Source organism: Mixophyes fleayi, chromosome 2, assembly GCF_038048845.1.
Source record: "Mixophyes fleayi isolate aMixFle1 chromosome 2, aMixFle1.hap1, whole genome shotgun sequence".
Taxonomy (NCBI): Eukaryota; Metazoa; Chordata; class Amphibia; order Anura; family Limnodynastidae; genus Mixophyes; species Mixophyes fleayi.
Window position 1 is genome coordinate 347,109,343 of NC_134403.1, and position 144,179 is coordinate 347,253,521.

Here is a 144,179-nt window from a genome sequence, read left to right on the forward strand (position 1 = left end):
AGACATGATGTGGCTGGAGGTGACGTGATGTATCTGGGGGTGGCCATGATGTGACTGGAGGTGACATGATGTATCTGGGGGTGGCCATGATGTGATTGGGGAAGACATGATGTGGCTGGGGAAATCATGATGTATCTGGGGAAGACACGATGTGACTGGAGGGGACATGATGTATCTGGGGGTGGCCATGATGTGATTGGGGAAGACATGATGTGGCTGGGGAAGTCATGATGTATCTGGGGGTGGCCATGATGTGACTGGAGGGGACATGATGTATCTGGGGGTGGCCATGATGTGATTGGGGAAGACATGATGTGATTGGGGAAGTCATGATGTATCTGGGGAAGACATGATGTATCTGGGGAAGTCATGATGTATCTGGAGAAGACATGATGTGACTGGAGGGGACATGATGTATCTGGGGGTGGCCATCATGTGATTGGAGAAGACATGATGTGGCTGGAGGTGACATGATGTATCTGGGGAAGACATGATGTGGCTGGAGGTGACATGATGTATCTGGGGAAGACATGATGTGACTGGAGGGGACATGATGTGGCTGGGGAAGTCATGATGTATCTGGGGAAGACATGATGTGACTGGAGGTGACATGATGTATCTGGGGGTGGCCATGATGTGATTGGGGAAGACATGATGTGGCTGGAGGTGACATGATGTGACTGGAGGTGACATGATGTGACTGGAGGGGACATGATGTATCTGGGGGTGGCCATGATGTGATTGAGGAAGACATGATGTGGCTGGAGGTGACATGATGTGACTGGAGGTGACATGATGTATCTGGGGGTGGCCATAATGTGACTGGAGGTGACATGATGTATCTGGGGGTGGCCATGATGTGATTGGGGAAGACATGATGTGACTGGAGGGAACATGATGTATCTGGGGGTGGCCATGATGTGACTGGAGGTGACATGATGTATCTGGGGGTGGCCATGATGTGATTGGGGAAGACATGATGTGATTGGGGAAGACATGATGTGATTGGGGAAGACATGATGTGATTGGGGAAGACATGATGTATCTGGGGGTGGCCATGATGTGATTGAGAAAGGTATGATGTGGCTGGGGGCACATAAATTCTGTCCTAATCATCTATGGAGGGGGCCAAAGTTGTTTTTGTTGCATTGGGGTCACAAATTCCTCTTGGCGGCCCTGTGGGTTGCTATGCTGTCTGGAGAAATGACCATTAAGGAGTAAGGAAGTGGGGTGTATATCAGGAACTACAGGGTTCTGGGCACAGTAACTCTGTGGTTATGCTAATAGGGTTCCACTGAGTCACCGTCCCTCAATTCCTTCTTGCCTGTAGTTTGGCTCCGCATATGAAGGCAGTCTGGGCTGAACTTGTGGGCCCCATCTACTTCCATTATAAGTGGCAAGGGAAGACTTGATGTGACTGGGGACAGCCACTGGCAGACCTTCCAAGGCAGCCAAGGTAATTTATACCCCGCTCCCCTATGCCCCTGCCTAACGAACATCCTGATACACTCATTGTCCAGCTATAATACATGTGTCCTTTATTTTCCTCATTCAATTTTTAATCTTGGTTACTCTTAGGGCTCATTCACACCTATGATCTGAAGTTCACTGTGCATGTGGTATGGTGTTATTATGGTCACATGTATAATTCACTGAAAATAGAGTAGGCATCAAGATCACTGATCCCATTGCCAGCACACCTCTTCCAATTATATAGTAGCTCACAGTAATTTACACGTTGCCAGGAATCCTGCATCATTGATCCTAAAGCCTGCTCTATTTTCAGTGAGCTGTGCATGGAAAGGGCTCCTACAAGTCTTTAACTCGCATTGCTTATTATCCAAGAAGTCAGACGCACGGTGCATCCAAATTATCTGAATAAGTGGGAATAGGTTCTTGTGGCTACTTTACCTTATTTGAGACATAAAATTAAGTATTGGGTGGATTTTATAGCCTGAACAAACTTAACTTATAATCAAAATAAAACAAATACAGTGTGCTCAAACACAATTCTGTTACAAAAACCAACAGGGTATAAAGTATGTAGATATTTTAGCAATGTCCGTGTCAGATAGTCTTTCATAAGCAATACTCCCACGGACAGTGTCAGCACTAGCAGTCACTGGTCTGCGCGTCTTCCCCTTCGCTAACCCGATCTCCACGGGTCAATCAATTCCTAGGATATCAAACAGATGGGGGCGCTTCCATAGTGCATTATCCAAATAAAAGGTTTTTATTAAAAACAGAATGTACACGTACCAGATATACAGTATAATCAAGCATTGAACCAGCAATCAAGTGACTCCTGCATCAGCGGACATCATAAAATAGAACCTGGATCCACAGCCACCTTAACGCGTTTCATCTAAACAGACTTCATCAGGAAGGGGTGGATCCTCACCCAAGTAAAACATCCTTTATAGGAGTATACACAATCAATCACAGCTGGATCTCCTCAGCCGCTATAAAGATCGCGAATATATAATACAAATATTAAAAGGATGAACAGCAGTGCACAAATATAAATACAGCATATATAAAATATGTTAACATCATAGTAAATTTACAATTGTGTTACGAAGCACATACAAAGATCCTAAAACTTATCTTATAGCCTGAACAAACTCTACAAATGACACTTTGCTTCTGTAAAAGTGCAATCATACTGTTATAGAAATACTCAGGATGAACACTTTGGCTCTAAACATATTTGCTTGCAATTTAAGGTATAGATGATCCCTATTTCCAGTTCTGTTACAGATTCATCCACCATGCAGACGGTGGAATCCAGCTCAGAAATAAGCAATAGTGAGCCAATATGGAAATATTTAGATATAATATTACTTTGCAATAAAAGTGGAACAACAGCAGACTTTCTTTTGTCTAATCAACAACTAAAAGTTTAATGGTAAAACAATACCTTAGTAACCTTGCCTTAATTTGTTCCTTGGGGTGACTTTAGTGAGATATCCTTTATATATCATTAACAGTATGCAATACTCATCAATGATCCAACATGTTCCAGACCAGTGAAGCAAAAGTCATTTTGACTTTTACTTTTCACTTCCCAATCTCCCAAGGAGTGACCTTCACTGCATTAAATTCTGAGAAAGTTTGAGAGCCTATACTATCAGCCCTAACATTCCACACTCCTTCCCTTAATTACAACAAGGGGGGGGGTGCATCTGTGAAGGCCAAATACCACACTTCTGTCATCTTATCAATGTTCATAACATTTAAAGTATCACTTCATACAATATTCTCTTTCATTGACCTGGCCTCTGAAAGAAATCTTTCCATTGGCCTCTAAATATTTCATATTTAAGAAACAAAAACTGGTACCAACATGTGGTAACAATGTAAACAAATGCAGCAAGGCAATGTTACACTTGAAATGCAAGTTGATCTAACATGAGAAGAATTCTTATTCATATACACAGGTCCTAAATCACATTTTAACAGAACTTGGGGGCCATTTTATCAATGGGTGAAGCGACTTATTGGCGACGAAAACAAGTGTATTCATCAGTGATAGCACTTTTTTCATTTTGTTCTATGTATTAAGTGGGTTTCAGACACAGCAAACCCCATTATCACTAAGTATCAATAAGGGGCTATTTATGAACCTCTGAAGACGTTTAAATCCCCCGAAAATTGCAGTGTTCAGGGGATTCCCGCAGTAAATAGGTTATTTATTATTAGAGGATCTCTGATATCTGCTGCTGTCCCAGCCTCTTTGATGGCAAATGCAGTCCTCATAGGTGTCTATGGGGACTGCTAAAATGCCCAAATTACCAAGCTCTGAAATCCCCCCGACAACTAACGACAGTATCGCAGGAGAAGGATCTTCGGATTATTCCATGGCAGACTTTGTGCTCATCCCCATCACAAATTGTACAAAGTTATAAGAACTTGTACTATAGATTATTCTCCAGACAAGTTCCAATCGGAGCCGTTGTCCCAACTAATCAACTTCAATAAATTGTCAGGTTAATTCATTTCTTATCATTGCAATAAGAAATGATAATTAACATGCGCAATATGTGATGGGCCATTAATAGACCCCTAAGTGTCTTAAGTATGTTTTTCCATGGGGAAGTCTATTTAGCAATTAATATCAATACTTATAATGATCTGATACCTGCTCTCTCAGGATGTTGGTAACAGAAGAAACCACTAAAAACAATACCATAATGATTAAATCAATATATTTTTCAGTCCGAATGTTTTGAATGGATATTAGAGATGGTCACTGACCCCTGTGTTTTGGTTTTGGATTCGGTTTTGGATCTGGATTACCATCGTGTTTTGGTTTTGGTTTTGGTTTTGTTTGGTTTTGTTTTGCTATTTTGTTGGAAAATCAATGTTTTTGGGCCTAAAATAACCCAATTTAGTGCTCCAACTGTTTCATAGATAAGTAATCTAATTGTAGAGGTAATAAATCATCCAAAAAACAGTTTAATTCCTGGTAGGTAGGCCGTCATTTATTCTACACACAAAACAGATTGTCTTCCTCTCCATCTATGCATATTGGCAATGCAGCCATCGTCTTTGGATGTATATTACACCCTACACTTATAGTTAAATATGTAAAGAAATGGAAAAAGGCAGTTTGGTTTCTGTCTCTCTAGGCCCCCCGCCACTTGTATAAAACACCAAAAAATTCAGCCGTTATAGACTGTACAATATTAAGAGAAATGGACAAAGCCAGTTTGGGGTCGCTCTGTCTATGACACCCTACCCTTAAGGAGAAATTGCCCAAACAGCAGCCTTTCAAGACGGTACGTGATATGGAAATGCCACAAGTCCCCTTTGGGGGTAGATTGCACCCTACACTTACATAGAAAGTTTTAAAACGATGTTATCGTCCTCATCTTCAGCTTCATCCTCACCCTCATCAGTGTGTACGTCATCATCACAGACTATCAATTCATCGCTGCTTGAATCCGCCATTAGAGAACAGTCAGTGCTTGGATGTCTTGGATGGTGAAGGCCTTCCTCGTGGAAGATGTAGTTCATTTTTATAAACATCATTTTCTCCACATTTTTGGGAAGTAACCTTCTACGGCGATCACTGACTAAGTTCTCCGCTGTACTGAATACTCGTTCAGACTGGAGGGTGGGCAGCTTAAGTATTGCAAAGCAAGTTTGTACATGGGTTTCCAAATGGCCTGCTTTTCTTCCCAGTAAGGAAAGGGACTGTCTGACATTTCCATATATACTACCTCTTGAAAGTAATCCTCCACCATCCTTTGCATGTTTATATTCGTATTGGATGGAGTTATGGCCAAAGTGACAAATTTTTTGGAAAAATCCTTCAAACCAGCCCAGATGTTAAATTGTTCTGGTCTGCCCCCTGCGTCTTCCCTGCTTCTTTTTGGGAAATTAAATTTTTTACGAGCAGCAGCAGCTTGAGAAAGTGAAGGAGGACACGTCGTCAAGCCGAGGCCCAGTTCAGCGGCCAACATGCTGAGCAATAGCTCCTTGCAAAAGTTCACATCTCGCTCATTTACAAGTAAAGACTCAATGTAGGTTTTAAACCTTGGATCAAGCACAGTGGCCAAAACGTACTGATCGGAGTTCAAGATCTTAATAACTCGAGGATCATTGTGAAGCGAATTAAGTACTTGATCGACAAGGCCAATATACTTTGCTGAATTGCTTGCTTTCAGCTCCTCCTTCATTTTCTCAAGCTGCTTTTCCAATAGTCTAATTAAAGGAATGACTTGGCTCAAACTAGCAGAGTCTGCACTCACCTCACACGTCACAACTTCAAATGGTTTCAGCACCTTGCACAGCACTGAAAGGATTGGCCACTGTGCAAGAATGAAATACATCCCCCCTCCTTTCCCAATGTCATGGCTTGTGCAATATGCTTGGATGACTTTGCGCTGTTCCTCCATCCTCTGAAGCATGTACAGGGTGGAATTCCACCTAGTTACCACCTCTTGCTCAGTTGGTGGCAGGGCAAGTTAAACTGCTCTTGGAGCTGCTGTAATCTCCTACATGCTGTGGCTGAATGCCTGAAATGGCCTGAAATTTTACGGGTCACCGAAAGCATCTCCTGCACCTCACGGTTATTTCGTAGGAAGCTCTGCACCACCAATTGATGGTGTGAGCAAAACAGGGAATGTGTTGGAAATCACCCAGCTGTAATGCTCGCACTATATTGTTGGCGTTATCAGAAATGACATACCCTGGGGAGAGTCCAAGTGGTATAAGCCATGCATCAATCACATCTCTCAGTTTGCGTAACAAATTGTCAGCTGTATGCCTGTTAGTGAAGCCGGTGATACAAAGAGTGGCCTGCCTGTGACAAATGTTACGTAGTGGTGTACATGCTGCTGCTGTTCCTGCTGGTGAAGGTGAATGACCAACCCAGTGGGCTGTCACAGTCATATAGTCTTTGGTTTGGCCACTTCCACTTGTCCACATATCTGTGGTTAAGTGGACAGTGGGCAGAATGGCATTTTTTTTCAGCGCAACCTCTACATTTTTACACACTTTTTGGTATAGTTGTGGAATTGCTTTACGGGAGAAATGGTGTCGCAATGGAATTCTGTAACGCGGACACAAAACCTCAATTAACTGTGAAAAACCAGCTGTGTTTATTGTGGAGATTGGACGCAGATCTAACACTAACATTGCAGCCATGGCGTCTGTGATTCGCTTGGCGACTGGGTGACTGCTGTCATATTTGCTTCCCCTAGCAAAAGATTGTTTCACAGTTAATTGCTGAAATGTAGGTCTGCTCATTTTCTTGACCTGCCTCTGGGATGACGATTCACCCCCAGTAGCAGCAACAGCAGCAGCAGTGGGACTAACGCTTTCTTCAGAGGAATCAATAATAGTGCCGGAGTCATCCAGCCTTAAGTGGAATGCCGGGCTAACTCCGAGCGCTACTGAGGATATTGATGAGGATGGTGTGGTGGGTGTATTTTGTAGCCGTCGGGATGTCGGTGAGCGGAGTGTCTTAGCTGATGATGGAGTGCTTGTAACTTTTTGGGAAGAACTTTCAGCTTTTCCCAACACTTTGCCATGAACTCTCGTTAAATGGCGTAACATAGACGGGGTTTCAAGATGGTTAAGGTCCCTCCCTCGACTGACTGTGGCTTGACATACACTACAAATGGCTGTACAATTGTTGTCTGGATTTGGGTAGAAATAATTCCACACATAAGAAGTGTTTTTTTTTGTTTTATGCCCAGGCATGACAATGGCCTTTCTCTTGTCACGTGCCAGAACTGCTGCCACTGGTGCAGGACTTACACAAACAACCTCATCAACATCCTCATTAGCGCCCTCGTCGCCTACACAAATCTCCCCCTCATCCTCTTCTAATTCCAAAGTGACATCCTCAATTTGTGTATCACCGGCTACACTCGGGCTATTAAGGCACACATCAGCAGAATGCTCACGATTAGACATCCCACTGTTGGATGGAATCTCCACAAGAATTGGTGTCATTTGTGAATCAGAGCAAACATTATCCTCTAATGCCTTACTGTTATCTTGCAGCTCGGCTTTGACGCGTAACAGTAGTTGTGCACCAATTGTAGGCTCGGTAACTTTTTGGGATCTGCCACTAATAGCAAAAGGTGAAGGCCTCATTCTCTCTTTGCCACTGCGTGTGTAGAATGGCATGTTGGCAATTTTTTTTTTATCGTCACTTAACTTTTGCTCGGTAACACTTCTTTTTTGCTTCAACACAGTAATTATTATTATTTTTTTTGTTTTTTGGACTGATTTTGAAACACTCTGTAGTTTGACATCGCCTTGCCCAGATGACGTACTGGAAACACTAACATGAGGACTGGTCAGGGCCGCCGAGAGGAAGGGGAAGCGGGTACATTTTACCTGGGCCCGGCCATGCCAGGGGGCCCGGGCCAGGCCCTCACTGTTAATTAAAAAAAATATTTTTTTTTCATTCCCTGCAGATTTTTTTTTTCTTTTTCCCTCCGCCAGGGAGGGGGTGATGGGGTATTGGTCCGCCTCGATGGTTGGTGGGGGGAGCTCACGTGACAGCTGCGCTCCTCCTCTCTGCTTCATTCACACTGACTGCCGGGCGTGACGTCATCAAGTCACACCCATCAGTCAGTGAGGAGCGCTGCAGCCAGGAGGACCAAGCATGAAGAAAGAAGAGAGAAGAGAAGAGAAAAGAAAAGAAAGAAGCTGACATAAGGTGAGCAAAGAAATGGAGAGGCACAGAGGAAAGATAATGGGGGAGAGAGGCACAGAGGAAAGATAATGGGGGAGAGAGTCACAGAGGAAAGATAATGGGGGAGAGAGGCACAGAGGAAAGATAATGGGGGAGAGAGGCACAGAGGAAAGATAATGGGGGAGAGAGGCACAGAGAAAAGATAATGGGGGAGAGAGGCACAGAGGAAAGATAATGGAGGAGAGAGGCACAGAGGAAAGATAATGGGGAAAGAGGCACAGAGGAAAGATAATGGGGGAGAGAGTCACAGAGGAAAGATAATGGGGAAAGAGGCACAGAGGAAAGATAATGGGGGAGAGAGGCACAGAGGAAAGATAATGGGGGAGAGAGGCACAGAGAAAAGATAATGGGGGAGAGAGGCACAGAGGAAAGATAATGGAGGAGAGAGGCACAGAGGAAAGATAATGGGGAAAGAGGCACAGAGGAAAGATAATGGGGGAGAGAGGCACAGAGGAAAGATAATGGGGAAAGAGGCACAGAGGAAAGATAATGGGGGAGAGAGTCACAGAGGAAAGATAATGGGGAAAGAGGCACAGAGGAAAGATAATGGAGGAGAGAGGCACAGAGGAAAGATAATGGGGGGAAAGAGGCACAGAGGAAAGATAATGGGGGAGAGAGGCACAGAGGAAAGATAATGGGGGAGAGAGTCACAGAGGAAAGATAATGGGGAAAGAGGCACAGAGGAAAGATAATGGAGGAGAGAGGCACAGAGGAAAGATAATGGGGAAAGAGGCACAGAGGAAAGATAATGGGGGAGAGAGGCACAGAGGAAAGATAATGGGGGAAAGAGGCACAGAGGAAAGATAATGGGGGAGAGAGGCACAGAGGAAAAAAAAGGGGAGAGATGCACAAAGTAAAAAAGAAGGGGGAAAAGCAGCATGGAGGGCGCAGTGTGAGCATAAGGGGGCACAGTGTAGTTGTGATGAAGGGGCACAGTATTGTGTGTGTGATGGCACAGGAGGCTTGTTGCAATGTAGTGTGTGTGAGGTAGGTGGCGGCTAATTAATGGGCGCTATTTTGTTTGTAGGGTGATGGTGAGGCAATTTAATAGTGGGGACTATTAATTTAAGATGGGGTGGTTTGGGGGCTATTGAATATGGGGGTGAGTTTGGGGAGAATGAGGTCCATTTATTAAATGTGACTATGAATTATATAATGGCAGTGATGGTTGCGGGAAATAGGTATTGCTGTTTGCAGGAAGGGAATAGGTTTATTTATTAAATGTGAATACTATTATTTTAATGTTGGGGCTGGAGGAAGGCCTAATTATTAATCATGGGTGTTATTGATTTAACGCCGGGGCTGGCTGTAATTTTCTAAATGTAGCCATTTTTTTTTCCAAATAGGCCCTTCAACATTCCAGGATCCAGACAAGCCGCAACTAAAGAAACCAGCAGCCACAGGTGGAGAAAGTGAGAAGAACAGGTAGGAGAGAGCAGCAGAGTGTGTGAAATGTTATCATTCTAGTAGGGACAATGGCAATTTTTGGTGAGTGTTGTGCCCAATGTAAGGTGCAGGCCAAGACTGAACTCTTTGTGTACACACTGCATTCTTTGTATACTACACTGTAGTGCTAGATGTCTTAAAAGTCAGGAGTGCTGGGACATATGTGACGCTCTGGTGAATTCAGGACCTAGTGATTTTGATGTGCTAGCCAAGCCCCAACAGCGCATTGCCACGCCCCCAATGTATGACCACACCCCCGTAAATTTTTGCACCGCCCTTAGGCTAGCCACGCCCCAACGGCGCATTGACACGCCCCTGAATGTATGACCACACCTCCGAAATTTTTTGCGCCGCCTAAGGTCGGCGCAAATTTTTTTTTTAGGGCTTACTCGACTTTGAGGGGGGGCCCCATGAATTTGTTGTACCCGGGCCCTGAATTCCTCTTGGCAGCCCTGGGACTGGTGACAGAACCTGGTTGCTCATTCTGCTCATATATGGACTGCTTTGAATCCATTCTCAGCCCAAAGCACTTGTAGTGCTAAAAATTAGTTGGTAGATACTGCTGACAGATAGTAATTTTGACAGCCAGAAATATTTATGCACAAAGAGGGGGGACACCCCAAAAGCACTGGGGAGTGCTAAAAATTAGTTGGTAGATACTGCTGACAGATAGTAATTTTGACAGCCAGAAATACTTATGCACAATTATGGGGGACACCCCAAGAGCACTGGGGAGTGCTAAAAATTAGTTGGTAGATACTGCTGACAGATAGTAATTTTGACAGCCAGAAATATTTATGCACAATTAGGGAGGACACCCCAAAAGCACCGGGGAGTGCTAAAAATTAGTTGGTAGATACTGCTGACAGATATGACTTTTGACAGCCAGAAATATTAATGCACAATTATGGGGGACACCCCAAAAGCACTGAGGAGTGCTAAAAATTATTTGGTAGATACTGCTGACAGATACGACTTTTGACAGCCAGAAATATTTATGCACAATTATGGGGGACACCCCAAAAGCACTGGGGAGTGCCAAATATTAAAAAAAAAATAATAAACCTCTATCCTCCTCTCTTCTCTAGCGATTTTTGTTAGAGCAATTGCAAGAAGAATATTGGATTCTCTGTCCCTGCTCTAATCAGCCTGTGACTACACCCTGCTCTCTCCCTCTGTCAAATGGCGATGGATTGCTGTGGAGGCATGTATTTATATTCTTGAAGTATCGCGAGAACCGAGCCCCGAGATCCGACGACGTCACAATGACGTTCGGCCTCGATTTGGATTCGGAGCGGGCGGGAGAATACTGAGCTACTTAGCTCGGTACTCGGATAGGCAAAGTTTGGGTGGGTTCGGTTCTCGGGGAACCGGACCCGCCCATCTCTAAAGGATATGGCTATTGTTTTTTGCTCAGAAAATAAATAGATATTACATATTATATCTACCACCATGTTTAATCTTTTTTTGCTATGGTAGTGGAACTCAAAGCTGAAACCAGGATTCCAGGCCCAAGCATGAGCTAGGCCCTCACACACGTTCGGTTGAGTAGAACTGGGCCTCCACAATGAGAAGTAACTGTTCTCGCACTGGTTAGTTATCACCAAGGCAACTAAATATCACCCAAATTCCATGGCAATAAAAATGAATAAATCCTAGCGAAACAGTAATTCTTATATGATAAGTGTAAATAAAAAATTACACTTAAGGCTAGATTTACTAAGCTGCGGCTTTGAAAAAGTGGGGATGTTGCCTATAGCAACCAATCAGATTCTAGCTTTCATTTATTTAGTACCTTCTACAAAATGATAGCTAGAATCTGATTGGTTGCTATAGGCAACATCCCAGCTTTTTCAAACCTGCAGCTTAGTAAATCTAGCCCTTAGTGTGCTGATAAATGTAATTTTAATAAATAGGCCCCTTAAGATCTTTTTTAGGGGCTAAATGTGAGGGCTAGACAGAAAACCATATACCCCTGGCACTTCTGAGATAAAGCCTCTGTAGTAGAGGTAAGTAGTAGGTATACTCCAATAGAGAGTATCTAACTGATCATACTTAGAAGAGAGGTTATATTTGCAAAACCATTTTTGCATCAGACACTTCATTATGTGTCTGAGGAAGTGGTGCGAGGAGGAGGAGGAAGTACTGAGTGAGGAAATAGGAGGAAGTAACAGTTTATGTGAATAAACAGAAATGCTACATTACTATAAAGTATTGGAGAAATAAATTAAACATTTTGGGTAATCCTAAAAACTGACACCACTCCATTAGTATAGGTAATAATCATGGGAGACTTTAATTGACTTTATGTGGACTAGAGTGTGTCTTCTGCAAGTTCCACCATTAGTAGCGACATCCTAACTACCTTAGAGTCAGCTTCTTGCAAGCAATTGGTGAGTTACCCCGCCCTCAAAGAAGCAATTTTAGAATTTATACTTACAGATGTTGACAGAGTATCGTATGTAAGTGTGGGTAAGAACATCGGATCCAGTGGTCATCAAGAAGTTTGGTTTAATATCAGGCGTTAGATTTTAGGAGGGCTGACTTTGGAGAGATGGGAGTAATTTATTTGGCAGGGTGAAGGCACATGAAGGAGTGCAGCTGGAAAATAATAAAAAATAAAATACAAACAACAGAGCGGAATTAGTGGCGCTATTTAAATAAATAGATGATGATGATGATGATGATCAAACAGGTCAGGAAAGGCACTAGGCAAAAGAAGACGATTTGCTTCTCAAAAAAGGTAGCATAAATTGTAAAAGCAAAAAAAAGATGAATAAAAACTGCTCATACCTATTGGAAGGAAAATGGAAGGGACCATAGCTACATAGAAAGAACATTATAAGGAGGTAGAGATAAGTTCACCTATAGACGAGAATATCCTAACAGAACTCAAAAAGTGGACAATTCAATGAGGTCATATGAGAATTAAATATTAAAGAAGGTGTGCTGCCATGGCAGCCGTGAGAATAAGACCCACCTTCTAGTATTGGCGAAGCTAGTCTACTAGGTGCAGTGTCTAACGTGCCCCTGGTCTTCGCCAGGAACCCCGGCAAGGAGGTTTGGGCTTCACGGCAGAGACACGCAGGTCGCGGCCCTCCCAGGTAGCCACCAGAGAGGTAGAGAGATAGAGAGGTCGAGCAATCTGGGTCAAAACCGTGCAGGAGATAGGTACTGAAGGAGCAGGCGAAGGCAGAGTCAGGAGTACAGGGGCCAAACCAGAAGATCCAAAACAAGCCAAAAGGAGTTTCCAGGAGCAGAGTCAGACAAGCCAGGTAAAAGGCCAAAAAAAGAATCAGGATACAGAATACTGTCAAAAGTGCTGGATGCGCCAGAGCCTCCCTTAAATAGACAGTGAATCTCCCTCATCGGTGGCAGTGAGATCGGCGGTCAGTATCAGCTGACCGCCGTCAGAAAGCCGAGAAGAGCATTCCATTGCCTAGCAACGAAGGCGTGAGGGCTGCGCATGCGCTGGGGCCTGCAGGGCAGTAATATAGATATGTACCTTTGCTAGGCAACGGGACGCGATTGTTCAGAGCAGGAAGGCGCCTGTCCCCAGCACTTCATGAATGCGCAGGGACGGCGCCTGACAGTATCCCTTCCTTGGAAGGAAATTTCTTTAGGAAGGCAGACAAAAGACGGGGACCATGAAGATCCTCTTCATTTACCCAGGCCCTTTCTTCGGGTCCAAACCCTTTCCAGTGGACCAGATACTGGGAGTGCCCGCGAAGGCGATGAACGTCCATGATGTGGCTGATCTCATATTCATCACCGTCCGTGGATGGAATGGGGGACGGTTGGGAGGGAATGCTGGTAAATTAGAGGAGTACTAGAGATTTCAACAGAGAAATGTGGAAGGTGTTGCGAACCTTAAGAGAGAAGGGGAGAAGAAGTCTCTAAGTAACCAGATTGATGACTTGGGTTACAGGAAAGGGACCAATGAATCGCGGAGCCAGCTTCATGGATGGTACCCGTAGTCTGAGGTTCCGGGTAGAGAGCCATTCTTTGTCACCAGGACGGAGCACAAGAACCAACTTTTGATGAGGATCTGCAGAACATTTATATTGCTGAGATGACTTCAACAAATTTTCCCTGGCAGAAGACTAAATATGAGCAAGGTCTCGAACAAAGGAGCGAGCAGCAGGAACTGTGGGAGCCTGAGAGGAGGAAAAATCTGGTAATATGGGATGAGAAGGAAGAGGAAAGGACAGAAGTTTCTTTATTTAGGTGCACAGAATCCTCTATAATTAGTTATTCTACTACATACATTTAATTCATACTTATGTTAAAATATAACCTTTATTGAAGTTAATTTAAAAAGCGAAAATGTGGATTAAAAAGTATACTTATAAAAAGTGATCTTAATAATAAAAGCTGGAATCACTACCATCCTGTACCTATATAATCCTGCTTCATGGATTATATGGTATGAAGATGTTAATAGATTTAACCTGCAGTGCTATGAAGAGGTCAATTAAATATATGACCTGCAGTAGCAAAATATATATATAATGTGTAGATAGTATATGCCAGTCTACTTAATAATAGCTCTGGATATCTAATTGCAAAGAATTGAATAGTGTTAGCCGTCCTATTCTCTTGGTATCAGCACCCCAGCTAAATTGATATATATGATATATAACTAAATAGTATACACTACTCAAGAATATTTTCCTACTAGACTGGTCAAGAATCCTACAGTTGATGCGGTAGAATAACCCCCTGTTACACGAATATGGGATGAGAACCAGAAACTATGTAAAAAGGAGAATAACCAGAGGAACTATGAACATAATAATTATGGGCAAATTCAGCCCATGGAAAAACAACGGAGGAATACCTCAAGGTCCTGATTAACACGTTCGTTGGTCTGAGGATGATAGCCTGAGGAAAACTTCAAAACTTCATATCGACTCCCAAATTTTTACAGAAAGCTCTACGGAAGCGGGATAAAAATTGAACTCCTCGGTCAGATATTATCTCTTGCGGGCAGATTTCTTTGATAAACACTTGTGCCAACTTGGAAGCGGAGGGAAGACCATTTAATGGGACGAAGTGGGCCATTTTAGAGAACCTATCCACAACCACCCAAATAGTATTGAAACCATTGCTGAGGGTAAGGTCGGAGTTGAAATCCATGGAGAGGCTAACCCACGGTCGCTCAAGAACAGGTAGAGGAGAAAGCAAACCAGCATGAACATGTCTGAAAGATTTACTTTGGGCACAAACTACACAGGCAGCGACAACTTCATGGGTGTCGGACACCAATAACAATGGAATAATAAGGCAAAAGTCTTCTTAAAACTGGCATGACCTGTGAATTAAGAGGAGTGAGCACAGGGAAGAGCCTTTAGACGAAGATGTGGGTCGAGGTAAGAACAACCAACCGGAGGAGTCCTAGAAGACGATCTATTGATGGCAATAATGCTGGAAAATTCAAGTATTCATCGAGGTTTGGAGACAGGAAGCAAATCAGATTCATCAAAGGACCGAGACAAGGCGTCCGCTCGACAATTCTGGGCACCAGAGCGATATGTAAGTCTCAGATTAAAGCGGCTAAAGAAAGAAAACCAACGGGCTTGACAAGGATTCAAGCAGTGGGCATCTTGCCGGTAAATAAGGTTTTTGTGGTCGGTAAATACAGTGACCGGGATGATGGCTCCATCCAGGAGATGGCGCCACTCTTCTAACACGCATTTGATAGCGAGTAATTCCTTATCCCTAATACCATAATTATGTTCAGACGGGGAAAACTTCCTGGAAAAGAATCAACAGGGGTTAAAGGTACCAGCTGAGGATTCTTGTGAAAGCACTGCTCCCACGCCAATAGATGAGGCGTCCACTTTGAGGAAAAAAGGCATCTCTTGGTTGGGCTGAACAAGGACAGGAGCCACAGAAAATGCCCAAATGCAGAAATAGCCCCAGGGGACCAATTCCTGGGATTAGCCAATTTTCGGGTGAGGGCAACAGGACGCAATTGTTCAGAGCAGGAAGGCGCCCTTCCCCGGCACTTCCTAAATGTACGGGAATGGCGCCAGACAGATGCCAGTAAAACCATTAACAGAATTATTCCACTAGTCATCATTACCAGGAATAGTTACACAGGACTGGGATGAGTGAATGTAGTTTCATTGCTTAAAACTGTTAAATGAAAGTAATGTAAAAGTAAAGAAAAGGCTGGCAACTACAAACCAGTGAGTCTGCAGCAGGGAACTAATGATAACACTGCTCAACAAAATGTAACTTTATTTCTGCTGCCCAGGAACTTTAAATAGATTTGGGGTATATCAGTGGTGCTGATTTCAGAAATGTAATCAGTTTTTCGCAATTCACTACGGTTCTCGAGATATGTGAGCTACTATTCTAGCAGCTAAGTGCGTTGCGTTGCTGCTGATATCCATAGGTGGATCATTTTTGGGTTGTCTTTTTAAATTAATGTTTCCTTTAACATAACATGTTGTGCAGCTTATTACACTTTGGTCAAACATATAAATAATGTCAATATAACTTTGTTTTTTTTTCTGAAAAAATTAATTCCTCCTGTAGAAGCTGCTTGAATGACCCAGACGAATTCTGCTACATATGTGGTAGCTATACTCTTGTGAAACAAAGAAAACCCATCACCAACTTTGTGAAACAAGTTTATTTGGCATATTTTGGGATCAAATTAGTAGATCAGGACAAGTCATGGGCACCACATAAGGTTTGCAAACCATGTGTAGAGGACCTACGACACTGGATAAATGGTAAACGAAAAAGCTTAAGCTTTGGTGTGCCCATGGTTTAATATGAGCATAAAGGTGCACTTTCTGCATAGCCACCTAGACAAATTCCGACACAACCTTGGTGATTTTAGTGAAGAACAAGGGGAGCGGTTTCACCAGGATATGAAAGTGATGGAGGAGAGATACCAAGGTAGTTGGGACATACATATCATCATCATCACCATTTATTTATATAGCGCCACTGATTCCGCAGTGCTGTACAAAGAATTCATTTACATCAGTCCCTGTCCCATTGGAGCTTACAGTCTAAATTCCCTAACATACACACACAGACTGAGAGATAAAAACTAGGGTCAATTTTGATAGCAGCCAATTAACCTACTAGTATGGGGTTTTTTTGAAGTGTGGGAAGAAACTGGAGCACCCGAAGGAAACCCACGCAAACACGGGGAGAACATACAAACTCCACACAGATAAGGCCATGGTCGGGAATTGAACTCATGATACATATAATGGCGGACTACTGTTGGAACCTCCAGCGTGACTGTTCTAAGTTACAGTACAAAAGAAAATCCTACAGGCAGTATGATTGAAAGGTATAAGAAAATTGACGATTGAATATTTGCGTTATAAATGATTCTTACAGGATTTTCTAACTTATTAGTTGTAAATATTTGTAAAGAATTTTGCGTGTGCCTCAGAAAAAATAAAATGTGCTCATTTTGTGCAATCACCTATTGTGGCAATTAGGACACTTTGCCACCGTCTAATAGAGGAAAGAGAGATGGTTTCCCTGGGAAACCAAAGCCTAAAGGTGCAGAGAGGGTTAAATCTGCGCGCGCGCGCACACACACACAGCAGGTAGACCAGGTAGAGCACTTTGTCTAATCAATTAAGGAGTCAGCCAGAGCAAGGCCTAACAGGAAGCTTAAAAAGCTGGGTTTGATCTATGTGTGGGAGACTGGTGCCAACAAGTGGACAGTGACCAGTTAGGGACCTAACTGTGATAGCTAGAGTTGAGGGCTATTGGATTATATTTATTGCTGTGAAAGTTTAGTTTTGCTTGCTGAAGACACTGCCAAGACTGTTTATCCATCTTGACAAGTAAAATAAACGTCAAAGTACTTCAGAAAACCTGTGTGAGGAGCCATCTGTTTGCACACTTTTCACACTATGTATTATTTACGATAATACCCATGTGATCACGCTAAATTGTAGGTTTTCAACGAATTTGCATGACCCCTCTGTCCTGAACGCCCAGCCTGTCCCAGATACAGCAATTTGAACAGCTGGCTGTGACTGGTGTTACCTTAGTCACTTAGCAATGAATACACCTTTTCTGCGACCACGAAGGATTTATTATGGTGTCCTTATGTTCACCAGAACCACTTATTAATGTTTCACACTTAATCAGATACACATGTAGCATGAGCCTCCCTGGGCGTCGTAAGTTCACAAAGAATCACAGAGAAATACGGTAGATTAAATATGTTAATTCTGAAAAATATTTCCAAGGCTTATTTACAATAAGGTAATAAACAGACATACAATGGGTTGCACATACGTTTCAGAAAATAAAATAGGAAATAAAACCAGAATCCCTACTTGCAAGTTCAGGAATTGGCGTGAGAGGAATACACATTGAGAAGGATGACACATTTCAGTCTTGACAGACTCCCTCAAAGAAATGAATGGTTTGATGTCTAAAAGCAGAAGACTTTAAACCTTTTTTTTTCCACATAACCCTCACCCCCCACTTTTGGAGTTTAGCTGTCAATAAAGACAGATTGATCTCCCAAATGTCAGAGGGCTTCAAGGTGAGCTAAGGATGTCTGGAGATTGGAACGTTCACAAGACCTTGAGTTCTCACCTATGCTTCTTCTTGCTGGGCTAGATAGTTTACAACTTTGGGTTCAAACTCCCCCAAGACCCATATCTATCCTGGGCCTGGCTAGTATCAAAAGATTAATGGTACTTGCATAAGTTCAAACACATGTCATCTAGCAAACCACACATTGAGATTACATTACAAGGTTACATACAATATACATTGTCATAAATGAATTCAACAGGAAATAGCAATCAGTCATTAGAAATACTACATAGTCGCCACACCCTCATATCTCAAAAACTGTAACCAATCTGGGAAATCTAAATACATATTTGAAATCAGCACCAAAAACTGGTCCTAAAACAACTTTAACATTTTGGGCAGCAAAAATGCTGTTGACCAGTGTAATTAAAACTGTGGATAGAAAGAATTGTAGAATATCTCAAAATCAGCAACTTACAAGATCCCAAGCAATATGAATTTACCGGAGGAAGATCAAACAAATCTGATTGACTAAAATAAGACCTCAAAATGTAGCCGTAGATGATGCATATCTAGATTTTAGTAAGGCTTTTGGCACTCACACTAAAATCTGCCAAATATATTAGAAAGTTTGGAATTGAATTCAAAAGTGGTTGAATGGATCAGATGGCACCAAGATATGCAACAGGCTAGATACACCGGGGATGGATTAGAATCTTTCAAATGTTTTAAGACTGTCAAATAGTGTCCCAACAGGACAAATCTACAGAGCAAATGCCATTTTTATGTAACCCCCCCCCCCCCCCCCCGTGTGAGGTCTAGGGGTGTATAGATGGGTAATATATTTCCTAACTTGCACATTTCTCTGCCCTGGCTAGCTGTAGGCATGGGTATAAGTGATCAGAGAGTCCCCACACATGCAGATATTACTTGAATGCTAACGGGTGCAGTAATTATTTATGATGGGACAATACTCATTATATGGCACTACAAGACCCAGCATGCACTTGTGCACATATAATGCTGGTAGTTGTAGTGCCACATGTGTGCAAAATAAATGGTGCACTCATAATGAAATACTAAGTGCTGCCCCATGATCAATAATTACTGCGCCCGTTAACAATCAAATATTATTTACTGCACGAGATCCCTCTCCAGTCTCCAGTGGCTCTTTGTATAGGAAAGCCTGTTAAACGTCCCCATTTCACCGTCCCCATTGTGATTGAAACTTACTGAAGCCAAAGAAATCTGTGATATCTCCATGTTATACTGTAAATAACTAGCCACAAAACTTAAATTTTGCCACAATCCTGCGAAAAATGGTAGTAGAGACCCTTAGTCTGAAATTGCCAAGCAGCAGAGCACTGTTTTACACTATACCCCCCAAAAAAAATATTTTAGAATATTACTGTTTTTAAACATTGTTACATTGAGTTATGTCAGCAGATGTGACCCCTGCAACTCACAGCAATACAGCGAAATAGAGTTCACTGCCCTGGAGCATTAATGGGTTAATCTGAAGGCACATAAATGCTTAGCAGAACCAAAGCTTAATCAGCATTTTCAAGCTTTTTAACCCAGAAATATTGATTTATTTTTTTTATAATACTGTATGGTACTTTTCAGCGATTTATAACACTTACATTAAGGAATAGATGGACTGGGAGGATAGCCAAAATAAGTATGATAAAAGATGAAGAGCTGTCAGGAAGAGCAGCTTTCATGGATCAGGTACAGCCTTCGTTTTAAACAAATGTAATAAAAATTAAGGAGGCGAGCCAAGATGCCTTCTGCCCTAAAGGTTTGAGCTACAGCTAGTGTCTGCAACCAGCTTACCATTCCTCTGATTTTTATAATGTCTTTAAAGTAAAAAAAAAATATATAAGAAGTTTCGTTAGCTAGAGAATATAAAAATATTTTTAAAGCATACAGGTAAAATGTGACCATTGCTCCTGCTTTGGAAGTGAGGGAGTTAACTAGTCACTATTGGGATTTTAAGGTTGCATTCTAATCTTGCTTTATTGTAGCTTAGATTGCCCTTAGACTTGTCCTTGGCATTTTATTACGCTGAGCCAAAGTTATTATCTCCTTCATTGAAATTTTAAACAGTTCATGTATAGACACAAGTCTTGATCTGGGAAAGCAATCACCTCCTACTCAACCTGCAATGCATGTTTTTTTTATATTTTGCTATCAAAGTCTGAACTGTATTCAACCTTTTACAAAATAGCTCTTTAAAGGATATCGCCACCAAAACGTAAAAATTCAGTTTTGGATGAAGTTCAGTAAGTCATAGTTACCTATACTCCTGGAATGCGGTAGATGCCTGAATATCGGTGAGTTCTACCAGACTCCCGGGAGAGTAGGTCACCCTTCCAGATTCTGCATTCTATGCAAAATACATCACCATGGCAACGACCCACGCTATATAATGCCGTGAACTGAGTCTTTGGGAAGCAGGGGCAGGGCAGAAATTATGCAAATTGGGTTGTAACCCCCCTCGCACTTGTCCCTCGGACCTCCCTCCAGGATCTCCCGAAGGTGATGTCCAAAAAATAGGCAAGTATGGCGCAAATTATACTACAATACTGACTGCTACTTATCCGTGGCCTGGTGTTCCCATCCTAATTTGGCTGTTCCTGTAATGAATGTAATAGACTCTCTCTTCTAGTGATGAAAGCATTTTTTAGACAAGAGTGCTGCCAGTTTGAATCAGGCAAGCAGTAGTAAGACTGAGAAGTGCTTTACTGGACAGGTACAGACATCAGTGGCATATCTGCCTGTCCTTGTAAGGGTTTATAGTTCTTGTATTAAATGTGCTTGCGGTTCTTTGGGGGACGTGTGGGTATCTAAAGCCCTTCCTAGTGAAAACTACTTAAAGAATTATAGTGTATATATATATATATATATACACGCCTTCGTGTTTTGATTTTGCTACTGGTTTTAGTTTTGGATCTGAATTTAATTAAACATTTTTTAAAAATATGTAAAGTGATGTGATTTTGAGCTGTTTTTGCTCCTATATATTTAAAGCATTAACATTCATTTCCAGTGATTTACAGTCTATTTTCTAATGATTTCTTCACAACCGTCCAAATTTTCCCTAATTTTTGATCAAAGACTGCAGGGAGCTGGCTGGGTAAAATTAGTGACAGAGCAGCAGCAAAAATACATAGCAGTTCAATAATTATTTCTCAAAAAACAAATGTAATATTTTTTGGGCGGTAGTACTGCTCAGACTCAAGCACAGCACCCTGTGTTTTGTGCCCGCTTAATAAAGATGTCACTAACTGCCCCTTTCAAAATTTGCTTTGAGTACAAAAGAGAAAAAACTTTCGGTTTTAGAAGAAAGAGATGTATTGGTTTTTGGGGGGTCCCTGCTACACTGCTGCTCATACTCAAACACAACACCACTTTTTTGTGCACAATTAATAAATAGGTCACCAAAACTGTCCCTCACCAAATTTAAAATTACTTTGATTAGTAAAGAGAAAAGATTTTAGAAGAAATAATTGTTTTTTTGGTGGATCCTGCTCACAGTCGAACTTTTTTTTGCCTGCTTTATAAAGATGTCACTAAAACTGACCCTCACAAGATTGCTTCTTTTACTAAAAAAAACTTTGGATTTTAAATGTAATCATCATCAGCTATTTATATAGCGCTACTAATTCTGCAGCGCTGTACAGAAGAACTCACATCAGTCCCTGGCCCAATAGAGCTTACAGTGTAAATTCCCTAACATACACAAAAACTAGGGTCAATTTGACAGCAGCCAGTTAACTTACTAGTATGTTTTTGGAGTGTAGGAGGAAACCAGAGCACCCAGAGGAAACCCACACAGAACATACAAACTCCACACAGATAAGGCCATGGTTGGGAATTGAACTCATGACCCCAGTGCTGTGAGGCAGAAGTGCTAACTCTACTAAGCCACATGATGCCCAGAAATAAATCTAATTGTTTTGGGGTGTGCTGCTCAGAGCACATACAGCAACAGCGCCCTGTTTCTCTCTCTCTCTCTCTCTCTCTCTCTCTCTCTCTATATATATATATATATATATATATACCGTATATACTCGAGTATAATAGTATATAAGCCGAGGACCACAGAAAACTGGGAAAACTTATTGACTCGAGTATAAGCTGAGGGGGGCTTTTTCAGCATAAAAAATGTGCTGAAAAACTCGGCTTATACACGAGTATATACGGTATATATATATATATATATATATATATATATATATCTCTATCAAATGTCCTATAATCCAAACTCACGAATAAATAAATAAATCAACATAGTGTAATACATCACTTGATTCAATAATTAGAACAAAGAGCACCACCAATTCAAACTAAGGTCCTTATATCTTCATCGGGAAGAAAATGTATCCCACCTTTCCACAGTGCTTCTTATGCATTCCAACCCCCTAAGGGTATATGATTACAAATATAAGAAATTATAATGGCGTTCTCAATGGCAACTTCTGTTGTATTTTTTTTCACATCCGCGTCCCCCAACTCGCCGACCAAGCAATAGACCATGGGAAATGCAAAAAAAACCACACAAGAGGAAAATCTTTCTGCATTGAATTTTAATGGAATAGTAAAAAACTTAAAAACACTCATTAAAATAAACACATGGTTGGACTCGCACCCAGAGTATGTACAATGTACAGCATATAAGAGACAAAAGGACAGATCTCACAGTCTGCAGCTCCAATCTCCCATTGCCGCACAACGTTCCAAAACAGCTGGGAACCAGTGATGAGAGCCAACGCGTTTCGACTTGATCCGAAGTCTTTCTCAAGGTTTTTTATATGTGCACTAAAATAAACTGCAATTAAAAATAAACACAGATATTGTTTTCTATGTAAAATTCCCTAATCACGCTCTAGTCACTCTCTACACGCTATTTTAGGAGGACAGCCTGCAAACCACCTTCCTCCCTACACGCTGTCTGTTCTAAAATGGCAGAAAAAGGGGGAGCTCTATATATATATATATATATATATATATATATATATATATATATATATATACAGAGAGAGAGAGAGAGACGATATTTTGAAATTTTATGATTTTAGATTACATAGGAAATAAATAATAAAAAAATATAGAAGAGAGGTTTCCCAAAAAATCTATATATTCAATAGTGGAGAACAATAAGGAAGGTCAGGGGAAAAAAGCTCAGCTGTTCTATCATCATTAGAACTGTTCCTAATAAGTAGGATCCCCATGGTATCTCTCAATGAATGCTAACACTGAAAGGACCACCAAACCACAAAACTGACATTTTCAGATATGAACCATTCAGGCCAAATACATTGTTCAGTGTTATCCTGACATTCCCCTGCAGCTACAGTATGTGAATTTATTTATTTCAACATCTTTGGGAATGTGGCCTAATGGGATCTCATGCAGGTTAAAAAGTTGAGTCTCAAGACATTTCCCTGAAATCATGAATCCACCAATCAATACAGTGCACTTCTACAGAGAAGGTCTGCAAAGCTGCCAGTCACAATCTGCCTGATTAGTTAGAGAAGCACCTCCCTCCTAACATGGCAACCTGCTGCACAGGTGTGAAAGAGGGCATGCTGGATACATTGGGCCTGAGTCATTAAGGAAAGGAAAGCAAAAAAAAAAAACAAGAGTAACTTTGCACCTTGGTAAAACCATGTTGCATTGGAGGGGGATGAACATTTAAAATGTGGGGACAAGTTTATAGTTGGCGTAGGGCATGTCCTAGGTCAACTTTAAAATTCAGTCTACAAATAAAGCTATCAAGTATTTGTGTACTACATGACAAAACAGCCAGTATGTAACTTATGTGCAAAGTAATAAACTAATTTGCACCCCTTGCATTGTAACATGGTTTGTCCAGGATCAAATTTACTCCTTTTTTTGCTTTGCTCTCTTTAATGAATCAGGCCCATTAAGTATAAATCTTTCGTTTTTTCATGTATATAATTTAGCTCAACATCTGATATATATGAATCAAATATTGTGGAGTTACTTGCTCTTACAGTTAAAGAAATAGCTCACATTCGGTGGTAATGGAGTTATCGGGGCTGTAAACACCAACACTGTTTACTCCTACATAATTATTACAATAGTGAATAGAGCGACATGAAAAAAAAAAATAATTACCAGTAAAGAGACAGAGAAAATCCGATGAGAGGACATCGCAACACTTCCAAATGACGTCAGTTGCGTGTGCGACTTGGAAATATCGGCTTTTAATGCGGCAATGCACGGACCCAGGTAAGTATTAGCTTTACATTAGGGGTTAGGGTTAGGAATAAAATTAATATTACCATAGTCCGTGCGTTCCGCTTAAAAAAAAAGAAACAAAGTCGCACACGCAACTCACGTCATTTGGAAGTGTCGCGATGTTCTCTCATCGGATTTACTCGGTGTCTTTTTACTGGTAAGTGTCACGAGCCACGGCGGTGTACTCACCCGCCACAACTCTCTCTTCCAAAGGCGTCCCGGCCGTCACCATGATGACCGGGAAGTTATTCCCTCTCCTGGCCCGGCCATTGCCTGGTTCCGGGCCAGCCATGACTTACAGCCTATAATTTAAATTAGCTGGCTCCTGGGGCTGATTGCCAGTCTTGGGTGTGTTCCTACCTGATTGGTCCATCTGAGTATTTAATGCAGGGAGGGCTTAGCCTCCCTGCCGGTTAGAACGTCTCTGTTCCTGATTAGCTCACCTGCTCCTGTCTGTTTCTCTGATTTCTGGATTGATTACCGTGTATGACCCTTTGGCTTGTTTTCCTGGATTTGATTGTTTGCTTGTGGCCCTGACCTAGCCTGTGACCCGGATTCCCCTGTTTGCTGCCGGCCCAGATCTGTGCCTTTACCTCACTATGCCTGTCTGCTCCAGTCCGTGGACCCCGGCTTATTCCTGGCCACCCGTACCTCCTGTCATCACCTCTCACGCGGTACTGTGGAGTTACTTATAAACTTACACTACATTGTGTTTAAGACCTGGGGGCATCTGAGTACCCGTGAGCATAACCAGTCTCTACAGGAAAGGCAGCTGCTAAAGGTGAAGACCTCTACTCCTACAGTTCTGCAAGTTTATGATGTCTGCCGCTAGCCGTAACAGTAAGTGGTTATTTTTTCTATGTCGCTCTGTTCATTATCGGAACAATTTCGTAGGAGAAACAGCACAGATAACTCCTACTACACCCCTCACATTTGTGGACACTTTTCATTAGAATGTAATATAATAAATCCATAGGGTCTATTTTGCAAGTATATGTCTATATTTAACTTGCATTATTAGTTAGATATACTTTCGTATAGGTATCTAACATTTTCAGTACGACCAATTATTACAAAGTCTCCTCTCTTATAGGGATGGCATTGTATGCAGGCATGTATATCCCACCACTGAATTGTGACCTATAGTGGTCTTGAAACTCCAAGCTTGAATTGCTTTTTGCCCTAAAAAAAGGAAATTGCTGTCATGGACAGATGACACAGCGGTGGAAACAAGCATGCATTCCTCTCCATACAATGTCATCCCGTAGAGAAGAAAAGCTTCTGCAATTTTATGTAGTTTATTATTTGGGTGTCAACAAAGGTGGACTTTGTCTTAACTTTTTGTGTGAGTAAAGGTCAAGAAGAAATTGAAATCTCCTGCTTAAGGGACTATATGCAAATAAGCCTCACCCTTGTCAGAATAACATCTCCCCACAAGGGAGGTGATGACTAAAATGAAAAATGATGTGATGTGAATCGTTTTTAATCATTTGTATTTACTGCAGATGCTGTCACTGATGTCTGCTCATCACTGTAGGTTGTAGGATGTCTGGAGTTAGTGGTTTGACTTAGCCCGAAGCTAAAACAATATCCAGCTAGCTTAGTAATTATTAGTTGTCAGGTTCAGAAAAAAAAGTGCTTAATGTAGTAAAGGGTCACCAAGGATCATAAGTCATCAGAGTTCACAGTGACCTACAAGGTCAGCCTAAATCTACAAAAAGTCAACTAGGTGAAAATATATATTTAAAAAAAAAATATATATATATATATATATATAATTTCTAAATAATTATATTGTGGCCATATCTATATAAGTAAAGTATATTGTTTTAGTTTCAGGCAATATCAACTGTTGGCAAAGAAAATCTAGCAACAAGCAAGCAAAACTCTGTTTCCACATGGGTGCTAAGCAAACACTAGAAATGGTCAATGATGTGCTGCCTAAGGAGGGGCCGATTGGTTTGGCGAGGTTTCTTATGTTTATGAAATATGATGCGTACGCAACAGCGTACTGTGACAAATGGGTCAAGATGACCAAGGATTGTGTATCAGTCAGCTCAAACCAGACTGACTCCGGGAGTCTCCCAGAATGTCCAGGAGACTCCCGAATTCCGGGTAGGATTCCTGGACCCTCGGTAGAGCAGACAATTGTCCCGCTTCCTAGTGATGTGGGCAGGATGGGTGCCTCAACGATACGATTCACGGTGAATTGTATCATTTTGGCCCCGCCCCAGCAACAAAATGTCTATTTCATCACAGAGACAGGGTCAAAATGAGGCAATTGACCGCCCACCACGTCCCCTATCTGGCAGGTCCACATGTAGACCTCAGGCCCTTCACCTACGGGCCCCAGGTCCTTCCTGCTTTGATGTCATCTTTCTTTGCAATAGCTTGCAACAATATTAAAAAAGCCTGCTGATGTGTTATTACAGCTAGATGAATTTTTCTTTGATTCAATTTATTGTTTTAACTTATCACTGAGATTAAGGGTGAATAGTGACCCTTTTGAAGGTTAGGGGGTTGTCCCATGTGCCCTGTAAGTGGATCAGATTGACGTAGACTGCAGTAAGACTCTATAGGTGTTTGAGCCGTGAATAAAGCACTCTTACTTTTCAATACATGGGGCAAAAGAAATAGGAATGCCATGAGGGAACTACGCACACTTCTAGGAGCTCTCACAAATTATTCTTTTGACCATGTAAGAACCAGCTTCACAACCCGATCCCCAACCTCCCCCCCTGTACCTCACATCTCCTTAAAACCTCCCAGGTTTTGTAGACTTTACCCAGCCTTTATTATACATGGTTTTACAGGAGGATGGGTAGCAATATATACTTCTATAGCTGTCTAACATACGTGAATATCGTTGCTGTTTGAAAATGAATCATATTATGTTTACTGATGAGTGTAATGCAAAATGATGAATGTTAAAATGTAGTATATGTATGATTTAGCATGGACACTCTGCATTTTTTCCACTTGATGTACTGTTTTCTCCCTAAATGCAATTAAAACAGATTGAATTAAAAATGACACAGCACAGTTCTGCTCTGTTCATTGGATATAATTGAATACACAGCAGTTTTGTGTTGCATCCAAAGGCAATAAAAAGGAATAAAGCAAGAGAGATAAAACATTTAGTACAGGTTGTAGAAGGTCATGTAAAAAAAAAGATACTTTAACCCCTTCAGTGCTAAGGACCAGTGGGATTCGTCCTGCACATATACTTCAAAAGTGCTTAGGATGAGTCCCACTCATCCTTAGCAGTGAAGAACTTAATAATAGCTAGACGTCAAGCAATTACCTGTGGGGGCTGGGAGAGGAGGCGGCAGAATGATGACATCATTGCGACGGAGATTAGTCCCCTGCACTACAGAAGAAAGTGGAGACTTAGGGGGTGGGACACTACATGTGTCCAATCTCCCCTATACTTGTACCTACAATCTCAGGGGCACTCTTGTGAAAACGGTAGTACTGCACAGACAAGAGTGGTGAGCCTTGTGTGCAGAATGAGAACACCAGAGGAGACGGCACCAAACCATTTGGTGAGTGACATATACCAGAGACTGTGAGATCAATAGATAAGGAAGAGACTGTACATTAATTCCCTGAATGTGGGAAGGGTTTAACAGCAACTTAATGAGAGATAGAGAGACCCTATTGCTCAGACTGTGGGGAGTGTTTTAACTTCAGCTGGTCTGCATTGAGCACCTTGTAAGTGTGTGCCATTAAGGGTAAAACAAGTCCAAGGTCAGAGAGGGAGACTCCTGACCTGGGTGAATGACATGTGATCTGGGAGGACTGCAATTAAGTCAGCTCCAGAGATCTGTTATTCTTTTGCATTCTTGTTGAAACACCACTGACAGATAATTTGATGCTTTGTTTAAAACAGTGTCAGTGTTAAATTTGCAGTGCGAATGTGGCTGAGCTATACAAACACCTGTACATGTACCTGAGGTTTATCATTCTTGAGAGACATTATAGTTTCACACCTGTGGAGGAGATGCTAGAGACAACACATATATTGTAGTCAGGGCTGCCAAGAGGAATTCAGGGCCCCGGTACAACAGCTTCATGGAGACCCAATTATAGCTAAGCATTGAAAAAGAATTATGGTAGTGGGTATGTTCATACAATTGTGGACATAGCTATGCATCATTGGGGCATGGCTAGCAGGTGAAAAGCGCTAGGCCACCTTCCTACAGAACAAAAACCTGCATTGTTGTGTACACCTTTGGCACAAGGGTGCAGTGCCCGCTCCCTGGAGCGTGACATATGTCCCAGCACTCTACCACCATAGTGCAATATATAAAGAATGCAGTGCGTACATAAACAGTTCACAGTCTTGGCCTGCCCCTTACATTGTGCAGAACACTCACCAAAAATTGGGATTGTCGCATTAAAATCACAACATTTCACAGACTGCTCTCTCCTACCTGTTCTTGTCACTTTCACCACCTATGGCTGCAGGTTTATTTAGTTGCAGCTTGTCTGGAACCTGAAATGTTGGTGGCCCTATTTGGAAAAAAAATGGGTACATTTAGAAAATTCCAACCAGCCCCGGTGTTAACTCAATAGCACCCACGATTAATAATTAGTCTTCCTCCAGCTCCATCATTAAAATAATAGTATTCCCATTTAATAAATAAACCTATTTCCCTCCCTCCAAACAGCCCCAGCAATAAATTAATAGTATTTACATTTCATAAATATACCTATTTCCCACAACAATCACTACCATTAAATAATTCATAGTCACATTTAACAAAGAGACCTCATTCTCCCCAAACTCACCCCCACATTCAATAGCCCCCAAACCACCTCATCATAAATTAATGGTCCCCACTATTAAATTTCCCCACCATCATCACACAAACAAAAAAGCACCCATTAAGCACCCACCATCTACCTCACACTACATTGCCACAAGCCCCCTGTGCCATCACACACACATTACCACAAGCCCCCTGTGCAATCACACACATATTACCAGAAGCCCCATGTGCCATCACACACACACGTTACTGTGCCTCTTCATCATCACCACGCTGTGCCCCCTTATGATCACACTGCACACTACATGCTGCTTTTTCCCCTTCACCTGGCCCCCCTTCATCACACTGTGCTATGCTGCTCACCCCCTTCATCACACTGTGCCATCCTGCCCCCCCTATCCATCACTGTGCCCGCATCCCCCCCTTCAACACACTGTGCCATCCTGCCAACCCGCTCCTTCATTACTGTACCACGCTGCTCCCCCCTCTCCTTTATCAATGTGTCATCCAGCCCCCACTCTCCTTCATCACTGTGCCATTCTGCCCCCCCTCTCCTTCATCACTGTGCCATCCTGCCTCCCCCTCTCCTTCATCACTGTGCCAAGCTGCCCACCTCCTCCCTCTCCTTTATCACTGTGCCAAACTGCCCACCTCCTCCCTCTCCTTCATCACTCGGTACCTTTGTTTTTCTCCCCTTACCTCTGTTCCTTTACTTAACTTTGTATTGGCTTCTTTCCTCTCTTCTCTTCTCGTCTCTGTCTTCTCTCTTCTGCTGTCTTCTTGCTTGCTCCTCTCTGCTTGCTCCTCACTGAATGTCGGGCATGGCATGATGACGTCAGGCCTGACATTCAGTGCAAACGGAGCAGAGAGGAGGGAAGAAGGACGCCGGAGCCTCGATCACGTGAGTTTTTTAAATTTTTTTATTGTTTTTCAGTACCCTGCTCTCCCACTAACGAAGGGGGGGAGCCACCACTCCCTAAACCCCCACCCCCCCCCCCCCCTTCCCCGGTCCCGCAGGGGGAAAAACAACAAAAGAAAAAAAATGGTTTTCAAAAAATTAATAAATAAAATAATAAAACAATAGTGAGCAGTGAGGGCCCAGACCGGACCCCCTGGCATACCCGGGCTTGGGTAATTAGTACCCTTCTCTGTGACCCTGATTGTAGTGTGGCACCCACTATAAGGGGCCTTATAAGCATGCTGTCATGGTATCAAACTTGATTACCTGAGTCTCTAATGGTTGGATCCTTGCGGCTGGAAACTGAGTGGAGCTGGAGCAGGCAATCGGAAGGTCTCTTCATGGTGCAGCACTGAATTGGATGTAGATCTTGAGGATATCCACAGGTGTTGTCCTTAATCAAGTCAAGTCATTACCAGGGAAACAAGGCAATAAGTTCCAGAGGTTAAAAAGTCACTTAGTCCAAAGGGTCCAACTGAGTCAATTTACACAAACAGTTTTGAAAGTAATGTTCCAAAAACGGTTAATCAGAAGCAGAATCCAAACATCAATCCAGGTCAGTACACGGTTAAGGAAAGACACATGTAGGATACCAAGGAAGAAGAGTGGTCACGAACTTCAGAAGTCAAGCCGGGTCAATGCACAAAGGCCAGGCAATGATCAGTAGTACTTGAAGGAATACAATTACCTGGCAATCTTCATAATGAGGAGGGGCCCCTTTTTTGTCTTAGGCAGGTGCAGCTTGATGACATAATTAGAATCAATTAAAGATAGTCCAGACATTCTGGGAATGCTCAGAACCAGTTGCTAAGCAACAAAGAAGTGACGTCTCCGTCGGAGACAGCGGGACAGGAGGAAGAAGCTACGGGACTCCATACAAGGGTGAAGCCGTGAGGCTACTTATTGCGGCATGTCCAGGGTGAGAAAGGACATGCACAATAGGTAGCCTCACGGGCCACGACATGCCAGTAGAGGTTAGCCTACATATCTTCAGTTAATTAGTGAGTTGCTTTGAAAGACTGCGTAAGATTATAACAGCTATTATACAACTGCCAAGTTTACCAATGTTAAATGCACAAACAGTACCCAGCATTGACAGTACCGTTTTAATGTTCATATATTGCCTAGTTAGCCATAGCAATGCGATGTGTGTTTGGGGGCATATGTCAGTGTAAATGGGTGTGTATGCGAGTGAACCCACACTGTTGATTTGCCATTGTGTTAGCAGATTCTAACTTTCACATTAGCTTACATTGTAAGTCTATAGTGTGCTAGTGATTTACATTGAGAGCACTTATCTTGTATTGTATTTTCAGTGCTTTCATTCATAATGTTTACTTGCTTGTGGCTGCCGCCAACCTCTTATCCTGTTCTACGCCCACTACCTTCCCTACTACCTAATAATTGTGCTGAGTTGGCTTTTACAGAATCTACGAGTTTATGTGTATGTGCTCCTCTCCAGACCAGAATGAGGGGGTGTTACATAAATCATTTATATATATCTGCAGTACTGATTCCTCTCAGGCCTCCTTATGGTTGTCAGCAATGTCAAAATTTATATTTTTCTGCAACACTGATTCTTCCCAGACAACCTTGTGGTTATCAGCCATGTCAGTATATATACAAACCCTCCTACCTGCTGTCAGACCACATCTGCCACACTCCCCATCCCTGCTGCCATACACCCCATCTACCAAACTCCCCTTCCCTGCTACCAGACACCCCATCTACTAAACTTCCTTTCCCTGCTTCCAGACACCCCATCTACCAAACTCCCCTTCACTGCTACCAGACACCCCATCTACCACACCCCCCCTCCCTGCTACCAGACACCCCATCTACCACACTCCCCCTTCCTGTTGCCAGATACCCCATCTACTAAACTTCCTTTCCCTGCTTCCAGACACCCCATCTACCACACACACCCCTTGCTGCTGCCAGGCAGCCCATCTACTAAACTCCCTTTCTCTTCTGTCAGACACCTCATCTACAGTACTCCCCTTCCCTGCTTCTAGTGCCCCATCTAACACACTCCCCCTCCCTGCTGCCAGGCACCCTATCTACTAAACTCTCCATTCCTGCTGCCAGCCACCCCATCTACCAAACCTCCCTTCCCTGCTTCCTCTGACCATCTACCACACTCCCCCTCACTGCAGCAAGACACCCCATCTACCACACTCCCCACCCCCCCTGCTGCCAGACACCCCATCTACCACACTCCCCCTCACTGCAGCAAGACACCCCATCTACCACACTCCCCCTTCCTGTTGCCAGATACCCCATCTACTAAACTTCCTTTCCCTGCTTCCAGACACCCCATCTACCACACACACCCCTTGCTGCTGCCAGGCAGCCCATCTACTAAACTCCCTTTCTCTTCTGTCAGACACCTCATCTACAGTACTCCTCTTCCCTGCTTCTAGTGCCCCATCTAACACACTCCCCCTCCCTGCTGCCAGGCACCCTATCTACTAAACTCTCCTTCCCTGCTACCAGATACCCAATCTACCAAACTCCTCCTTCCTGCTGCCAGCCACACCATCTACCAAACCTCCCTTCCCTGCTTCCTCTGACCATCTACCACACTCCCCCTCACTGCAGCAAGACACCCCATCTACCACACTCCCCACCCCCCCTGCTGCCAGACACCCCATCTACCACACTCCCCCTCACTGCAGCAAGACACCCCATCTACCACACTCCCCCCTCCCTGCTGCCAGACACCCCATCTACCACACTCCCCCTCACTGCAGCAAGACACCCCATCTACCAAACCTCCCTTCCCTGCTTCCAGTGCCCCATCTACCACACTCCTCCTCCCTGCTGCAAGATACCCCATCTATCACACTCCCCCTCACAGCAGCAAGACACCCCATCTACCGCACTTGTTCTCCCTGCTGCCAAACACCCCATCTACCACACTCCCCCTCACTGCTGCAAGACACCCCATCTACCGCACTCGTTCTCCCTGCTGCCAAACACCCCATCTACCACACTCCCCCCCCCTGCTGCAAGACACCCCATCTACCACACTCCCCCCTCCCTGCTGCCAGACACCCCATCTACCACACTCCCCCCTCCCTGCTGCCAGACACCCCATCTACCACACTCCCCCCTCCCTGCTGCCAGACACCCCATCTACCACACTCCCCCCTCCCTGCTGCCAGACACCACATCTACCACACTCCCCCTCACTGCAGCAAGACACCCCATCTACCACACTCCCCCTCACTGCAGCAAGACACCCCATCTACCACACTCCCCCTTCCTGTTGCCAGATACCCCATCTACTAAACTTCCTTTCCCTGCTGCCAGACACACCATCTACCACACTCCCCCTCACTGCAGCAAGACACCCCATCTACCACACTCCCCCTCACTGCTGCAAGACACCCCATCTACCGCACTCGTTCTCCCTGCTGCCAGATACCCCATCTACCACACTCCCCTCACTGCTGCAAGACACCCCATCTACCGCACTCCCCCTCACTGCAGCAAGACACCCCATCTACCGCACTCGTTCTCCCTGCTGCCAGACACCCCATCTACCACACTCCCCCTCACTGCAGCAAGACACCCCATCTACCGCACTCCCCCTCACTGCAGCAAGACACCCCATCTACCGCACTCGTTCTCCCTGCTGCCAGACACCCCATCTACCACACTCCCCCTCACTGCAGCAAGACACCCCATCTACCACACTCCCCCTCACTGCTGCAAGACACCCCATCTACCGCACTCGTTCTCCCTGCTGCAAGATACCCCATCTATCACACTCCCCCTCACAGCAGCAAGACACCCCATCTACCACACTCCCCCTCACTGCAGCAAGACACCCCATCTACCAAACCTCCCTTCCCTGCTTCCAGTGCCCCATCTACCACACTCCTCCTCCCTGCTGCCAGACACCCCATCTACCACACTCCCCTCACTGCAGCAAGACACCCCATCTACCGCACTCCCCTCACTGCAGCAAGATACCCCATCTACCACACTCCCCTCACTGCAGCAAGATACCCCATCTACCACACTCCCCCTCACTGCAGCAAGACACCCCATCTACCACACTCCCCCCTCCCTGCTGCAAGACACCCCATCTACCACACTCCCCCTCACAGCAGCAAGACACCCCATCTACCGCACTCGTTCTCCCTGCTGCCAAACACCCCATCTACCACACTCCCCCTCCCTGCAGCAAGACACCCCATCTACCACACTCCCCCTCCCTGCAACAAGACACCCCATCTATCACACTCCCCCTCCCTGCTGCAAGACACCCCATCTACCACACTTCCCCCTCCCTGCTGCTAGACACCCCATCTACCACACTCCCCCCTCCCTGCTGCCAGACACCCCATCTATCACACTCGTTCTCCCTACTGCCAGACATCCCATCAACCAAACTCCCTTTCTCTGCTTCCAGTGCACCACCTACCCCCCTGCTGCAAGACATCCCATCTTCTAAAATCTTCCCTGCTTCCATTACCCCATCTGCCACACTCCCCCTTCCTGATGCCAGACCCCTATCAACCAAACTCCCTTTCCCTGCTGCCAGACACCCCATCTACCACAACCCTCCTCCCTGCTGCCAGACACCCCATCTATCACACTCCGACCTCTCTGCTTCCAGTGCCCCATCTACCACATCCCTGGTCCTGCTGTCAGTCACCATATGTTGCCACTGGCCCCGCCAACACAATTACTTCCCTTATGCCATCTCCTGCTTACACCTCACCTGCCACCATTCTCCAGATTGTTCTTACTGCACTGCCTTCATAGCTTCACGGCTGACCATCAAGGTTGCCAACTCTGAAATGAAAAACAAGCAACCGCTAAGTGAAAAACAAGCCCAAACAATCCTAAAAAGAGCCCCAAAAAGCAAAAAATGTATTATTTTTTTATTTATGATACAAATATCAAGATAATATTAATAGCAATGGGATCTGCAGCAGATTCTGCAGTTAAAGTAACTAAAGATGAAGATTCAGGAGATATAGCTGCACTTTAGGGGTTTGTTTTCTCTGTACACTATAATATATCCCCAGCTTTACACTATAATTACACATATCATGCTCTGTCTGGTCACATATATACTCTCCATATCTACTGTATACAACACAGACAGGCTCCCCCAAGAGGAGCCAACGCTGAAGTTTACCTACCAACACCTGAGGTCACGCCCACGTAAGAGACCAGCAGCGTCCTTACACTGACTAAAGCGTTATTATACACAAGGCAATAAAGTTTTTTGAAAAAAATAAAATAAAATGTTGTGAAGCCCAAAAACCCGCAACCTGCGACCACCAGAAAAACCCCGTAACTCTGGAAAAAAACAAGTCCAATTCCGCTTGTCATAAGCGGAATTGGCAACTATGCTGACTATACTCCCTCTAGTGTCTGGCCTCACCTCTCTGGTGGCTGGTCACACCCCCTCTGCTGACTGACCACTCCCCTTCAACAACTGTACGCTCATATTTTTCATGAGCCCCTACTATTGCATTCCCCTGGTGGGCCCTTCATGTCCCTGTCTGACATTGTGTGGGGTCATTTTGGGATGAGTGATTTGGGCATGCTGACATCATTCTCATTCTTTTTTTTTATTCTTGAAATTAGGAGTAGTTTGCGTCATTTGAAGAATATACGTTGCCCATCACTGCTTTTAAGTAATCTGGTGAACAACTTCTTTAAATAGTATTAAACAAAAAACAAGAAATCCTGCATAGTAAATTTTCCCCCTGTATAGGACATTTATGTGTCAGGAATTTTCACAAGTGTAAAACACATAGCGGTATATTTACTAAACTGTGGGTTTGAAAAAGTGGAGATGTTGCCGATAGCAGCCAATCAGATTCAAGCTGTCATTTTGTAGAATACGCTAAATAAATGAAAACTAGAATCTGATTGGTTGCTATAGGCAACATCTCCACTTTTCCAAACCCGCAGTTTAGTAAATCTAGCCCATAGTTTCTTTTTAATTCCATCCTGTTTTACTTTCACTAATTAATGTAAGCTGATAAAAACTAAACGACAGGTTGACTCTGCCCTTGCAAATGCGTAATCATAGCCCCAGCTTCATAGTGTTTGACTTATAATTATCACCCCCTTTATCTGGGTGAGCAGAGCTGAATGCCTTTATCATATTCCTCTGTCACACGCCCACAGACTTTATTTTATTCTGCTCCCTCATTTCTTATTCAGCTTTCAAGTTCTGCCATTGTAGCAATTATGAACATATTCCCTACTGATCTTTTAATCTTTTGTTCCTCACTCAAAAAAGTGAATGCCCTTAAGGAAAAGTTTCCTCCCCTTCAGTGTCTGGCTTTTATTTTTTTTGTTTTCAAAAGCTTACCGTATAAATTAGCAAATTAAGTAATTTACCAATTAAAGGAAACGGTTCTCTGTTTTTAATTTTAATCTGCTTTCTCTTTTTTGTTTCCATAAATAAAAAAATAAAAAATAAGAACAAAGTTATTGATTTCTGCATTTGTTTCAATGTAAATGGAAGCTGCTTTACGTTTACATACAATGATGTGCTGTATCTATGGTTTTCACTTGGCTAGTATTTTACCAGCCTGGTAAGTGAAAATATGACTTACTTATAAGGCAGACAAACTAAGAGGCAGATTTATCAAAATTTGGCATTAAAGCAGATTTTTTTTTCATCACTTAATGCGCTACTTAAAAAAAAAAACACTTATCAATGCAATTTTTCGAAGAAAATATTGCTGGAAATTTAATATATTTAAAATATATTATATAAATATCTGAGTGGAGTTTGTATGTTCTTCCCGTGTTTGGTGGGTTTCCTCCCACAAGCATGGGGAGAACATACTGGTAGGTTAATCGGCTGCTGACAAAATTAACCCTAGTCTGTGTGTGTGTTAGGGAATTTAGACTGTAAGCACCAATGGAGCAGGGACTGATGTGAGTGACAAATATTCTCTGTACAGCGCTGTGGAATTGGTAGCGCTATATAAATAAATGGTGATGATGATGATGATGATGATATTTGTCAGATCTGGGCTTTCAGATGCACTAATGTGAGAAAAATGTGAGGAAAAAAGGGGTAAAAATAGATTTAAAAATAAAAATATTTAATCATTTTTGGCCATTGAAAACTTTTTTTGATTTCTTTCATATAACAAAGCGTTTTTTTAATATATTTTCTTCTGTTATTGTTATCCTGAGGTGGCTTCACCAGAACAAGCATTGCGGTGGTACATGTACAGCTTATTAAATAGTCGTCCCCGTACGAAAGCCAGTCATCGATGGCAAATTCTATTCTTTAATTTATAGGTTGAAGGGAGATAAAGCCCCATCACTTTTTGTATACACCCGTTTTCATTGGCAATAGGGGTTTTTGCCCTTTGATTAACATGCCCATAAATCTGACACCTCATTGGTGTCTGTGGGTTACATCACATATCTGCTCTTTGTGCCATATTATGGTCTACCAGAAAATGGACACTGTTTGGGTAGATGTGGGCATAGGTTAGTCAGAGCAGAGGCATAGCCGTATATGTCCTGATATTTGAATGCTGTGAGGTCAGTATGTTTGTTTTAGTGCTTTGTGGTTTGCTGGTGTTTCCAGAAAGCTGTATATTTCCATCAGAAAGCCAGCCAGGCGAAGTTTATACTATTGTGATAAATTTACTAAGCATCATATCTCCCTACTAGGTGGCATGATGGTGCCATGGTTATCCTTTCTATCCTCTGGGCCCTATTACCATGGCTTCAATTGCAACCAGAGTACTATCTGTGTGGATTTTGAATGTTATACCCATGTTTGTGTGGGTTTCCTCCAACAATATACTGGAGGATGGACAAACTTGACCCTAGTGTGTAAGAGAATTTAGACTGTAAGCTCCACTGTGGCGAATCATGACCAAACACAAATGACACTTACGGCTGCTTGCGACTTGAGCACCAGAATGGGGGAGGGAGGTGGCGGACTCACGCAGGTCATGTACAGTAATGGCGTGCCAAAGCGCAGCCGATTCAAAGTCTGTGTTTCCCGAAAGTATGGTATCATTTGCAGCAGCTACAGGGCAGGTGTGAGTGCCTACTGATAGTGATGACTATCACTGCATAGTCTTTGCATTAAAAACTACTCATATGCGCGCCACTAGATAGTAAACAAATGTGTATGCAAGGAAGATTGACTATATAAATGCATTGCATGTACAGAACGCATGAAGAACTTATATTTTTTTATATATATATTTAATGTAAAAATAAAAGATTTTTCTTTAAAACATTTTAATTTATGATTGTAGCATTATGAATTGTCAATTTCTCTTATACAATTTTTTTTTTGCAGGAGTTCTGATACGACGTTATATTGCACATATACCTGTGCATATCCAGCAGTCTGTTCTGTTTGTTAGTTTAAGTACTGTTTAGGCAGAGCGTACTTCTACCCATGCACAAATGGAAACGTATCTTGAGATCCGTATGGTTTGAATGCGGGCGCACGTGCACTCAAGTTCTGTGCTCTTTTTAAAAACACAACTTGCGTGCAGGCTGGGCTCGAAAATGAATCAGGCCGTATATGTCAAGGGCTGCATACAGGGCCGTCTCTTCCATAGGGCATGATGGGCAGGTGCCCGGGGGCCCTGCAGCCCAGGGGGCCCGTCAGAGGCAGCTAAAAAAAAAAGGTTCCTGAAAAAAAAGAAGAAGAAAATACTTACCTTGCTCTCAGCTGGCGATCCGGCTCCCTCCCTGGTCTCCTCCTCCGTGTGGCGCTCGCAGTGCATGTCGGGCGTGACATCATCACCCCGCCCGACATCCATTGCGGAGCGCAGCACAGAGGAGGAGACCAGGGAGGGAGCCGGATCGCCAGCTAAGAACAAGGTAAGTATTTTCTTCTTTTTTACAGGAACTTTTTTCTCTCGCTGCCTCTGACGGGACCCCCTGGGCTGCAGGGCCCATATATATAATCATTTTTAAATTTTTTTATATATATAGGGGCCCCGGTGCACTGCTTTGCCCGGGGGCACCAAATGTTGTTAAGAGGGCCCTGGCTGCATAATATTCTGGTGCTATATAAATGAAGGTTAATAATAACTGTACTGATTTTTGCAAGGCAGTCCAAATATCTTGTAGTGAAAATGTGTGTGGCTGTCAAAAAAGGCCATTGGTATAGCCGGGAAATGGGCATGTTATAGGTGGATTAGGAAACATTTATGTTGTGTGTTGTTTAAATTGTCCCCATTTCCAAACTGGTACTGTAGGGAGGTATGTTACATGGATACCAGAAACATTTGTCATCTCTTACACTATGGAAGGGCTGGTAATGCCAACATTCTACGCCACCTGACCTGGGGTACATTTGTCCCATGGCTGTCTTCCATGCAAATCGCAGGGCATTGCAAGTTCAGTGCTCCCGTTTATGGACATAAGTGTAGATTCATATAATCTCTGTAAGGGTTTACAATCCAACATGCTGCTTTGCCTTGCAGAGACTGCCATGCATCAGACGATAAATCATAATGATCATCACTCCGACAGCACTTTGTTTGAATTTCATTCCAAGCAAAGGTCTCATTTCTGTGTTAAACCATATTAATGCACAGCATATACCAGCGAAAATTACAGTCCTTAACCACAACACTTTCTAAGTCGTAAAACATGCTGACATTCTCTCCATATTCATTCATCAATAAAAAAGCAACACTCCATTAGATTATGAAATAATAATGAAAGAAAAGAGGACTAACAGGGAGAGTTCATGTCAGGAAACGTGTTCTTTAAATAGGAGTAAATGTAATAATGTTGAAAAAATACTGTGCTTCCTATGACTGTCCTCTAACACGTAATGACCTGTCCAGATTTGACGCAAATTTAACCTAAATACACTGCACAGTGATAAGTAAAACCAGGCACAAGTCAGACTGTGCACCATTTAGCCCCAGGCCAAATTCAGTAGCATTTGGGTCTGAGCTGCCACAAGCTGCTTCATATCACAAATGCCTTCAACCCTGACCTAGAGGAATCACTCTGTCTATGGGTAGGAGATGATTAAATCATTATGCTGGATCAATCCTGGGCAGAATACCAGCTGCTGTATACACAGCTCAGCATGAACACCAATTGCAGGTCCTTTCAGCCTCTGGAGATAACCTACACCCCGTAAATGAAATCCACTTCCTAAGATACAATTGTTATATTTTGGGCTTTCAAGTGTATCATGGTTAACCCATTAATTTCTTGAAGGGCAAGAAAGTGTTACCTTGCCGTATTTTAGCCATTAAGTGAAAATCCTGTTTTGCAACATAGAATCATAAAACCAGATAACCTTTTATGACCAACTGGTCTATCTTGTCAGCTAACTATGAAGGATATTTACTTGTTTGTCTGGTTATATGATGGGTATATTTGTCTTTCTCTTCACCTTTTTTAAAAAAAAATAATTCTAAGACTTTACAATAGCCTTATGTTCGTAACATACATTTTTCAAATGTATAAGCCACAGAACATAGATTAATACACTTACACATTTAGTAGAATAATAAAACATACATAAACACTATTGAAAATAATAGTAATAATAAATTATAAATTGGTTGGTTTCACTAAAATTTTGATTATTGTAAGTAGTAAAGAATCTGCATTGATAAGGATTGAACTATTTCTCATATTTATTAAAAAAGCAACACAGGAACAGCAGTTCCGAAAAACTGCTGTTCCTGTGAAGTGGAAAACATACTTACCACTGCCTCTTCGATCCCGAAGCAGCATGCGATGAACGGAGCTCCTCTTCTGACTCCAGTGCGCATGCGCCGAGTGAAACCCTCGGGCATGCGCACAGACATCTCTGCTCTCGCTCTGCAACTATAGTTGCAGAGACAGAGCGGTGAGTGACAGGGAGGGATCATGTGATCCCTCCACACATGCGGTGTCCAGCTCTGCTCTTCGGAGCAGAGCTGACAGCACTGAAATCTTTCAAAAATGATAATGTACGCCAGCTGACCAGCTTCAGCTGGCGTATGTTATCATGAAAAGTTACCGTAAAAAAAAAATTCCGTAACTTGTTAGATTGCAATTGGGAGCAGTCACCATACTGTAGAATGGTGACTGCTCCCAAAAACGAAAAGGAATGCAAAGCAGCAGATATCCACGAGCAGGACACAAAGAGGGACATGTATTTTACGGTACAATTTGTTAAATATGCCCCTATATATCATTTCATTCCATGGGAACCTCTAAATATTGTTTTCAGACAGGCTTCTTATTAAAGAATACCTAATGCATGAACAATAATCATCATTATGCATGAATGCATGAAAATATTCAATACACATTTACTAGTAATCGATATGAGTGAGATCTCCACATTTCATTCTATTATTAGTGCATGTTGTTTACTTCACAAATCTTGGCCTGGTTAGTACAGAGACAGTTTTGCAATATTTCTGAGCTAGATTTTTCCGGTACTAGGTCATATTGGCTTATTATATTTGTAGGCGAAAAAACTAAAAAATGGTTAAGTATCCCGGAAAAGGACAAAGTTCATATAATAAGTGTGAAGTTTGACAGGATCTGATATGTCAGGGAAATGATTAGATGTAACATAGCAGGTTATGCCTGAAACAAAGCCACGTAACTTGTTCCTGTTTGATTAATACTAGTTTATAAGTTATAACTATTCCTAGTTCTGTGTTTCCTGCCGAGGAACTGTGGTCCAGTGATTCTGCTTTGGGTGCAGACTGGAGTAGGAAAGCGAAACTCAAAGGTCTCGGGAGGTCATTATTTTCACATACTTGGGAATAATGAGAGCATCACATGTCAGCCAGAGGAGAACGAAATGTCACATTCTCCAGCTAAAGGTCGGCATTGGTCAGAGGTGACTCAGAGAAGGCCAGGAAATGACCCAGAAGGTCAGACAGAGTGCACAAAGAAAGGTCAGCAAATGTCAGGGAAAGAATGCTGCTGTTTTGGAGATGAAACAAGCAAAGCACCTTTTGTGCTGACACTTTCTAAGGTGACATCTCAAGAAGACATTAATTTACTCAACCCTCTTCCTTTTAAAGCTTGTATCCAAGAGATGCAGCTTATTATTAACTGTTCACACACTAATGCGAAAGGTAACTTTTCATTCTGCACGCTACTATACAGATGTCAAATAAATACACACATCTCTACATTTATATAATAGGGCTGAACTGTGATGGATATGCATATGCATTCAAAAGGTAAGCTCTAAATAGACACATGTACAAATAGCGTATTATGCCCATATGCTGTGTCTGGGGCATCTCAAGAGCATACTTGCCAACTCTCCCTGAATGTCAGGGAGACTCCCTGAAATAGGGGTGATCTCCCTCACTCCCTGAAGAGTCTGGTATTCTCCCTGATGCTGAACCAGTACAAGACGTGGTTGGCTTCGCCATCTGTGGCATTATGACACAGTTCAGAAATTGTGTCTTATGTATTGATGCCTATGGAGGTGGCCATTTTCATGGTGACCAAGATTTAAACAAAGACTGACAGGTAAGACAACAAGACTTCAGTAATGGAGACAGAAATGTAAAAGACCCTTCAGTCTCTAGAGATTCATTAGCTGCTTTTCTTTAATGCATAGTTGCCTACTAGGGGACAGGGCCAAAAAGATGCAACTTGTCAAGCCTCGCCGCCCACGCCCACCTCCCCCGGGATCTTCCTGAAGCCAACGAGGAAAGGTTGGCAAGTATGCTCAAGAGGTGCCAAGCTCTGCACCAGTTGCATGTACCAGGTTTATGTTGTGTGTACATCAGATACTCATAAACCCAACCAGGTCATAAGGATAAGAAAAGATTTTTAAAATTTGTTTTGATAGTGACAAATCCATTCACTATTATATGATTTTCTGAGCGTAATTTACAATTCATTTATTGTTAATTACATTTGTACATGAGGCAGGAAGATTATACCTGCTGTATTGTAGTGTTTTATTGTTTATTCAAATCAAGCCTAATAGTGAATGTGTTTTTTGCTATAAAAAAAAATGTTAAAAAACCTTTCTTGCGATTATGACCTGGTTGAGTCGCCCAAATTCCGGGTAGGTCTCCCGGGAGAGCGGGCTACTCTCCTGCATCATGCCCTCTTCATAGAGAAGTGGGCGGGATGGGAATCTCCATGACGCGATTCGGGTGGAGGGGCCATAATGACGCGATTCGCTGTGTCCTGCCCCCTTCCGACCTCTCACTTCACCTCCTTTCCAGGATCTCCCAGAGGGGATGTGTAAAAAGTTGGTAAGAATACCCTAGTAGCATTAGTGTGTAAGAACGGGAACTGACCAGCTCCTTCACAGTATCCTTGGGAGTGTGGTTGGAGGGCGGGAGGGGGCGGGGCACGGCCAATCACATCATTTTGACCCCGCGATGGGCCATCATCATGTGGCAGGGCCAAAAAACCGCAATTTACTGTGAATCTCGTCATTCTGGATAGCAAATTGCAGGATACAGGAGACTTGCCTGCTCTCCCGGGAGTCCGGGAGACCTACCCGGATTTGGGGAGTCTCCCAGACATTCCGGGAGAGTTGGCAAATATGGCTTTAGGTGACAAACTTAAAAAAGTATTTCTAACAATGACTTGGATATATAAACTTTGTTTTATATAGAGGTGTGTTGAAAATACATTCTTCCCACATCAGTTTGACAGGAGCCGCCCATCAATACTCTGGGCGAATCAGCTCCTTCAATGATCAAACTCTTAGGGGTAAATGTATCAAACATTCTAAAAAGAAAAAAGTGGAGGTGTGTCCAATAGCATCCAATCAGATTCTAGCTATCATTTTTAGAATGTACTGTATAAGTGGTGGATGGAATCTGCTATGGGCAACATCTCCTTTTCTTTTTAGAAGAATTGATATATTTACCTCCTCACATCATGACATTGCCAATGTCATACGCAGCCCTGTCCTCACATACTCAGCCTCACTATAAATGTTCATTGTAAGCCGTTAGAATTCTTTCTTTTCATCTTTCTGACTACACTGCTGTATCTTTTTATTTGTCAATCTGCACTTTCAACTTTACCTAGTTATTCTGAGTTGAACATTCTGGTAGAAAAATATAACTCTGCTTAATTCAAGTCTTCACAAAGTTGTTTTGTTAAAATTGAATGCACTCCCGGGTAACCATGGTGAAATAGAATTAGGCGGTGGAAAAAACCAAAATTCTCTGTTATGCATTTATCCTGTCTCGCTCTAACGTAGCTCTCACAGTTCAAGTATTTTTCAAATAACTCATCAGATAGCACTAATCTAAGTAGCTAATCTTTTTTTTTAAATTCTTTATTTCAATCCATTCCCAGCACAGTGGCTCCTCTTATCATACCCCATGACTGTACAGATTATTTTCTGGATGTGTAGCCAAATTTTTTTTATTTTTAGAAATTATTATTGCAGTACCGAGTTAGCCAATACTACACTCTAATTATGTAAGACACCACTAAACAATACACAGAAGAACTTATAAGGATCATAAATGGTTTCAACCCTGTATCATCCTCTCTACTGGACCTTATACCAGACAATCCCAAAATGGCTACCTTCTATATGTTACCCAAAATACATAAAGAAGGCAATCCAGGGAGACCAATAATTTCTGGAATTGGGACCTTAACGGAAAATATTTCTGGCTGGATAGAGAATGTTCTAATACCCTTGGTGAGACGAACTCCCAGCTATATCCAGGATACCACAGATATTCTCTGCAAACTTTCAGCCCTGGGTCCCCTACCAGAAGGCTCTATACTGGAAACTATGGATGTGGAGTCTCTGTACTCTAACATACTGCACAAGGATGGCATAACCGCATGCCATCACTACCTTCAAAGAAACAGTCTAGCCACAGAGCCGACCCTGCAGCTGATCAGGTTCGTACTCAATCATAATTACTTTTCTTTTGGGAATGACATATACCTGCAGTGTATGGGAAGTGCCATGGGTAGTAAGATGTCACCTCAGCAGGGCCGCCATCAGAAATCATGGGGCCCAGTAAAAATGAAGCAGGCAGGGCCCCCCGATTACCCCCCATGAAACACCCCCCCTCTATGAACCAGGGCCATCTTTCCGACTGGGAACAATGGGCAGGTTCCCGGGGGCCCAGGGGGAAAGGTGGCCTAAGGCAATGAAAAAAAAAAAATCGAAAAAACAAACAAAGAAAAAACCTTACCTTTTGTGGTCATGATCCGGCTCCCTCCCTGGCCCCCTCTTCTGTGAAGGGGATCAGACTTAGACGATTGAAAAGTAAGTCAAGGGGGCCCCTATATATATGTGTGTGTGTGTGTGTGTGTGTATATATATATATATATATATATTTATTATGTAAAAAAAAAGTGATTATATATATATATATATAATCACTTTTTTTACATTATATAGATATATATATATAATTATTCTTTCTACTGGGTCACGATTGATGTCCAATCCCTTTACACCTCCATACAGCATGAGATGGGGATTGAGTCATGTAGGGAATTTTTGGATCAGGATGATTCTGTTACAATGGAACACAAGAATTTCATCTGCGATCTGATCCGTTATATTCTTTCCCTTAATTATTTTTGTTTCCTGGATAGCTTTTACCTCCAGATTTGGGGTACGGCTATGGGAACTACCTTTGCGCCCAGCTTTGCCAATTTGCATATGGGTAGCTGGGAGACTAAATACATTTACCAACCTAATCCCTTTACAGATAAAATCAAATTATATAAACGCTACATCGATGATGTATTGGTAGTCTGGAATGGTACTTGTGAGGAATTTGAGGAATTCATGCAGTACATTGGCAATAATGAATACAATCTTAAGTTCACTGCCAACATTGATAAGATAAGGTTGAATACTTGAACCTCATTCTGACGTCGAAGGATACGAAAGTAATCACAAAAAACTTCATAAAACATGTGGATACTAACAGCTATCTACACTATAGAAGTTGCCATCAAAAGAAATGGAAAGATAACATCCCCTTTTCCCAGTTTAATAGAATAAAGAGAAACTGTAGTCAAAATGCGGATTTTGAGGAACAACTTGATGTATATTTGGACCGTTTTAAATAAAGGGGCTACCCGCATCGATTATTAAATGAGGCCACTGATAGAATTAGGAATAGGGATCGGATAGAAACACTACAATATACAATGAAATGTGACAAGATGGATATGGTACCGTTCATTACAGAATTGAATAGCGGTGAGAATTTGGTTAAATCAACACTGAATAAACATTGGGGCATCTTATTAAGAGACCCAATATTATGGAAGATCCTCCCAGAGAAACCAACTTTGATATTTCGTAAAAACCAGAATGTAAAGGATTTGATTGCTCCGAGTCTACTTATGAAGAATAATTCGATACAAAAATCTTCTGGTCTGTTGACTAACAATGTAGGTTCAGTGAGGTGTACTCATTGTAATGTTTGCAAGTACATGAATACAACCAAAACCTCTTTTTATAATCACGACAATAGTAGGCAATTTAAGGTTAAGCAATGGATGGATTGCTTAACAACATCAGTTATTTACATGCTAGTGTGTTCGTGTAACTTGAATTATGTGGGCAGAACTAAACGCCCACTAAAATTGCGTATCCAGGAACACATTCGTAACATTAAAAATGGAGTACAGAGTCATTCTGTGTCCAGACATTTTTTATATAAACACAGTAGTGACCCCAAATATCTTAAATTTATGGCTCTGGAAAAGGTATCATTAAATTCAAGGGGAGGAGATTTACAACATAAACTTTCCCAACGGGAAATGTTTTGGATCTTCCAAGTGGGCACCTTGACACACAGTGGTTTAAATGAGAATTATGAGATAGGCCCTTTTTTATGAATATTTTTATTAATATTTTTTAGGAATATATTGTATTATATAATTAGATAAATTTTATTATTAATTTTTGCTATACATATATTGGTATTGTATGTTGTATTTTAATTATGTCTTTGAGGTATAATTTTAATACTATGATCCCATATTTTTATATGCTGATCTATTTCAGTGGATTAGCATAGCTCTAACTGTTTTAATTGTTTCTACTGTTATTATTAAGGATTATCTTTGTATCCATGTATTGTCTTAGTAGGCTTATGTTTGTTCTTGACTATATACCTTATTAGATTAGGTTACATCATTTATAGCACTTTTTGCACTTTAAGCATTTTAGATAGAATACTATCAGCAGCCTTCATGTGGAAGGTATTGACTAACGCATATTAATTGCATCACTTTTGATTATGTATTACACTTATGAGGTCAGATTTATGGGTCATGTTTTTCCATGTCCCTTATTGTAATTATATTTGGTTATTTTAGGTTTTTGTTTTTTTTTTATTTTTTTATTGCATTTCTTCATTGCCCTAGTGGGCTAATGTATTTCTCATCCATATATTATTTATTTACACATGTTTTTTAGAACCAGTTGTGCCACTTATAGCACTACTTGCACTTTTTATGCATTCTATATAGAATGCATTACATCAGTGTTTTGCATATGGAAGACAGTGCTACCGTATATAGATTACATCATATCGGATCATATAGTATTTATGAGGTTGGATATATGGGTTTTGTCCCCTATGTTAGACACACACTCTGTCTATAATTATTGGGCACTTTTTTACACACATTTCTCCGGTATACGGAGTGTCCATTATTGCCGCGCACGCGCAGAGAGTGGCGGTCTCTGCGCATGCGCCAATATGGCGCGGCCGCTCGTTATAAGATCGGTATCATGGATTTACTGTTCTTAACTTTATTGCTCCTGAGGAAGTCCCGTTGTACCGGGACGAAACGCGTTGAGCTGTGACATCTACCAGCGCTATTTGGTGTACCTCATGTGAGTTACTATTGTGCTATTAAATTTCTAATAAATTGATTATATTTTTACATTGCATTCTTCTTTATCAATCTTGCTCATTACCGCCATTGCATGAGGTTGTGACAGAGGAATTGCCTGGTCTTTTACTCATGGTCTGAGAAAGTCTGCGGTCTTCTGACTATCTAGTACGCAGACAACATATACTTAGGGATGCACTCTGCACCTGTGTGCTATATAATTCACTTTTTGGGTTCACTACCTGATTTTGCACTCTTTCTCCTGGTGGAGGATTATTTTCAGATTTGGTGCAGTTTAGCATATAACAATACTACACTATGTTAGTTTCTGTTCTGTTTTTTTCTGCATTGTCGCTACATCTGATGGAGATTGAGAGGGATTACCTCTTAAGAGGAACCTCCATGTGACCAATTACTTTCTGAGTACATCTTCACGGTACGCAGTTTATTGCGTCTTCCCAAATTATATATATGATATTACACATTGGGGAGCCCTACTTGTTTTTCTGTTACAGTTACTATCGTTATCCGGACTAAAAATCTGGTCACAAGTTTTCTGAGGCTGCCGCTCTCAACCGAGCTAAGTGTTGTTCCGGGACTGATTCCTCAAAACTGGACTTTTTACATATTATCTACACCAGTGGTCTATTCAATTGTATCTACGCTGTGGTAATTAGCGCCATTGTATATCTTTTTTTTTGTTTGCTATAGATATATATATGTCCACTCTTTTTGAATATAATCACTTTCTTTTACATATAAATATATACATATATATATATATATATATATATATATATATATATATATATATATAAAACACTTTTTACACACACATACATACTTACTGAGATGTTGCAGCTGAAGGGAGGATCACATGATCGCAGGGACGGAGCAATCATTACCCTGGGATCACGATTACAGCTTCCTGGCTGTCACAGGAAGATCACATGATCGCAGGGGAATGATTGATCCGCCCCTGCGATCGCATTCTGCATTCTTCCTTACCAGGGGGCCCACTGTTCTCCAGTCCCGACGTCTTCCCTGCTGTCTTCAGCCTGGCTGTCACCATGACAGCCAGGCTGAAGACAGCAGCGGAGACGCTAGGACTGGAGGACAGCGGGCCCCCTCGTAAGTGTGTGCTGCCGGGCCCCCTGGTGAGCCCCGGCCCGGTACAAGGGTACCCCCTGTACCCCCCTGATGGCGGCCCTGCACCTCAGTAGGCTAATATTTTCATGGCTAAACTAGAGGAGGAATTCTCATCAACTTGCACAATGACACCTCTAGCATACTTCCGTTATATTGATGATTTGCTACTAATCTGGACGGCTCTGAAGATGAGCTGCTGACTTTCCATAAAAACTTCAACAAATTTCACCCAACCATTAGACTCACTCTCAACTACTCACGATTTCAGATACATTTCCTGGACATGACCCTATACAATAAAAACAAAACTATACAAACATCAGTCTATCATAAACCTACAGGCCGCCCAGCATATCTGAGATGGAACAGCTTTCACCCAGGACACATAAAGAAGTCCATCATTTACAGCCAAGCTCTGAGATACATTCGGATTTGTTCAGACAGTGAAGACAGAAAACAACACCTGCCATCACTGAGAAATACATTCCTACAACAAGGATACCTTCAAATAGTTATAGATGAACAGATCCACAGAGCCACAAGGATCCCAAGGAGTAGCCTCCTGGATTACAAACAGAAGGAGGCTAACAGCAGGGTGCCCCTAGTGGTCACTTACAATCTCCACATAAACATCTTGGGGAAAATTGCTGCCGACCTTCAATCCATATTTCAGAGAGACAATAGACTGAATGAAATATTCACAGATTTACCTCTCCTTTCATACAAACAGCCTCCATATTTAAGAAATCTCCTCGTAGATGTGCCCTCCCATCACCATCAGAGACTGGCACCTTCCCTTGCAAAAACAAAAAATGCAAAACCTTCAACCATGTCCTACCAACAAACACAGCCCACATACCCAACACACAACAGGACTATAAAATCACTGACACATTCTCATGCACATCCTCCAATGTGTTGTACATGATACAGTGTACAAGGTGCCCTGAGGGAATTTGCAATGGAGAGACCAAGCAGAAACTACAATCCAGGATGAATCTACACAGACACACAATAAAGAAGACGCTGGACACCTCCATGGTTATACACTTCTCTGGACCAGGACACCGTATGACAGAAAAGTCCTAATACTGAAAGGTCTTTTTAAAAATGACAGGGAGAGAAAAATCTGGAAATTTAGGCTGATAAGAACATTCCAGTCATTGACACAAGGGCTCAATCTAACAACTGGAATTATTACCCACTACTTGGACACACTTCACACCCCCACAGCAAGTGACTCCAGATCTCTGAACTCATAGGACTTTAGATTCCATCCATAACGTAAACCTCAGTTTTATTGCTTTAGCTTATCTTAATGATATATTCTCCCCCCGCCCCTCCCTCTGTACAAATTTCTTGATTTAACAGCTTGATTTAATGTAGTACCTGTTTCTTAGTCATTCATTTGTAAAGGTGCCTGATGAAGGGGCCTCTGTGCTAGCAAATATAATAATATTTATTTTGGTTAGCCAATAAAGGTATCACTCCTATAATACTTTTGTCTTTTTTGACAAAGTATTTAACATCACACAGATTATTTTCTAAACAAGGTAGAATCCATTCACCCAGAAATTCCTTACCAATCTTGCACTGTCTTCTACTACCCATGGCTGTAACTAAGGCTGTGGGATAGGGGCGACCTCCCAGGGCGCAATGCTGAAGAGGGGTTAAAATTGAGGGCTATGGGGCGGCATTTCTGTATCTCGCACCAGGCGCTAAAATGAGTTACTGCTCTGCTCCTACCCTGCACTTATTTTCCTACACCACTGAAGAAGTAGTCACTGTACTATCCTCCTCAACATCTACAGCATACAGTCTCCACCCTATTCCTGAAATCTGGGTCATCAACTGTATCACCTATCCTATCTAACATTTTAACTTTTCCGCTGATGTATTTCTTGAACTGTTCAAGTTCCCATTACTCCAACTAACATTGGATACAGCACAGTAGCACAGTGGATAGCATTGCTGCTTTACAGCAACGGGGTCGTGGGATCGATTCCAACCAGGGCTCTGTCTGTTTGGAGTTCGAATGTTCTCCCTGTGTTGTGGTTTCCTGCCACATGGCGAAGACATCCTGATAGGTTAATTGACTGACGAAATTAATACTAGTGTGTGGTAGGGAATATACTGTAGATGGTAAGCTCTGCTGAGGCGGAGACTGATTTAAATGACAGTCATATCCTCTGTAAAGCACTGCGAATAATACTTACACCCTGTGTCTCAATCCAGTTACAGTAATCTCCAATTTACACATGGCTACTACATACTTGAGCACCTAAATGCTTTTAGTTTTTATTCATTTGTAGAATAAAATAATTTTCAATATTCAATTGTTGGCGTTACCCGCACTATTACCGTCATTACGGTAATAGTGCCCGTAATTACCGTTATTACGGTACCTTTAAGGCTGGATTTCGACTCGCAGCTCAGGGAGCTGCGAGCTGAAATCCGGCTTAAAATTACCGTACAACAATTGAATATGCCTCTATGGGTCTGTTTCTTTACGCAAAGTAAGACAAAAAAATTAGTTTTCTCCTGAACGAAACCTTGTTACAATGCAAGGGGTGCAAATTAGTTTATTATTTTGCATAAATACTGGCCGTTTTTTCATGTAGCACACAAATACTTTATAGCTTTATTTTTACACTGACATTTAAAGTTGATCTAGAACATGCCCTACCCCAATTATAAACCTGTCCCATTTAAAGGTGTCTCCCCCTCCAATGCAACATAATTTTGCCCAGGTGCAAAGTTACTCATTTTTTTTGCTTTACTTTCCTTAATGAATCAGGCACTATATTTTCCTGTGTCTATGTTTCGGGCATTTTCATCAATGAAGACTTTCATCACAAAGGTATAAAAAGTTGGCATAACATCTGGATCAGGTGATCAAACTCTAGATATTATGAATTACACCATTTATTCACACATAGTACATTGTGTTTTTTCTTTATTTTTTCATATCATCATGAACCAGAGGAATTGAACCCTTAATCATCACATGCAATGAAAACACCTATTATAGGTAAGCTTGACACAGGAGAATCTTTCAGTTTCACATAGTGATCAAACATTATACACCATATTGACCTTTGCAGCTACGTTGGGAGCCCCTGTGTATTATACTGATAGCAGTTTATTGATTATTCATGATTATTTATCCATCCTATGTTTGGCGCTAGTTTTTTTTACTATTTTCACGTGACCCTTCCTTGATCAATATCAGGTCACTGAAATTCTGTCTATAAATAATTTTATATACTCAGTATTAATCAATGCAGAGCAGTAGTCGCATTGGGAGTGTATACAGAGGTATGCCATACCGTCACTACTAAATTTCCATACTGTTACTTGTAAAAGTCCGCTTTGACCACTACAGCAGAGCGTATACAAAGTGTCACTCACCAGACTGTGAGTGCTTCTTCCCGTGTGTTTAGGAACCGTGGACGTCCGCCATCCTGAGGGTCTGCGCATGCGCAGCCCTTTCAAACCTTCAGTACCTGTTCCTTTTAGTTAATTGGCTGATCAGGCAACACTCCCTATTTAAAGCACCTGAGTTCCATACCTCGTTGCCTGATCTTGGAGTCTCATTCCCATGAGCCTCTGAATGTGTTCCTGTGTTTCCTCGTGTATTCAGCTCAGCTGATTCCTGTGGTTTCCAGACCACTTCAACTCTCCTGTGGTTTCCAGACCACTTCAACTCTCCTGTGGTTTCCAGGCCACTTCAACTCTCCTGTGTTTCATCGTGACTGTATTAGCTGATTCCTATCCGCTGCCTCCGTGCACTACAGTCTTCAGACCACTTCAACTCTCCTGTGGTTTCCAGACCACTTCAACTCTCCTGTGGTTTCCAGGCCACTTCAACTCTCCTGTGTTTCATCGTGACTGTATTAGCCGATTCCTATCCGCTGCCTCCGTGCACTACAGTTATCAACTCACTTCAACTCTCCTGTGTTTCATCGTGACTGTATTAGCTGATTCCTATCCACTGCCTCCGTGCACTACAGTTATCAACTTACTTCAACTCTCCTGTGTTTCATCGTGACTGTATTAGCTGATTCCTATCCGCTGCCTCCGTGCACTACAGTTATCAACTCACTTCAACTCTCCTGTGTTTCATCGTGACTGCACCAGCTGATTCCTATCTGCTGCCTCCGTGCTCAACAGTTCCAGCTCAGCTCAACTCTCCCGTGTTTCATTGTGACTGCACCTGCTGATTCCTATCCGCTACCTCCGTGTACCTGCAGTGTCCTGCTTGCCGCTACCCTTCAGTTCTACTCGTGTCTGCAGCAGCTGATCCGCTCTCCGTGCTTCTACAGTGTTCCTGCCTGTGTCAACTCGCCAGTCTGCATCGGATCAACGCCTCGCTGCTTTCATCTCGTCTAGACCATCTCTACTCTTCAGGGTTCTCCAGGAGTCCAGTTCTACATACTACTGCTTCCTGAGTATTTGTTTCTATCCCTGCTGGTCTACCTACCTGTGCGCTGCACCTACTTGATTACCGCTTCCACCCTCCTGGGACTTCGCATCCTGCCGGTCTCCAGCCGTTCAGGTATCTCTGCACTCCTGTCTGACAGCCTGCTCTCCTGAACCACGGTATGCATACTTCTCATTGACTGTGCTGGTGTATTGCATATCTTGCTGGACTGAGTTGTTCTCCTCTGGAGTTTACTATCCGCTGAGACTATTGCCATCATTTGACTGTGACCTTTTGCCCGGATAGTTCCTGTGACTTTGTATTACTGTGCAGTGCTGTTCAGTCATTACTATATTGTGCATATCATCGTGGGATCAAGTTCAGTGTGCCCGTGTATACTCTGTATTGCATTCCTCTCCCCGTGCTCCTCCTCACATATATATTCAGTGGTACAACTTGCTAGAGGCAGACCACTGATCCCTGTTTCCTGAGTCACCTGTTCCAGTATCCTTTCACTATAGCAGTGGTACAACTTGCTAACGCAGACCACTGACTTCCCGGATACCTCCACCTGGATTCCATTCCTTCACCTAGACAGCGGTACAACTTGCTAAACGCAGACCGCTGACTCTCATCACCTCCTCGTTGTTTCTGGACATTCCTCTTCACTATAGCAGTGGTACAACTTGCTACCGCAGACCACTGACTACCCTCACGTTTCCTTGTCCATTCAGTTCCTCGTGTTCTACTACCTACATATTACCAGTGCTGCTAGTCATAGACTTTCCACGAGCATTCTCTACCATCTGCTGTCTCCTGTTCCGTGATCACCCCGCTACCAGAGTACCATATTACCATCTATACTGCTCTGGTAAGTCCATCACCTGGTGATCCCTGGGTAAAGACTCCTAGTGCCCGTGACACAAAGTTACATTTGCAACAAAAACAGTGGATTATATTAGGGGCATTTCAATTGGTAATCTTGGTTATTGTGCTGCGAAGGAGCACAGATCTTTCACATTAATGGTACATACATGGCAATGACAATCAATGAAATAAACTTGGGGTAAAAGGCAATGTAAATTTCGATGAACTTGGGGAGATGTTTGTTTTTGTGAATTTGGTTATGTCCATAAGTGTATTTAATCTGAGGCACTTATTGGGCGTTCTAATTGATTTAAACTAGAGATGCTCAGGCTCGGTTGCCCGAGATCCAAACACACCCGAACTTAGCAGATCCAAGTACCGAGCCAAGCCGGCTCGGTACTTTTGCGCGCCCATGGAATTGAAAACGAGGCAAAACATCATTGTTATGTCGTCGGATCTCGCAAGTTTTGGATTCTATAAGTGCCGCCTTCCACGGCGATCCAGCGCCATTTCACAGAGGGGCACAGAAGGGGTAGCACAGTTCTTGGTAGTCTGTAGAGCAGTTGGGAGCGTCATAGGTAGAATAGAAAGAGGAGAGGTAGCAGTGTTTTTCAAAGTCTCCAGTGACATTCAGGAGAGCTCCATTGCTAATTGTCAGTGCTGAAATAGAATTAATAGGTCTGGCAGGCTTGGTCTTCTAAATCTGCAGTCCCATAATGTACAGCGTTATATAGGTAACACACAAAGAGGAGAGCTCCATTGCTAATTGTCATTGCTGAAATACAAATACTAGGGCTGGCAGGATTGGTCTTCTAAATCTGCAGTCTTCTTTGAAAGTGTATGAAAATAATATTGTGACCTGTGAGGTGGTCAAAATTGACTGCAAATTACTTGAAATTAGTGTGATTGAGGTTAATAATAATGTAGGGGGGGGGGAAGCAAAAATATATGATTTTAGCAAAACAAAAATAGGGATTTTAGAAAAAAAACGGGATCCAAAACCGAAACCAAAAGACAAAGTTAATCCAGATCCAAAACCAAAACTAAAACCAGAACACAGGGGTCAGTGAACATCTCTAATTTAAACAAATCGGAGGGTTTCAGTGGACGATCAGACGAGAACACATGGAGCGAATGAAGACTGTGAATTATGTACTTCTGTGGCTTTAGCACCACTATACAAAATGTTAAAATTGTGTACTTTAGTAACAAATGAATCCATATTGAGAAGTTTTGCAAATTGAAATATTAAAAATATTGTCTGATGTAGCCAAATTTTTCATTGCCAAATCGATTTGTAGTACATTTGAGGACTCTCGGTCACACAGCACATTTTCTAGAAATACCTGCTGCCAAATTGTCAGTAGCAAACTGTTCAAATTCCTTCCTACATTTGTTATAAACACAGGGAGCATACTCCCATAGCCATACTAACAGGAACAGAGCATGTTGTACTCTAGAAATTGGCATGATTCCTTAGATACAAAGGTCTTTACACTATGAAATGTCTATATAGATCCACCACATGGGTCTGATGTTTAGCATATGTGGACTGTTAACCTGTGCGTTTATAAACAGCTACAGCGCATTCCCAAGAAAATGAATATTCTTATTAAATTTCCAATTAAAATGAACACAGCCATTAAAATCTGAAGGTTTATCATTTAATTGAAAATAAAAATATACCTTATTTATATGAAGGGGTACAACTGTCCACTAAAATATCCCATATTGACCTACATATTTTAAGATATTTATATATTCAGTATAATGTAGGCATTCGTTTTACTCAGCATGAAGAATTATGAAAATAGGCATTATTTACAAAACAAATGTAATATATCAGCGTAATATTTCTATATGTGTAATTGTTCTTAGCAGTTGCACATATAGGCCCTGATTCATTAAAGCATGCAAAACGAACGTAACATTTTTTTTTTACACTCACATAAATCGAGCATACACACGTTCGTTTTCAAAAAGGAGTGGATCTATAGATGATGTGTCTCTTGTTGAATACGGGTCTAGGTAAGCTGTGGTCTAACAGACAATACACTGCAGGATACAGCCAATACATATGTAAAATATAAAGTCACAAAGGAACGCACAGAAAAAATAAATTAAGTTAATGTCACCAGTTAATAATCTAGGGCCTGATTTATTAAGGAACTTAGGCAAGAAATTTCTTACTTAAGTCTCCTGGACAAAACCATGTTAAAATGAAAGGGGTGAAAATTAGTTTTCTATTTTGCACATAAGTTAAATACTGTCTGTTTTTTCATGTAGCACACAAATATCAACTCTAAATTGCAGTGTACAAATAAGCTATCAAGTATTTGTGTGCTACATTGAAAAACAGCCAGTATTTTCCTTATGTGCAAAATAGAGAACTTATTTTCACCCCTTTCATTTTAACATTGTTTTGTCCAGGAGACTTAAGTAAGAAATTTCTTGCCTAAGTTTCTTAATGAATCAGGCCCGTAGTCATTAATAAGAAAACATTTTAAAAAAAATTGGGGTTTTTTCTTTCATAAAATATATTTATTAAGATATTATGAATGTCTACTGTACATAAAATGTATTTATACAGTTGCAAACACGTCACTTCTAAGGGGTGAGGCTACTAAGGGGGCAATTCCAGGACCCACTGTCTGTATAATGTAGAACTGTTTCTAAAAACATTATACAGCTGGCGGGTTGTATAATGTCGGGTCTTTGGGATCTTGTACCCGACCCCTTACACCAGACCTGTAGGTGGTGCGAGTGATACAACAGATAAACAAGTATCTTTGAGATGCCCAAAGCTTGAATTGTATGTTGTTGCATGCGGTCAGCCTCGTAGATGAATTGGATGTTGCTGAGTTCACTGGCGTATAGCCCGTTTCTGGGCACGCACGGAGCAATTTTACCAAAATACGGCACATACTTGGCATTTACGAATTAGGCCCATAATGTATTTTTATATCTTTGTGAGGTCTTATCACCCTGGTAAAGAGCTCTCTCAGTGGAAAGTTTATAGAGGTAACTTTTTCATAGTGTAACTGGAATCTCTACCAGCATTGAAATAATGCAATGTGTCCCTCTTTACACAAAAGAAAGAACTCTCTTAAAAAGTAAACAATGTACGCTCTCTGCCCCTGTGTCTCATTGCAATAATCTTGTTGCGCAAGGTGGAATCTTACTTTTGCACTGCTCTACAAAATATGAGCACAGTGGCTGTTTTTGTATTTTGTAAATAACCTCAATTTATTTTTTAAGATAAAGGAGGGAAAATATCCAATTGCTCCAAACTGCAAGTTAAAATGGGTCTTTTTTTTGCACTGTTTACAAACTACAACTATAAAAGAAAATACTGCAGATTGCAAAGGATAGTGCCCCTTTTGTGGCCTGAGATCCATTCAAACTGTGCAATGTATCAAACAGAGGTTTGAAAAACCACACAGAACACCGCACAATAAGATGCATGGATAGATGTATCAATCCTTCTAAAAAGGAAAAGTAGAAGTATACTAGATAACTGTTAACTAGAGTCTGATTGGTTGTTATGGGCAACACCCCCACTTTTCCTTTTCAGAAGATTTGATAAATCTGCTCTGCCATTTCTTTAGATGAGATGGGGGGGGGGGGATTCCAGGTGCCTGGATTCCCCCTCCCCCATGCCTGGGATTGGTGTGCTGGATTGATCGACAGGCTGGTCTCACCTGGGACTGGCCATGTCAGAGCATCAACCTGCTGGTTCCTCCCTGCCCTGTCACTTCCTCTCTGTTTGCGCCCAACCCTCTCCCTCATGCTGACATCACCCCACATCTCAGTATATCTCTTGTGGGGGTGTACCGCCTGACACGCACGCTGCCCGTTGTGTTCGAGCAGCAGGAGTGCCTCCCTCAGTAATGTCCAGCGCTGAATAAAGAAAGGTTAGTGCGGGTGAAAGGAGGACACTTAATATCTTGCTAGGAAATAAAGTGTAAATCCATTTTTATTTTAGAACTTCTCCATAACTCTTTTTTATGCTGATAACTACAAATGAATCAAACAGGGCTATCTTTGCTACAACAAAATGATCCATGATTATTTTGCACTCCACCAACCTCTGACACTAAATATCACTAACAAACCTGATAGGCATGATTTTTGTGCTGGAATTATGCATGCAACAACAATTGAGCTCTCTCTTTTTGCTTTAACACAGATGGGATTTACATTTTAAGCTAGACCTTACTCAAGCAGCCAGTTGGTTGTCCCATCTTGTTTTTCCCATTGGATACCCCAGTTCCTAACCCCAGCATTACTCAGTGTGTCATATAGACTAAATCAGACAACTTCCTCCTATCTGCAGTTGCCCAGGCTGGTGGGCATCTGGTACTGGTCTTCACAAATGACATGCCTAGTATACATCTGAGGTTAAAGATTACCTTTCCTATTGGTTTAACATGGGTTTGTAATGTGGGTGGGGGCTTGGGATATAATTTTAATGGTGAATTATTTAATAGTGGGTGGGAGCTATTCATTTATTGGTAGGATGCATACTTGGGACTATTTAATAGTGGGATCATAGTGAGGCCTATTAATTTAAGGTGGATTGATGGGACAAATAATTTAATGCTGGGATAGTATGAAAGCTATTCATTTTATGTGGGGCTGAGTTTGGGGTAAGGTGATATTTATTAAGTGTGAATACCTTTACTGCCAAAGCAGGTTGGAGGGAAATATGTCTATTTCTTAAATGTGAATGTTATTAATTTACTGTCTGACTTGGTTGGGCCTAATTATTAAACATGGGTGTTATTGATTTAATGTTGGGAGTGAGGCCTAGAGTGTTCTCTCATTGCTATATTTTCTATATTTTATATACCTATCCTTTTTGCAAATAGGGCCCCAACATTCCAGGATCCAGGCAAGCAGCAACTGAGCTTAAACACAAGCAACAGCAGGTAGGGAAAGCTGCAAGAACAGGTTGGAGAGAGCAATCTGTCAGTTGTCCTGATTATGGTATGGCAGTGCCTATTCTGGGTGTCGATCCGTTCAAATCAGGACTTTGTTCCAAACTCAGGATATATGTACTGGTTCACACTGGAGGGAGACAGGGAGGCACGCAGCATTGCCTGGGTATTTGAAGTCAATGGGAAGGAGACGGAGAGCGGCCTAGCACTGCATAAAATGAGAGCCAAGCCCCTTGCGTGTTGCCGGCACGGTGTGCAAATCTACCTCTAGAAATCCTGCGTTTGGCCTTGTTAAAGACTCATGTTAGTCAAACACAGACAAATCACACTGTGCTGCTGTGTGATTGTTTATCTAAACAACCACATTTATAATAATTAATTATAAATGGAATTCATATCTATAAGGAGACCTGTAGCAGTGGGTAAAGAAATACAGAACACTAAACACGTAAGATGCAACTTGTGCACAGTGCAGTAAGGCCAGAGCGAATCACTCCTTTAATCGATAGGCTAGCTCAATTTGCGACATTGTTAGTATGCCTTGAAGACTCAATAAATATCATTAAAAAAAAATGAATGTGCTGGACTAGTGCTGGCAAAAACAGACACTCAGCACAATCTAGCATGTAGTAATACCGCACAGATCTATCATCCTGCTACCATATTGATTATACAGGAGACATCCTGAGTCTATTCACATCACACACGTGAAGCGGTCCTCCTTATAATTTACTCACACAATCCAATTCTCATTCAGTTAATTTACACCACCTATGTTAATCAATTCACTCACACAGCATATTATATAGTTACTAAAATATTTTATAATTATATTCTGCATGCTGCCGCTCTCATTTACCTAAAGGGAAATAGGATGGATTTGGGTAGACTGCTTCATTGGAAACTATGAAATGTAAACAAATAAAAGGTCCATTACACTGTTTACTGTACTGATCTAAGAACTCATCTGCATTATGGTGTATTTGACCGAAGAGGGCATCCCAGGGTAGGATCACTTGCTTACATAGCACTGGGCATTGACCAGATTGCCAGATGCCTACTAGATGGCCCTGGAACTCATCAAATTGCCAGAACCCATTTAGTGGGTATCTAGCATTCTAATTGGTGAACAGCCAATGCTATCAACCAATCAGAGTGCCAGGATCTTCTGCATTGCTAAGACAGGTTCTCAACATGTGCGTCACTGCCAAGGGATAGCGCCAGTCTGCAGCGTCAGTAAGCACACTATTGGAGCATTTTGTCTACACCAGAGATCTGAGGTCTGCACAGTATCACTAGCAGAGATTTGGGGGTCAGCATTGTTAAGCCTCCAGGGGTCTGCATAGTGTTATATGTATAGATCAGTGCCAATACACTATGCAGTGTATTTTTGCTACAATTAGTGGATCAATTTATGGATGGTAAGGTGCACTATTCTTTTTTAGAAATTCAGTTCTGATTAACCCTTGTTATCACAGGACTGTTAATAGATGCAATGGGTCTGATTCAATAAAGAAAGGAAAGTAAAAATATATGAGTAACTTTTCACCTTGGCAAAACCAGGTTGCATTGGAGGGGAATGTAAATTTAAAATGTTGGGACAGGTTTATAGTTGGGATAGGGCATGTCTTAGATCAACTTTAAATTTCAGTGTAAAAATAAAGCTATCTAGTATTTGTGTGCTACATGAAAAAACAGCCAGTATTTGACTTATGCGCAAAATAATAAACTTATTTGAACCTCTTGCATTGTAACATGGTTTTGTCTAGGATCAAATTTACTTCTTTTTTTAGCTTTACTTTCCTTAATGACTCAGGTCCAGTATGTCTAACAGTTAAATAATTTAAGTGTCTACTGACAGACCCCTGCTAAAAGGAGGAGGATTAGGACATCTTCTCCCTGTACAGACAGCCAGGAATATACGGAGGTCAGAATGTCAATATATTGATTCTATCTTGGAGGATCCTGGTGTATGTAAGACCAGCACAAAGGACTCTGGGCCAGGCATCATAGTCGGAGGAAACCGTACCGGGACAGGGTCTGTGTGAGCCGTTATCCCCAGCTGGGCGACATAGAAACTATCTAGCTAAACAATAGCAGTAATAACAGGAGGATATGACTCTAAAGGATACTGAGATTGTCACTTGGGAGTGCTGACTGCAAGAGGCTGCTGCAGGGTACACGCTACCATTGACCCTGTACCTTGTGAACGCCTTATGGTGTTGTGCTTTCCTCGCCTTATTTTGGATATATTCAGGTGAGTTGAACCCCATGAAGGGTAATCACTGTTCCAGCTAAGGGTGGTATCCTCACAGCACGTAAACACATTTTTTCACATGTTCCTCTTTTCCTGCTAACGCTCGAGGCACAAATGCATCCAACTCCACATGGGACCTATCAAGAGAGTCTTCTGTCTCTCTTATTAAAAACATATTAATGACATCAAATGTATAGTGCACATTCACATATTTGGCATCCCATTAGAAGAATTAGCTCAATAAAGTTGTGGGTCAATTAATATGAATCACTGTGTGACACTAATTTTGGTTGGAACCTTAAATAATGTTTTCATTTTCCTGTTTTTGACTATCTTTTCCCAAATCACGTGTATAATATATAACCGAGTACCTGATGGGTAAATGTACTCTATGAAGCCTATTCTCTGGTGGACTACGTATAATAGTGACTCCCCCTTGGTGGTCATGTGTACAACATAGAGCTCACCCACTGGTGGTCAAAAGTATCAATTAGAACCCTGCACCAGGTGGCAGAGTGTACTAACCTGCCTCCTGTGTATATCTGTGAGCAGCACCAGCACCAGGGGGAGGAGTCTGGCTGACTCCTCCTACTGGCACAACGCTCTATCTGACCTGGACAAAATACCTGTCCTGTGATGGGATGCATTATTACTATTAGTTAGAACACCCTGACTAATGGACTTGTTTATGAAGCCTGTCTCTGTAGCGAAGCAAGGTGGGCAGTCATTGTGTGACCTGTGATCAGGGGCGGATTGGCCATAGGCCTTACCGGGAAGTCTCCCGGTAGGCTGGTGGACAAATGAGACCGCCTCCTGTGTCCTGTGCTAAAGGTAAGTGAGGAGGCTGCAGTACAAAGCTATAGGGAGAGGTGGCTGCATATACTAAGCACCAAACTATAGAGAGGGGGGACTGCATATTCTAAGCGCTAAGCTATGGAGAGAGAGAGGCTGCATATACTAAGCACTAAGCTACAGGGAGGGGGGACTGCATATACTAAGCACTAAGCTACAGGAGGGGGGCTGCATATACTAAGCACTAAGCTACAGGGAGGGGGGACTGCATATACTAAGAACTAAGCTACAGGAGGGGGGCTGCATATACTAAGCACTAAGCTATAGGGAGGGGGACTGCACATACTAAGCTATAGGTAGAAGAGGGGGCTGCACATTCTAAGCTATAGGGAGGATGGGGCTACACATACTAAGCTATAGGGAGGAGGGGGCTGCACATACTAAGCTATTGGGAGTGAGAGGTTACACATACAAAGCTATAGGAAGGGGGCTGCACATACTAAGCTATAGGGAGGGGGAGGCTGCACATACAAAGCTATAGAAAGAGGGGGTGCACGTACACAGCTATAGAGAGGAGGGGAGCTGCACATACTAAGCTATAGAGAGGGGGAGGCTGCACATACAAAGCTATAGGAAGGGTGGGGGAAAAGTACACAGCTATAGAGAGGAGGGGGGCTGCACATACTAAGCTATAGGGAGGAGGAGGCTACACATACAAAGCTACAGTAAGGGGAGACTGCATATACTAAGCATTAAGCTATAGGGAGAGGGAACTACTTATACTAAGCACTAAGTTATAGGGATGGGGGACTGCATAAACTAAGCTATAGGGAGGGGGGCTGCACATACTAAGCTATAGGTAGGAGAGGGGGCTGCACATACTAAGCTATAGAGAGTGGGAGGCTGCACATACAAAGCTATATGAAGGGGGGGTGCATGTACAAAGCTATAGGGAGGGGGCTGCACATACTAAGCTATAGGGAGGGGGGGCTGCACATGCAAAACTATAGGAAAGGGAAGGCTGCACATACAAAACTATAGGGAAGAGAAGGCTGCTATAATGTGTGAAGGAAAGGGGGGCTACTAAAATGTGTAAAGGACAGGGGGTTATGTTGCTATACTATGTGAAGGAATGGGGTGTTCTTAATATAATGTGTGATATGAGGGAAGAGAGGGGGATGTCTTAATAGTACATGGATGGGAAGTAGGCTATTAATTTAATGGTGAAGTTTAGTTGGGGCTAATTATTTAATGGGTGCTATTTTATTTGTGGGGTGATGATGGGGCAATTTAATTTATTGGTGGGGCTATTTAATTTAATACTGGGGCCTATTAAATTTAGATGGGGTGACTCGATCTTTAATTTAATGCTGGGGTGGTTTGGGCTATTAATTGAATGTGGGGCTGAGTTTGGGGAAGAGGGCTATATATTAAATGTGAATGTTAATTATTAATGCTGGGGATGGTTGTGGGAAATGGTTTTATTAAACGTAAATACTATTAATTTATTGCTGGGGCTGTTTGGGAAGAGGGAAATAGGTTTATTTATTAAATGGGAATGCTATTAATTTATTGTTGGGGTTGGTTGGAGGGAAATAGGTCTATTTATTAAAGGTATATACTATTAATTTAATGTCAGGGCTGGTTGGAGGGAAATAGATCTATTTATCAAATGTGAGTAATTTTATTGTTGGGGCTGGAGGAAGGCCTAATTTTTAAATGTTGGTGCATGATATTTAGAAAACTCCAAATAGGGCCTCCAACATTCCAGGCTCCAGATAAGCAGCAACTGATCTAAAGACACCAGCAGCCACAAGTGGTGAAAGTGACAAGGACAGGTAGGAGAGAGCAGGATAGTCTGTCAACTGTCCTGAATCTGGTGGGACAGTCCTGAATTTGGGTGACTGTCTCACTTCGCCAGGATTTGGTCTGACTACAAGAGCCTTATTCCAGCACTGGTGATACTTTAGTGGTTCTTGCATTGATTCCATTGCCTTCTTCTACCTTGCACTGGTCCCATTCTCAGATGACTTTGTTGACAATATGGCCAGCCCCTGTTGCACTAACAATATCTTTAATCCTGCCTCCTTTGCGCCACCAGCAAACCCTTGGAATAGCTCTCTCCTTCACTTATGCCATTGTCTGCCAACCCTACCTGCACAGTTATTAATTCAAACCATCACCAATCACTGAGCACATTTAGGGCTCTTACACAATTGTTACAAAAGAAGTGTTTTCTTGCAGATGCTTGAGCATTTCACCTTTGTGGTAATGGCACTGGATAGCCATTTATTATAAGGATAATTTTTAATGCATTTTTTGAAAAACTCACAGTACACATTTTTAAATATTAAAGAGAGAGATTTGACTGATAGTTTGCATTTCAGGACGTCAGGGAAGATGCAACAGTGCGGTGAGGTGCTCATATGCTGCTCTGGCAGACTCATCAAATACGATTGTGCCAACATGTTTTTTAATAGTTAAACTTATTAAACAAAGTCAGATATGTTTCTATGAAGGGAATATTGGATGCATGTGTTAGTAGGCAACTAAATAAGTTTGAGGACAGAGGCATAAACTAGTCGTAGATCATGCAAAAGGATTCATGTATTTTTATAACACAAGACTGGCAGTTTTTTCCCTGCATTGCTTTAGAAATGATCCGCTGTGTATTAAGTCATCACATCTAGGTTTTCAAAAATGTTACTACTACCAAATTCCAGTAGTTATAAACTTTTGTGTTGGCCCCACCCACATTTGATTTTGTCCCGCCCACATGAGGCCACATCAAGAATTTTTTCCAGGGCCACTTTAAGTTCCCAATCCGCCCCTGCCTGTGATCCACTTGATCCCTGCAGGTAGTCCTTCCTAGACATGTCACAGGGATCATCAGGGAGAAGAGTGTGCCTATCACGAACGTGGGAGCCGCTCAGATGAGTGCTCAGTGGCTGTTGTATTAGAATGTTTTAAAAAATAAGCATGACAATATATAAATCAATAAATTGTTTTTATTTAAAATATCTCTATACTTAGAAATTTCAGCACAATTGTCAGGGATTTATCCAACTAAATTAATAAGAGTTGTGATTTGTCTGTTTTTCTCTAGATGAAGTATAAAAAACTATTCCAACGAGCTCCCAAAATAAACTCATATATTCCTACAAAAAAACAATATGAAATTTGCTGGTCCAGATTATGAAATTCCAGAGCAAATCCATGAAAATGGGTCCTTTCATTGAAGTGTAAACCACATCCAGCCTTACAGGCTTTATTAATGATACTATCACCGATGCTTCAGATACTCACTATCACCGATGCTTCAGATACTCACTATCATCGATGCTTCAGACACTCACTATCACCGATGCATCAGATACTCACTATCACCCATGCTTCAGATACTCACTATCACCGATGCTTCAGATACTCACTATCACCCATGCTTCAGATACTCACTATCAGGGCCGTCTTTCCCATAGAGCACAATGGGCAGGTGCCTGGGGGCCCTGCAGCCCAGGGGAGCCCGTCGGAGGAAGCCAAAAAAAAAAAACCTGGAAAAAGAAAAGAAGAAAATACTTATCGTGCTGTCAGCTGGCGATCTGGCTCCCTCCCTGGTCTCCTCCTCCGTCGCGCTCGCAGTGCATGTCGGGCATGATGTCATCACGCCCACCCGACATCCATTGCGGAGCGCGACGGAGGAGGAGACCATGGAGGGAGTCGGATCGCCAGCTGACAGCACGGTAAGTATTTTCATCTTTTCTTTTTCCAGGTTTTTTTTTTTTGGCTTCCTCCAACGGGCCCATATATATAATCATTTTTTATTTTTTATGTATATATAGGGGCCCCGGTGCACTGCTGTGCCTGGGGGCCCAAGATGGTCTTAAGAGGGCCCTGCTCACTATCACCGATGCTTCAGATACTCACTATCACCGATGCTTCAGATACTCACTATCACCGATGCTTCAGATACTCACTATCACCGATGCTTTAGGGGCCTGGGTTTGGAGTGAACCTCAGCAATTCGTTAAGATTATATAACGTTTGACAGACTTATGTTGCACTTATTGAAGTCCAAGAGAGTAATATTGACTTAAGGCAATAATATACAGTATACTGCAGTATTTTTTAGTTCAAGTCTTGTAAGCGTATCTCATGAGTGGTGGTGGTAAGGTGGTAGAAGCACAGTCTTGACATTTACACGCCCAGGCACAACAAAGACGTTGTGCACGTCATAAATTACCTCAAGTGTGCATAAGCGACAGGTGCACATGTAAATGGCTGACAATTCTTCATATCTATGCTGTACCTTGGGCACAGCATTACCACTTACCAAATATACTATCTTACTGGTCACTGTATGATAACTAGGATTCAAATCACATGGGAGCTTGTTCAAAGAGACCAGCCACCATAAATGCTCCTTAGAACCTTCTAGTTTCCTATATGTATTGTCTGTAATCCATTTGGGATACACAAGAGCAGAGTGATACTCACCTCACCAATAAGGAGCCCAAAAAGTGATCCTGTCTTTCAACATAAAAGACAGGCTAAAGAAATAAATAAAAAAAATAAAAATAGATAACATTGTTCTAACCCACCTACTTATTGATGTATGCTACCATGTTCTCCTGGTCTAATGTTGATTACATGCTTTAATGTTACCGCATGTATTGTTGAATGGTTGAAACACACTATATACCTTGACAATACTCCCTTTGGGAGAGTCATGAAAGGTTATTTTGACCCTGTGACCCAGCAGAGCTAGAAAACCTGTCAGGAAATGCAAATAATTTATAGATTTTTTTTTTACCATACAAAACAATTGCATGTATGCATATAGCACCACTGTGTACACAGAGTTTTACAAAGTTTACAAAAATACTGTCAGGGAACACTATACAATACAGGGAAATAAATACTAGTGTATGAACAGACTACAAAGTAGAGGATCCCTACCAAAAAAAGATTAGCGTCTAATTAACATAGATTGTATTATGCACAGATATTGTTATATTATATTAATATATTATAATATAATATATTAATATAATATATTATATTACACAGATTATGTATTTGAATATGCCTACTGTATATTATATTATTATTATACTGTTATTGTATTGTCACAGTTTTTATTTTGTAGTTAGTTTAATTGTGTTACTATTTGTGCACTCTATTCTAGCAATATTTGTTTTGTACTAAAATTCAAATATCCGTGATTAAAATTAGGATATGATTTGCACTAAAATAAATGCGAAGGAGTAAAACATGAAAGACAATATATAGAGCAGGTGACTGACTAAAAGTACTAAACGGCTAGAAAAATATATATTTTATGGCAGCATATAGAGTGTTAATCACTTAAGTTTTATTGAAATTCAGTATATTAATTGATTTGCCATAATAAGGTAGAGTCCTTTAATGGAGAGCGTTTACAGCGATCAATTGTCAGTTCTTGTGTTTAATTCTAACAAGAGCAATTTTATGAAGCCACTGATGAAAGATGACAGGCAATGTCAGAATGGGGTGTGAGGTCCAACAGGAAATTAAATTACAGCGGCTCAGTGTAGAGACAAAAAATAATGTATGCAGCTCACACACATCTATTCTGTAAGCACACAATAATCTCCATTGGCCACATTACTTATGATTTTTTTTATATCAGAGAGAAATAATGTCCCTTTTCCCATGGTTTCCTTGTCTCATACTGTTAGCAAGAAGGCTGCAGACTGATTCAACAAAATGAATGCATCCATCCATGTGTAGGTGACAGGTTCACTTTAAGCATTACATTAAAATTTTTATATATTGTTTTATAAAATGTTAATATATGGTAACACTCAGGAGCAAACGCCGGAATTCTAGAGGGGGGGTTTCCTTTCAACGCCGCCAGAGTGTATGCAAGGGGCGTGGCTATCATTTCTGACCGTGCTTGGCTGCTGTCCATCTCTTCCCATCCCCTTCAAAGACACGAGCAATGGTAGCCAACTGTCCTGATTCAAGTGGGGCAGTCCCAATTTTATATGACTATCCCGCTCAGTCAGGACAGGGATAGTTGGGATATACTGTATGTCCTGCATTGTATTGGCGAGCTGCTTGCATCTAACTGTAATGCATGCAGCTTGCCCTTAATTAACAGTACAGTGTGACATGGGACACACATCCAAACTGTCGCTGACCTGAATGCACAGTCCTGGCTGAGCAGGACAGTCACACAAAATCGTGACTGCCCCACCAGAATCAGGACAGTTGGCAGATGTTGCTACTCTCTCTACCTGACCTTGTAGTCTTCACTACCTGCGGTTGCTGGTCTCGAATGGACAAACCATGTTACAATGCAAGGGGTACAAATTAGTTTATTAGTTTGCATGTAAGGAAAATACTGGCTCCCTTTTCAAACATATCAATTAGGTGACCCTGTGCACCTTTTTACGTACATCCTGAATAGTGTATTCTCTCTGGTCGACTATATTATACCGGCAATCCATAAACCGCCTACTCCTCCCTGATTCAGATATTTGGATTCATTGTCCGCATAGATTTTTCCTGTGCACTATGATTATCATATTATAGATATGGCGGCCTAGCCACTATCTGGGGAACTATGTCCTTCGCTGACTTCTGAAGCATATAATATATGATTTATATTGTGCACAATAACTTCGTAACCCCTACACACCTATACTGACTTGAATCATCTACCATGGGAAAAGATTGTGAAAAAAATAACAAAAGGGAATCAATGAAACCACAGGATCATTTTCTCCACACAGATCTACGGTCATTTATCACAAAATCAGACTCTCGCTGTGATTTTTTCACTCAACCTGCGACCTCTTCCTCATCACCTACTTCATCAGAAAGCTTTACTCCTCCTGTTACCACATGCAACTCATTAGCCACCTCTTTAAATAGTGAAATACGGGAAATCCTTGCCTATTTGAAAACCCTCCCAACCAAACAGGACCTCAAGGATTCTGTTCGCCAGGAATTGGCTACTATCAAGGAAGACAACTCACAGCTTACAAACTGAGTCGCTTTATTGGAAAAAGAAAAAAGAACAACATAAGCTCTCCTATCTTAAGGAAGTTGTCTTCTCCCAAGCTGCTGAATTACGCTCCTTGAAATATAGACTGGATGATTTGGATAATAGAAGCTGATGCAATAACATATGAGTTCAGGGTCTTCCTGTAGATTTTCCCCAAACAGGCCTGATAGATGATTTGACCACGAGGCTATCCAGGGAAACAGCCAAACTGAGTCCAGTGATCAAGCAGAGATCAGGTTAAGCAGAATCCAGTAGCCGGGCAGAGGTCGGGGTCGCAAGCGAAATAGCGTAGTCCAGTAATCAAGCCGTGGTCGGGGCAACAGGCAAACAAGCAGGGTCCAGGAATCAGGCAGAGGGTCACAACGGGAGATCAACAGCAGAAGCACAAACACTGGAACAGGGAGGAACCAGCAGCAGCCAGGGATTAAAGATGAACTGCCCAGAGCACAGCTTGAGGCAGGTATTTTAAGCTAAGGGACAGGTGCAGTTCTAATCAGGCATCAGGCAAGGGAATTAACTTCTACAGGCATGGTGAATAGTTCAGGAACAGAACAGCAGCACCTCTGGTGGATTTGAGGAACTGATGATATATACAAAGAATAGGCAGAGTCGTAACACTTTCTGGCTGGGTAGACTCCCTCTCTCAGTTGGAGACTTTGCATCCTTTAACAGGAGAAGTACAATGGAATACAGTTCAACATTCTAGGAGAAAAATTTGACTTGAGAGGAGTCCTTGTCCCTCCGGAGATCCGTGACTGTTTCTTCCACCTCCTTTTCTCTAATGTCTCTCTTTCCCATACAGGTGACTACCTTTTCTTCCTGTAGAAAGATGACTTCTATAACTGCTGGAACATGGAAATATAGAAAAATAGTTTCTCCTGTTGTGAGGGTGAGATCTATCTGAACACACTGATTTTCTGTATTATTGCTGTGATGCTCTTTTTCTTTTCTTTCCAAGTACAAGATGCCTATAATACACTTAACATTTCATAATAGTGTTGATTTTATGATGTATTGTTATCTAGATATTTGTTGATTTATATTACTATTTCTTGGCTGCCTTAATCACTGCTCTCCAGTGACCTCTACCGTGTGTGCATATAGCCTTACTTTTTCAGAACACATTTGACCTATTGTCATTATGTGTACTGAAATCGGTTACTTGACCTTTATACATTTGGTGTTCTTATTTTTTTGTCTTTATACTCCTCCCTGTCCCTCCTCTTTATCATATCTTTGTTTTCACCTTTCCGCTCTTCCCCACCCCTATGAGGTCTACCTCTTTTTCCTCAATTCTGGCAGTATAGCCCTAGACGGGGCCTACTTTCACATATAGCCTCAGGATGACTTCACCGATAGATAGACTATGTATCTGCTCTATTAATGTTAATGGGCCAAATAGATGCTCAGGGCAGACAGGGTCGATATTGCCTTGATCCAGGAAACACATTTTAGACATGGTCCCCATTATCCTACTCTGAAATGTCCCCAATACCCTCATGTGTTTTATAGCAATAACTTTGAGAGAAAATCTTCATTTGACAGAGATTACAACTCATAGATTAGAGGTTGGTAGAGGTCTTTTGGTTAAATGCAGTTCAAAGGAGCATGCAGACGTTCTATTTGAAGGCATCACCATTGTTGGTGCAGACTTGAACTGGACCCTAGATCCGCTTCATGACTCCTCGTCTAGGGCTCCTAGATTTCCTGAGAGAAAATACCGTAAGGTAGCTACACTTTTCATGAACACCAGCTTGTTGATACCTGGAGACATCTCCACCCTTCTGACCGGGATTACAATTTTTTTCCCAACCACATAATGTATAATTTATGCTAGACTATATTTTTATTGCTCACAGACACTTACACCTTCTGGAGGAGGCGGGGATTGGTTTGACAACCTGGTCCAACCATGCTCCTGCCTTTGCTACTATTGGCCTACCACCCCCGGTAGTCTGACAGTGGACTTGGAGACTCAATAAATGCTTGTTTCAAAACGTTTATTAAAAATCTCAATTGGAATCCTCTCTCAAAAAATATATCACTATCAATGATACTCCTGACATCTCCAAACTCTCAGTATGGGAAGCCCACAAATGTGTTATCCGGAGTAAATGTATTCAACTGGGGACTTTTATGAAAAAGCAAAAAGAAGCACAGATTCAAACCCAAAAAATACAAAAAATAAAGATCTGGAAACTGTCCACAAGTCCTCTTTATCTAAGCAGCTATATACAGAATTGGGGGAGATGACGACAGCATTAAATGTCTTGCTAACCGATAAAATAAAACTTTCTTATCAGAAATGCCACAACCACTTTTTCCAATGGGGCAATAAAGTAGGGAAGATGTTGGCTTGATCTCTACCAGCTCAAAGATTTATTTCATTCATCCAATCAACTAAAGATGACTGTGAACATTCCCATTTTGAAATGGGGAAAATAGCCGTTTTTCAGTAAGCAAAGTGTAAACACACATTTAATAAATAGCGCCCCCCCCCCCATGCCCTGACATTAAATTAATGGTACTCGCATTTAATATATATATATACGTATTTCCCTATACAGCCCCAATATGAAATAATAAATATTCCACTTTAAGGGAGGTATTCAATTGTTAGCGAGAACCGCTAAAATCCCGCGCTCGAAAAATATTACCGTTAATACGATAATATCTCGCTGGATTTCAGCTCGCAGCTGAAATCCAGCGAGTAAATTACCGTATTGATGATATTTACGCGCAATATTACCGTATTTTTCGAGCGTGGGATTTTAGCGGTTCTCGCTAACAATTGAATACCCCCCTAATAATTATACCTACCCCGCCCCCCAAAATTGCCCCAATATTAAATAATTGCTCTTCACAATTAATTAACAGCCCTCCTTCTCCCTAAACCCACATTAAATAAATAAACCCCAAACCACCCTAGTACTAATTAAATAATACCATCACACTACCTTAAATAAATAGTCATTACTATGACTCCACTATTACATTAAATAGTCCTCACCATGAAATAAACTGCCCCTCACTAATAAAGTAATATTTCTCACCCACTATTTAATGATTATTATCCACCCTCACCATTTAATTAATACCCAGGCTACACCCCTATTACAGTAAAAGCCACCTCCCCCACCCACACTTACCTCCTTCCATCTGGATCTGTAGATTTTAGAGGAAGACTCTTCAGTCTGACTCTCTTTTTTCCTGCTCTATGACATGCTGCTCTACTGTAGACTGGAGGGGCAGAGTGGATCTCTAAATCTGTGGCAGTAAATTGGCTGGTCCAGAGGAAGGGGGGGGGGTGTTCCGGACAGCTGGAAACCCCCCGTGTGCTTGACAATATATTAATAGGCTTAAATAATCTGCAGGTATAAGTTCCACCAAAGATAAAAACCTGCATTTTATACTATTGTATTTAAAACACAATGTTTCTACTACTTGGAGAACACTATATTATCTACATAGACTGCTTATACCCTAGATTGCAGGTCCATATTTAAATATCAGTATAGTTCTATAGCAGTTCTTGTCATATGAGGTCATCAACCTGCTAAAAGTGCAAATTGTACAGGTGTTATTTTTATAATGCATTAATCAACGTAGCTGTCCTCAGACAGGAGTATCCTGAAAACCAGCATTATCACCAACCCTAATGTGACACACTGTAGGATATACTGGGGTATGCCCTCCTCCCCATTTGAATTGGCTCCAAAGATTTTAATGACAGCAATTCACTGTCATCTTCAAAGCTGTATAACAATGGTACTTGTTGTTTAACATCATAAATAGAAATGGTGTGATTACTTTTGACAGACTGAAAATAATATCTGTAGTTGCTTAACCTGAAATTTTCCATCCTTAATATTACTAAAATCCCAACTTTTCTGTCAAAAACCACCATTAAGCTTCAGATGTATGCCCTCGTCCTCAGAAGCTGTGATTACTGTAATCTCCAGTGTTTCTCCCTTAGAGTCTTATACTCATCTCTAGAGGGACATTGCACGGAGGTATTATTTACTTATATAACATGTATGGATCTAAGGTTGTATTGTAATTGGCGGTGCTATATAAATAAACAATAATAACAGCAATAATAATAATAGTCTTATAAACCATCAAACAAATTAGCATGTCAGCTTGGTGCTAGCTACTAGAAAACATTGGTTAAATAAAATATAGGATTATAATTCACTCCGTCACTTCTATTATCTTGCTAATTATGTTTATTTAGGCTGATGAGTAGGGTATCCTCAGTCATTGGAAATATCAGGACCTGGGACAGCACCGTAACTCTGCATTCCTTACACTGCGCTCTGTAGAATTCTGAGAATCATGTAGTTCTCCAGAAACAATATTGTCATTTTGAAACATAGAAAAATAAACATTGAAAATCCATCTAGTTGCTCTTTTTGTGTGTGTGTTTGATTTTTTGAGGGTGGTTGTGTTTGTTTTGTTTGTTTCCTTAATATTTACTATCTAAGTCTTAACAATAGCACTATCTTTCTGCCATGCATTCACTGTACAAGTCCTCGCCCCAACTCCTGGGAGACTATTCCATGGATCAATCATCCTTTCTGTAAAAAAGTTCACCTGGAATTATACCTTTCAGCAGCTATTAGTTAAAACGTTTGGTCAAAAGAGCTGCAACTCTTAGTTCCTTTAATACTCTTGGATGGATGACATCTGGACCAATTTACTTAGCTACTGTTTGAGAGGTCAAGTAACACCCATTCTGCAGTAAATATATTTGTGTCTGCAGTACACTAGGGCATATTTTGAGCGTAAATAAAGAATCAAAATTATTTAGACAGTCACCTTTAACCCCCCCCCCCCCCCATCCCCCATTCATTTTTTAGCTTTAATATCCTCTCTTTGTATGTTTCCTTTCACTCTGTAAAGAACATTTAGGGCTAGATTTACTAAGCTGCGGGTTTGAAAAATAAGGGATGTTGCCTATAGCAACCAATCAGATTCTAGCTGTCATTTTGTAGAAGGTACTAAATAAATGAAAGCTAGAACCTGATTGGTTGCTATAGGCAACATCCCCACTTTTTCAAACCTGCAGCTTAGTAAATCTAGCCCATAGTCACCGTTTCTTTTTATTGTCTTTGCTATTTTTTATTCTGTTTGTAATTTTATTTTTAGGCTAGATTTATATAATTCTAATTCTTCTCTATTTGTGCCTGTCTATAATTTTATATGCCATTTTATTAGCACTATTGGTACTTGCTTGGAGAAACATATTAGTTTTCTCTTCCTTTTGCTTTTACTAACACATCTGGCACAAGGATCTGTCACATTTAATAACGTCTATTTTAGTTTATTCCACTGCCCCTACACTCGGCCTATTAATTCCTGCCTGGTCAGAGCTTGACATAAATAATTTCTTATTTGATTAAAGTCAGCCTTTCAAGAATATAAAACTTTTGTTGGCGTGGTTCTGATTTACAGCTTTTTGTATATTAGACACTTTGGATTCAAAGTGGGCTTTATGCGAGTCTCTGGAGTGTAAAATGCCCACAATACAAGCGAACGTAAACGTGTATTCAGAGTCGGACACATCTAACACTTATGACCCCTTTTGACTGGCGAGGCGTAATGGAGGTAAAATACAGAGGTACCGTAACAACAAAGTCAAAAACATAATGACTGTACAAATTCTACTAATGTAGGCTCAGTATAGGGCGTAAATAAGATATTTGGTCTCGGGAGGATTCCTTATATTGCAATTCTGACACTTTATAGTTGTGGTGGGACTCGATTCAAGCATAACACTTTGAGGTTCTGATTGCCTCTATATTTGATTTTACAGTTCCACTCAGCCTTATATTTGAGCTGTTTTTTGGTCCTTATGTGATATCCATATATGTTTAGCAATCATTATTTACATATTTATTTATGAGCACTTTTGCAACTGCTGTTCTAGAATAAGATAACCGTGGATACTTTACACTATCACCTTTGGTCTATTTCAATATGTGGCACATAAGGTGCTTTTTTTAAAAAAAAATTATCTTTGACTCATTTTTTTTTATTGTTAAATGATCTGTGGAGCACCAATAAAAATAAATACAGTAACATAAACACACATACCATGACATAAGTACTTGTTAAAAATAAAAACTCTCCTACACACCATCGATCACAGCTTTAGTTATTGCCAAATCCTTGGAGACGATCCTCTTCTTTCTTTGACGATAATATGATCTAATCATTACGAAGCGGCTTCACTCTGATTGGTCAGAGCGTGGGAAACCGCTCTGTGTGGGTTAGTAGTGGCTATACCCAACGTGGGGTCTTACCACTAACCACCATGAGCTACATTGCTTCTATTTGGAAAGGGTGTTCTTACTTACGCAATCAGGGAATTGCATGTCCTTTAGTTTTCTCTTATTTTTTCTAAAAATTGTCTTGTTTTCCACTTGAATTTTTTTTGGGTGCAAGGTCACATTAAATGTGGAAATAGATCGGACATGATTTATCCTGATTTCAGGCTTTACATCTCAAACAACTGCAACTCTATTAAGTGGGTGTAGACTTTTATATCTACTTTAAGCATGACGCTGTTGAGCAGCAAGTGTAAAGTTGGGGCAAACCAAATCTGATTCGCCAATGAAATCCTCCCTGCCTTGCTTAGATGCGCCAAACTATGGTTCATGCAGGCCAGATATGGCAGTAGCACCATAGATACCACCATGACCATAAGGGACGTGCTACATGGGGTCGGACGGCAATATACAACCACAAGACCTCAATGTAGTCTTTTCAGGCTCAGGGGCTTCATCGTAGAGCCTAGCAAGGTCCTTAAATGTGGCAAGAGGAACATCAAATGTGTATTTCCTGGCGTGATGTGACACAGAGCTACAGCTTTGGTAGTGTGGTCAGCCAATGCAGAGGTTCCATAGGTACCTGAGCTATTGCTTTCTATTCTATGGGGGCCCCTTTTACCACCAGTGGAGTTTGATTAGGAGGAGGAGGTAATGCTTAATCTTAGAGCACCTCGGTTGGAAGGTCTCTGTGTGTGGTGAAGTAGTCAGATATATTAACAATAGGATACATATGTGGAGAGCAGGTGGATTTTGCCTGACACTCCTTAAGTTTCTGAAATGTATTTTTCTCACCTTTATGCAATAGCTCTACACATCTTAGCTTTTGCATTTCATTTATTTTAGAAGCTTTATGTTGCCATTCAAAATAAGATTTCCATTGAAAAGCTAATTCCAAAACTTCTTTTTTTTAAATGACTCTGCAGAGAATTATTAATCTGCACCAAATCAAGGGTAACTTCCAGGAAAAACTTGTCACAATTCTATCAGAAAAGGTGGATTAACTTTTGCCAACCTGTATTAGCAGTGGAGCAACAGAGTTTAATGAACCACTGACTGTTGCCAGGGACCCCCGCAAGAAGGCTTATACTTTGCTGCAGGCTAGGTTGCAGCCCACTGCGCTGCCTCCAGGCGAGACAAGCTAGAATCAAATGCAAAAAAGACTGGTCAACGTAGCCGGGACTGGTACACAAATGGACTGCATGGTGCCAAATCAGGAAACCGAAGAATTGTCAGAACAAGCCTTTTCGGCAACAATCAGCATAAACAGTACCACATGCCAGGCAGGAGAGAAGTGAGGAATAGTCCAGGTCAGAATACACAGCAATGCTAGAGTAAAGGTTTGGAGATTAATACTCTGAAGCATACTGTGTACACATGAGGCTGGTGTGTCAGATAGCAGACATTTATTATTTATTGTCCAAATCTTAAATCTTATCCAATTCATACCTTCAGTCAAACAAAGAATAGAAATTACTACTGAGGGGAAAGGGATAAATCTAGATGTATCAAATTCAGATTTTACTGCAAAGTAGAAAAGTAGAAGAAAGAAAAGTCTGAGACCTCAGACATGTGTCTCAAGCATGCCAGAACTCAGGGCCATCTTTTCCATTGGGCACGATGGGCAGGTGCCCGGGGGCCCCATGGGCAAGGGGGCCCCATAGGCAGGGCTCTTAATTAGAATAAATAATCCTGCAAAAGAAAAAAACCTGCAAAAAAAACCTTCAAGGGTCACTGAGCAAGTACATCTATCTATCTCTATCTCTATATATCTCTATCTATCTATCTATCTATCTATATATATATATATATATATATATATATATATATGTAGGGCCCCGGTGCACTGCTTTGCCCGGGGGCCCATAATATTGTTAAGATGGCCCTGCCAGAACTCATGGACTTTGTTGCTGTATTTATGCCATCTACGCAAAAGTATTCACTGTGGGATAACTATTGCTACATCTGTTTTTAACTTACAAAATGGTAGCTTTTTAATGACTATTAACTCCACAATATTAACCCTATGTTCTAATCAGTGGAATAGTTCTACAACACAACCTATGTAAGTGTAATGGGCTTGGAAACGTCAAGGCCAGAGGGATAATTGCCTTGCTGTTGCAGTGTGTGATCTGGCGAGCTATTGTTCTCACTGTATTATTTGCTGTGACATCCATGTGTATCGCCATCATCATCATCATCGGCTATTTATATAACGCCACTAATTCTGCAGCGCTGTACAGAGATCTTACTTACATCAGTCCCTGCCCCATTGGAGCTTACAGTCTAGATTCCCTAACATACACACACAGAGATAGCAGCCAATTAACCTACCAGTATGTTTTTGGAGTGTGGGAGGAAACCGGAGCACCCGGAGGAAACCCACGCAAACACAGGGAGAACATACAAACTCTACGCAGATAAGGTCATGGTCAGAAATCGAACTAATAACCCCAGTGTTGAGAGGCAAAGTGCTAACCACTAAAAGATTGGGGTACCAAACATTGTAGAATATCTAGAGCCCAATACATTTTTTAATGTGCTTGCATCAGTTGTGTTATGATGTGGGATGTATGAACATTGATGTGGCCCTAAAGCACCGATACAGACCAATGCTTATTGTGCAAGACTCTCTTCCCAAGTGTCAAAGCATTGCAACTGTTACCTAGACCAAGCTGTGATCCCTATGTTATACTTCATGCAGTCATAAGAGGATACAGACAAGACATAAGAGTGGACATGTCAGGATTTGAGCTTGGAACTGACAACTAGCTCCTGAATGCTGAATGGAACTGTAAAGTTTTTATTTTTAGATATATTTCTTTATTTATCATGCATTATATATTCCTGATTTCAATCAAAATAGGGTTTCTTTCTTTTTGATATGTGCTAAACATCTCTCATTATGCCAGTAGGACATTAGAGATTATGCATTTGCTGAGGTATCTTCTGCCATATATGTGGTTATTTTAGATGTATACATGTGTCTGTACACTTGTGTGGCTGTTTATACATACTCCGTCCATCTGGGGTGTACATGCGCACACAGATGCATATTTTTGTTTGTTTTTTTGGGGGGGTTTTTTTGTTTTTTGTTTTTTCTTTATTGATTTTATTAATTGATTTTATTAATGGATACCTGTAGTGTCATTATATATATATTTATGATTTTGTGAATTTACATGTAATTATACCTATACAATTGGTATTATATTCTCCTTCTGTATTTTTATAGATATGGGATTAACCTTGGGTTTTATTTATGTATCCTTATCGAATAACTGGAGGATCACACATGTTTTTTCCTTAAAGGCATTAAGTACTATCTGTACCTTTAAGTCTTCAAGTTCTCAACAGATGATCGCAATTATATGAAGGAATACTCCCTATAAAAAGGGCAACTTCCTAGATGGGACTATACTGCTTGAAAAAGTCTGGACATCAGACGAAACGCGTCGCCTTTGTTTCATGTTGCCTATTATCTTTTTGAACATCTGAACATATGGAGTGCTAGTATCGAGCTGAAAACTTCATCATTAGTGGGATTCCCACTTTTATGTTTGCTGTGAGTCTGGATCCGGATCCATGGTGCGCACCGAAGGAACTGTTATCTCTCTGAACCCGCTCATATAGCAAGTCGCTCTTACCTGGGCTACCTCTGGTAAATATATACCTTTTATTCACTGACTTGAATTACAGAACTGCTGCAATTCCCGGAGGTATGTGGACATTTGTTCTTTGATAGCCGCCAAAGCGGTAAGAAGTTAAGCCTCTGGCTGATGCCTTATTATGGAACTGTTGTATCTCTCGGATGCATGTGGTCAGTTGATTCGTGACAGCCGCTGAAGCGGAGGGAAGTTATGCCTCCGTTGGCTGTTTTATCCATGCAGTGAGTTTCAGTGTACGGGATTTCAATTCTATTTTAGCCGCGGCTGCGGTAAGAGATCCCACTTTGTGGAAATTTATTTTTATTCCTTTTTACTCAGTGAGTATATGTTTATATACCGGATATTATCAACATTTGTTGCTAACGAGGATGGGACCCGAGGTTTTCAACTTCATTAAGCAATAAGATTTATATGAATAGATCTCTCTACTTCCATCAAACTATCTGAAGAGAGAGTTGGCTCTTTTCTATATCTCGCAAGATATTAATCTCATAAACATCCCAATATATATATATTTTTTACCAGCTGGTGATTTATAGATCCTTCAGGGCCACATTTATTTATATGCTTGCATATGTATGTATAAGCAGTTTTGCGATCCGTCCTTTGTTGAGATATATCGTATTATTTCACTCTTTGTTAAGAAGGGCGAGTAATTTTATAGATATGTATAATATAATAAATATATGTTCTGCCACTTTGTTTGTGAGTGTCTACATGTGATATATACAATTTATACATTTTTAATAAATTTATACTATTTGTTGATTAGGTACTTCTGCGCAACTCTCTGGTTTTTTTCTTAGCTCCTGCTAGTAATCTCATTCCCATTCCAATTCCTGTTGCTGCATTTCTGCCTCCAGTTATCCACTGTTCGAGTACCGACCTCGGCTTTCCTCAACTGCGCCTCTGCCTGAACCCTTTGACTTATTTGCTTGACTGTGTACTGAACCTGGCTTCCATTGACCATTATCTACTACACCATCCTCTAGAGTCCTGCCTTCCTTCTTGCCACTGGAATCCAATTCAGTCTCCGGACCGTAACACAAGCATAATAGGGACTAACAAGAGATAGGAAGTGAGCACACTTGTACTAGGTGAAGCAAAGTGTGGGTGAAACTTCAATGGATGAAGCTCTGTATGTGTGGTGGGTATTATAAAGTTGTGGTGGGGATTTGAAAGGCTTAGGGAATTTTGTACTGAGGCTTAGGGGCCTTTAGCTATGGTTTCACTTATGTGCAGACAAACGTTTTCAAGATCATGGGCCTGATTCTATAAGGAAAGTAAAGCAAAAAAAATTAGTAACTTTTCACCTTGGCAAAACCATGTTGCATTGAAGAGGGAGATGAATTTAAAATATGATGGCAGATTTATAGATGGTGTAGGGCATATCCTAGATAGACTTTAAATTTCAGTGTAAAAATGAAGCTATGAAGTATTTGTGTGCTACATGAAAAAACAGCCAGTATTTAACTTATGTGCAAAATAATAAACTAATTTGCACCCCTTGTATGGTTACATGATTTGTCCAGCAGAAAATGTACTCCTTTTTTTTGCCCTACTTTCCTTAATGAATCAGGCTCCACTTACATGATATTTCCCCATAATACTTTGCATTTTTGTGTCATATCAAACTGTTGTATCATATTTTACATTTTGTTAAAGTGGATTTAAAATCTGGTGCGTTTGTGTAGTGGATTAATATTACATTTTTTTATTTTTTGCCCAAGCATTAAATAAGTGCATGTAATAATTGGAAAGGCTGCCAAACCGCTATGCAGGCAATTATTTTCGCCTCAACTTTAAAGTCACTTACGCACTTAATTTACATGTAGTAATTTAGGATCTTATTTAGAAGATTTACAGAAGCTACAGGAGAGGACACACAATCAATGACTTTATGGCTGCAAGAGTCATTAAAGGGTCACGGGAAGACAAGTAAATTATGCATTTTAAGTGCAATGTTAAATTCTGTAACCTACTGACCTTTTGGGATAAAACTGGAGGACAAAGTAAAGTTTAGTCAATAATCTACATTTAAAAAAAATGCAAAAAACAGAATATATTTCCTCTTAGCTGGTTATCTTGACTTATATATATGATGAACATTAGAGCTCAGAATTACGATGTTTTGTATGACTGGGAATCCATAACGATTTCAATATATTAAGAGCATCATTTTAATAAAAGGCTCCAGGCTAAACAATATATCCAAACAGGGTTTAATGGGAGGGCAAGTATATATTTACAGCAATGCTAACAGCTTATATATTTTTACATATTCATTGACTTAGTACTGTAAAGTAACATATTTTGTGAGTAATATACACAAGTTGTTTCTCACCCGTTGCCTTTTCACAATGGTGGCAGCGTAGTTGCCATCTGTCCCTAAATTCCAGGGCCTGTGTTAGGTGTTAGAAACTTTACCCAGTGTCACGATTTTTAAATATTGCTTTACTGCATAAAGAAATAAAACTGTGAGGAGTTTGTATGTTCTCCCCATAATTGTGTGGGTTTCCTCCGGGTGCTCCAGTTTCCTCCCACACTCCAAAAATATACTAGTAGGTTAATTAGCTGCTAACAAAATTGACCCTAGTCTGTGTGTCTGTCTGTGTGTATGTTAGGGAATTTAGACTGTAAGCCCCAATGGGGCAGGGACGGATGTAAGTGAGTTCTCTGTACAGCGCTGCGGAATTAGTGGTGCTATATAAATAAATGGTGATGATATAAAACAAACAGCGCTAATTCACCAAGTATGCTTTGTATACAACATGCTATACTTAATTACGGCAGAATAAACATATTGTATATAACCACATCATGTTGGGCGCTTGGCTATGTCCAGGCGCGGGCTGGCGAATCTCAGCCCGGGGGACGCACAGGTGGCCGCATCACATGACACGCGATGCAGGCGCGTCATTGATGACATTGACTAGCGATGCGGCCGCAGGTAAATATTAAAGAAAACAAGTATTCACGGGGGGGGTTGGTGCGAACAGGGGGTCAGACGGAGCGGCCCGGGGGACCGATGCCCCCCTGCCTCAGCCCGCCCCTGGATATGTCACAATGGGGTATGGCCACGATCCAGGGGGGTTGTTCCTACCCCTTCCTAAATGCAAGGCTGCCCCGTACTGTCCTCGCCTTCCCTCCAAACACCTCTATTGCCATGCTCACCAATGCGCGCAACACTTGTTTAACGCTTCTCTGCAATGCAGGGCAGTAGTGAATGAGACATACTCCCAAATTTCCTACCCGTGGGACAAAAGCATCAAGATGGTGAGACATTTCCCTCAAATAGGGACTGTCCCGCCTAAATCGGGGTGGTTGGAAGGTATAGTATGTGGAATGGATCTGCACAAAACCTTAGTGGTGGACATAGAAAAAGTATTGAGAAGCACTAAGAAGTAGTATATGAGACTGTATTAGCTGGTCTCTATATAATGCAGCACACGTTTAAATACACCATCAGCAATGGACCTACAGTGATTGCAGCTCCTGGTCTGTCATATACTGTATATACGGTAGTTACATTTCCTGGTCTGGCATGTACTGTATATACGGTATTTACAGCTCCTGGTCTTGCATATACTGTATATACGGTATTTACAGCTCCTGGTCTGGCATATACTGTATATACGGTATTTACAGCTCCTGGTCTTGCATATACTGTATATACGGTATTTACAGCTCCTGGTCTGGCATGTACTGTATATACGGTAGTTACAGCTCCTGGTCTGGCATGTACTGTATATACGGTATTTACAGCTCCTGGTCTTGCATATACTGTATATACGGTATTTACAGCTCCTGGTCTGGAATGTACTGTATATACGGTATTTTTCAGCTCCTGGTCTGGTATGTACTGTATGTACGGTAGTTACAGCTCCTGGTCTGGCATGTACTGTATATACGGTATTTACAGCTCCTGGTCTGGAATGTACTGTATATACGGTATTTACAGCTCCTGGTCTGGCATGTACTGTATATACGGTAGTTACAGCTCCTGGTCTGGCACGTACTGTATATACGGTATTTACAGCTCCTGGTCTGGAATGTACTGTATATACGGTATTTACAGCTCCTGGTCTGGCATGTACTGTATATACAGTATTTACAGCTCCTGGTCTGACATATACTGTATATACGGTATTTAGAGTGCAGAGTCTGTATTAATTTTAACAGCAAAATCTGTATTAATCTGCAACTCTTACCTTTATGCTGATGAGAACTCTTTCACACCCAATACACTTGTTTTTATTATGTTATGTTGCCCTTTATTTATAAATTATGTTTGCTTGATAAGGCGCCATCACTGAGACAGTAATGTGGACATACTGTATATATCCATCATTTTAATACTTAATCAAGTATACTTAATCAATTATCGTCAGTTCATACCGCTGGTGCGACATTGCTAGTTCCTGTTTATTTATGACAAGAAGATACAAGGCACCAGCAAAGCTACATATCATAATAGGATATTAATTACTCGTCTTTTGCTGTCAGACTCTGCTCCACAAGATACAATGAGGAATTTGTGGTAGTAAATCTGTCCTGGGTTTTCTGATCCTCGCTTACAGATAGCAAGATTCACTCGCAAGTTAAAGGATAAGTCCATTTTGGTGAACTTTACTTTTAGATGTTAAATATGCAAAATTGACCCAAAGGGGCATAGTCAATTAGCCGCGATGTTCCTCTGAACATCGTGACTGCGCACTTTTTTCCTTGCAGCCCTATGGGGGGGGGGGGGGGGGGGGTGGAGGGGGGTTACGAGAAATCTGCAATGTTACATCCCTCCGGAACGGTCGCAAATGCACTCCACCGCTAATTGAATATGCCCCCAAGGGTATAAAACGCTTATCCTATGTATAATTGTTTTGTAGACTGGCAGATCCAGTCTTCTGTCTATCTCCAGACTCCACCACTGTGTCGCAAAGGCGACATCATAGGGTTGGAACCAAGTAGCGCAAATAGCATTTTATTTTACTCTACTTAGTTCAAACTGCTCCGTTCGGCTTGCATTATAGTATAGACGTGATTGTAAATACACTGCAGGGATAAAACAGAATGATCAGAAGTAAGCAAAGATTTAACCAGATTGCAGATTCAGACAGGAACTTGGGGTCTAGGCCAGTGAAGACCATTGTGTCGATAGGCTTCTCTGGAGGAACCTCTGTGATGTGGAAGCCTATTTATCATGACCAGGCCACAGCTGTATTCCTGTCAATGTCATGGGGGCAAATATAGAAAGGCTTTAAACCCTTTCTTTTAAATCAAAATACTCAGATTTAATTAGTTTTTAAATATTTTTAGAAACATTTTATTACATTTTGTTATTTATTTGACAAATTAAGAACTGTAAACCCGAGATCAGGCTCGAGTTCAGTGAGCGTACACATGACAGCTTTCCTGCTGAAATTCAAATTGTAAATAGCAGTGAGAGAAGATTTTCTATTGATCTGATCAGCAGCAATAGAAAAATCTACCGGGATTAGTAAGATAGACCCCTAAGTCCTGAGCACTGCTGCAAATAATTAGACATGAGCCAAGTGGCAGATCCAAAGTGAGCAATAAAATGAGTCAAGGCTCAAAAACAGAAAAAGTAAAACAAAACATAGAGAGAGCATAACATTCAGAGAATAAGGTAACCAGGCATGACGGGGGAAATACAGAGAATATAAACACCACACTGACCTTTGAATTGAGTATATATCATCATCATTGTTTATTTCCAAGACCCCACAGATTCTGTAGACTTGGACAGGCATTGTGCAATTACAAGAATACAATTAAGCAAAATAACAAATACAAGAGTACAATTAAGCACAACAACAAATACATGGATATCATTGTGCGTAGAAGCAACATGTGGTACAAAGTAAAACAAGAATAAGTCATGCACAGACATTTAAAGATTGCACAAATACAAGTACGAATGCCATGTGCGAGTTTAAACCAACAGCATAGTATGGACACAAAAACTTCAGCATTAAACATAACAGCGACATACAGGGAAAACAGTGAGTGTGCCCCCATTGTCCTCCTCTTCGATACTGAGCGCTGCAGCTCACTCATGTTGTCCGCCATCTTGGTTTTGGGTCTGCTACTTCCCTCACTCATTGGTTGAGTTTTAGCACTCAGAGTATTCAAGGCACCTGTCCCTCTGCTATGGTGCCAGATCTTCAAGTCTCACAATCAGTTCAGACATGAATCCTGGGGGCTCCCTGCAATCCATGCCACAGACTATTGCTCCACCTGTAATCAGCAGCTTCTCAGCTCATCTGGTCCTCAGTGTGGTTCTGTGCTGACGACTATTGCTCCGAACTATGTCCAGCAGATACCCAGCTTACCTGGTTCTCTGCATGGTTCTGTGCCTGCAGACTGATTTTGTCTGATCTCCAGCTCAGAAGCTTTGCAGCTTTACCTGGGCTTCCGGTTATCTCCAGCCTGCAGACCATCACCATCTCTAGCATGCCTGATCCACCTGAACCTGCAAACCTTTAGGGTTCCTCTAACAGTCTCGCCGTGCACCCACTCGGAGAACTGCGTCCTGCGAGTGGAAAGCCTCAAAACACCTACCTCCTTGCAGGAGTCCCTTTGCGAACACCTTTTGCCTCATTAGAGTCTGCAACTCCTAGTTGGGTAGGCCAAGCAGGCCACAAGGATTCGTCAAATCCCTGAGCTTGTGACAGAGATGACTCTGTCCATGACAGCTTATAAATGTCACACGCCGGGCAATCGGGCCATATACCCGATCCCCGGCATACTTACCCGCTCCTGCCATGCGCTCGGTCCGGGCTGGGCACCGCCATCATTCCGATCTGTCAATTTCAGTGCTCCTCTCCCTATTGGTTGGAGTTTAGGCTCCAAAGTTTAAAAGGCACCTCCTCCCTGTCCTCAGTGCCTGTTCTTCGTGTTACCTTACATGGAGTTCTGGCTCCTGTACTCCTCCTCGTCTGAAGAGCTGACACTCTACACGCTACAGCCCATCTCTCTGTTCCTGTGTAAACTGCTGACTGCTGAACTCTATACCTGCCGCCATTCCAGTGATAATCAGTCACCCGCAGAGCTGACTCTCTCCTCTTATTTGCTGACTCTTTTGGCTTGTTTCCCTTATATTCCACCTAGTTGCTTCCAGTAGGGGCCGCGACCCGCAAAGAGGTGCAGCTAAGTTCAAACCGCCTTGCAGCTGGTCCCTGGTAAATACCTCCCCCTTGTTAGACTCCGCTCCTTACTGGGAGTTGTATCTAGACTCCATCTGAGTTCCGTTCATTTACCATTTCTACTGCAGATTTGTGACCAAGGAGCGTGACAGTAAAGTAGATAGGGTGGGTAATAGGAGACATTAGGAGCAAATGGGTCATAGGTGAATGTGGTAGGTGGCGAAAGTAGAGAGAGTGGACAGGAGGGTCTAGGAGAAGGTCTGGTAGGCAAGCATGAAGAGGTGGGTTTTTAGGGAGTGATTGAAGGATTGAGGGTTGCTGTTTACCTTGTTAGAGTGGGCATGGAATTTTATAGGTGGGGAGAAGTTTTGGAGATGGGAATGAGAGAAGGTTGTGAAAGGAGAAAAGAGGCATAGGTCAGTGGAGGGGTCATGCTGGGGTGTATTTCATGATGAGGTCAGAAATGTATGAGGGAGGGGGAGGCTTCGTAAGTGAGGGCAAGTAACTTGAACTCAAGACTCATCATTTTCATGAAACCTTTTAACCTCCAGGAAAATAACTTTGGTAATCTGAGGCTACCAGGTCTTTCTTCAGTCATGACAACACAGAGACTGTACACACATACTTAAGGATAGTAACACAAATAAAGTATAAAAAAACAATGAAGTGAAGGACACAATAACAGAGTACCATGAAAGCCACAGGATGTATTAATATCTTCAAGTATGTGTGTCATTGTATAGCGGTGCTTCTACACCACATGACAGAACCGTTGAACTTGGAGGCTGATGTTGTTCTCACTTTGCTTCAAAATGTAGAATTGCCATCATGTCACTGTGTTTATTTTGATAATTTCTTCACATCTTATCATCTAATGTGTATCCTGACTGAAAAGTGTTTCTTCGCTTCAGGTAAAATATATCACAGTCAATAAAATTATAAATATATCACAGTCAATAAAATTATAAATATATCACAGTCAATTGTAAAAAGACACAGCTAATGAAATCATATTTATATTTATTATTTTAGGTACTGCTCGGGCAAATCGAATTGGTGGTGCTGAGTTACCTGAGAAAATTAAGAAAGGCGATTATGTTACATTGTACGACAGTGTAAAGGAGCTCATTTTGGTCAGATGGAAAGATAACGCAAATGTTACGGTGTTGACAAATCATTCAATTGTCGAACCACTAGCCACAGCCAGATGTTATGATCATGGTCAAAAAAACACGTCAACATCAATGTGCCATTGCTGATCAAGGATTATAATACCAACAAGGGAGGCATTGACCATCACAATAACACTATAGGCAATTACCGAATTGGTATTCGCTCAAAGAACTGGTGATGGACACTTTTTACCAAGACTCTTTCAAACATGATGGTAAATGCTTGGAAATGACATGTTTTGGTAGCAAAAAGTGAAATATCTCAGCCTATGTCACAGCTGGAATTCAGAGAAGAAGTCACCCATGCACTTTTATTGACAGATCAACCGGTTGATAGTGACAATGAAAAAGGTGAAAGACATTTACCAAGTACAAGTCTGCAACATTACGTTGGTTGAATAATAAGCCCAAACTTTGTAAAGTTTGCCATAACTAGACCCCATTTATTTGTAAAAAGTGCAATGTGAATTTGCATCCAAAATGTTTTGAAAAATATGCAGCTCATAAATGAATACTTACCTTACATTTACTACTGATTACTACTGATAACAAACTGTTAATATTCAATACTAATCTATATTGCTGTTATAATTAGGAGTTTATTTGAATAACTTCATGTTTTCCTGTATACATTTTTTTTTCCCAAAATGATTTAAACTATTGGCCCGTTGGGCAGAAATCGTTACACCAAAAAAAGAAATTGCTACTAGATTTTTCTTAATTAGGACAAGATTAGCCATCCCTCAAGAGATCTCGAAATATATTCGACACATTGCACCGATTGGGATGAAATCAATGCGAGGTGGTCCAGTTGGGTCCTGGCCAGGTTTCTTAGGGGTTAGGGTCACAGTCAGACCTCCTGTTGGTGTATGCTGGGCAGAATTTTGACCTGGGGAGCCTGTTCTGGGCCTTCCACTGGATTGGGTTTGGATGACATTCAATATAAAAACAAAAACAACACTGGGCATCCACCTCATGGTTATGTTGCAAGAGCTGCTAATTATTTTTAAAATGTTGACAGTTACATCCAACTCATTGATAACTTAATAACTTGAAGATTTAAACCCGGGTAATGGTGGGTACTTCAGCTAGTAAGTAAACTATTTAAAAGCAATTGTATACTGTTAATGTAAAAGCTCACAGTAATAGCCGGTAATTGGCTGTCCCAAATGTCAATCAAAAATATAAAGGTCATGGCATTCCAATATTGTGTGTATTCAAGCTTTAAAAGAAATATATGTTCTTAATATGAAGCTATAGATGGAAACAAACTGATGTATTTTCTGCATATAAATAAATAAGGCCATGTGATTTACTGCCCAAACAAAGGAATGTAAACCCTGTATAATCAGGTTTTATATTTGCTTTAATTGCTCCTATTAAATGACCTGTCCTCCTGTGGTCTTTGAGAGGATGGATGAAAATAAGTGATGCAAAGAAGCTGCAATATGCATGCAGTCTACCAAACAATTCAAATAATCCCTTGGCACATCCCCCGGGGGACTTTTCACCTCCCAGGAAAACAAGACTCTAGGATGACACAAGGACAGTCAACAACAGTAAAATTAGAAATACAGTTCTCTGCCAGGAATAATCAGACACTGGAAAGCTGGAAAATAATTTCACTATATACCAAGGTTGCTTGTACACAAACAAAGCAATTGTATATCAGACTGTTTTCTTTCTCAGAAATGTGAAAACAGGATTAAAAGGCACACACATTCATAAGCTATATACTGAATGACTCTGAAGTTGTTTACTTACGGCTATAACCAAAAGAGTCGGCCACTTGCAGCTCGTGCCGGCGGTGCACAATGATGCAGTCAATGGCTGCACAATCTCACTGACTGTGAATATTATTTATTATGAATATATAAACATGAAGGGTCTCATTTAGTTAGAAGCAAATCAAGCTAGAGGGTGCAAACTAGCACCTTGACAAGCCATGTTGTATTAATAAGGGTACAAATCTAATTATTTTATTTGCAGCGAAAATGCTTCCTGATTTTGCCTGAAGCACACAAATACCGGGCAGCTTTATTTATAGTTGCGCTAGGATGTGCCCAGCTCACCAATCTGTCTGCACATTTTAAATCCCCCTCCCCAAAAAACCATGGGGAAGCCAATTTAACAAGGACATGCATTTCAGGATAGCATTAGCCAGGGGAAAAAATGCTTTATAAGTAAAAAAAAAAAAAAAAATCAAGCATTTTAATTACTTTTTTTAATTTTTTTATGTTTCGATTTTTAGAATTTTATAAAATAACTTTATTTTTTTTTATTTTTTTTTTATTATTATTGAGTCTGGAACTGGAAACCTAAGTGCGGGCTTTCACTTCAAGTGCACATGTGCGAGCCAGTCACCCCGACGAAATTCAAATGGTAAATATCGGCAAGAAAAGATCATCATCATCATTTATATAACGCCAGCAAATTCCGTAGCGCTTTACAATTGGGAACAATCAGAAATAAAACAATACTGGGTAATACACACAGACAGAGAGGTAAGAGGGCCCTGCTCGCAACCTTACAATCTATGGGACGTTCTATCACAGCCGCCAGTATTAGCGGGTAGCAGAGCTGCGTTCATTACACAATCTTGTTTTTAAAACATGTTATTTCATTACTCTTCTTTACCCTTTTTAAAATTAAATCACCAAACACAAATCTTTTCCTCTGTAAAACGTTTTCTCTGCTTTAAATTTCTATATTGTCTATGCAAACCTTGTTTATAAAGTATACTTACTTTATATTGTAGTCTAGTACTGGCTGCAATCACTGCAGGCTCCTTTAATCCTGGCTGTAGGTTATTATTCTGATATCCTTTTGATAGAGTTCCGGGATCTGGCTACCCTGCATTCCCCCGACACCTTTGCTGATTATACTGTGCTGTGATGGTACAAAAGAGTATAGCATATATTATAATGTGCTATCATAACATAACACATTTTAATCAGTTATGGGTGGCAGGGAAGTACAGGGACACCTCTGTATCAGTACAGAGGTGGAGGTGGTAGTATTCAGTGCTGGATGGGGGTTGTAAGGTAAGTATTAATTATCAGAATAAGCTATTTCACAAAGGCAGGTGTGTTAGGCAAAATAAATAAAAACAAATGAACAGTCCTTATATTTTCACAGTTGTTTTAAGAGGATCTTGGGCTCAATATTCCAATTATTGTTTCTTAATTAAGAGCCTTTAACCACATGGTGTTGCAATTGCCCCAAGAAACTCAAGTGTAAATCACATGTAAAAATGCATAGAAACCTACTTGTTAATGTGTCCGATATGGAGTTCACATGCTCTGGACATGATCCCATGCATCTGGGAATGCGTCTAGAATGCAAGCAGTATGGAGCTTTCCTTATTTATTTCAATAGCTCATTCATTTTAATGGGGATTCTAGCATGTGTGTGACCAATTGAAATAAATGGACAAATAAGTAACAACCTGGACTAGTTACAATTAAAACAGTGGGACAACAATCATAGAATCTCCATGTTATTGTCAAAGCATGGATCATTTAGAGCAAAATGACCTATTTGTCTGTTGGCAATGCTGCATAAATGGGTATATATATACTAATATTGTTTATCGTGCCACCATTCTTATGAGTAGACATAAATGGTTTCATTTAGTAAGCAGCAAACAGAGTAGTCAAGGCTCTCAGAGACTATTATCCCCATGCTGAAAAGCGCTGGGGCTTTTTCCACCCCCATTGATATGTGGGGTAATAAGAAATATTGAATATTGAGACCCCACGAGTCACAACTTGGCTACATCAGCAGTCCCAGTATAATGGTAAGGAGTCCATAAGATTCCTGCCCATTACACCAATGTAGTATAAATAATATAAAAAAACAAAAAACAAACACATTTATAAAATTAAGTTCAATAAAATAAAACACTCCCCAAACTCTCTTTCACAAACTATATACTGTGCATTATATTTGTAATCCATTGAAATCTTCTCTCTGTAATTCAATGGTGTATTCTTAATTTGCAATCCACAGAAAATCTTCTAATTGTAATTCATGAGAAAATCTTCTTGTCATCCACAGGCAATAAAAAAAAACAGATTATACAAACTACTAACTAGACACTGACACAGAATGGCAGAAGAATAAATTGACCAACAGTGTCATTAGCCATTAGGCCAATCAACAGCGGTCTCCCATGCTAGGTGTAATGTGATTGGCTGGTGATGATGGGAATCCAGGGGGCTCCCTGCTTTGATCACACACAAATAGAGACTAATTGAATTTCTATTGATGTGAGGTGAGGAAACAATAGGCAAAGCTGTGCAACTCCATTCATGTCAATGGGCAATTACTTTCAATTGGGATTTAACATGTGGCGCATAACCCGATTGAAATGAATAGGCCATTGAGATTAATCGAAGGAATACAGTACAAAACTGGTGAAACTTACAATCTATGGCACAATGGTTTGAAAACAAGGGTCAGTGCTACATCATGTTGAATATTTGTCCAGCTAGAATGCAAAGGTCACACAACTATGTTGGTCAAAGGGTTGCTGTCTTGTGTCAGCTGTATAGAGGGTGGTAATAGGGTAACTTGGGAGATTAAGAGGGTGGTTGAGGATTATGAGCTTGTCTGAAGAGGTGGGCTTGCATAGAACGCTTGAAATACTCTCTTAAACTGCTTAGAAACATCATGAGTGATACATCATGTCAAATAGCAGCCCTGTGGAAAAGCCCAATCACCCTACCATCAGCTCGATCTGCACACAAGTTTGGTACACCTATGAAATGGAACACATAACAAGCATATTGAGAAACTTCTCTGCATCTTTATATCCAAAAAGTATGGGCTCCTTGGTCCTGTGTTTCACAGCCAGTCTTTACTCAACCACTAAGCAAGTAATTGATCTTCATTCTGTTGGGAACTTGCCTTATTTCTCTACACTCTAGTGATTCCCCTTCTCATTCCTCATCTGCGTGGTACATCCTTTTACCCCACCATCCTGTCCCCAAGTCTACCCCTTCCCCCTCTGTTATTCAATAACATTTGAATCTGTTTTTGTTTCTATACTTTGTTTTTAGTTACAAGATGTATTGATTGTGGAGTTATAACAAAAATTCTTATTATAGTATTGTAACCTTTATTTGTATTGCTTCTGTTGCACTCAATAAATATAATAATAATAATAATAATAATAATAATAATAATAATAATAAAAAAGTACTTTGCAACACTGCGCACAAACTGCATCCGGATTTAGAATAGAATGTAACGTGCCCCTGTATGCGGAGAGGTGGATCATGGGAGAAGTTTATGTGAGAGATCAGTACAGTAAGAGTTAGATTTAGACACGTCTAAATACACCTCTCAGTAGGCATGTCTTTTCCCCCCATCGCTGATGACGATGTAAAGATACGTGTTCATGATTATGACAATTATGTAAAATAAATAACACCCCCAATATGAATTACCAGCGCAGTAACCTGAGGCTGGTTATCACTAAACAAAAGGGATAATGAGTGTAATCTAACCCTGCTAAGAACATATAAAGCCAGACTTTACCAGGTTGGGCTGATCACAAAAAACAAAATTAGCAGGCTCACCCCCTAAACCCCCTCCACACTCCAAGTCAACCAGCACTGTGCTGGGGGTACTTGGGCATACTGGTGTTTGTGGAACTACTGTGAAAATATTTGTATTTATTATAAAAGTGTAAAGATATACCAGTCAGTTGATAATGATGACTGGCATTGTGAGGCGCACCATTGGTCCAAGCTGCTTTTGCACTGTGCAGTGGATGATTTGGGCCATGTAAATGACCTCTACTGCATGCACCAAAATGAAAGATGTTAAAACATATTTAAATTCCTCCCATGTCGGTTCATTCACTGCACTTTCCCTTGTGTGGAAAAAACACTCATATAAACAACTCAGGCAAACTAAGACACTGGCTCAGACAGCTAAATTTGAGAGGTAAGGAGAATTTTAAAAATAAACATTATCTTCTTGTCTAAAATATTGTGTTTTCTACCTCCCATGAACTGTCAAGAGCCAATATTGGGCACAATGGTGGCTCAGTGGTTAGCACTTCTGCCCCCACAGCACTGGGGTCCTTAGTTCAATTCCCAATCATGGCCTTATCTGTGAGGAGTTTGTATGTTCTCCCAGTGGGTTTCCTCCGGGTGCTCCTGTTTCCTCCCACACTCCAAAAACATACTGGTAGGTTAATTGCTGCCAACAAAATTGACCCTAGTCTGTGTGTGTGTGTGTGTGTGTGTGTGTGTGTGTGTGTGTGTGTGTGTGTGTGTGTGTGTGTGTTAGGGAAATTAGACTGTAAGCTCCAATGGGGCAGAGACTGATGTGAGTGAGTTCTCTGTACAGCGCTGCGGAATTAGTGGCGCTATATAAATAAATGATGATGATATTGACTGAAGTGACAATATTTGTCTTCTCTAATGTACATACTCCTTTACAAATGGTTTTGCTACTTTGTGCCATGGCCAAAGAGAGAGGACCCTGTTTCACTTGCCACCTCAATACGTAGACATTTTACATAATTGAATAGTTCAAGAAGCCCTTAGCACACCATGGGTTAATGCGGCTTCATCCCATTGTTTTATTCTTTATTAAATGGCAAACAAAACAATTGTGCAAGTAGAAATGTAAAATAAATAAATGGCAAGATCAGGTTTTTCTTTTTCGGTACATCATTATACAGTATTGAGCACAGAACATATCATAACCGTTGGGTACCAATGGTAGAAATGAGGAGAGCTTGAAATGGGATATATAAAAAATATTAAAGTGGGTTCCGTTTGGAGATCTAAACTTGGGAGATTCTGAGAGCCTGGATGGTTTTGCCATCATGTTTTTTTAAAATGTCTATTTCTTCACCCTAACTTATCTTAAAGTGCTGTGTGCTATAAGCAACCTAATTATTATAATTATAACAATAATAAGGTAGTCATGTCACTGCCAGTAAGTACCCGGCTGCCGCTATTAGTAAGAATGCCAATCCATTGTGTGTTGGATTTCCTGCACAGAAAGGGTAAAAAAAACACAAAAGTGCAGAAATATCCAGACCTTTTAAACATGATACTGTTGTTAGTAAGGACGCATTTCAAGTACTTACAGGCTATACACATCAGAAAGCTCTCAAATGGAGGACGTGAATTCCATTTACTGCTGAAAATTGGCAGTTACAGTTTGTCAAATGCATGAAATTTAATAAATGCAGAACCTATGAGTCTTTTGTTCGTCTCAGAAGAATTTCCACAATGTAGCCGAGTATACAAGTGTTACGAGCCATGGGGGGAGTCTAACCCTGCCTATTGCTGAATCTGTTTTTTTAAGCACAGGGCACCTGCTTTAATTGCTAATTGGAGTCAGAAGTAACTAATTATCCTTGACCTTTTCCTAACTGGGCAGATATGAGGAGAGCAGTTGGCTATATTTTTCTCTTATCAATCAGCAGACCTCCACTTTCTGTAGAATGAACTCTTATTATTGGTCCCAGCTGCTTACCATCATCTAGTACTTACAGCAAAAAAGATTCATTGTACATGCCACGCTAAGTGCATTACAGCAGGGATAATAATATCCGTAAAGCCGGTTGTCAGAAATGCAAACGATTCTTTATGAATTTCCAAGCTATCATTTCGCTTCACTAAGGGGGTAATGGGTTTTTCATATCTTAAGAGGATCTCAGGTCTGGGCTAATGGTATATTCTGATGTAGGAGCTGGTATCATGAGATGCTTATATTCATACAAACAAAACCACGGTACAGCAGCGTAAAATGTGTTACAAATAACCGTCAACTATTAATGATTTTTCTACCGTAAAACGACCAAGGCTCGAATAAATTAATGGTAGGATCACTGGTTAGCTCCCATTTCACTCTTTATGGAACCGAAACAGAGCTTACATCTTAAAATACATATCAGCGATAGGGATGTATCAAACTTCATACATTCAATTTGCTGCCATTCAAATGTATTAAAATAAGAGAATTGTGACAAATTTTAGAATATTGCCATTAGTATAACATATGAAAATAAAATTAAAATGAACCTATCACAGGTTTTTACATGGTCACCACTTTGTAAATTAAAAAGCAACAATTAATCATAATAATAATAATAATAATAATAATAATAAAAATAATAATAATAATAATGATAATAATAATAAGAGAATGCCCTCAATATATTGTTATTCCCACTGCTAGAAAGTCTAGACTGGTTTCCTCTATACCTGGGAGAACATGAGCTTGTGGTCCCCTACCTAGTGACAACCAGACTCACCAGAGCTGTGGGCAGGCCCGGATTAACCCTAGGGGTAACTGGGCTACAGCCCAGGGGCCTCGGACGTCCTGGGGGCCCTTGAAAGTGCTCAGCAGCATTATTGATCGGTCGGGGGCGCCCCCGGCGCGATCAATGCTGCTGAGCACTTTCACTACAGTCCTTCCCTGACGCGCTGTATTCTCCTTACTGAGGAGATCTCATGAGTCTCACTCTCACGAGATCTCCTCAGTAAAGAGCGTACAGCGCGCCGGGGAAGGAGGTAAGTCGCTTGGGGTCGGCTCGGATCACCGGGGGAGCGGCTCGGATCACGGGGGGGGGGGGGCCCTCACGGGGGAATGGAGGCCCCCTTAGCCCAGGGGCCTCCATTCCCTTAATCCGGCCCTGGCTGTGGGTATATTTACTAAACTGGAGATGTTGCCTATAGCAACCAATCAGATTCTAGTTATCATTTATTTAGAACATTCTACAAAATGACAGCTAGAATCTGATTGGTTGCTATAAGCAACATCTCCACTTTTTTTAACCGCGCTGTTTAGTAAATATACCCCCTGTGGATCGTGTGGGGCAAAAATAGTCAGTTCCAGAGACCACCAGTACTATGCTGAATTGCACTAGGGTTCTTCTCAATCTCCCCGGGCAGTGGGGGTCCAGGTAATAAAAAGGATGGGGACCTCTGGAGGGAAGACTTTGTCACCCAGTGCTCCCAGTCCCTATGACTATTGCTGGTCACCATTTTTTTTGTAAACAGTGACCGAGTTAAACAACAAAAAATTGCCTCAGGCGCTTCAATACAAATTATCCAGCAATATGTGTCTGGGGTAGGAGAGAAAACTGCGCTGTTTTCTCAGAAATCCTGTACTTACTGAATTAAGTGTATGTAGAAAGAAGTATTTTGTTCTAAAAAACATTGCTAGTAATTATCTGTTGCAATCACTTATGTTAGAAATGTTTAATATGGTTAATCTTCATGAAAAACAGTAACAGATGAATCTGAAAGCGTTACTATTTATTGGAAAGCATTCTTGTAAACGCATAAAAATAAAAAAAAATGTAATATCTCTATTATTTCACACATATACCATAAACCAATTATGAGCCACAGACATTACATAAAAAAATGTCGTATTCAATTTCCAGATATATCTTATATCAAAGACTTATCCCACGTGTAAGAATATATAGATGTTTTGTCTACTTGGCCCTGTAAATATTATGTCTGTGCCCTCTCTGCATCTCCGCTAACTGTGCCCCCTCTGCATCTCCGCAAGTTATTGGGGAGGGGCCTTCACAACCTAAGTGTTAGTGTGGAAGGCCCACCTTTAAGTAGAAGAAAGGGTCTCCTGTTCTAACCATTAGACTCACCAGAATGATGAAGCACAAGTAAGTAACATTTAGTATTTTATTTCACTTAATTGCACCTAAAACAAAACATTTAGTTTTGGTTGGAATTAGCCGTTAAGCATGCCATGGGGTCTATTATTTCTCTGTTCAACACATGATATTAAATGCACTTAAAGGCACTCTTGGGGAGTATATTTACTAATAATAAATCTAAAAAGTAAAAGTGGAGGTGTTGCCAATAGCAACCAATCAGATCATAGCTATCATGTATCTAGTGTATGCTAGAAAATAAGAGCTATATTCTGATTGGTTGTTATAGGCAACACCTTCACTTTTAATTTGTAGTAGTTTTAGTAAATCTATCCCTGGGTTAGCCTGAGTGTCCATCCTTTCAAATAGACCCAACTGAATTTTCAGATGTTAACCGTCGAGCCTTGCTATGTGCATAAACTATATAGAGAAAGTGATGGGTGAGCAGCAAAGCCTTAGGCATCAAGTTAGATTATCTAGAAAGTTGGCTACCGACTCACGGATTGTGGTTGACATTATCACTGATAACAGACAAGAAACACAAAGCTCTACCTCATGCAATTTTGGAAATAGCCATGTAACATAAGCTGTGACCTCTAACAACAATCAGACAACATAAGCACTGCCCAACTTCAAGTCTAATAACAGACCAATCATGAATACCACAATATGCATCACTTAACGTCTGAGTTCAGACAGCTAGCCAAACTCTGCTCAGTTCAGCTCCACTCATAAGCCACACAGCAAACCTAATAGCGTACGTGAAAAAATGACTGGGGTTACTTTTCCTGCAATCTGATTGGCTAATCAACCTACAGTTCCAGCTTCCTATTAAAGGTCATGCAAAAAAGCACTAGTAGTCTCATCTCTGTCTACAGTAATAGGCTGCAATGAGACATCATGGCTAAGGATTAAGGGCAGAATTCACAACAGTGTGAACTTGAGTTCAATGAAATAAAACAAAATCTATACTAAGGGGCACTGTTCCCTATAGTAAATGCAACTCCGTCTGTATTTGCTAGTAGAGAAGTCATTCTAATTTAGAAAGAAACTAATTCCACCCAACAATTACACAATTTACTTGGATTGAAGCAATATAGTTTAGCAAGAGGTTAAAAGCTCAGCAGGGTCTCTATTTCGGGAAAGACATACTGCTGTCACAGGGTGACTATGAAAGCTTCTTCTAAAATCTCTGCGGGGGAAGGGATTGTTTCCTCACTTAACTCTGGTGTCAAATAGATGCTTTTTGGCACTGTCAGCTGCGTAGTTTTTATTTACAGCAGGTGAACTCTTGTAAGATTGTAAAGCTGCAAAGCACTTACTCGTTGGTGACATTCTCAATGACTTCTCTAGAGATTCCTGACAATCTGTCAAATAGCTGCAGTCTACACCCTGTATCCTAACCTCTGCTGCTTTCCTGGATATTCATTAGCTAAGATGACTCTGCAGAAAAATTAAATAAATAAAAGTTGTGGTAATATATATATTATATTTTAAACATAAAAACGTATTGTTGCATGGAAGTCATTTTATATTTAACTAATGCTTTATAAAATACAATTTATAAGTAAATATAGAATGGGGGCAAAAAACAACACCTTTCTATCATAGCCAGCATTAACTTTTTCAGCAATTTGTGTTACAGTAGCTCTTCCGTGGGATTGGACCAGATGGAGTAGCCATCACTTCCCATAGATATCAATGATCCTGTTGCTGGTTCAACAGTTGCTCTTCCTTGGGACACTGTTGGTATGTACTAACCACTGCATACCGGGAACACACCACAAGACCTGTTGTTTTGGAGATGTTCTGACCCAGTCATCTAGCCAAAGTCGCTCAGATCCTTACACTTGACCATTTTTCCTCTTTCCAACATATCAACTTCAAGAACTGACTGTTCACTTGCTGCTTAATATATCCCACCACTTGACAGGTGACATTGTGACAAGATAATCAATGCTATTCACTTCACTTTTCAGTGGGTTTAAGGTTGTGGCTGTTCGGTGCATATATATATATATATATATATATATATTGTAACAAAGGGAGGCATTTAGCTGGCAATATGCAGAGAAGGCATGGAAGTAGAGTAAAACATTTGTGCAGTAATGCACCTAGATTGAATGTAAAGACTTATGTATGAAAAGCAATAGTTTAAGTTTGGTTAACTTACATGATTTCCTCTCAGCAAACAGACAGGGTGTGTCTGTTAGTGCAAACAGAGCCAGTGATGGGCGTTTTCTCTTAAAGAGAAGGTGGGTGTGTCACCTGCCCATCAAGCTAGGGCTGGGGGAGGAGTATCATGCATAAAAGCTTGTTTGTGTCATTTGTGCACGGAGACCATTGCTGGGGAAGCTGGCTGGTCTTGAGAGAGCTGAGCTATGTCTAGCTAGCGTTTAGGGTCTCCAAGAATTGCTGTGAAATCTGTACGATGTCAAAACATTTACCATCCTGACAATAAAACTACATAAAAAGGAAGAAGTTGTTCGCATGTGCTTCCGCAGCAGCGGGCTCTTGCCACAAGATAGATATATATATATATATATATATATATATATATATATATATATATATATATATATATATTTCTATATGTACCTCTAAGTTTTATGTTTACAAGATACAGTACAATAAATATTCAGTGCATTCTCCAAATGTTCAAAATGACATCCTTCCCCAGTGGAGTCTGATAGGTCTTGTAGTTCAGTAGTACAGTTTGGCCTCCTGTGACTTGGAATGAAACTAATACCTCATGTTTTCAATTTGCTAGATACACACAGATATGCAGTGTAAAGGATAAGCGCTGACAACTGTCTTTTTGTTTTGTATACATATATGGGCATTTATAATGCCACACAGCTGGTACCATATACAATATGTGATATACCGAGTGCTGACTTGTTTTTTCTCTGGTCTTGTTTCAAAATATTGCCTTTTTGTCATAGCAGCTGCCCATCAAGCCTATTTAAGGCACATTTGGGCGTGGCTCACAATCCAGCTCTTGCTAGATGTAAACCCCTATACCTGGGAGGTGAGTGCATCTGATTTTAACTGCATTTTAATGGTGTTTAAAGCATATAGGTCAGTGTAGGACCTGAATATAATGAGGTGCCCTTGATGCTGGGATGCAGGCTTAAATGTTTTGATCAAAATATAAACTAATGCATCATGTTTTCAATTTGCTAGACACACACAGATAGGCAGTGTAAAGGATAACTGCTGACAACTGTTTTTTTTGTACCTCTAATTTTTATGTTTACAAGATACAGTACAATATATATTCAGTGCAGTCTCCGAATGTTCAAAATGACATCACTCCCCAGTGGGGTCTGATAGGAGTTGTAGTTCAGTAGTACAGTTTGGCCTCCTGTGACTTGAAATGAAAGGCATGTCATGCTCTTAAGTCAAAAGTGCTAAGGACCATTCATCAAATAAAATGCAAGCCAGCATTATGTGGCTTCTTTATTTCTCAGCAGAAGCAATAAGGTGGTGTGACAGTGTATGATTTAGAGATGACACCTATACTGAAACACTATCAGGAAGATTAAACACTCACCGCTGCTCTCCTTTTGCCAATATGTTTTTGACTAATTTGCTTCTGAAGCCATTCCATTTTCATTAACAATAAACGCAGGCTGTAAAGAAGTTCTTGCTATCTATGCTGTATTCTCCATTTTACCTCACCGTAATCCTAAATTAAAATGTGATGTACATGGCGTGTTTTTGATGTATGTCTGTCTGGGGATTTTTATTCTGTTTTACAGATGGTCTGTCAGTGAAAAAACACATATTTTGCACTAAGTCTTTTAGTTTATTTCCTATAGATGTTGTAGTATAATGTTTAGTATTTGGTTAACATTAATGTTTATTATATTTTTTTAAGGAGATGCTTTATGTTCAGCAAATAATTTTGAGCTATTGGCTTCATTATTCAAGTTTCGTCTTATTCACTTGAATCGGTTTGGACTGAGTCATTTGATTTAAGCCGGTACTGATAGTGCCATTGCTGGTCTGGTCTGGCACCAGCCATGTAGCTGTTTATTACAGTAATCGCTCAGATGAACTGGTGAGTTGAGCTGCTGTAGTGGCCAATACTCAACAGGTTAGCAGTGGTGCAGAAGATCTGGCAGCAGTTAATTCTTGTGAGGTCACAGCCTTTACTGCCAATAACCAGCCTTTCCTCTGGGCACTTGAGCTGCAGCAGAAAGAGCCACCCACCCCTTAGTTTAGTTCAGCTGCCAAAAATGTGTAGCATATTTGCCAACTCTCCCTGAATGTCAGGGAGACTCCCTGAAATAGGGGTGATCTCCCTCACTTCCTGTAGAGTCTGGCATTCTCCCTGATGCTGAGCCAGTACAAGACGTGGTTGGCTTCGCCATCTGTGGCATGATGACACAGTTCAGAAATTGTGTCCTATGTTCATGTATTGATGCCTATGGAGGTGGCCATTTTCATGGAGACCAAGATTTAATCAAAGACTGACAGGTAAGACAACATGACTTCAGTAATGGAGATAGAAATGTAAAAGACACTTCAGTCTCTAGAGATTCATTAGGTGCTTTTCTTTAACGCATAGTTGCCAGCTCTCCCGGAATGTTCAGGAGACTCCTGCATTTCTATGTAAAGTTGATGAGTTGAGTCAATACTCATTTCATTCCATTCCCTGTGTGCCAGACAGCTTTATTTGACATTGCTATTCACCTTCCTATATATTAATATGTTTGCTCACTATTAATATCAATTCTAAGAGGTAAATTTAGGAGCAATTAGATTTTTCCTATATGAGTTATAGGAAACTTCCATGTGCTCTCAGACCACATGCCCCCTTTGTAGTGGATGGCAGGTCCCCCTCTGATGTCTTGTTAGGTGTCAAAAGTTACTGCAGCGACAGCAGGAGCTCTTTCAAGCTGCCCTGTTCCCCCATAGGTGACAAAGTTATCTCATAGTGCAAGTTGCTTTGCATTCCAATACATGTCATAGAATAGCACAGGCAAATTCATCCCTGATGCCACATTGCATAAATCCATATCTAGCTGATTAATTCAGGATTTATGTCATAATCCCGACAGTTATTAACAAAGCTGGACAGTAACTCATTACACAAATATTTGGTTAAGATCCCAATTTTGGCCAAAGTATATAACATCCTGTTTAATGAAGATTAACCATAGATCAGGTATCAACAATTATACAATTTACACGTTACATGGGATTTAACTGGGGAGATCAGAGATGGGAAGTCATTTAGGAATACTATTGTTCAGTAAGATGATTGGCACACATAAAGGGGTAGGAAAGTCTAAAAATCTACTAGCATGCATACAAAGGGGGAGAGATGAATGAATAGCTTCCGCCACTTTATAAATCCTCAACCCCCCCCAACTTTATACAGACTGAGCAGCTTTATACTGTAACAGGTAAACCACGTGTGTGGTGTTCCTCCGCAGTTGTGAAAACCAGCCCATGCAGCTTGTGTAGCGGCACCAAACTACCGATTCTCAGTGCTTTGTCGTCATTTTATTAAATCGGCAATTGTATTAAAGGCAAAGCCCAAAGGCAACCGCTGAGCGATACATTTACCCCTATGTGTGTGATTCAGGGGTATATTTAAGAAAGCACGGTAGTGCACTATCGTGCACTTACCGTGTAAATTAGGCCAGGATGTGCTCTCCGCAAATTTATTAAAGGTGCATCGCAGCAGATATCATTGATATCTGCTGCTTTGCACTCCTGATCGTTTTTGCGAGCAGTCACCATTCAACAGAATGGTGACTGCTCCTGGCCGCAATCTAACAAGTCCCGAAAAAAAAATATTTTCGGGAACTTGTTGTGTTAATGTACGCCAGCGTACATCATAGGAAATGCTTGTAAAACTTGTGCTCTTCGGTATGTCCAGCTCTGCTCCGGAGAGCAGAGCTGGACAGCGCATGCGCAGGGAGTGATCTTGTGATCCCTCCCTGTCACAGCCTCAAGTTCTCCGGTCGGCACATGCGCAGTAGCATGAAGAAGAGAAAGTGCACCGAAGAGGAGGAGATCCGGAGCCAGCGCGACCGAAGAGCCAGTGGTGAGTATGTTTTTTATCACAGAAACAGCAGTTTTTTGGACCTGCCGTTTCTGTCATCCATTTTTAATAAATTTGAGAAATACATCAATCCTTATCCATGCGATAAGGATTGATAAGTATTTCTCGTTTTGTCCGATACATGATAAATGTGCCCCTCAGTTACTTGGAGTGTACTTGAAAATGTATTTCTCTGCCAAGGTATAATATGCAATTACTGGACCAAGACAGGATCACCTCCAGCTCTTAGCTGGTGCAGGATTCACGTCCTTTTGCATACGGTGAATGGCCGTGCATGGCAAGGAATGCCTCTGATAATGCACCAGCTGAACTACTTTATCTCATTACAATAAGATGATCCCTCCAGAACATGAAATTGGATTTCTGCACTTATCCTCAAAAACTCGGCGCACCTGTGCATCTACTCTGTACTTCACTAGGAACACCTTCACCCCATCTTCCACTTGTGCAAACTGCTGCTCCTCCGCAAATGTGACCCCACTTTCTCTGCAATCTATGTGCCTGTGTAGAAATTCTGCATAACCAAATCCATAATACATACGGAAATGCGCTTAATTGCACTGAATGACTTTACACACTAGAAACCAAAATGCACCAAGCACTAAAACATATTAAGCACAATAAGAAACATTATAATAGTAAACACAGCAACACAGCTAAATAATATTAGATATTGAATAAATAAATATCTGTTATTCCAGAAGGTAAATTATTTATAAATATTGCACAGGTTCTATACAAGTGTTTCTATTGCGCTTAGTATGTTTTAGAGCTTAACGTGTGCTTCTTCTGCATTTTGGCTTCTGGTGGAAATGTAGGTACATTTGCAAAAATCGAGGTGAATAACTGGTCCAAAAGCAGCTCCAGTGTTTTGTTGTAGAGAGCAGAATCCCTTTAAAAAATAAGTGCATGCTCTTTTTCTCAGTGATGACATAATTAAGGTTTCGAGAAACTTGTGAGTCTGTATCTCTCCATAAAAGACTCTGCATAGTGGAAAATGCATTAGCTGCTTACATCCCAGTTCTGTTCTCCAATCGCTCTGACTCATTTAGAGAAATAAAAGACGCTAAATGGAAGTGTTCCTGTAATGAATGTGAAATCCTTAGAAATGACAAATTACTGCTCTCCCTTACGTTACTCCAGAGGATAATGTATACAAATTAAAGTTTCCTGAAGCTGAACTGCATGACTAATCTTAAATTATTTAAGCCATGTAATGAAGGGATGGATGCAGTTTCTCTGATCTAATGTTTATTTAATATTTAAAGACCAATGCCAGTCATTAAAAAATGACATAAATAGAGCATCCATAACACCATTTGCTGCTGAACGTATTTGCAGTGGTTAGTATGGTCAACGGGAGTATCTGAAACATTATTCTACTTACAGACAACTGGAATATGTTTGTTGAGAGGATTTTGAGGTACAGTAACTTAAGTAGTTTGGGAGCAACAACCACTCTTAAATAACTGTTCCCCGCATTGTATAGCAGTTTGGTGGGAGATTGCTCCCTAGAATTCTGTAACAAGCCCAACAAGTCATGTTGCTTCAGAGCTCTGATTGCTGGAGATCTGCCAGTAACTAATTGGATCACAATTCGTAGCCATCCAATCAAGTGCTGCTGTTGGTACATACTGTCTGTCGTAGTTAATTAAATCCCTAGAAAGTGTACAGTCTTTCAACACTCTCTGCTCTCACTGGTGGGAAACTGTGCAATCCAGGGACTCTTTTCAGGTAACTGGGGGTTTCCCAGGGGAGAGAACCCCACCAAATTGGTAGACTTGGAGATAGTTGTTAAAGGGAGTATTCAATGAAAACACCCTTTAAAGAACAAAATAAATCAATATATCACTACTCTCCATATGATGATGTCTGTGATACTGCCAATATGCTAACGTCTTCAGGTTCATAAATATCCCTTACAAATATGTGGAGTGCTCACTAAATTGTAAATGGTCAGTAACATAGATATATAGCAACATCTAAGCTTCTGTAAACATAAACTAATAACAGCCACTGTGTTCTAACTGTATGTTGTTCCCTGGTCAGTGGTTGGGTGGTGTAGGTGGATTTACATTGGTTGGCAGCTATCAATGCAACTCCACGAGTCGCCCTACGGGTACTAGGTCAGTCCTGTCCATCTCAGGTTGTTGTGGGTGAATAGGTGCCCCCGCGCATGCAGGTTTAAAACAAGAGAAAGGTTTGTAATGCAGACACAGGAGTAATAGCGCAGTACAATATCTTGTACAGTAATGGGTGCCAGACGATCTAAATAAACATACCATCTATATTACATCCTCCATTTCACTCTGCTTGGTTTCTTTAATAAATGAAAGTAAATTATGTAATTGATCACCAGAACTGACATTTCTCTTCTCTTGGGATTGTCAATCTGTCTCATAATTCCGCACCTCTGCACTGCTGGGCCTTGTTGTCCTCCCAGCTCCCACACATCCCAGAGATCTCACTCGTTGCTCTCGCTGCCACACTATGGACTCTCAGGTGCACAGACTGAGTTGCATAAGGTCTCTCAGAGTGAACCTCCATGTTCATACCACTTGAATCCATGACAGGTCAAGATAACATCACCCTGTCACACTGTCAACTATCTTGAGCTGTCCTATCACCATTGCGGGAGCCTCCTTCTCGGAGGTCAGGGTCACTTTGACACTCTTAGCTCCAAGCATCATCTCCAGCTCCTCTAGCTATCACTGGGTTTTGGGGACTCGAAACTCGGGATTACTCTGTCATTGTCCATTTGTCTACAAACTACAGGGAGCATTGACATGAATCTCAAATGTAATTTCTATGACTCTGAAGGCTAGGAAAGGAGTCCCTTTCTAAAGGAGTACCCTCATTCATACATCACCCCAATGGCAAGAACCACTCGCCTGTAACCAAAGGGGCACTTCACCCTCAACTCCTAGTCACTTACAAACTTAATTATCTTGGAATAAACTTTTAATGTCAGTTATTAATTATGCAACTTTATCACATAAACGAGTGGAATATCATAGCACAAACACATCGTAATGGTAGCATTAAACATTTCCAATATCGAGCCCCAGTCTCCTCCCAATAAATATTCACACATTGCCATACAAAAACAGTCTGCACACAAAGATTAATTGTTGCCTCTGTGACACAAAGAAGATTCAATAGCAGTTCTTGAAATTGTAAGCTTGCAAGCAGGGCCCTGTTACCTCTCTGTCTGTATGTATTACCCAGTATTGTTCTATCACTGTTTGTTCCCAATTGTAAAGCACTACAGAATTTGCTGGCGCTATATTAATAAATGTTGATGATGACTGATAAAAAAAACAACTATAGCTCTAAGAAGGCTCCAGCCCTGGACCTAGTTTTCTCATTGCAAGAGGCAGTATATTATACTTAGTTCAGACAGGTGTGATAGGTTTTCTCGGCAACACTGATGCCAACACAAGTCAGACCAATGCGAGAATTCCGATGATTATAAAAGAGACAAGTATATCTAGACTTAATAGATAATAGACATACCACAATGTCCACAGACTGTATGGGCGGCACATGTAAATTTTGACTGTGTAAAATCTCTCCAGTAATAATAACGTCACTTGTAATGGACAGAGGGAGATTGCCGTTTTTAAGGCAGCATTGGTGGGACACACCACCTTTATAATGTAATCCAGGCGGCGGGTCCGACCATTGCCGCCTTAAAACAGGCAATCTTACTCTGTCCATTACAAGTGACGTTATTATTACAGGAGAGATTTTTCACAGTCAAAATTTACATGTGCCGCCCATACAGTCTGTGGACATTGTGGTCATCTATTATCTAGTTAGTCTAGATTTACTCCTTGTCTTTTTTTTATACTCATCGGAATTCTCGCGTCGGTCTAACTTGTGTCGGCATTAGTGCTGCCTATAAACTGACTACCAGCGGTTCAGACAAGTGGAACAATAAATCTCATCAACAAACTTTCCCTGGCCTGTCTTGCTCTCCCTCCAGTTCCTGGGTTAGAGGAGACAGCCGGCTCTTGGGGGCCCTTCTTCACAAAAACACCCATCAACGCACACTCAAGTGTGATAGGCATTTGTTGCTAGCATTTTTACTATTGTTTGGAGCTGACTGTCGGCTTCACCACTACAGATACCAGAACACCAACTCAATGCTGGTGAAAATGCGAATGTGTATGGGGACATTGGTTACACCCATTTCCATTCATTGCACTAATCTTAAAAACTCTGGCAGACGTCATGGAATTAATGCCAGTGGGCATGAGGCCATAATCACAGGCAATCTCACATTCATACTTTCCTAGATGGAAGACAGCATAAGATAAAACTGTTATATTAATTAAACAAAATGCTCATTAGCAGTTATATGTAGAAATTGTATATTAGTAAAATATGAGACTCAGCCTGATATGTATGATGTTCTAACACTGATTCCTTTGTAGGTAATCTGAGTGAGCATTGTGAGATCACTACTATCAGAGTAATATATGGACTCCTCAGAATGTGATAGAATGGGGATTTAGAGACTGTCAGAGTGTTTGTACAGGCTGTCTGCCAGTGCTTAGAATGGGTAGAATCTCATGCATAGTTGATACATACACAACAATGATTGCTGCCATTGCACTTTCATGCTGTCCTGTAAAGAGATGAATAAAAAGTAAAACTATACAGTTTTGTATCAGGCGGTAAATGAAAAATATGTTTATTAATATATCGCCGTTTCATATAGCGGTGCAGGTGCTGTTGACATGTCCACTGTAATAGGTCTTTATTTTATAGGAATTAATATTTGATAAAAGCAATCTTCTTCTTATCGGGGGACATACTTTGCAATACGTTCCTGAGCTTTACACTTCTTTTCCTTTAACATTCTTTTACATTTACTTAGTCTGAGTGAAGAAAATCTTCATTAGTTAGTTACTTTAGCATTAAGAAAGTAAGATTGTAGCAGCAGATCAGAAGCAGAGAATCTTGTAATGAGTTAAATTGGTCATCTTAGGGCCTCTGTCAGAGTTCTTGTGCAACTTTTATAAAAGTTGTGAGTTGCCCAGACAATAGAAACATCAAGGGGTAAATGTGCTAAACTGCGGGTTTAAAAAGAGACGTTGCCTATAGCAACCAATCAGATGCTAGTTATCATTTATTTAGTACATTCTGCAAAATGACAGCTAGAATCTGAGTGGTTGCTAGAGGCAACATCTCTACTTTTTCAATCCCCCAGCTTGATAAATTTACCCCCAAGGATCTGAACTCATTTTAATCTCAACATCACCTTACAAGAGTGAATAAGCAAATGCATGCAAATTGTTTTAATTTTATCCATTTATAGTTTTTGCATCAAATAATATCTTTATACATACTGACCCTCTAGCTGTTTGATAGATAGATAGATATTTTTTTTATTTTTTTTAAAGAGGATATACTGTTTTATCCAGGTCAATGGTACGGCTACAAGGAATACAGCTTGACATTTTGCCTTAGAGCAGTAATTATGTGGGTGAGATCTCAACTGTTTAGAATTTGCATTTTTTATAATTAGTCACTTACTGTCCCGTGTATTTTCTCAAAGCACTTTTCCCAGAGTGAAGCTGCAAATCACGCTGTGCCAAAAAAACACAGCTCAGTTGGCATAACCTTTGCAGACACTAAAATTATTCATTTAAAAGGTTTATTCCACCAGCACGGATTGAAAAGGAGCGTTCTTGTAAGTGGAGCACTGACATAAATTAGAACACATAATAATTTATGAGGTTATTTTATTATACTCATGATTAGATAATCGTTATACTATATTTCACTCCTTGATATACTGGGTTTTAAAATGCGCAGCATTGACTGTGGGTTAGATATGCATTTAAATTGACTATATGTAGCACTAATTAAAATACTTGATTACATACTGGATGGTTGAACGTGATCTAATCTCACAAGTCACTTGCCCAATGTCAAAAGTAGACAGTGCCTCACTCTTACACAGAAGACCGCTTGGACATAAGTACATTATGATTAAAATTGTGTATCATTTATAGCTGTAGTTAAACCTTAATGGAATGCAGCCGTTGTCTACTGTGTGTAGTCCACATTTTACTATAGTGACCTTTGTAATAAATGTTAGATCTATAGATATGTCGGTCACTTTTCTCAATCAAAACATTTAGATATTTTTCATTTAACAGTAAAACAATAGGCTGTCTAGAGTTGAGTTAGCCCAGGGGTGTCCAACCTTTTAGCTTCCCTGGGCCACATTGGAAGACGACGAGTTGGTTTGGGCCGCATATAAGATACACTAACAATAACAATAGCTGATCATCCAAAAAACCATAGAAATCATAGTTAACATATATATGAGAAAAAAAGTGATATATATATATATATATATATATATATATATATATATATATATATATATTTCACTTTTTTTTCAAATCCCCCTATACTTACCTTTCAATCGCCCTGTTCAAAAAAATTCTCTCTAGTTATTATACTAAAATCACTTTTTGTATTGTTTCGATGCAATATCAATAAAGTACATTTAAGCCAGGCATTGTATATCAGGGTGCCCTGACCAGGCCTGCGGTACCTGACATATACACCACTGTGACCCCAAATTGTCACCTGTTTTGATAATTAGGCCACTATGTTAGTTAAGGGATAACAACTTATAATGGGCCAAAGAGAATAATATATAATGCCCCATTAGTAATACAAGTAGAAGTATGTAGCAGGGAGATAAGGTCTATGATGCTCCAGGACCAGGTGACTTTTATTCACTTGTCAACGTCCCTTGAAATAATAAAAAAAATCCCCCTTAACTTACCTTTTAATCGGCTTGTTCTCCTGTCCTCTTCTCTTCTTTTCTAAAATTCTGTGCTGCCGATTGTTCTTCTCGCGCGGGTGTCTCCTCTGTGCTGCGCTCCGCAATGGATGTTGGGCGTGATGACATCACGCCCAACATTCACTGCGACCACAGCACGGAGGAGGAGACAAGGGAGGGAGTCGGAGTACCAGCTGACGTGACCGCGTGACCGCAAGGTAAGTATTTTCTTTTCTTTTTTTTTGCAGAATTTTTTTTTTTCATTAACAGCGCTGGCCCCTTGCCACAACCAAAACTCCTTCTGGGCCACATTTACAGGCGTACTGGGCCGCAACCCTGAGTTAGCCTGTGCCAGGGCAATATAGGGAAGAGTAAGAGATAATCACTAAGTGAGACATAGGCTGGGCACACGATACAATACCATACACGTGTGGCCCTAAACCATTGCAACGTGTGGAATTCGAAAATGACAGTGATTCCTTGTAATAATCCAATTGGAATGAATTGAATCATTGTCAGGAACATTGGTAAATGCAATCAGAATGATGGGCCTGATTCATTAAGGAAAGTTAAGCAAGAAATTGAGTAAGTTTTCTTGCTTAGGTTTTCTGGACAAAACCATGTTGCTATGCAAGGGGTGCAAATTAGTTTACTATTTTGCACATTAGGAAAATTCTGGCTGTTTTTTCATGTAACACACACACTTGATAGCTTACTTGTAGATTTAAATTTAAAGATGACCTAGGAAAAAAAAGGTCCTAAAATATAATAATAAACTAAAAGCAAAATAATAAACTAATATGCGCCTCTTGTAACATGCTTTTGTCCAAGAGAAAACTTAAGTAAAAAAAATGAGTACCTTATTGAACCAATACCATGAACGCAATGTGTGTGCATTAAAACATTAAAAGGAACCAGTGACCAGTGACAGTAATAGTAATCTGGGCAGTCAGCCTGAGGGGTGAAGTAGCTCAATGTCGTCTGCAAGATGTCCGACATGTGGCCAGCTGTAACTACTATGCCCTCCTGTCAGTGATGCAATGAGTTTGAACACAAATTCGGCTTGGTGGGCTATACTAACAAAGTGGAATAGGACAGTAAGCCATTGAAACAATCAACAATTATAATCAATAGCTCAAATAGCTTTGCTCAATCCGGTGCAAGTTAGACAATGACAGCAAATGTCTGTTTGGTTACTTTGAGTTACAGTATAAATTACCTACCAAACACACACTCATATACAGACACACACACACACACACTTGTTTTTAATGTATCATGAGGACCCCTGTCTGGAACATAGCACATAGGGACACCCCTTTCCCTGTCAACAGAACAATCATATGAGTAGGTGTAGCAGCTGTTTTTCACTTTACCACTTGAGATTTCCAGTTTGACTTTGCTCAAAGTACTGACATGAACCGCATGGTGGGGGAAGTTTCATGTATTTTGGCCTTCTGAGGACATCCTCACGCCCACATATAACACCTAGCCATGGAGGTTAGAGCCCTGGTCAACTACAGCTTATCATTTGAACAAGTTTGATCCCTCTTCAGAGTTGTTTTGCGGAACTTTATGTAGAATTTCACCACCGACCAATTCGGCTCTTTCAGTATGGAGGGTTCAGCCATGAGGTATGTGACACGATCACGCTTGCCAGGCACCCGGCATGTTTGGATAAAGTTGATAATGTGCTTCACCACAGCCTGGATCTCCTCTCTGTCCCATGTTTTTCTCTGCATGTCTTTACCACCTGAAAGGGAGTAGAGTGGTTCATTACGACTCTGCGAAATACAGAGAGGGCAAATTGCTATTGCTATTTTCTCCCTCGTTTTCCCTGAATTTCAATATAAGTGAAGTGTCGGCAAAGCTTCCTCTCAACCTTGGAAAGCACTTCATGGAGACCTGAAGTATCTCTTGAGCAGGAGGAACACAGCAACATCTTGAAAACTTCCCCTTCCCTTTTTCAATTGAACAAGATCACCTGTGCCAGGGTGACTTTTGCAAGCAGTTCCCACTTGTTAAATGTAGGCTCAGTAGATAGAGGGTGGAGGCTTTGGTAGTCTTGCTGCTTCTAATTGAGGTACAAGTGCATCTTTTTCACATCATCTGTGAAATGTAAGAGCTGAGGCATGTTCCACTTGGACTCCTTAAGAGGTTTCAAGGCAGCCGATGAGATCAACTCAATCCATCTTGCTTCATAGATCTTCCTGAAGTTGCGTTTGCATTTTCAACCGCAGCAGTGCAGCCCTCCATCATGGCTCTGCACTCCACAATGCTCATTATCTTTTGCAAACCATGCCCGACCTTTAGTGCCAGCGAGGGTGTGCTAAATATACCTGTCTCCTTGTCATAGCCAGCTACTAGCATCATAGTGTCTACTATGTGCAGAAATTTTGATGGGATAGTAAAGTATTCAATCCTCTCCAAAAGAGTAGCTCTTCTGGCCTGTAGCAGAAGCTTTTGACGGATGTACTCGTGCCTGTCAACATCTGAACCAACCCAGTTGAAGGGATGCTGCCCCATCAGAATGATGCATCAGTCATTTTTGAATGTGAGTAAGATTTCATCCAGGGTCATATCATTCAAGAGCTTCCAAAAGCCACCACTGATGTCAAGTGTAACAGGCTGAGCAAAAGCGCACAGAGACTGGACTGTTTTTGCCAGGTGTGGGCTTGTTGCCCCTTTGGTTTAGCTTACATCACTTCATATGTCACCACAGGTATTTTCCTTGTCAGGCTGCACAGTGCATGAAGCATTTGGCATCTATCTACTTTTCTGGAAGTTAAGTTTGCACGGGATCAGAACACCACGCCCTGTTCTCATTGCCTTGGGATTGTGTGCAAAGTTGCCCCTATTGCGAAGATGAGCCAATTGCATTAACCTTTCTTTCGAGTGCTTGGGGAACTTCATGGCCCAGGCTACTTCAGTCTCATTGCGGTGAACATGCTCCATTTGCCAGGCTATTTTTGAGAAGGGCAGTACTGCTTTTTGTTATACGCCCTGGGGCCATCACTGTTTCTGGATAGAGTTTGGACGGACTTTCCAAATCAATGCAGACACCAACCTATGAACTGGCTTTAACACTGATTACTGAACACAACTGAATGTTAATTTTGAAAATATAGAATGTTTTTTTCATTGCTAGTATTCTAATTGTTTTCGCTTGTTGCAGTCATTGAATATGTGACCTAAAGGCAGATGTTCTTTATCTCTAGAATAATATTTTTTTTTGCTAAAGTTAGACTAATTGCTTCTGTAAAAAAAAAAAACGGAAACCAATGTACATGTGGTGAAAGACAAGGAGGAGCAGTCATTTCTTAATTTCCCGCTCTCAGTAAATGAACACAATTTTTAGAGGACAAAATTATTTGGAAATTTGAGGAACAATTACTTACTTTGTGCTGCAGTCACATTAGCCTCATGCATGTAAAAATGCATGAGGCTAATCTGGAATGAAGTGATGTTATAGGTGGAGGATTCTGGGTGCCTGTTAGGGAAGGTGAATACCTTAATCCTCCCCTATGGATCCTTCTCTGGGCCCTATTTAGTTATGTGACTATGCAGCTGGAGTGTTTTGCCTTTAGCAGCTGGCACAAAGCAGCAAGGCTTCAAGAATAGAAATAGTCACTGCCATCATTATCCTGCAGGGCATGGATGCCAGCTTATTCTTATATGCTACCCCTGCGTTCCATCCCATAATATCCTTTTATTGTAAATTTGTAAAGAGCCACGAAGGCTCCATTGAACACTTTTCATCAAACATTGCCATCCTGCCGCTGATAGCTGCCCAGTCATTGCTCTGTGGTCCAAATGAAAAACATGATATTTTTAAAAGAATACACCCAAGTAAAACCAATATTGTATATAAGACATAGCATAAGTCCATACTTGCCAACATTTTAAATTTGGCTTCCGGGAGCTGCCGGGGGGAGGTGGGCATGCAGGGGGCGTGGCTCTGAAAATTGCGTCATTTTTTCACCGGGAATCGCGGCATTTGGCCCTGCCCCCTCTGTAAAATGACAAGTTTTGCATTTGAACTGATTTCTGCCCACTTCACTAGGAAGTGGTCAGATCAGGGAGATTGCCACACTCTCCCGGGAGTCCGGGAGACTCACGCGAAATGCGGGAGTCTCCTGGACATTCTGGGAGAGTTGGCAAGTATGCATAAGTCATAGGTACAAAACATTTTCCTGTTTTATTTAATAATAATAAGTGGGGGGAAATTCTGAACAGCTCAGTGGAAATCCGAGATCTTTGTATTCTTTACAGGTGACATATTATTTATAATCGAACACAACAGATACATACAGTGTTATACAACATTTTTTAAAAACATGCATGTCCTTTACCTCTACTTCAAATATGTGCATGTTCAGCAATATGGTTTAATAAGTCTTCTGCTTCCAGACACTACTCTCTCATGCCTACAAAACACTAATCCATTTACAAATGTGTAAATTGTTGCAAATGACTCTGAAGAGTTTTAAAACCAATATTACTTCAATTTGCGAGAATGAAGAGGAAGTGAGAGGTCTTTACACAATCCCTGACACTAAGTGACTCAATTTCACAGAAATAAGAAGCAGCCAGGTTCTCCTTTGAGAAGCAAGCAATGTTTGGTAGTCCATTTGGGTGTCCCTTGAGATTCCATTAATAATTGAGAAAAGGGAACATTTACTGAAGGGAATAAAGAGCTGTTAAGCAGGTTAGTGGTAGTTACATGCCATTTATCAAGATAGGATGACTGAGAGAGGGGATAAGGGACTGCCAAATTGGTGCAGTAATATTTTAAAATCATCTATAAGCAGTTGCAAGTATTTCTAGGCAAGAGAGAGAACCAATTTCCTAATTTAAACGGATATCCAAGTAATGATTTTCTGACTCAATAAGTCTCTGAAGTATTTAAACAGTGTATGTTATATTATGCACCATATAAATGAGGCAACTTGCAGAGCATATAAAATAGCAGGTGAAAACTGTAATATATAAACAGTATTAATATGAAATAGCACAATAAACTCAACAAATACATGAGCACAAAATATACATTTATGTCGGTGTGAATACAGCAAATTGAGAAAAAATATTACCTTTGTTAAAATAATAATAATATAAAGTATGTTTAAATGTTGTGAAATATAAAGAAACATTATAAATGATGTCCATGTCCTACCACTATATCTCCCAGTATGCCCGAGGAGTGAAAGAGTGGAGAAAGTAGGGTCAGAGCCCTCCGTACACTGAGAGGTTTTTGCCAAAGAGGAGGAAGGAGATGCTCGGGAGTGTGGTCATAGAAGAAGTAGTTGCAGCCATCACTGGGACCGGCTCATTACCAACTGGAGCTCATAGGAGACCAACAACAGAACAACCAAGTCCACTGAACCTGCTAAAGAGAGGAGAAGTCATTGTTCGTGAGAGTACAATGGGGCAGATGCTGCAAAGAGAAGGAAACACAGAGCGGGCAACCAGCACAGAGAGAAAAGTGGAAATGAAAAGGACTAACAAGAGAGAGAGATCTGGGGGTAAATGTATCAAGCTGAGAGTTTTCCGGCGGGTTTTATAAACCAATCAGATTCTAGCTATCATTTATTTAGTACATTCTACACAATGATAGCTATCTGATTGGTTGCTATAGGCAACATCTACACTTTTCAAACCCGCTGGAAAACTCTCAGCTTTATACATTTACCCCCTGCTCTTAAAATAGAGTTTAAAATTAAACTAAAGAATACAATGTTAGGGTGAAAGAGGGACAGACAAAAGAATAGTTGTGATTATTATAAAGTAGTTCTGTAGGGATCAGTCAGCTAGAATAGGTTGCTGATCAATTAGTTTTAATTTCAATCTGTTAGAGCGTTATTATTATTATTATTATTATTATTATTATTATTATTATTATTATTACTTTTTATTTGTAAGGCACCACAAAGTGACCGGAGTGCCTAGCAGGAACAAACAATAACATTACGGTACAATAAGCAAGCAGCACAATAACTAAGGTAGCTCAGAGCACAGCTAAAGAAAGGGTGAGGGTGAGGGAAAGTCAGCACAGCAGGAAACCTGCTGTACCCAGGAGTGTGGGTGCAGCAGCAAGTTGAGAGCTATAGAAAAGGAGCAGTGAAAACCAGGAGCGGAGTCAGCAGGCAGGAGGCTAAAGAAGGAGTTGGGAAGAGGAGCTGTAGAGTAGAGTTAAAAGTGGTGAAAACAGGAGGAGAGAGGACCCTGCTCAGAGGAGCTTACAATCTATGGGAAAAGACGGATAAACCGAACACATAGGGAAAGTGAAAGGGGGAAGGGGAGAGAGTAGAGGTAGCCGACAGGTGGGTAGTTAGGCAGATGACTGAAAGGCTTTTAAAAAGAGGTGGGTTTTTAATGCCTGTTTGAAACTGCTTAGATTGGCGGAGGTTCTGATAGAATGATGGAGATCGTTCCAATGGAAGGGGGCAGCATGGGAGCAGTCTTGAATACGTGAGTGAGAAGAGGTAATCAGAGGGGAGGAGAGGCGACGATCATTGGCAGAGAGCGGGAAAGAATGTGAATAGAGAGGAGGTTGGAGATGTAGGGAGCAATGTAGTTATCGAGGGTCTTGTATGTGACGGTGAGGAGCTTGAAAAGGATTCTGTATGGGGAAGGGGAGCCAGTGAAGGGCGTGGTAGAGGGGGGAGAAAGATGTGGAGCGGCGAGAAAGAAAGATGAGTCTGGCGGCAGCATTAAGTACAGAATGAAGAGGAGCAAGAGGAGAGCGGGGGAGGCCAGTGAGGAGAAGTTTAAAGTAGTCCAACCGAGAGATGATCAGGGCATGGTTGAGAGATTTGGTGGCGTCCTGGGAGAGGAAGGGCTGAATGCAAGCAATGTTGCGTAACTGGGAGTGGCAGGATGTGGGGGGGCAAAGGAGAGAGAGGAGTCAAGGGTGACACTGAGGCAGCAAAGTTGGGGAACAGATGAGATAGTGGAGTTTTCAACATTGATAGAGAGGTCAGAGGGGGAAGGGGTTCTAGATAGAGGAAAGACAATAAGTTTGGTTTTAGCAATGTTAAGTTTTAGAAATCTGGAGAACATCCAGGAGGAGAAGGCAGAGAGGCAGACGGACACTCTAGAGAGGAGGGATGGAGAGAGGTCAGGAGATGAGAGGTAGAGTTGGGTGTTATTGGCATAAAGGTGGTACTGGAGGCTGAAGGAGCTAATGAGCTCACACAGGGAGGAGGTGTATAGTGAAAAGAGTAAAGGACCAAGAACAGAGCCCCGTGTGACCCCAAATGAAAAGGTGGAAGAGTGGGAGAGGGAGCCAGAGGTGAAAACAGAGAAGGAGTGGTTGGCAAGCTAGGAGGTAAACCAGAAAAGGACAGTGCCAGAGAGACCAATGGACTGGAGGGTGTGAAGCAGGAGGGTGTGATCAACAGTATTGAATGTTGCTGAGAGGTCCAGCAGGATAAGAAGGGAGAAATGACTCCTGGCTTTAGAGAGGAGATCGTTGGTACTTTAGCAAGGGCCGTTTCAGTGGAGTGGAGGGGGTGGAAGCCAGATTGGAGAGGATCAATGAGTGAGTGTTCAGAAAGGTAGGTGGTGAGATGGTTGCAGAAAAGCATCTCAAGTATTTTGGAGGCAAAGGGGAGATGAGAAATAGGGTGGTAGTTAGGGAGTAAAGTGAAGTCAAGATTAGGTTTTTTAGAATGGGAGAGATGAGAGCCTGTTTAAAAGAAGAGGGGAAGATGCCAGTGGAGAGGGACTGATTAAAGAGGTGAGCGAGGTGGGAGCAGACAGTGGGGGAGAGGGAGCAAAGGAGGTCAGAGGGGATAGGATTCAGAGGGCAGGGTGACGGGGGAGAGGAAAAAATGAGAGAGTGGACTTCATCACCCGAGGTTGGGCTGAAGGAGTAGAGGGGATGGTGGCTGGGGGGAAAGCAGGGTTGAGAAGAGGGGGTGATTGGAGTAGGAGATTTTGAGCCCGATGGCCCCAATTCTAGAAGAGAAAAAAGAGGTAAAGTTGGTGGCAGTAAGGGAGGATGGGAGGGGAGGAGGGGGGCAGAAGAGAGTGTTGAAGGTGGCAACAAAGAAGTGGGGAATGGAGATATGTGAAGAGATGAGAGAGTTAAAGAAGGATTGTTTAGCGAAGGAGAGGGCAGAGCTTTAAGAAGAAAGGTTGGACTTGGAAAAAAGGAAATCAGCCAGGGAGTGAGATTTTCTCCAGTGGCGTTCAGCGGTACGGGTACATTTTTGGAGGAAGTGGGTAAATTCGGAGTGCCAAGGTAGGGGTTTGGGGCAGCGAGGGTGAACTAAAGAGGCAGGCAACAGCATCAAGAGCGGAGCTGATGGCTTGGTTGTAGAGGGAGGCCGTCTGGTTGGGGCAGGCCAGGGAAGATATAGGTGAGAGGAGAGTTTTGAGAGAAGAGGACAAAATAGCAGGATCAAGAACGCTAAGGTTGCATCTAGTCTGGGTAGGTCTGGGCGTGGGGAGGGGTGCAGGACATGAAGAGAGGGTAAATGAGAGGAGATGGTGATCAGAGAGTGGGAAGGGAGAGATGGAGAAATCAGAAAGACCACATAGGTGGGAAAAAACAAGGTCCAGGGAGTGACCAAGGCAGTGAGTAGGGGAAGAGGACCACTGAGAGAGGCCATGGGAGGAAGAGAAGGCAAGCAGCTTGATGGAAGCAGGGTCGGTGGGGTTGTCGATGGGGATGTTGAAGTCACCTAAGATAATGAAGGGGAGGTCAGAGGAGATGTTTTGAGGAAGTCAGGCTGCAAAATTTAGATGGTGTGGTGGCTACTGGTTGTTATTAATGCATATATAGTACTAGTATATAGTTTGAGTTAGATATCATTCTGAACTAACTAATATATTAGTGAAGAATAACAGTGTGCTTTTGCTGTATGACTATAAGCAGCACACACAAAAAATAATTAGATTTATTTCTTTTAAAATGTTACTTTTTGTAGTGAAAGTAATCTTGTATGGAGTGATGTATTGGGGGAAAAAAAGAGTTCAAGTGTGGGGATTTTTTCTGGGCATTTTCAACATCATCATCATCATCATCAACATTTATTTATATAGCGCCAGCAAATTCCGTAGCGCTTAACAATTGGGGACACACACAGTAGTAAACAGTACTGGGTAAAATAGACAAAGAAGTAAGAGGCCCCTGCTCACAAGCTTACAATCTATAGGAGTCGGATACATGAGGTTAAATCTACATACTGCAAATTACTCCAGCCAGATTGCAAAATTCAGCGACCTCATGTAGAACATTGCAGTGGCTACAAAAAAAGTCACCTGTAATGCCACCAACTGAAGCAAGCCCATTAGATAAATTAAAAAACAACAAAAAATTTGTGTAAGGTGCAAGAGATAAAAATGCTGAAACACTACACACACACACTAAATTTGGAATGTTAGACAGCATACACAATGGAGAGCGAAGAGGCAGTAACAATCAGATGTCATTAGATGGACAGAGGTATCAGTAGATATTTAGACAAGTATATACCCAATTGTAAAGCGCTATGTAACTTGCTGTCGCTATACAAATAAATGTTGATGATGATAGTGTTAGGAACTTACCTTGTTCCCGTTCCGCTGCGCTGTCAGCGGGAGCTGACAGCGGTGTCCATCTCTTCAGCGCTTCTTCTGTTAGCGCTGCCGCACTTCCGGGTTCTCTCTGCTGCTGATCATGTGACTCCTGGGCGGGGAATTCAAACTCCTATATCTCCCCTGCTCTGACACGCTGCCTGTGTCAGAGCAATGTGTTTCCTGTTCCTGGCTACAGTTCCTGTGTCCTGACTCCTGTGAACCTGCTCCCTGTTAACCCCTCTATTCCTCCTACTCCTGTGTACCTACCTGGCTGTGACCTGACTATTCTTTGGCTTATCCCTGGCACTACGCAACTGGACTATCTTCTGTGTTACCAACTATTCTCTGGATCTCCCTCTGGCACCGTATACCTGATACCTCCTGTGTACCGACTCGGCTGTGTTACCAACTATTCTCTGCATCTCCCTCTGGCACCGCATACCTGATACCTTCTGTGTACCGACTCGGCTGTGTTACCAACTATTCTCTGGATCTCCCTCTGGCACCGTATACCTGATACCTTCTGTGTACCGACTCGGCTGTGTTACCAACTATTCTCTGGATCTCCCTCTGGCACCGCATACCTGATACCTTCTGTGTACCGACCCGGCTGTATTACCAACTATTCTCTGGATCCTGCCACGCACCCATTGCGTCCGTGCATCTACCGGTTACTGTTCCAGACCTACAACGCCTGGAATTAACGGTTAGTGCCTGTACTTGCACCGCATTGTCTATTTCCTTGTCTACCTGCCTCAATCCCCGTCAGGCCAGATGGTCTTTATTTTTTTTCACGATTCAATATGATCATTGAAGGGGGGGTACTGTTACGATTTTGATGCCTTAGTCAGTATTAGCACAGGCTTACCTAGCGGGCGGAGTCTAACGGCCTTCCGGTCTTCACCAAGAACCACCGCAAGGTAGTGTGGGCTTAGCTGCCGAAGAACTGCAGGTCGCGGCCCCCAGATTAGCCTACTGACGTAAGGGAGAAAGTTCTAAGTGATGGCAGGTAGACAAGGAAATAGACAATGCGGTGCAAGTACAGGCACTAACCGTTAATTCCAGGCGTTGTAGGTCTGGAACAGTAACCGGTAGATGCACGGAGGCAATGGGTGCGTGGCAGGATCCAGAGAATAGTTGGTAATACAGCCGGGTCGGTACACAGAAGGTATCAGGTATACGGTGCCAGGGGGAGATCCAGAGAATAGTTGGTAACACAGCCGAGTCGGTACACAGAAGGTATCAGGTATACGGTGCCAGAGGGAGATCCAGAGAATAGTTGGTAACACAGCCGAGTCGGTACACAGAAGGTATCAGGTATGCGGTGCCAGAGGGAGATCCAGAGAATTGTTGGTAACACAGCCGAGTCGGTACACAGAAGATAGTCCAGTTGCGTAGTGCCAGGGATAAGCCAAAGAATAGTCAGGTCACAGCCAGGTAGGTACACAGGAGTAGGAGGAATAGAGGGGTTAACAGGGAGCAGGTTCACAGGAGTCAGGACACAGGAACTGTAGCCAGGAACAGGAAACACATTGCTCTGACACAGGCAGCATGTCAGAGCAGGGGAGATATAGGAGTTTGAATTCCCCGCCCAGGAGTCACATGATCAGCAGCAGAGAGAACTCGGAAGTGCGGCAGTGCTAACAGAAGAAGCGCTGAAGAGATGGACACCGCTGTCAGCTCCCGCTGACAGCGCAGCGGAACGGGAACAAGGTAAGTTCCTAACAGATAGATGAAGGTGGCCTGCACTTATACTAAAAACTTCAAAGACTAGAACTATGTACTTCTCGATCGGCAGAGCATTCATTGGTAGCCAAGATTGGAGCTTTCAAATACCTTGTATTACTTATATGCTCCGAAAAAGGTAGATCTGTGCCATAATGCTGCCCTTGTGAATCAATCAAGGGAACTCAGATATATTTGCCAGTTGTTAGCAGTCGCGGCGGCCGCGGGCACCGCCGCGACTCTCACCTTCCTCCTGCAGGAGTCCCGGCCATCGCTATGACGACCGGGACGTCATTTCCGGGATCTACCAACAGCAGTAGCGCCGCGTCCCGGCGGCTGGGGACAGCCGGGCGCGTGCGCAAGAACAAACAAGCCTGTGGGCTAACTAAGTAATTATTACTGTCAGTACCCCTGTCCATGTGATTTAGTGTCAGGCTCTGATTGGCTGGTACTGGTATTTAAGGCAGAGAGGTCTGCAGCCTCACTGCCGGTTATAGCTTCTGAGCTCCAGTCTGCTGACCTGCTTGTTCCTGTTCCTGTATCCTGATACCACTACTGATTTCCCGTGTATGACCCTTGGCTTTGAATTGGACTTCGCTTGTGTTTCCTGTGACCCTGATCTCTGGCCTGTTTACCGTTTCTGCTATCCGCCTGTGACCCCTGACCTCAGCTTGTTCACCGATACTGTTGTCTGCTGCCGGCCCTTGACCTCTGCGTGGACCTCACTCCTCTTGCCTGGGTTCTCCCCAGCCGGTACACACTTCACGACCCTCTGTCAGTCTGCGGCCCAGTCTGTCCCCACCATCAGGGGCTCCAGTGAACACCTGATTGGCAGAGTAGATTCCAGGTTGTGTTGTGCCGGCTGGAGGGGTTCCTAACATTATAACCGGCCCACTCACGGAGACGAGGTTGGAATGGATGCAAATGGATCTACACCGTCTCCAGCACAAGCCCTAGCAGCCCATGTTGAGTCCTTGTATCAGATGATCCAGGGATTGGCTGAGCGTCTGTCTGTTCAAGAAGAAACCGCAAAAACTTCCCAACCCACTCCAAGTTCCACCTGTGAACCTAAGATGAATTTGCCGGATCGCTTCTCTGGAAATAGATCTCTGTTCTGGAATTTCAGGCAGAGCTGCAAGCTCTACTTCCGGTTGAGACCCCACTCCTCCGGGTCAGAGCATCAAAGAGTCGGGATTACTATTTCCCTCCTACAAGGTGACCCCCAGTCCTGGGCCTTTTCTTTGCCACAGACCAGTCCTGCCATGCAGTTCGTAGACCCTTTCTTTGAGGCATTGGGTCTACTATATGATGACCCGGATCGAGTGGCCTCCGCGGAAGCTCATCTACGGGCCTTGAAACAAGGCCGGCGGTCGGCAGAAGAATACTGCGCCGAATTCCGTAGATGGTCACCTGATAGTGGATGGTCACCTTACGTAGTCAGTTCCGTCTCGGCCTATCGGAACAGATCAAAGACTCTTTGGTGCAATACCCATCTCCTACCTCTCTGGAGGATCTGATGCACCTCTCCATTAAAATTGACAGGAGGTTTAAAGAGCGGAAAACCGAAAAGGAGACATCATCACCTCCATCCGCCTTCGTTCCTGTTTCCACGGATGGTGAGGAACCGATGCAATTAGGAGCATATCGTCTTTCCCCTGAGGAAAGAGATAGGAGATGATCACAAGGCCTATGTCTTTATTGTGGCACAAGAGGCCATTTCTCCCGTTCCTGCCCAAATAAGCCGGGAAAAGAGCATGCCTAGGGAACGAGGGGAAAGTTCACCTAGGTCTGCAGATTGTCTCCCCGAAAAATGCCGTATTGACTCCTGCACAGCTCACGTTCAGTATTCGTTCCATGGACCTGGCAGCCTTCATTGACAGTGGAGCTGCGGGCAACTTCCTTGACATCGGGTTAACCCGCGCTGCTGAAATTCCAATGGTAAAACTCAAGTCTGCTATTACTGTCTGTGGCTTAGATGGAGGTCCGTTACCTGGTGGCAAGATTTCCTGAGAGACCCCGCCACTACAATTGAATATCGGAGCCCTCCATTCAGAGTCAATAACCTTCCTCCTTATTGATTGCTCATCGGTTCCCTTGATCCTGGGCCACCCATGGCTTTCCAAGGATAACCCTGTAATGGACTGGGTAAAAGGAGAAATTGTCCAGTGGAGTTCCTATTGTGAACAGTCCTGCTTGTCACTACCGCTGAGGGTGATCCAGTCTATTCCGGAGCAACTTCCCTCACAATACCACGACTTCTGGGACGTGTTTTCCAAGAGAGTGGCGGATACTCTACCACCTCACCGTGACTTCGACTGCGCCATCTAGCTCATACCTGGTTCCAAGTTACCCTAGGGCGCCTGTATTCCCTCTCGGCTCCCGAGACCAAGTCCATGCAGGATTATATTGAGGAGAATTTGGCAAAGGGCTTCATCAGGCCGCCCAAATCTCCAGTAGGAGCTGGTTGTTTTTTTGTATCTAAAAAAGACGGAGGGCTAAGACCCTGTATTGACTACAGAGGATTGAACCTCATCACAGTCAAAAACACTTATCCACTTCCTCTCATCTCTGTATTGTTCGATCAACTAAGAGGTGCAACAGTCTTCACCAAAATTGATCTCCGGGGTGCATATAACCTCATACATATAAGAGCAGGTGATGAGTGGAAGACGGCATTCAATACGCTCTCAGGCCACTATGAATATTTGGTCATGCCGTTTGGTCTTAGTAACGCCCCTGCAGTATTTCAGGATCTAATTAATGAAGTGCTACGTGAGTTTCTGGGACATTTCGTTGTGGTTTACTTGGACGACATTCTCATATATTCGGACTCGTTGTCAGTACACCAGGGTCATGTCAGACAAGTTTTACAAAAGGTGAGGAAACATCATCTCTATGCTAAACTCGAAAAATGTGAGTTTGAGGTTCAGAAGGTATCCTTTCTTGGTTATATAATCTCCTCGGAAGGATTCTCCATGGACCAAACCAAGGTCCAAGCAATCTTAGACTGGGTACAACCGAATAACCTCAAGGCGGTCCAGAGATTCCTGGGATTCGCCAATTATTACAGGAGATTTATTGGCGGCTTTGCGGATATTGTGGCTCCTATTGTCACCTTGACTCGCAAAGGAGGCGACCCAGCTAACTGGACATCTCAGGCGATAACTGCGTTTGAAACCCTGAAGAACGCCTTCGTATCTGCTCAGGTCATCAGACACCCGGATCCTAAGGCACCGTTTATTCTTGAGGTTGATGCCTCTGACGTCGGTGCGGGTGCCATCTTGTCTCAAAAAGATTCCCAGACTCACCGCTTACATCCATGTGCCTATTTCTCTCGCCAGTTCTCTTCAGCAGAGGCCAACTATGATGTGGGAAACTGAGAGCTGTTGGCAATCAAATGGGCCTTTGAGGAATGGCGACATTGGTTGGAAGGCGCTACACACCAGATCTCCATTATAACGGATCATAAAAATCTGCAGTATATACAGTCGGCCAAACGACTGAACCCTCGGCAGGCTCGTTGGTCGCTGTTCTTCACCCCGTTTTAACTTTGTAATTACATATCGTCCAGGTTCTAAGAATGTCCAGGCAGACGCCCTGTCCAGAAGCTTTCTGGCACACCATGCTCCGGTTACTAATCCAGAACCTATTATTCCCTTGTCTATGATCCATGCTGGGTTAACCCAAGATCTGAGCTGTACTTTACAAAGGTTTCAGAGATTAGCTCCTGATAATACTCCAGTAGGATGTTTGTTTGTCCCAGTTCATCTGAGGAGGGCAGCTCTTGCTGAAGCACACAATAGTCAAACTGCTGGACATCCGGGAGTCTTTAAGACATTAGAAATCCTTTCCCGTACTGTATGGTGGCCATCTTTGTCTGCTGACGTCAAGAGTCACGTCCTGTCATGTGAGGTTTGTGCCAGAAACAAAGTCCCCAGGACCCGTCCAGTAGGTCAGTTAGTTCCTTTGGCCATTCCTGCAAAACCATGGACGCATTTGTCCATTGACTTCATAGTTGATCTACCACCTTCTGCAGGACACACTACCATTTGGGTCGTGGTAGACCGGTTCAGCAAAATGTCACATTTCATTCCATTAACCAGACTGGCTACTGCTCGGGATTTGGCCGTCTTATTCATTCAACATATTTTCCGGCTCCATGGACTTCCTACTGACATCGTCTCCGATCGGGGTTCTCAGTTCATAGCCCAATTCTGGAAATCCTTCTGTACTCTCCTTGGAAGATCAGTTTGTCATCCGCATACCACCCTCAGTCAAATGGGCAAACTGAAAGGGTTAACCAGTCACTGGAACAGTTCCTCCGATGTTATACTTCAGAATTCCATGACAACTGTTCGTCTTTGCTGCCCTGGGCAGAGTTTGCCTACAATAGCTCATCTCATTCATCTACTCAAACTTCCCCGTTCTACTGTAACTTCGGTTTCCATCCCAGGTCTAATTCTCTATATTCTCTCAAATCTGCTGGTATTCCGGAGATTCGTTCCACAGCTGCTGATCTGAAAGTAATTTGGAGGAAAGTTCAGTCCTCCTTGAAAAAATCTTTATTGTCTGCTAAAAAAAATTCGGACCGCCATCGTACCACCTGCTCATTCAAAGTGGGCCAGAAAGTGTGGCTTTCAACTCGAAATGTTAGGCTCAGACAGCCTTGTAAAAAACTGGGGCCTAAATTTATTGGTCCGTTCATGATTACTAAGCAGATTAATCCGGTAGCTTTTAGATTGAAGATTCCTGGCTCTCTGAAGAAACCCCAACACGTTTCATTGTTCGTTACTTAAGCCAGTATTATACCCGAATCAATACCAACCTACAGGGCTTTCTGTGGGATTTAGGAACATACCACAAAAATTTGTGGTCCAGAAAACTCTAAAAGAGTGCAGGGGCAGGTGCACTTCTTAGTACAGTGGAAGAATCGTGGATTAGAAGAGCGGTCTTGGGTTCCGCGGAGACAACTTCATGCCCCTAAACAGTTGAAGGAGTTCTTCAGGAAATTTCCAAGAAAACCTGGTTGTCGGGGTGCCTTGACCCCTCCTCAAGGGGGGGGGTACTGTTAGCAGTCGCGGCGGCCGCGGGCACCGCCGCGACTCTCACCTTCCTCCTGCAGGAGTCCCGGCCGTCGCTATGATGACCGGGACGTCATTTCCAGGATCTACCAAGGCAACGGTCAGACGCCAACAGCAGTAGCGCCGGGCGCGTGCGCAAGAACAAACAAGCCTGTGAGCTAACTAAGTAATTATTACTGTCAGTACCCCTGTCCATGTGATTTAGTGTCAGGCTCTGATTGGCTGGTACTGGTATTTAAGGCAGTGAGGTCTGCAGCCGGTTATAGCTTCTGAGCTCCAGTCTGCTGACCTGCTTGTTCCTGTTCCTGTATCCTGATACCACTACTGATTTCCCGTGTATGACCCTTGGCTTTGAATTGGACTTCACTTGTGTTTCCTGTGACCCTGATCTCTGGCCTGTTTACCGTTTCTGCTATCCGCCTGTGACCCCTGACCTCAGCTTGTTCACCGATACTGTTGTCTGCTGCCGGCCCTTGACCTCTGCGTGGACCTCACTCCTCTTGCCTGGGTTCTCCCCAGCCGGTACACACTTCACGACCCTCTGTCAGTCTGCGGCCCAGTCTGTTCCCACCATCAGGGGCTCCAGTGAACTCCTGATTGGCAGAGTAGATTCCGGGTTGTGTTGTGCCAGCTGGAGGGGTTCCTAACACCAGTTACCATGTATATCTACATCCAGTTACCGTGTCCAATTTAAGATTAAAATGTTAATCCTGATTCATCATTTTGGCTAAGCTCAAGTGTAGTATCTGGTCTAGTACGGTTGGTTCATGCTGCCCTGAATAGGCGGGTCTCCTTGGTCTGATGCCAGAACGCCGATGGTGCTTGGAGCCCGAACTTTCTGTGCCTCTGGGGGACAGAGCCCGTAGGTGACCTGAAAATGGAGTGCTGGCAGGACTGGAAACCTCATGTTGCACAATCCAGGTTAAAGGGGACTGCACGAGTCTTGCATTGGAGGCAATCCCAAAGACCCATGTATATAATTATGGAATGTATAAAAATATGGAATGTAAATAACACAGCCCAATAACAACAACAAAAATTAAGTAGCTAAGTAACTAAGGATATTTGAAAGAATTTAGGGTATTTTGTGGTTGCTGAATTCAAAAATGAAAGTCGATTTTTTTCATAGTTATTGAGATAATGGATACCCTCATTTAATAGGGGACTTAACCATCACACGTGCATATGGGAATCTACCAGAACATTCTAGAAGGAGAGACACGTGAAGCATTCACTCCGGTCATTCTAGAATATTCCTTCTCCGTATATAAGTTATCAGCAGTCAGTTTGCAGTTCAGCGATTTGCGTTGTCATTTATTGTTATTGTTTTTCGTGCATGTAATATATTTGTATACATGTAATTAGTGTAGATAAGTCAAGAATACTGAATGGGTGTAGAGACAATTTGCTTCAAGTAAGGATAAAACCAGTTTTTTTGACAAGGAAAAAAATAATTCTCCCACCATTCCATATCAAGCTGAGACTAATCAAACAATTTGTTAAGTCCTTGTACAAAGATGGAGATTGCTTCAAATACATTTGTAGATTGTTCCCTGGACTAAGAGTGGAAAAACTAAAGGCTGGAATCTTTGATGGCCCCTAAATTCATAAACTTATCAAAGATTCTAATTTCACAAAATGTATGAATGGTGTTGAAGCTTCTGCCTGGGGTAGTTAAGACTCAGAACTTCTTGAGTAACCATAAAGCAGACAATTTTGAATAACTGTTGCAAAACATGCTCACAAACTTTAAAAATGTGGGTACTAATATGAACATAATGGTATACTTTACCCATAGCCACTTACACAGATTTAAGGATAATCTTGGTGATTATAGTGAGGAACAAAGGAAGAGGTTTCATCAAGATATATAAAGATGATGCATGAAAGGTATCAAGGTACATGGGACAGACATATGATTGCAGACTATTGCTGGAGCCTCCAACGTGATAATTAATGTCACCTGTTAATAGTGAAGACATTTATTAAAGTAATTCTATCATTTTAAAATAAGCATTGCCCAATCAATTGTATGTGTTTCCAAAGCACAAAGTTATTTATTTTTAGCAGATGTAAATAGTCAACAATTCAATACATTATTATATTATGATAAAGTACAGTACAGCACAGCCAATACCAAAAGATAAATACATACATACCGCTGCAATCGCTGCGCTTCCATGGGTCCCAATGGAACAGTGTATCTGTTAGATAACTGTGGTCAGAGTAGACTGAGAGCCAAAGGAAGCGCAGCTATATTATATACAGTACAGTGTTACACTTGAACAATAGAGATGACGTAGATTGTTTCTATAGGTCCAGGCACAGGGTGGCTTCAGGGTAAACAGTTCATAGGCTGATTCAGTCTAAGGAATCCAAAGGAGGGGGTCGTCTCTCCAGGGGGTCTGCTCCTGTCATAGCCAGCATCATACAAAGGATTATTCCCTAATATCAATAACTAAAGTATGCAATGTGCGATCTCTTCGCCGACTGCACCGGACAGCTGCTGATGATTAGGGGATCAATGATATCAGGCATGACACCTTTCCTATAACCTAAACCTTTAATAACACTACAATGTACATATAATCACTATATATATATATATATATATATATATATATATATATATATAGACTAATAATAAACCAAATACTATCTGCTCCTGAATTACAGTGTAACAGAACCAATATGAAATTATATGAATAACTAAATGTTGTAATGCGAGTGTGTGCATGCGTATTTTACCGTGCGAACGCACCACGCCACGTAACACGTGGCGTACGGATCGCATTTGCATGGCTAAACAATATTAAACCAATATACTTTCATTCATCCACTTATACGACTTCAACAGTCCACCCTTTGATAGTATAATAAACTATCCACTTAAAGATGTTATATGCAGGATCTCAGTATCACGTTTCATTGTTATGTAATACAAATCCCCCTTGGTGTATGACCACGCTGTTTGTAGATCTAAACAAGTTATCGTAAGAGAGAGTCTCAATCCTCTAAACGATTTCTTCTTTTACTATAAAACGTACACTTCTGGAGCTTGGAGATAACCTTTTGTATGCCCTTCAAGGGTGCAATAAAACACTTAATACATTATTTGGAAAGGTACAAGGTACAGTAGAACATGTATCAGCTATACAGAATTCTCTACTACAGTTCTTCAAGTTTAACAGGTTCTTCTGTCCAACGCATGTCTTTAAGCTCAGAATACATTTAAACACTTCATGTTCATCAATAGCATCATCCTATGTCTATCAATAATGTCATATACAATCTCCTTCAGCCTGCGTTAATATACACACTTCTAATAATGTCATCAGTTCTTTTCATCAACACTTGTGGGCGGGCTATTGTCTGTTTGTTCTTCCCCGTCTCCCAATACTCAGATTGAACAGTGATCAGTTTGCAAAGCATTGGGAGACTTCAGACTAAGGGACCTAGGTGTCCTACTTTTTTCCCTTAGTGACCTCCCGCCTATAGTTCGGGTACCTCAAGAATACTTAGTGGAAAGAGAACTAATCCTACTTGATATAATCACTGAGGCACGTGTGAGCACGCCCAGCACTTTGTTTGGTCTAATACATTACCCTCCCAAGAATGATAATCATTCTCAAGGATGCCTGCTCAAGTCCGAATATTACTGGACTGGCATCGCTGGGTGTATCTCTTTTTTAAAGATGGGGTTGCCGTTCTTACGGAGGTAATGCTACTCAGACAATAGCCCCTCGCACTTTCTCCAAGCTCCGAGGTTTCCAAATTTTCCTTTACCCCTGAATTGAATAGAGTAATTGGCTGGACCGATTATGCTACTAACTTCTTCCTCCCCAATACCTCCTTATCATTACCTGAACCAGTCTCTGTCACCCGCTAATTATCAAAAGAATTAACCGTCCTGAGAAGAGAATGAAATGAGAGAACACAAAACAGGAAAAACTACAACTTCATGCTGGACAACAGTCTTAGCCTTTGGATCAGGTGCTACTAACTGCATTCGAGGCCTTCCAGAACAAACTCATGAGTGCCCTTGGACCCTTCTCTGAGTGTTGGCCCCTCTGCAGTGGGTGGAATGGGCACCAGTGTGTCTCTGCTACCCTTGAAGCCGTGATGCAGGTAGCCTACACCTGGTACCTGTCTGTCAAATAACCTGAGCCTAAGAAATTTCTGCTCCACAACTTACTCTCCTGATCCAACATCCTGACAGTTAGTGTGACCTTTCAGGAAACAGTATTTTGGACGTTTTTGGTTGCTGTCTCACTATTTACCTTCTCTCAAGGTCTAACCTAGCCTCCCAGTTACAATCTCATCTCACGAGGGGTCAAGAACATTTCAAAAACTGACAGGTTAGGAGTCTGCCCAGGAGTGATCTTTTGGTAGCAGGAAAGGACTAGTGGCCGAAGCTATCAGTCACTTCAATCAAGTTCCAACTCTTATTCTATTCAATTTGTTCTACTGAGTACCACTACTTTATGTTCACACTGGTTTATGGGTAATTGAAAGTATGTGATTTGTTACCACTACTCATACATTATACATCTATTATTAATAACATGAATACCCCTATCATCTATTATAACTCTAGGACTATCACATTAAATAACAAAAGCTTTGAGTATGATACAGTAATACATTAGACACATTTCAATACACCTTTACCCAGACATTTTTCATTGGTACACCTGTGTATACTTGAGGATCCTGCATGGTGGTAATTGGATGACGTGTATTTGTTTTACCTGGAGGAAAACCCATCAGCAGGAGGGATATGGGATGGCTCTATTGGTCTACCTTGTCCATCTTTCCAGAGTCCACCAGACTCCTCACCACATCTCTTCACCTTCCAGACAGTTTATCCCTCAGGTAACACAAATCTTCCTATATTAACCAATATGTGTATGCGTGCATGTGTGTGTGTGTGTGTGTTCACATCTTAAAACTAAAACAATACAACGAAAAACAAAACAAAACATAGATTTGTTAGCTGTCACATAAAACCCTGCTGTCTATTTGACAGCTATGTTCTCCCTGGTGTGACAGCCATGTATGGTCGTGTGTAAGTGTGGACTTTACTAGCAGCTACTTCAGTTGGTAACTGTGTCACTGTATAAAGTCCTCTATGTAGTGTCCTAATCATGTGCTGGTATTGCTATAAAACGATTTCTCAGTCACCTCAACATCGCCCCCTAGGCTAGAAAAATGCTGAAGACCAATGTATATCAATCGATTTTCCCTCTGCCAACTCACATGTCATTCTCAGTACCTCACATTCAGCTACTTGACTAAGTGGGAAAGGCAAAGGGCTCTATTTCTATAACACTTTCTTCAAATATAACAGTATCCAGTACATGCCTGTCTAACAGTGAAAAAAATATAAAACATGAAAATTCTACATGTTCTAGGGTTTCACAATATGTCGTATCTTGTGGTAAAAATTTTACTCCAGTGTTCTATACAGAGATGCATGTCTGTATGCCTAACCTCCAGCAATCTCCTATCCACCCTTTGTGCCTCCATATAAAGGCACATTTTTGTACAGGAGGCACGAATCATAAAACAAAAAAAAACAAAACAAATATGCAATCTATAAAACATGAATCGTATTTCCACAACAGAACCTTTCTGCTTAAAATCAGCAGTTTCTATACACATGAAAACAAAACCCCTGACTGTTTCTGTAACTCATGTCAATCTAGTGTGTGTATCTCTGAATTTGTCTTATGTAAAAAAATAAAAATATGTTTTAGCCCCATTGTTGAGACTGTGTCTGATTTTATCTCTACCAGAGCAGAGAGAGAGAGAGAGAGAGAGAGAGATACTAGCGTTTGTGTAAAGAATAAGAAATAGGAAAGCAATGAATGATGGGAATATAAAGATTTGAATACAAACATACATGAAGAAAGGGAGATTTTTACAACAAAATGACAGCTGGATTGGACTCTGACTCTATGGGGAAATGGCTGTATTCATTCCACTGTTCCCCTTAGCTATTTGCTAACTATGACCCCTCCCCATACTTGACTCGGGGGTCTTAACAGTGCAATCCAGTGTCGTCCATCATTTGTTCATTAAGAACTCGGTATCTCATTGACTACATACCTTTTCAACGGACTTTCCTAACTTATAATAGAGAAATGTAAAAATTAACTGTTGATGACTCATCTGAGATACCTACGATATTTTGGAGCAAAGTATGTATATACTTCATTGTTGGATAATGATTCTCAGCCAAACAAATTATCATGAGACACTGCAGCCTAAAACAAACAGTGTTCCATTTGTCTATTGTTAATTAGTCTTTCAAGAGTAATTCTTCTATTTCTCTATCTCACCCCTTTTAAACACTTGTCTATACTTCTTTTGTGTACCCTTTATCTGTGAGAAGAAAAACAAGATAGTTATCTTAAAACAGCAAACCAAACAAACATTTCCATTCTTTGCCATCGGCCAGCGATTTAGGAAAACAAACATGTGACAACATAAAGCAAACAAACAAAATCAACAAAGATTATTTTTTAAATAAGTTTCTTTCTATACTTTGCACATTTATACTCACCACAGTTTTAACCTTTACCTTGTCTAGTTGTAGAATTGCAGGTCTGACCTGTACTCTAGAGTTGATTATTGCTTTCACGCACAGCATTTGCTGCTATAACGTGTGCGGGCAGGTGTGAGTTTTCTAGTCTATGTGAATTCCTTCTCGGATGATATCTATGTGACCCACCCCTATGTGTATTGTCACTTTCCTTTTTACAATCTCTCCTAATGTGTCCTTCTTCTCTGCAATTGTAACATCTCACTATTCTGGGTTTCCTGTTATGTGGGTTGTATGCTGGTGGTCGTGTGTGCAGTCCCTCTAGTGCTGGGATACTTACCATCATTACCCTATCACTTAGTGTCTCTTTCTGTTTATTTTTGTCATGTCCTATAGCTGACTCCCTGAGAACACTTACAGTACTTCCTCTCCAGTATGGTAATGAAGTTTGCACCCTTTTTTTCAAGTTTTCCCTGAGGCCATCCATTAGAACTTTAACAGCAACCTCTCTGTAGCATACATTATCTTTTATGTCTGGTACCCCAGTATATTTGCCCATTGCTATCAGAACTCTGCAAAAATAGTCTGTTGCATTTTCACTATCTTTTTGCTGGATAGTAAAAATTTTACTCCAGTCCACTATCACTGGGAAATATATGGCCAACCGTGTGATTATTTGTCTAATATTGTCCTGATTATCATCCTCGGTTAAGGATTCATCCTCCTCCAACATACAATCCTTAATGAACTTTTGTATATCAGTATTGAGAGGAAGACAGGTCTTCAATAATACTCGCCAATCGTTATAAGTTGGCTCATACATATTACCATAATATCTAATAAACTGCTGACATTTGGTCAAATCTTTCCTAGGATCAGGGAAATCAGAAAAAATTGAAAATGTTTCAGACCTAGGGCATGTATCATGCTTTGCTACATGTTTTAAGGGAACGTCACCATCTCTGTCCGCTTTCCCATTGGGAACTGTTGTAGTGCAGACAGGATATAAGTCTACCAAATGACTATGTTCTGAACTAGTTGCTGAAATTGCTGCTGCAGTACAATGGATGTCTCCCCCTGTGTTAACCTTTTCATTATTCTCACCACTTTCAGCCACTGCCCCTGCTGGTGGGACCGTCCCTCTTCTTTGTCCTGAAACATTACTTTTAACATTACTTAAAACAACATACAAGTTACTAGTTACAGTTTTTACATTTTTGGTATTGGCTGTACTTCCCGACCCGACCGAATTTGTCGAGGGCGTGTTTGCGCTCAGTTCGCCACGCTTTGCAACGCACACTTCCGGAATGCTTGTTACCAGTACGCTTACTTCCGCTGTACACGCGTTTTTCGCTACACTCACTTCCGCTGTGCGTTCGCTGCTCTGCCACGTGTTACCTTCCATTTGCCACGATTTTAAACAATGATTATGTGCATTTCTCACTTTCGTTGACTTAATCAACCGTACTTTATCTTTTATGGTATTTAGTACCTCTGCATTAAAACTCCCTGTTGTTGGGAAAGGCCTATCACAATCTTTGGTCATTTCGACCCACGTGTCACAATACACAGTTGCGTATGCACCATATTTTTCACACATGAGAAATCTCGCTGACTCAATAGGACCTTCCTTAGGCAGTATAATGGCCATCTCTAGCGTATGCTTAGCACCCATGTTGAACAATATACCTTCTACCCGGAACACAGACACACCGCAATGCTCTGTTCCTTCCGGCCAACAATACCCTTTTATGTGGAATATAGACACACCGCAATGCTCTGTTCTTTCCACCCAACAATTTCAACTCTGTTGCTATAATCACCGCTAGAGATCTATAATGCTCGGTGAACGTATTTCCTTTAGCCGCGTTCACTCGCTTTTCTCGCACCAGGCGAGGATCCCTAATACAGAAATATCACTGTGGGCCCCAAGGGCTATCTGCTCCTCGATACCCTGGCTCAACCACAAAAATCTGTTGAGTTTATTATAACTGGTAGCACAAAGTCGATACAATCAACCAGCCTTTCCAACATAATTCCTCCTAGCTGCTTCACCAATTCGCACTAATCGATGCAGTTAGATCGCACTGCCTACCAATTCTAATTATTAGCAAACCTTGCGATCTATTGGTAGCGCTTTGCGCAAACACGGTTTTCGCATTCGGTATACCTGCCCTGTATACCGTCCTTCAGTTGGGCAATCCGCCTCGTCAGACAGCAACTGAGCACAATGAATAATAAACAGTGTATCTACGTTACAAAATCACACACTATACACCTTTTCTGCGCAGAAAATCAAAAGTTCCCAACAACAGTAATAATGTCTCAGAGGCTTTCACAAGTAATTATACTATGCATATAATAACTATCAAAACGATTGTTCAACCACGTGGCAAATCTACCGGAAGTTCACGTACGCACAGCAGGAAATACACATACGCTCAGCAAAGCAATACACTTTAAAACGTAAAATGACAACATACAGTGAACCACAGGTCTTAAACGCATTACGTTCTTTCCTGCTTATGCGACGCGTCCGTCAATCCACCCTTTGTTGAGGAACTGAATATCGTAAGCGTTGCATACCTGCCGATAACGTAACTCACCTTCGAGCCCCCAAATTATTAAAGTAATTCTATTGTTTTAAAATAAGCATTGCCCAATCAATTGTATGTGTTTCCAAAGCACAAAGTTATTTATTTTTAGCAGATGTAAATAGTCAACAATTCAATACATTATTATATTATGATAAAGTACAGTACAGCACAGCCAATACCAAAAGATAAATACATACATACCGCTGCAATCGCTGCGCTTCCATGGGTCCCAATGGAACAGTGTATCTGTTAGATAACTGTGGTCAGAGTAGACTGAGAGCCAAAGGAAGCGCAGCTATATTATATACAGTACAGTGTTACACTTGAACAATAGAGATGACGTAGATTGTTTCTATAGGTCCAGGCACAGGGTGGCTTCAGGGTAAACAGTTCATAGGCTGATTCAGTCTAAGGAATCCAAAGGAGGGGGTCGTCTCTCCAGGGGGTCTGCTCCTTTCATAGCCAGCATCATACAAAGGATTATTCCCTAATATCAATAACTAAAGTATGCAATGTGCGATCTCTTCGCTGACTGCACCGGACAGCTGCTGATGATTAGGGGATCAATATGATATCAGGCATGACACCTTTCCTATACCCTAAACCTTTAATAACACTACAATGTACATATAATCACTATATATATATATATATATATATATATATATATAGACTAATAATAAACCAAATACTATCTGCTCCTGAATTACAGTGTAACAGAACCAATATGAAATTATATGTATAACTAAATGTTGTAATGCGAGTGTGTGCGTGCGTATTTTACCGTGCGAACGCACCATGCCACGTAACATGTGGCGTACGGATCGCATTTGCATGGCTAAACAATATTAAACCAATATACTTTCGTTCATCCAATTATACGACTTCAACACATTAATGATAAAACTGTAAAATAAAAGTAAAAAAGTTAAAACAAATAAATCTTTTACTTATGAAAAACATTTATTAGGATGTTCTCAATGTCTACTAAACATAATACACATTTTTGGGGTTGGTCCTAAATGCAAACACATGTTATAGCATGCATACGAGACTGTCATCACTAATGATCAGGACTTAGACTAGCCCTGTAGCTGGAGTAAGAGACACAATTGAAGAAATAACTTTGAGATGCTCAGAGCTTGACTCAGTTATGGCTGTGTGCGCTTGAGTTTGGCACATACTTAATGTATATTGACTACGGCAGAACGCTCCTTCCCCGCGCCGATCACCCCCCGAAATCGTAGGCTGAAGTAAGTGTCCTTTGTGTTCAAACATGGAGGGGGCAGGGTGCTGGGCATGTCAAAATCGGCAGATACGTGCCTTGATGAATCAGGCCCAGCATGTCCGCCAATCTGTCAATCACTCTCTGTCTGCTCAGTTACAGAACCACCTCCTTCCCAACATTGCAATCTGCTACTGAGGAATGAAAGAGAGGATGATTGAAGTCCATTTTTTTCATGTATATTATTCTGATCAATATTACACAGCCTACTCCATGTCATCGTTACATTGGAAGTATGTTGCATGGCTATGATGTCACAGTCAAGCGTCATAATCCCGGACTGAAGAGATGAGGTTGCCATCCCCACTTGCCCCCTTATCAAGGCAAGAAGCAGCAGGGGTGGGGGTGCCGCTTCTCAGTGGGGGGATGTGCTTCCTAGTAGGGGTACAGGGGCTAGGGTATCATCAGGGCTGGCACTTTCCCTGTTTGCTTGCTCTTTAAGTAAGAATAAGTAGAGCCAAACAGGAAAAAAATATGCAGTAAATGTTTAAAGTACAGTTTCAATCAGAGATTTACTGAATTTTATGAATTTATATTCACAGTCCCAGCATCCTCCTGTATGTCACGGTTTCTTTCAGTTGCCAGTCAGGAGGAAGAATGAAAGAACTGCTGAAAGTATGTTTGTGAAGGTGACAGTGATTTCTTTTGAACATTTTACAAAGAATATTGACACAGTGAGGAATTTCTCTCTGCTTCAATGTGCGTGTCTACCCATCTGCCCATCACTGTCTCATATGCCTACACAGACATACACAAGCAGTAGGTAGATGTGAGCATGTTGGTGGAATTGCTTTAATGGAGCTCACGCTTATGCAATCCACAAATGCATCTATAGGAGTTTATGAATGGTGCATTATCATTGCTCACGATAGCTTCTATGCCTGTCCGTGTTTGGCTCTGCCTGACTCCTATGTTTACTGCTGCCTGCACTGACCTTTGTTTGGTTATCTGACCTTGTCATTGCATTCTGATGTTGTAACTCTTTGCCTGCTCACACTTGCCTAAAACTGACCCCTGACTGTGGATTCTGATTCTGCAAATCATTATCTGTTTATTAATGAACCTTGTCGGAACATAACTGTTAGTCTGTTGTTCTCATCTTCAATGCCCATCTATTATTCTCTGGGGTTTTTTCTTCCCAATTAGTAAACCCCACTAACTTGTGCACAAGACCTGGGAGAACTGAGTTACAGAAACCATATTGAGCTTTAAGGGAATCGGGGGTTACTATAGACAAAAAAACATTTCATTCAGGTCCCAAGTGTTTCAGGTTGTGGACTCATGAAAAACACATTTCCTAAAATACATACAGTACACAAAAATGAATGACAAAGCAAGTGAACATAGCAATTGTCATATATGAACCAGGAAATGGGGCACACAGCATATTTATGGCACAAAAATGTGCTTGTTTGGCTGCTGTATACTTACACCGGTGCACATTCCTATTCCACCTTTTGGAAGTACTACCATTTAGAGGTGCTACCAAGATGTTCTGCATGACAATTTATTGTGACTGAAAAATTTGTCACCTAAAAAGTCTGACCTACTATCACTTTTGGACCACGCCCAGGGGCAAACGCAGGATTTGTAGAGGGGGGTTTCCCCACCCTGCCACCAGTGGGCGTGACCAGCATGCATGGGGTGTGGCTATAATTTTAGACAGTGCTTGGCTGCTCTCCAACTCTTCTTATCCCCATAATATACATGGGCAATGCTGCGTGCACTACTGTTAGGTGCACGCAGCTCTCCCTTTTCAAGTAGAGTCGTGTGAAGCGGGGCAGGTTCCAGCCACCTCAATTATACAGTGCCCCAGGCTTATAGGGGGGTTTCTAGTCACTAGGAAACCTCCCTTGCTTTGCCTATGACGCCCTTAATTACAACTTCTCATTTTTGCTTCTAGAACATTGGTTGTTGGAGCCTCATTCATATCTCAAATAAGTCATGACAGAAAGGAGACATCAGGATTATCTTCATGTGTCCCAATGTATTTTTCATGTTTTTATTACATTGGTATATGGATACATATATATGCACTTCCTCATATAAAGTCGAGGCAAGTGGGAAGGGGGCGTGATTACTTGTATGGGTCCAAATAGCTCCGCCCCTACCATGCAATGTTGCAAATCACAACATTTGTGCAGTGGGAAGCGAAGCGCTTCATTAAGCCCAGTCATCATTGGGATCCAGTGTCTGCTATTCTGGGGGTCCATGAGGACTCCCCAAAATTCAGGAGCCTCCTGGACATTCTGGGAGAGTAGGCAAAAATGTATAATGTGCACCTTGATGCTGCGAAAGTCATCCCACTGAAAGTAAGGCCTGATGTCTGGAAACCCTGAGAACATGTAGAATCAGTCTGCCAGGAAGCAAAGGCTTTGCAGCCACCTGCTAAACTAGAATGACCCATAAATGCACAAATTCCAACCCTTAAAGCTTATTTAAATATCTTGTTTAGCATCATAAAATCTCCCTTCTGCATTTGGAAACAGTATCAGGTGCATTGCTGCTAGTGTGTATTCAGCAAGAGATGTCCTGATTCAGTTCCTTTGTTCATTCCATAATAAATCAAATAGTTAAAAGCAGCCCCTAGATTTGGGTTGCACCTGGGATTAAAATAATGAGAGATCTGTCTATCTCTAGGCCGGGGCTATGGCTGGAAGCAAAAGTCAAACACCTGTTATATAATTTATCTCCAGGGATTGTATGTGCTTTGCAGCGAAATAATAGCTCTTTTACTATGTATTTGTAAAAGCTGGTTAAAGAACCTTGCGGCAAGATGTAGGGACCCTTCTCCTCAATCGCAGTTCAGGTTTAGGCTTGTCGAGTGCAATGACAGTCAGCAGCTGTAAAGCCCTGATAATAGGGTGTGGCTGGGGAAATAAGGACATGTTATGTGAGAGAGACTGATGCAACAAATATAAGTTATTCCATACTCGCCAACTTTTCCTCGTTGTCTTCAAGGAGATCCTGGGGGAGGTGGGCGTGTGTGGGCGGGCCTTGACAAATTATCTATAGCGGGGGCGAGAAGCGGGAGCTTGCCCTGCTCTCCCGGGAGGTCTCCCAGAAATGTGGGAGTCTCCCGGACATTCCTGAGAGTAGGCAACTATGTGTTAAAGAAAAGCAGCTAATGAATCTCTAGAGACTAAAGTGTCTTTTACATTTCTGTCTCCATTATTGAAGTCATGTTGTCTTACCTGTCAGTCTTTGATTAAATCTTGGTCTCCATGAAAATGGCCACCTTCATAAGCATCAATACATGGACATAGGACACAATTTCTGAACTGTGTCATCAGGCCACAGATGGCGAAGCCAACCACGTCTTGTACTGGCTCAGCATCAGGGAGAATGCCAGACTCTTCAGGGAGTGAGGGAGATCACCCCTATTTCAGGGAGTCTCCCTGACATTCAGGGAGAGTTGGCAAGTATGAGTTATTCAGTGTTGCAAGGTTGCTCCATATTACTTGAACCACAGTTAGGGGTACCATTTTTTTTACAGGTTAACAGATTTAAATAGCATCCCGCTTTACAAAACCCAAGTTATGGACTAAATACTATGTATTGTCTTGTCCAGTCAAAGGGTGTATTTGTTTCAATTGTCTTTGTCCTGCAACTTATGATGTAAAACTGGCTGCAAGCTGCTTGTCCAAAATGTGCTGACTTGCAAGTTTGAATTCTTGTGTGACTGATGATGTGCCTACTTCAGTGGCAAAAAGCAAATAGCAGCAAGTATATTTAGCATACATGCAACAAAAACAAAACAGATGTCAGATATTGAGTGAATAACCATATATGCTTATGGATCCACAGTCTTTATTTGTTATTAGAGGAAGTACACCAGTACATGTATGAGAATATAGATGCATAGAAGAGATCATGCAAGAGCTCAGCATTGCTATGCACAAAAAAGAAGTGGTTTTGCTGTTTGGCTGTACTATTACATTTTCTCAGGCAGTAGTACTAGTCTAGTCTAATTTTAGTCACTTGTAGAACCTCCTATCTATGGCCATGCATTGTAAAGGCCAAACATTGGCCCCTGATCTATAACAGGGGAAATTGAGTATAGGCTGTTCAGGGATTAGTTATTAAGAAGTTGCTTGTGTTCATAGACCTTAGAACCAAGGAACATTTCTCACCCACCAATGATCTTGGGCAGCACGGTGGCATAGTGGTTAGCACTTCTGCCTTACAGCACTGAGGTCATGAGTTCAATTCCCGACCATGGCCTTATCTGTGAGGAGTTTGTATGTTCTCCCCGTGTAAGCCCCAAAGGGGCAGGGATAGATGTGAGTGAGTTCTCTGTACAGCGCTGTGGAATTAGTGGCACTATATAAATAAATGATGATGATGATCTTGCGAGGAGGCTGAGTGTCACGTCTGTATACAATTTAATTGTCTCCCAATGAGTTGACTTTTCACAAAACCTAAAATATTTTGCATACTATTTGTACATACATTGAAGGAAATTACAGTGCTATTGAGATACAATGAAACACACGTACTTTACAAAACATTACGATATAGTAGAGATAACGAGCAGATGGAGAAGCCTTTGTTGTGGAATCTGGCTCAGTTGCTCCACAAGGCTCAGCATTTAAGCAGAATGATATCCTGCCTTTATCATGGATGTACAATGTATAGAGCTTGTGACATGATACAACATTCTGTAATATGTGAGTTTTAAAGTATTTTTTTAATGACTTGCTCAATTATTTGTACTTCTGTCCGCTGAAGATAGACCAGGGGGTAAATATATCATACCCCGGTTTTTTCATCTCCAGGGAGATCGGCATCTTCGCAGCTAAAATTTAAAGGGGCGATGGCTTGTAAAGGCAAACTTGCCTTTACAAGCCATCGCCCCTTTAAATTTTAGCTGCGTAGACGCCAATCTCCCGCAAGATGAAAAAAACGGGGTATGATATATTTACCCCCAGATGTACTCAATGGCTGCTCATGTTACATCTGATGAAACCTTTAGGACTACAGTACCACAGAACTTTACATTAACATTGTTTTCATTAAAATAACCAATAAAAGAAATCACAATAATGTATCAACTATACTCTCTATATACTATGATAACATTTAACTGACAATAAAACTGGGTGAAGTTATTTTGTAAATAATTTTAAAACGTTTTGGAAAAGTGGCAGAGAGGGCACATCCTATATGGTCAGATATTTTGTTAATGTGTGAACCAAAGCGACTAAATTCCCCGGGGGGTTAAAATAATTTTAAACTTAATATATGAATCTTTATCGATTGAAAATAGTCTTTACGGAAATATACAAAATTGTAGTTAAAACTTTCTTCCAACTAATAATAGGTTGTGTCCAATGTGAAGCTATTACTTGTTGAGTAGCCATACAAATTATGTTAACCAATATTGTGGAATTTGTGTCTTTCTCAGTGCCGTACACACTGTGCGACCAACTCTGCATCAGCCCCAAACTGTAAATTACTCTAAAAAAAACTAGAAAAATAGTGTATTTCGGCCCATATGCAGAGCTGTAAGCATCCTGAGATGCGTCCACATCCACAGCAGCAGCACGTGCGCCTGATTTATGACAAGTCATCAGCAGTGAATATTTGCACCTGCCCCATAGCAGGTACAATAGATCCACCTCCTAACAGACATATATGTGTGTTTCTGCAGGTATGCATAAGCTGCATTTGAGTAAACAAACCTTTACTGTACATTGGCCAATGTTACAGCAAGGGCGAAACCTAGGTCTAGCAGCACCCTCTGCAAGAATTGTTGGTGTGCATTCCCCCACCTCCCAACTAAGTTAAGGAAATTATCCTATTATTTTTAACTGTAGGAAAATATAACTAAATATACATTTTACATAATAGAAATACCAGAGCCTCCCAAAGATGCAATTGAAATAATACAATTTCATCACACTATGCCCCCTTCATCACACTGTGCCCCTTCGTCACAATCTATCCCAGCCTCTTCATCACACTGCTCCCCCTTCATCACGCTGTGTCCTTTCATCAAACTGTGCCTCGTCCTCTTCTTCACACTGTTCCCCCTTCCTCACACTGTCCCCATTCCTCACACTGTTCCCCCTTCCTCACACTGTTCCCCATTCCTCACACTGTTCCCCATTCCTCACACTGTCCCCATTCCTCACACTGTTCCCCCTTCCTCACACTGTCCCCATTCCTCACACTGTTCCCCATTCCTCACACTGTTCCGCATTCCTCACACTGTTCCCCATTCCTCACACTGTTCCCATTCCTCTCACTGTCCCCATTCCTCACACTGTTCCCCATTCCTCACACTTTTCCCCCTTCTTCACACTGTCCCCCTTCCTCACACTGCTCCTCCCCCATCACACTGTTCCCCTTTATCACACTGTTCTCCTTTCATCACATTGTCCCCCTCCTTCATCATACTGATCGCCCCTTCAACACAATGCTCTTCCCTTCATTACCATGGCTAAGCCCCCTGATGAACAATGCTGCAAGTCGCTGCATTGCACACCAGAGGTGACTTGATCGCATCACCACATCCCTTCCCCATTCATCACACTACTCCCCCTTCATCACACTGTTTCCCTTCATCACACTGTTCCCCTTCATCACACTGTTCCCCTTCATCACACTGTTCCCCTTCATCACACTGTTCCCCAGATTCATCACACTGTTCTCCCTTCATCACATTATCCTCCTTCTTCATCATACTGCTCCCCCTTCATCACACTGTTCCCCAGATTCATCACACTGTTCTCCCTTCATCACATTATCCTCCTCCTTCATCATACTGCTCCACCTTCATCACTCTGTTGCCCTTCATCACACTGTTCCCCTCCTTCATCACACTGTTCTCCCTTCATCACATTATCCTCCTCCTTCATCATACTGCTCCCCCTTCATCACACTGTTCTCCCTTCATCACATTATCCTCCTCCTTCATCATACTGCTCCCCCTTCATCACACTGTGCCCCTTCTACACACTGTTCCCCAGA

At 41.6% G+C, this 144,179-nt stretch overlaps 1 long non-coding RNA gene across 1 annotated transcript; it reads right to left on the minus strand.

The window, feature by feature from the left end:
- Nucleotides 1–34,939: 34,939 nt before the first annotated feature.
- Nucleotides 34,940–98,949, minus strand: LOC142140495 (uncharacterized). Its single transcript, XR_012688513.1, has 3 exons — nt 98,832–98,949; nt 90,598–90,740; nt 34,940–35,014 (listed from the first exon to the last, which is right to left on the minus strand). It is a non-coding gene; the product is annotated as an uncharacterized LOC142140495 (long non-coding RNA).
- Nucleotides 98,950–144,179: the final 45,230 nt, after the last annotated feature.